This window comes from Culicoides brevitarsis, chromosome 1 (genome assembly GCF_036172545.1).
Source record: "Culicoides brevitarsis isolate CSIRO-B50_1 chromosome 1, AGI_CSIRO_Cbre_v1, whole genome shotgun sequence".
Taxonomy (NCBI): domain Eukaryota; kingdom Metazoa; phylum Arthropoda; class Insecta; order Diptera; family Ceratopogonidae; genus Culicoides; species Culicoides brevitarsis.
The window spans coordinates 38,815,066-38,947,282 of record NC_087085.1 but is presented as its reverse complement, the minus strand read 5'-3'; the positions used below and the strand labels follow the sequence as shown (position 1 = coordinate 38,947,282).

Below are 132,217 nucleotides of genomic sequence, written 5' to 3'. Positions count from 1 at the left end.
AAAATTTATAGAGTTTAATGATATTTGACTTGTTATTAGTGTCAAGACGTGATTTTTTCTTGTGCGACAATTTTACGACACTTTCTATGTCGCTCTTTATTATTATAATTTAACTAAAGTGATAGATTTCTACCTCACATAAGCTTTAAATTGTTGTTGAATATTCATAAACATGCAGGTTCCTCGTCACTTGCGAACAAGTCACTTGTCCCTTTTTTCATTGTGTTCAACTTTCCTTTGTCGACTTTCAAAAATGCAATAAAATTTTCATCTTAATTATGATCATGAGTGCAGGCACCTTTCCAAAAAAAGATGTTGTGAAAAAAAAATTATAACAAACGGTAACGATGCAGTTTCCGGTTGTTTGCCCGGTCGGTCACCCATGCTTTCATTATTACGTGCATAGAGTGAGATGGATTTGAATAAACGAGCAAGAAATTCCAAACTAGACAATTAAATTGTATCATATAAAAAGTGAAAGCGAACGCGTTTAACAAAAATTTACTTTTATTCTTCTTCGATACTGCTTCGCTTTATTTGTTTATTTGCTTTACCTACTCGTGTTTGTGTATATTGTACAAATTATTTACAACAACGACAAGTTATTAGTATTAAAAGATCATAACATGCAGACATGACTTGACATTTTTTTTTGTCTATAATCTAATTTAACAACATTATTTTATATGGGCACGTACAAAAAGCTGTCTAGTTCGCTTTATTGTAGAGAAACATCGAGATTTAACGAGAGATAATTATATTGACACCTAAATCTTATTAATCATCATTTTTCATGCATTTCACAATTAGAGCGAGTACCAAGCAGCATTTCTCCGTCACACCATACCACGTGGATGTACAGAAAATGGTATCATCGGTGCATAACAAGACGATGAATAAATAAATCAGTGACGTGACTAAATGAAAATTTCAAGAAGGGCACACTTTTTTATTTGTTGGAACGAAATCGAGTTGTTTTTTGAAAAAAAAATACGTGATTTCTACGAAATCTATGAAATCTTGAAGACAAAGAATTTAGAAATTAAATTTCTTATAAAAATTCATCTTGAATTGCTTAGATTAACTCAATTCTACTTAGATTTTAAACTGAAGTTATAAGTTCAGTAACTTAAATTTTTTGAGAAGTAATCAATTCTTAACATCTTTGTATTGTTAATACTATAAACACGCTAAATGTACTTCCTTTGGTTGCTTGCTTAATAAATGATGACGAGCTTTCAAATGGCTGTTCCATCAATTATGTGACCATTTTTTGGATGAACGATCGATCAAGCAAGTTGTAACACCGAAAACATAACGTAAAATGTTTGATTGCAGTTGATGAAACAATTTCTGTGATAATTTGGAAAAGCATTCGGACAGTTTTGTGATTCTTCGGTAAAAGTAAAATCTATATCAAATGCTTTTTCTATATCGAACTGGATATCGGATTCTTCAGTCTTTTTGACATGTGTTAATTTTTTTTTTGTACTTGCCGTTTTGGCATGTTATCTGTATTCAATTGCTCCAGAATTCAAGTTTTAATTCTTCAACCTAATTAGCAAAAAAAATAAACAATTAGTCAAATCTACACAGTTTTACTAAAATTATTCAAAAAAATTAAAATTTTACCTTAAAAACTCATAACTTCATTCCATGAACTTATAAAATTTTTAAAACTTACAGCCATGCCCTTTCTGTGCCCATATGATGGCACATCCCTTATATCGACTCATGCAAGGTTGATTTTTATTTTTATTACATTTATTTACAACAAAACACAAGAAAACGTATAAAAATTACATTTAAACTAGTTCGAATTTTACTCGTTCGTTATACATTTTATACAAAAATCGAGTTTTACTTACGAAAAAATTTCTCTACAATACGAAATTCAATGATTTTTGATATTGAACTTCAAAAACCGGTCCAGTTTGCTGCCCTTTCACTTCAAATTAAAATAATTAAAATAAAACAAATAAATATTACTTGTTTTTTGTTGATGTATGACGCACAGGTACTTATGTATTGGTGATAATCAGAATTCCATTATTTTTTGTTGAAATGAATATTAATGACAAATTATTTTATTAGAGCAAACCTACACTTGATCGAAGATTTAGAGCACTTTTTTAGATGATGAATGTTTGTCCACGAAATGATATCACAAGAAATTTCGTAAATTTTGTCAAAACTTTTACTTTTTCTCTTGTTTTATTATGTTTTATAATCGCCGAAAATTCCCGTGAATTGAGTCATCTTCTCTTTGCTACATAATTTTTGTTACGGATGTAACACTATGGAACTTTTAAGTACTCAACTTGCATCGCGTTTAACCACGAACGTGCGAAATTTGCTAATAATATATAATTTTTTACGAGCAAGAGTCGAGCGAAATTATACACATTTATGTTCATTGTCAAAAAATTGTTGGTTTTGTAAGCTCTTTTGCTTGTTTCGTCTCTATGGTGCATAATTTAATTATTTTTTTCTTTATTTAATTTTTAGTTGTTTTCCTTTCATGAATCAAGATCGAGTTTAGTTGCGCAATAAAAGAAGTGATTTATAGCAAAAGAAAAAAAATTAACAATGCAATGAAATGCAATGCAAACTTTGTTTATTTTCACAAATTTTTTATGCAGCTTATTGTGTTAATTTTCGTACTTTCCTGGAGCTGAGCTCACGTATTAAGATAAATCTCGTTTAATTTAACTTGAAAATTAATAAATTAAGTTGTTGTGAGCTGATTTTCTCAGTCGTAACTTTAAATAGTCATGGGGAATAATTAAGCATCCGATATTTGTTTTAACTGAAAAAAATTATTATTAAAATTAACCTTCTTACCTCAGAACTGTATCCATGTCGACCCACTCGATGCAGGTTTAAATGTTTTTGACGTGCCATTGAAGAGTTTTTTCGTGTTCCCACGACAATCGACGTGACTTGAGGTTCGTTGCTTGACCATTTTGAAAGATTTTTCAAATATCTAAAAGTAAAAGTTTTTTATCAAATTAATTAATAATAAAAAATAATTTAAAAATTAAATAAAAATTCTTTAGAAAATAAAAGAATTTAAAATATAAAATTTAAAAGAAAAAATATTTTTTTTTTTAAATATTTAAAATTTTAAATTGAAAATTGAGAAATGTAAGAAATTTTTTTTTAATTTTTTACAAAATTTAAATGTTTGAAAAAATTCCTGTTAAAGTATTGACATATTTTGAAATTTCGTGTCATTTAAGGTAATTTGAAAGCTTAAAGAGTCATCAAATTACCAACTACTTTTTCTTTTGGACCCTCCCTGTATTAACACTTTATTTATTAAAGCAATCAAAAATGACTCATCACATAAATAACCAAGAGTTAAATTTCATTTAACGAAAAAAAAATTTTTAGATACACAAAAATAAAATTTTGAAATTTAAAGGCAAATTACTTTACTTGGAGTTCAAAATATTTTTTTTTAAATCAAATTTCTTCAATTTGACATATGAACTTTAATTTTTAACTGTCAAATTATTTTTTATTAGATATAAATATTCATAAAATGACAAGACATTTGCCGCGCCTCCGCTCAAACAAATAAAAGCTTCTAGAAAGTAACCTTTTATTGCTCGCACGACTTCCAATATTTCAATCACATAATCATAACAAATTACTGTGTGAACGAAAAAAATATTTTGACGGACGTTCCATTAATAACCTTGTCACTTTCTCAAGCTTCTCACCTCCTGATGATGACCTGCAATAAAGTGTAATAAAATATTTTTGTCATGGACGTCTGCAAAAATTAAAAAGCTTCCAAACAAAAGTATATAATCCATTTCATCTCATCTGATTGAAAAAAAAACTCTCGAAAACCACACACTGTGAGATGCGATCGCAAACAAAGTAGCAAGTGCTTACATGATGTACAAGCCATTGTGATGCTAATATCTCAGTTTTACTTCGAAGCCAAAAACAGACAATGATGCGGTAGCTTTAAAAACATAAACGTTACAATAAATAATAACGATCCGTGTTTAATTCAATCAACAGCAACAACAAAGAAAACGTCACTATTTTTTACTGCCGAATTTTACGACTATTTCGCGCCACAAACGCAAAAAAAAACTTATGATTGATGGTTTCTTAATTATTTATTATTATTATTTGTTTCTCTTTATTTTCAGGTACCGTCAACAGAATAGAAGGCACATGCGTGCTGGAGTCTGACTTCGGCTTCATAGTCAATTGTAACTTTAAGAAATCCGGCTTATTTAGGGTTAGAAACTTGGGAGGGTTGAAGGCCCATTTCGGTTTAGGTAAGTTTTGTGATTAAATAATTATAATTATCTTTGCCCTCCTACAGCGGTGCCATAATTGAAAAATTATCGACAATTCGTACGCAACGTGAAAATGGCACGTAAATGAAGAATTAATTTGTATTTAATTTCCCTTTTTTATTGTTTGTGCGTTACTTATTATGCCATTGCGATGATTACTCTTCGATGTTGAAACAAATCGCATGATGTTACGAACTTTTTTTTTTGTGGGTACATAACTCGCGCGCATGATTTGTCTTAATTAACGTAATTTTTTATGGAAATGATAAATTTCTCACCATCGCATCGTTTCTCAAAACCTTGTAAAATTTTTACCTTCACAAAAGTCAAGTTAGATATCAGAGGAGATCTTTTCATTTAATGTTTTATGATTTTTTTATTCAGGTAGAAGCAAATCGAAAAAATGTTTCATGTTTCTATTAAAGTTACATTTAACTTCAAAGGTTCTAAAAATAAAAATTTGTAGAAATATTTTAAATTTAAACCTTAAGCAAAAAATTTTTACCAAATAATACTTTTTATTGTAATTTTATATAAGATTTTTAACTTATTCTATTCTCTTCACAGAAATATTACTCATATCAAATTTTCTATGCTACAATGGCAACAAAAGACCAAGCATTCCAATCGGATATGTTTCAAATCAGGCAGACAATTACGATGAAATCAAATAATCATTGACCTAACTAAGAGTTTAATTTAACAATTTATGAACAAGAACAAACTTGGGAAAATACAGTAAAACATTTGATTATCAAGAAGTCTTTTCAGAACAAATTAATAGAAAAGCCAAACTAGAATATTATGGAAACATTTATCTACCCGAACCAAGAGTAACTTCTCAGTCTTTGATGAATCTCCTTCCCTTCAACTTTTGATATGCGAGAAATCTATTGCTCGTGTTTAGAAATGAATCGTAAAACATATATAATAAATTCATGAAGAGTGCCGAAACTATTCTAAAGTAAAGTTTTAAAAAGCCATTAGACATTTATTTGAGACAACATTTGCAATTAGTCAAAGATAGTACCTTTTCCATGAAATTAATTTATGAGAAAGTTTTCAAATAAACTTTTGGATTTCAACACTTTTGACAAATATGAACTTGATTGTTTAAAAAAAAAGATCCAAATAATATTTAAATCGTTAAATTATATTTTGAACAACATGAAACACATTCACTAATTGTACCATCCTAATCATAAAATTAAATGTATGTGTGAAAATTTTGTCTAACAACAATTTGTAACACGCCCGCTTTGACTGTCGGTCATTTCATGAATTTCTCTTGACTCGGGTGACTCCAAAGAGATGAATGGTTGAATAACAATATGAACTTATTTGTTTGCTTTTAACCTTTTTTTATGTCTTGTAAGTGAGGTTACTCGCTGCGAGACAAAAGATTTGAATATTGATTGGCAAACATTTTTATTGCATCCATCATCATAATATTTGTAGTAATAATTTTGCAATATAATAATAACTTTTGCATTAAATGAAATTTTCTAAAAAAAATATTTATAATTTTTTATATCTTTTAATGAAATCTTGTAAATAGCTTCATTGAAAAGCACTTTCCGTGTCTTTTGTGTTCTACGACAATTTTTTGCATTTAATTCAATCAAAATAATAATTTTTATTTTTAACGTAACACTTTAATGATCATCATCATGATTATGATAGACATTGATGAAATGCTTTTAAATTACGATAATTGTTTACCTCTAGATTTATTTATTATTACTTTTCATGAATATTCATGGCATGAATCGACAAAGAGTTGGCGCGCAACAATGAAAAGTCGAACAAGTAAGGACTTTTCTCTTTATTTCGTGTGAATTGATCACACTTTGATCTCTCTCATTCACTCTCGATAATTTGCCATTCGCCAAAAAATGAAGTCAAGAAGGAGGTTGGTCATCTTGACATTTTAATGAATGGAATAGAAACTTTCGAATCAATCACGAGCGCTTGAAGGCACAAATATTGTAATTTTTTTTTGCGGGCTAACAAGGAAGAATGATCGATGGTTAGTGACCCATGAGCTGCGTCACAAACGTGTTTCATCATGCAGCAAAAAGGAAAAACAACTCCTTAACAATCGCTGAATATAATTATTATGTTAAAAAATTTTTATAAAAACCACCTTGTGTCAAACTTCAATAACTTTTGGTCCAACCTTCAGTCTGCATTTACAACGTTAATTACTGCAAACTGTGAATTTTTATGATTTTTCATTATTCAAAGTAATAAAGATATAAATGTCGAGTGACTTTTGTTTATTTAAAATTTAATATTTGCTTGTTACGCACCATTAGATTGAGAGCGTATTGAGCAAAAGGTTACAATGAGCAACAATAGAACGATTTATTTTCTGTAAATATTTAATTCTTCGCATTATTTCAAGTTTTAACTGACCCTCGACTATGAGCTGTCAGGAAATATTGATATGACAGGAGATAAAAATTTTTAAGTAATTAATTGAAACATGATAGGTACTCATCGCCGGCAGCAAATTTGTCGAATTTGAGCATATGTTTGATCCGGCTTTTAATGTTATCAGATTGAAAATTAGACAAAAAAAAATGAATATGTTCATTAATAAATTAACTAAATAATACCTAAATAAATAAATCATTAATTTAATATTTTTATTAAAATTATTTTATTTGATGGAAACTAATTTAATTTTTTAAATTTATTTATTTTTTTATAAATATAAATTTATTTTAAAATTAAAAAATTTAGTAAAATTAAAATTCATTTTTTTTCTCATAATTTTTTAATATTTTTAAATTAATTTATAAAATAAAATTAATTTGAGACCAAATTTTTTTTTATAATTTTTTCAATGATGAAATTTTTTTTTTTTTTAATTTTAATTAGCAGAAAATCAATTTTTTTCATATGTTTAACTGTTAAATTAAAATTGACATGTGTGTTTTGTCGGCTTAAATCTGTAAAAAATTGACAAAACTAACAATACGTTTTGTGTATTTTTTAATTAAAACATTTAAAATTATTCATGAATATTATTTTTAATTAAAATTTCATATTCGACAAATTTTTAATTTAAATTGATTTTTTTTTTCTTAAAAAATTTAAAAAATCATTAAACATTTGCGACATCGAAAAATTAATTTTCCATAATTTTTAAATTGTCGATAATTTAATTTTATCACCGTGCAAAATCTACAATAACTACAAAGAAAGCAAGTCATGATCATTATGAAATCTCTTCATATCTCAATTACAACAAAAGAAAAAAAAAGTTCCCAAAAACTCATTACCTCGCATTATATTATTTACGTTTGATGAATTACCTCAATAAATTCACGACGATAACGTAATTACTTCGACAATAAAAAGTAGTCTGGTCAAATCCGCCTGCAGCAATTTCCGTGCATTTTTCATGTCCAAATTCGAAATTCGCGAACAAAAAATTGTAATTAACCGAGAGAGGGAGATGATGATGATGATGACCCCCTTTCTTTTGGCATATTCATTTTTTCTTTATTTGGAACGAACCTTTTTCTCCGTATTTCATAATTTTTAATTTTTGTTTCGTGCACAGGTTTTAGCTTAGGAGACGAACTCGGCTTCGGAGAGTCGTTAGGAAATACAGAATCGAATAAGCGACGATCGCTTAATGTGAAGACGGGCTCAAATGGCGTTTATGCAGGCGAGAAAATTATGGTGAGTACATTCAAGTCAAATTTTTTTGAAAAAAAAAAATAGAAAAAAAATTATAATCGCTTTATAGACGGGAAGTGAAGTGAATTAAGAGCGACATTGACGAGTTACAATTTTTTTTAAAGAGTAATAAAAATTCGCCGAATACCTGTTACCGTGAAAAATGGTCACGACGAGACCACATATTCGCATATATGCTAATAAATAACAAGAAATTTTTATAATTTCACTCTCACTTCGAGATCAACTAGTTTCGTTCGATTGATTAAATATGCATTGTAACGGTTTATCCAGCTACGGGCAATGCGATTAATAATTTATGACTTGAACTCGAGTGTTTTCTTTCCTGTCATCTTCGAGTTCTTTCGCGAAAAGCAATTGAATAGCTCTGCCTCGTTGCTTACTTTTGTGTATATTAGTGAAAGCTAATAAAATAGTATGTCGTTAATACACTGCTGACACAATATAATAGTTTGTTTTAGTTCATTGACCATTAACGAGCAATTTGTTTTTAAATACTTTCAGTCGACCGCTCAAACGCCCCTCAAACGAGCGCCCACAAAAACTTACAACAACAACAAAAACGTGCGACCTCAAACGATGCAAACTGTCATTCCCTACAGATCGCCTGTCATGATGCCGCCCGCTGTGAATCCCATCGCGCACGTGACAAATTTGCGCGCCAAAATGCCACAAGTTCCCGCCATGACGCAAGCTACGTCGCTGCCGCTTGGCGTTCCCGCTTTCAAGCCAATTCCAAAGCTGGAGAACGAACATATGGCGGAAACGTTGAAAGCGATAACGAATCGACAAGTTCAGCAGCAGCAACAACAACAACAAACGACACAATACGATCTTCCGTATATGCCAAGTAGCAAGACGACGCAAGTTTTTCCCACACGAGGTCACGTGCCATCAACATCAGTTGTACCGAATTATTCGACCTTCCAGGCGTTGCCGCAATCCATTTCGAGAATTTCAACGGGACCCGTAGTTCAGTTCGATAAGAATAGTATTCAGAATTTGGTGTCGCCATATGCTCATGTAAGTAAAAAAAAATTTTTTGAGGTTATGTTAAAATTTTTTATATTTTAAATGACTTTTGATTTAAAAAAAATAAGAATTTCGCACTTTTCTTCAGAAAATTCATTATTTAAGTCAAAAATTGCCTAAAAATGCAATTTATTCAAAATCCTGAAAATTTTTCAAAAAAATTAAATCGTCAATTTAATAAATTTTCAAATGTCAAAAAAAATAACCGTTAAAAATTAAATGTCAATTTTTTCAATTCGAAAATTTTCAAAATTAAATTTTGACAGTTATTTTTATTCATTTTAAACCTGTCAAAAAAGTTACTTTAAATTTTTGAAATTGTCAAAATCCTGAAAATTTTTCGAAAGCTAAACTAATATACTCAGAAATTGTCAATTTTTGATAAAAATTCAACAAAAAATTTGTAAATGTCAATTCAAAAAATTACCGTTAAAAATTTGAAAATCGCCTTTTGCTAATTCAAACTAAGCAAAACTTCATTAAATGCAAATTTTTAATATTTTTTTTATATTTTCAGTCATTTGTTCCTCCGCCAAAGAAGACAATTATGAATCGAGTGTACACAAAAGAGCCTGAAGTGCCTCTCCAAATACCCTCAGTTGACTTAAAAGGGCATACAGTTGAAGAACTAGCAGCAGCAGCAAATGTTAGTGTCGACATAATCCAAAAAGCGATTTTCGAAAAGCAGAAAAAGCTCGAGGAAGAATTTTGGGCCAATTATACAAGAACAAGTACGACAACGACACGAAGAACGACAACAACTACGACGACGACAACGACTCCAAGGCCTTCAACGACACAAAAGAAGCCTCCGAAGAAGTATCACGCGCATTTAAGCGGGCATAAAGTGAGTTTTTATTGAAATTTTTTGAGTGAAAAAAATTTTTAATTTAATTTTTTGATGTTTTTTAGGTAATGAACGCCCCTAAAGAATACTATCCAGTTGGTTACGACAAAAATTTCGACGATAATTTCACTGCACGAGTTGACTTACCTCAAACCTCGTTCCATTGCGGCGATCAAAAACACTTCCCCGGACTTTATGCTGACGAGGATTTAGGTTGCATGGTATTTCACGTGTGCGCTTTGACCGACAATGGTCTCATCATGAAATCCTTCCTATGTCCCGAAAGCACGTTATTCGATCAAACGATCCTCAAGTGCAATTGGTGGTTCTACGTCGAATGCAAAAACAGCAAAAGCTTGTATGACTCAAATCTTCCGATATCGAAAAGTTATCAACTGATGAAAGCTCTTTCGTTTTTCTCGAAATACAAAGCGTCGAACGGCACAGAAACAGATTTAGATATGAATGCGTTGAAGAACAGTGTGAACAGCAATCCGATAGAAAATTAGAGAAAAAAAATTAAAAGTATTTTGTAAATTAATGAAAAAAGACGAAAAAACGAGTAAACCTTAACTGCCAGTCATTGAGACAAAAAAAAATTACTCACACGCATAAAAAATAATTTTAGAAAGTAAAATTAAGAATCCTTAAGAGTTTAGTCAATATAGTAACTTATTTTGCTCATCACTTGAATTTAGTTGTAAGAAATAAAAAATAGGAACCCTAAGTAGTTAAAAGTTGGTGGCTTATGATATTCGTAGAGTTGCCAATTAAGTAAGAAAAAAGGCAATTTTTATAAAGACTTAGAGAAAAGTTGTTAAGGGATGAGTTCGCAAAATATTTTTGACAGTTCAGAATTTGACAGATTTTGGAATTTTTGCTCAATTTTAAAAAAATTTAAGCTATTTAGAGTAATTTTTAAATTTTAATTTAAAATTTTTTAAAATTATTTTTTTTTAATTTAATTTTTGAGTAACTTTTCTATGAATTTATAATTTTTTGAATATTAGCATTTTTTTTAAACTTTATAACAATTACAAAACATTAAATTTTATTTTGAAAAAAATAGATGTGATAATTTTGACAGTTCAAAATATAAAAAAAAGAAATTTTTGTAAACTTTTTGTAATGAAATTAAAATTTAATTCAATCTAATTTAAAAGCTTAAATTATGTGAAAAACATGCAAAAATATTTCAAAATTTTAAAATAAAAAAAAATTAACTGTCAATTTTATATTTAAATTTCAAAATTTTGACAGCTGAATTTTTTTTTCGATCATTTTTTTTTACATCTACTAAAGTTAACTTTCAAAATGAAAAATTAAAAAAAAAAAAATTCTTAAGAAATTTTAAAAATTCAAAAAAATATATTCGAATTTAATTAAAATTATGACAGCTGTCAATTTGACATTTCGAATTTTTTTAAAATTATTTTGACAGTTCTAAAATTGTTTTGAATAGTTTTTACGAGCTTTTTCTCAAATTTAACTTAAATAAAAATTATGATAACATTATTTAAATTTGATTCAAAAAAAATTCAGCTGTCAAAATTTTGACAGTTCTATATAATAACAAAATTTCCTTGCATTTTTTTTAAATTTTAAAACATGGTTCAAAATATCAATGTGATTAGAAAATTAAAAAGATAAAAATATCATTAACATGCTTTAAAAAATCTAAAAATTTTAATGAAAAATTATGACAGCTGTCAATATGACAAATGTCAAAATTATGACATTTGAATTATTTTTTACTTTGAAAAAAAAATTAAAAAATTTTGAATTTTTGATATTAATTTTTCATTAAAATTTCGCATAAAATCAATAAATTTAATTAAAAATATTTTTAAAAAATTAAAATTTAACTGTCAAATTTTCACCTGTCAAAAATACTTTACGAACTCACTCCGTTAGATTTTTAAGGAAAAGGTTGCTCAGTTTATTTATTGCAAATGTTAAATATTTGTGCAGGGTCCTAGAAAATAATAGAAAAGTAGCAAACGTTGTTATTTAAATGTTAAATAAAAATTAATGTTAACTATAAAAAAAACTTTTTTTTTAATGAAAAGCTTTATTCCAATTTTATAATTGTATCAAATTTCAACCAATTGCTAAAAACTAACAAAAAAGAACAATTTATTTGTTTGCGCCGCCCCATCCAAGGAATCCCTTAACAAATCCAGAAATGCCAGCGCCCTTCTTCGGATCCTGTATCTTGTCCTCCAAATCCGGAAACTCGATGAAATTGAGTGCCAAGTCGAAAAACAGCGGTTTGCATGGAATAGGCTCCATTTCTGGCACGAGTTTGATGACATTCGGATTTTTCGTGAGAAGTGACGGATCTTCGCGATACTCGGAAAGTCTCTCGAACAACGGTTTCGTCGTTTTCGATTGTTTTCCGTACAACGCGGAGCTGTCTGAACTATCGTCTTCCAAAACGCTATAAGCGTGTGCGGAAAAACGGGATCCTTCGATGGCTTTTACGAGATCCGTTAACTCGGCGCGCAAATTAAATTGGTTCATTTTGTTCGACTGCAACGCTTCCTTGGCGTATTTCGTGGAACGTTCGTACAAGGCGACAGCTTCCTTCCAGCGTTTCAAGTTAATCAGCGTCAATGCGATGTAATACGTACGGAATGCCTTGAACGCGAGCGCAAGTTCGTTAATCTCCGCCTGATATTTGGCGTCGTTCTCAAATCCTTGCAATTGCTGCAATTCGACGATATTTTGCAAGATAATTTCGTATAAACGTGAAATATCCTGCGGTCTGACGCGTTTTCCTTCTTGGGAACGTGCTTCAGCTCCGGATTCTTCGAAACTTTGCTTCGCTTGCGCTACCATGTACAAATTTCGTTCAAGCGTGAGCATCAATCGCGTATGCGACAAATACGACAACAGATATTGGATGCCCGTCAAGGCGCCATCTTCACTGGCAGTTCGTAATTTGGGGTCTTGCTTGATCTCATCACGCACTGCGGTGATGGCATCCTTGCAATCGATCAAGACATCTTCGATTATTTCGATTTTGGCTTGATTATCCTTCGCTTTGTCGACTGTTTTTGCCAAATCCTGGATGCTGATGAGGAAGAGACGAACTTTTTCGGGACGAACGGTGACTTTTCTGCCTCGCCATTCGGTTGTTTGGAGCGTTTCCAAGCTTTGCGTCTTCGTTTGCGCAATTAAAGCATCCAAATTGTTCAAAACGCCTTGTCCGCGCATCTCCAAAAGGTCATCCATGGAGGCGTTTCCGCCAATGTTGTACGCGCAATAACGCAAACTCGGCGCAAGTTCGTCAACTTTTGCTTTGTAGATGATTTGTTCCTCTTCGGGCAGTGCTTGGATCAAGTTTTGGTACACCAACTGGGCTTTCTTCAAGTTTTCGGCAGCTTCTCTCCACGCACCCAACTCGAATTTGAGGGAGCCTTCCATCCAGGCGACATAAGCTTCGCATTCGAGTTTTGAACGGGCGTCAAAAGCATCAGTCTACAAGAAAAAAAAAATTTTCATTAAAATTTAGCAGATGTCAAAAAATGTCAAAAAATTAAATTTTCTTGAAAAATTCAAGGAAAAAATTATATTTTTGTGAAAAATTAAAAAAAATTTTTTCATAAAAATTAAAAAAATATTTTAATGAAAAAAATTAAAAATTATGAAAATTTTCATTAAAAATAAATTTTTTAAAAAAAATTTTAAAAATTTTTTTTTTAATTTAAAAAAAAATAAATTTTCATGAAAATTTAGAAAAAATAAAAAATTTTAATAAAAATTTTTAAAAAATTTTAAAAAATTAAAAAAAAGTGAAATTTTTAAAAAAAAAAATTAAATTTTCATTAAAATTTAGAGAAAAATGTAAAAAAATTAAATTTTCTTGAAAAATTCAAGGAAAAAATTTAAAAAAAAATTTTCATGAAAATAAACTTAAAATTTTTTTTTAAAAATAAAAAAAAAAAAATAAATTTTCATTAAACTAAAGAGCAAAAAAAAAAGTTCATAAAAATTAAATACGAAAAATGATAAAATATAAAATTTTCATGAAAATTTAAAACAAATAAAAAAATTTTCATGAAATTTAAACGAAATGTGAAAAAAAAATTTAAAAAAAATTTCATTTTTAAAAACAAAAAAAAAAAATTATTTTCATGAAAAAAATTTTCATGAAAATTTAAACGAAAACTTACAAAAAAACTTACAAGAAAACTTAAAAAATAAAAAAAAAAGTTTTCATGGAAAAATTTAACAAAAAAAAATATTTTTCATGAAAATTTAGAACGAAAAAATAAAAAAAAAATAAATTTTCATAAAAATTCAAAATTAAAAATGATAAAAAAAACTTTTATGAAAATTTAAAGGAAATAATGATGAAAAAAATTAAATTTTCTTGAAATTTATGACGAAAATTGACACTCACGTTGCACAAATCCTGCAATTGATGCGCATACACGACAGCCTTCTTCAATTTCGACACAAGATGAAACTTTTTGCGTGGCTCCGTGTTCGATTCTTGTCGCAACTGCATCGCATAAGCCCAAGCACGTTCCGCCAGTATCAACGGGATATGAACAAAACGTTCGTCAGCTCCTTTGCCTTCCAAATGCGCGACAGTGACATCTTTTTTCTTGTAGTGCCGCCGATCGCCTTGCGGCAAATGCAACGTTTTGCGAAGACGCTTTACGCGACGCGAACAATAGCCACGATAACGCTGATAATCGCCGTGACGCAATCCATGCTGCTGCTGGGACTTTTTGATCATGCACAAAACTGGATTTGCATGAAATGAAAGTGAAAGAAAAGAAGGTTAGCAGTGACGTGGAAAAATGTTTGAGGCAAAAAATTGGAGAAAGACAGGAATTTCGGGATGTTACCTTCGATGGTGAAGACCTTTGGGGCTTGATTTTCGTCATTTTCCGCCGTTTCAGCCTCTCCCTCGGGTAGTTCTTGCGATTTTGGATTAATTTCCTCAGACATTTTCAGACAATATCCACAATCCAATTTCCGAAGAGTGACGTTTCGGGTGACAGAACATCGATTGCTGTGCTGATAAGGTAACCAGATGTTTCTAAAATGATTCGGGGACATGTTTTTTTTTCAATTTGAACTCAAAAAATAAAAATAGAAAAAGTAGTCGTCTAAAGAACGACATACTATACCGCATTTCGATATTACATACCTACTCTTTATTGTAGTCCTCACTTTACAATTTCATACTCCTCATTTCAATTTTCCGAAATTTTTATTAACTACAGACTTTTTCCATTGAAATGCAAATATTTCATAATTTTGTACCCCTAATTTCACATTTTCGTACTCCTCATGGCCCTTTCACAATTCCATACACCTAACAACCCAAGGGACTGTCCACAGACCTTCAGGATCCTCACAAACACACACAAATCGAGTTTAATACCGCATTTTTTCCTCGAATTGCGGTAAAAAATTTTTCATGAAGAGTTTTTCGAAAAAGAAGAAAAACTATCTTGAGGTTTTTCAAGTCAAGATATAACAAACTTTTGATGGATTTCAAAGCTAAAATTAAATAAATATTCATTCTAAAGATGATTTCCATCAAAATCTCCTTGATTTTTCAAGTCAAGATATAACAAACTTTTGATGGATTTCAAAGCTAAAATTGAATAAATATTCATTTTAAAGATGATTTCCATCAAAATCTCCTTGATTTTTAAAGAAATAAAAAAAAAATTTTTCGGTCATGAAATTTTTCAAGTCAAGATCTAACAAACTTTTGATGGATTTCAAAGCTAAAATTAAATAAATATTCATTCTAAAGATGATTTCCATCAAAATCTCCTTGATTTTTGAAGAAATAAAAAAAAAATTTCGGTCATGAAATTTTTCAAGTCAAGATCTAACAAACTTTTGATGGATTTCAAAGCTAAAATTAAATAAATATTCATTCTAAAGATGATTTCCATCAAAATCTCCTTGATTTTTAAAGAAATAAAAAAAATTTTTTGGGGCACAGCGTTACTGACACACACACACAATTTAATACTGCATTTTTTCTTCGAAATGCGGTAAAAAAAATTTGAAATAAAAAAATCTTTTTCACAAATATTTGACATTTTTGTAAAAAAAAATATTACAAAATAATTTAAAAAATGTTCAAATTTTAATTGAATTATTAATTTTTAATTGAATAACTGAGTATATGAATATTTTAATAAAAATTCGAAAAAATCAAATTTTTTGAAGAAATTTTTAAACCAAAGAATTTTTGTTTAATTAAATATATACATACAATTCAGTTTCAACATCATCAAATACGAACTAAAAAAAATTAAAATTAAAAAAAAAATATTCACAAAATTTTGAAAATTTTTTTTTAATATTTTTTTGTCTTCTATCATCAGAAAAATATTAATTTGGCATGATTTTTAAATATTTTAATTTTATAGGCAAGATTTTGGAAATTTTTACTCTTTGGAAATTAAAAGTATTTTGGAAATTCTGATGATTCTAAGTCATTTAGAACTAAAAATGCAAGAAAAAACTTTCAAAAGTTGATTTTTTTGATATCTTGACGATTTTTGATGAAAAATAGCTTTGAACTTAATTTTGTTAAAACAAAAATTTTTGAAAATATTAAAAAAAGTAATCGAAATTCGTTCTCAGAAATTATAAATCGGGGACATTCTTAAAAACATAACCATCTGGTCACCATACTATTGTTTGTCAATCGCGAGAAAAACAACGCAAAAATAAAAATTGAAGGAAAAAATTGAAAAACTCCCAAAAAACTCAAATTAAAAGGATAAAAAGTGCGAAAAAGTCTCTTCAACGATGGGAGCCGTACTTGGATTATGTTCAGCTGCTCAAGTAAGTGTTCGTTTCCTCAAAATTCGATAAAAACTTTTTTTCCTTGAACAAAAAAAAAATTTTCTTTGTGTCTCGTAACGCAATGAATCATCAAATTATCCAAATAAATCCAATTAATTTTCGTTTTTTTCAGCTCGCTTGTTGTTGCACAGGCACTGCCTGCAGCTTATGTTGCTCCGCGTGCCCCTCATGTCGTAACTCGACCTCGTCTCGTCTCATGTACGCCATCATGTTGATCGTTACAGCTGTTTTGGGAGCAATCGCTTTAACGCCAGGACTCGCGGATTTCCTGCGAAAAGTTCCGTTTTGCGCAAATTCGACTTCTGTCGCAAAATACGCCGTTCCCGATGTCGATTGTACTTACGCAATTGGTTACATGGCGGTTTATCGTCTTTGTTTTGCGCTCGTTTGCTTCTTCATGTGCATGTCGATCATCACAATTGGCGTTCGTTCGTCCCGTGATCCTCGAGCGCCCATCCAAAACGGCTTCTGGGGCTTGAAATATTTAATCGTGGGCGGAATTACGATTGGCGCGATGTTTATTCCGCAAGAAAATTTCGGCACGGCTTGGATGTGGATCGGAATGCTCGGAGGACTTGGATTTATTTTGGTGCAATTGGTGTTGATCGTTGATTTTGCGCACAATTGGGCTGAAGCATGGGTTACGAATTATGAGGAGACCGAATCGCGTGGTTGGTGGTGTGCTTTGTTGTCGGCAACGGGCATCCAGTATGTCGTTTCGTTCACGGGAATCGTTCTTTTGTTCGTTTATTACACGAAATCCGAGGCTTGTGGCTTGAATAAGTTCTTCATCAGTTTTAATATGCTCTTGTGCATTGCCGTGAGCATTTTGTCCGTATTGAATCCCATTCAGGAACGTCTCCCGAAATCCGGATTGCTTCAAAGCTCTTGTGTAACGTTGTACACAATGTACTTGACATGGTCTGCCATCGCCAATAATCCAGGTAAGGATTTTTTTTTTTAAGTTTATTGATTTTAAGTTTAAATTGAATTATTGACTAAAAAAATTTTTAAAATAAATAATTAATTTTTAAATAAAAATTTAATTTTTAAAAAAAATTAAAATTTTGTTTGAAAATTCACAAATTTATTTTAAAAATTAATTTTTATTAAAAATTTGAAAATTTTTGCTGATAAATTTTTAATTTTTTGAATGATAAAAGTTAAAAAGCTAAAAAATTTATTTAAATTTTTTCTTAAAAATGGTTGACTTTTTATAAAAAAAAATTATTTTTTCTGAAATTTGAATTTTTAAAATTAAATTTGAAAAAATTTATTTCAAATTTCTCAAAATTTTTTTTTTTTTATTTTTTTGAAGTTTTTCATTTTTCAAAATATAAAATAAGACTTTTGATAAATATGAATAATTATAAAAATTGGCTTGAAAATTATTCAAAATTGAATTTTTATATAAATTATTACAAATTTTTGAAAGTTTTGAATATAAAAAAAATAAAATAACAAAAATTACTCATAAACTAATTTTTTTTAATTTTTCAAGTTCTGAATTAAATTAAATTAATTTTTTTTAATTTTTAATATTTTTTTGAAATTAAATTTTTTTTAAAATAAAATTTTATGATAAAAAATTTGATTCAAAAAAATTAAAAATTTAAGCAAAATTTCTTTTTTTTCTGTCAAAATCTTTTTTTAACTCACCTTTAAACTTTTTTTAAACAAAATCTTACTAAAAAAATATTTTTAGATCACAACTGCAACCCCGGAATGATCCCAATTCACGATCAAAACACTCGCGTAACCTTCGACAAAACTGCCATTGTTGGTTTGTGCATCTGGATGGCTTGCATCTTCTATTCCTCGTTGCGTTCTGCCTCCCAAGCTGCCCGAATTGTAACTTCTGACTCGAGCGAAATGAAAGGTAAGTCCCGTTTCCGTTGTTTGTCTGTACTTTTCTGTAACTTCTGTGGCGTAAATAACCTCCTTGACCCTCGTCAAGTCTCCAAAAACTAACATTACGCTATCTTTTCTTTGCACAAATCGCATGCTCGCTGTTTGCTAATCGATTCAAGTCTTGACAGAAAACTTGGGAAGTGGCGATGCCGAGTCCGGAGGTCGTAGCGGAAGTGCAAACGAAAAAGTTTGGGACAATGAGGAAGATGGCGTTGCTTATTCTTGGTCAATTTTCCATTTTATCTTCGCTTTGGCTACGTTGTATGTCATGATGACGCTCACCAATTGGTATCAGTAAGTTTTTCATGCGAAATTTCCTTTAAAAATCAAAAATTAATTAAAAAAATTTTATTTTTTAGACCAAACTCAACATTGGAGACTCTCAACTCGAACGCAGCTTCGATGTGGGTTAAAATTATCTCCAGCTGGCTTTGCGTTTTGATCTATGGATGGTCTCTTGTTGCCCCAATCGTCCTCAGCGATCGTGAATTTGACTAAAAATGCTCCTTTTTTGACTCAATATTCGCTTTTGGTGTCTAAAATGGAAAAATTTAATTAAGACTACTCCAGTTTAAGGATCAAAAATTATTATTATTACTAAGTAGAAGTACTTTACTTATTTAAAAGTTCAGAAATTATTTTTGTGAAATGGAAAAATAACAGAAAATTTGATTTTTTCAAAAGGAATGAATGGAAAGGATGTGATTAAAAATAGTTTTAAATGAAATATTTACCTACCAAATGACTCTTTGTGTTAAGTTAAGATGAAAAAAGCTCCATGCTAATCTGATTTTTTAATTTTTTATATTAAGAAATGTATTCGTAGCTGATTATTTTGAAGCTAAATTCACACTAAATATTTAGAGAATTAATAAACGATCAATTAAAGTATTCAAAAAATGTGTTTTTTTATAATTTTTTGTTTTATAATTAATTTTTTAAGACCGATTTTAATATTTCTCTGCAAAGAGTCTTGGATTTTTCTAAAAATTCCTTGAAAAAAAAATTTTTTTATTCATTTTTGGCAAATTTTTATCTAAAATGTCAAAAAAAATTTCCCCATTAAAATATTTTCAAGTAATTTTTATCTTAAATTTTGAATAAAATAATTTTTTTGAATTTTTTCTTTTTGAAAATTTTTTTCTAAATCTTAAATTTTAATATTTTTTAAATTAAACAAAAATTTTTTAAAAATTCAAAAATTTTTTAAAATTTATAATTTTTTTTTTTTAAAAAATTTTTTAAGTTTATAAAATTTTCAAAAAATTAAAAAAATATTTTTTTATAAAATTAAAAAAAATAATTTTATATAAAATTTTTATATGCAATAGTTTTGTAAAGTTTTTGACTAAAATTTTCAAAAAATTCAAACTTTGAGATTTTTTTCAAAAAAAAAATTGAAATTTTTCAAAATAATTTTCCTTAAACTCTTAAAAAATTTCAAAAACTAAAAAAAATTTTTTTTTGTCAATTTTGAACTCAGAAATTGCTTATGAAAAGAAATTTAAAGACGTTTTTTTCACAAATCTTATCTGAAATTCTTCAAAAATCTTATTTTGAGAGTCAAATTTCTTTAAAAAATATTTTTTAAGACATTTTATTAAATTTCATGAAATTAATTCAAATAATGAGCATTTTACTTACCTACAGTAACCTCTCTCTATTTGCCAACCTTCGTCAAATCACGTCTCCAATTTAGCGAACCCTTCCTTTACGTAAACAAATCATAAAAACACACCTTCGCATAGCTGCATAAATTCCTTTCTCCGACATTTTTGCACAAAATGACTGACCAAATGTGCAGAATTTGCCTTCAGTGTGTCGATTGTCCTTTCAAACTCACCGATGTCGTTCAGGAAAAGCAAATTTGGGAAGCTTTGAACAGTATTGCTGATGTCTCAATCTCAGCTGATGACCTACTACCACAAAGAATTTGTTCTCCGTGCCACGAAAAACTGGAGCAAGTGTTGATTTTCCAAACTGAAGTCGAAAATAGTGACAAATTGCTTCATAAAAATGATATTGAGTGAGTTTTCTTCAGATTTTTTCCAAATTTCTTAAGTTTTTATCAATTTTCTTGTAGATTGATAACAGTTGTAAAGTCCGAAAGTGAGTCAGATGACATTGAGGACATGAAAGAACCAATTTTTGAGCCAACGATTGTTATTGAACCTAAAAATATCAAAAACGAAGAGGATCAAAGGACAATTAAACGTGAAATTAAGAGTGAATTTACCGCCCAGAAGAAACGCAAGAAGAAATTTGACGAAAAATCGCTAAAATGTTGCATGTGTCAAACAACTTTCGAAAAATCCGATGAATTTGAGGCCCATTTATCGATCCATTCGCTCCAAATTCAGCTAAACTCCGAACAAAAGTACACGACGAAGCACAAAAAAGAGTGCAAATACTGCAAACAGAAATTCCGTCTCGCTCGTTCACTGCAGGAGCATTTCGAGGTCCCGAATTTCGTTGAACCGCCCCGAGATCGTGTCACGGAGTACTTGAACAAGAAAAAACGCGAGTCATTCCAAGAAAAAGAGCGTCAAGATATAATTTGCTCCTTTTGCGGCAAAATTTACTCGAACAAAATGCTGATGAAGGAACACGAGTTGCGAGTTCATGCCCAGCACATGGCTTTTGTGTGTCCCCATCCAGGATGCGAACGGAGATTTGCCTCAAAAACCTTCTTGAACAAGCATTTTAAGATTCACGGGGAACGGAAACATGTTTGTGACGTAAGTTTTTCTCAAAAAAAAATTATTTTAAATAAAATATTCTTGAAAAATTAATTTTAGATCTGCGGAAGAGCATTTTTAGAACCGAAAATGCTGATGGCGCATTCTTATCGTCATAAGGATATCAAAAGATATCAATGTGCTCATTGCCCGAGGACTTTTACGTATCGCGACATGATTCGAAGACATGTAGAATCGCATTTCCATGAGAAAATCTACAGATGTGATCAATGTGATAAGACTTACAAGTGGGATAGTGACTTAAAACGCCATATTCAAGGAGCGCATTTGGGAGATTTGCCTTTCAAGTAAGATTTTTCATTGAAATTTTCTAAAAAAAAATATTTAAAATTAATTTTTTTTAGATGCAAATTCTGCAACAAGGGATATTTTGCAATGTCAAGTAGAAAATATCATGAAGATCGTTGCCCGATGGGAAGATGACATTCTACATGAGACCTTAAAAGACAATTTTTGTACACTTCTAGTTGAAATTTTATTTAAGAAATACTCATTTTATAATTATTTCTTGAAAATAAAAAAAAACAAAAGTTTTGAATTATTTTATTTTGTCACAATTTTTCGAAAATTGTGTGAAATTTAATTTTGATTAATTAAACTAAAATTAATTTTTGTCTTGGAAAATTTTATTTTATTAAAACTTTTAATTGTAATGCTCGAAAATTACATTTTTTTCGAACATTTTAATTTTTTTTCGAAATTTATATTTTTTTCAAAAATATTTTTTTTAAATTTATTAATTTTTAATTTATTTAAATAATATTTAATTAAAAATTATTTTTATCTTCTAAGAATTTTTTTTCGAACATTTCCAAATTTAAAATAAATTTTTTAATTGATTGTCATTAATTAATTAAATTAATTATTTGAATTTAATTTTTTTTTCGAAAATTTTAATAGTATTTCGTATGTTTGAGTCAAAATTTTTTTTTAATTTATTTTTTCAATTAAATTTTAATTTTTTTTTAAATTTATTTTAATTTTTCAATTATTAAAAAATCAAAATTAAAAATTTTTTAAATTTTTTTTTTAATTTCGAAACAAAATAAAATTTTGGACTTTTTTTTTAATTAAAATTTAATTTTTTGTTTAAATTTAAAAAAATTGTTTTAAAAAGTCAAACTTGTATTTTTAATTATTACAAAAACAATATTTTAAATAATTTCCATTTTATTTTATTTTTTTTTTATTTTATTTTTTTTTTTTTTTTTTGAAATACGAAACGAAATAAAATTATTTAAAAATATTTAAAAAATTAATTAATTTAATTATTTATAAATTATTATTTTTATCAAAAATTATAAATTCTTATTTTATCAAAATTTTCTGAAAAACGAACCCTCTGAAGAAATTTTTCAAATTTTTTTTCATGTGTCATCATGGAATTCCTTCGTTCAAATGTTCACAGGGTCATCATCTGTCAACTCAAAACATTTTCTCGGACAAATTTTTCTACACTTTTCACGATTTTTCATAGCTTAAGTAGTAAATTTAAATAAAAATAAAATATTTAAAAAATGGATGCACCCATCGACCAAGCCCTCATCAAGAAAGAAATGCTCTTTCCGGGCTCCAAATACATTCCGCTCACCCCAGGGACCAGAGTAAGTTGAAATTTTTTCATGTTTTCCTTCCGGAAATTAATTTTTTTCTTTGTTTAATTAATCGATTCGCAGGTGAAATTTCACTATCAGACACGCAAATGCGACAAGGACCGAACATTGATCGATGACAGCAAGAAAACGAACAAACCGATGGAGTTGGTGTTGGGAAAAAAGTTCAAATTGGAAGTATGGGAAGTGATTGTGCAGAAAATGGCTCTAAATGAAGTCGCGAAATTTACCGTGGATCAATCAGTGAGTCGATTTTGTGTTGAAAAAAATTTTTTTCTCAATTTTTCTTCATTTTTCTTAATTTTAGTTGGTAGTTCAGTACCCATTTGTGGCAAAAACGATTCGTGATGCGAGTAAACCACCTGAGGAACGTCGCACACACATGTGTGGCATGACACTACAGAACGAAGGCATCGGCTATGACGATTTGAACGACTTGCTGAAGCATCCGTGTGACTTGGAATTCACTGTTGAGCTGATTTCCGTGGAGCTGGCCTCCGATTATCAAAAGGAATCGTGGCAAATGGACGACGACGAGAAGCTGAAACGAGTTCAAGAGCTCAAAGATCAAGGAAATGATTTTTACAAGCAGCGCGAATTCAAAAAAGCTGAAGATGCTTACTCGTATGCCATTGGAATCATCGAACAATTAATGCTCAAAGAGAAACCGAACGACGTCGAATGGAATGAACTTGCCGAAGTCAAAGTTCCGCTTTTATTGAATTACACTCAATGCAAATTATTGGCGAAAGACTACTATCCGGTCATAAATTACTGCACGGAAGTCCTGAAATACGATCCAGACAACGTAAAAGCGTATTATCGACGAGCTAAAGCGCACGCAGGTGTCTGGATGGACAAAGAAGCTGAACGGGATTTCATCAAATGCGTCGAATTGGATCCGAAATTGAACTCTGCGGTTGCCAAAGAAATGAGCGAATTCAAAAAATTGCTGCGAGAGAAGGAAAAAAGCGAAAAAGAAAAATTAAAAGGACTGTTCTAAGACTTTAAAGCACACAAAACTCTATATTTCCACTGTTTGAACGTACAAAAAAAATTCGTATCTAGTCACAAAAAGGGACCTTTCTTACTTTCCTGAAGCAATTTAAAGGAAAATATTTGGAAAAATTGTTAGAAATTTAGTTATTTGTGTTTGTAAATGTCAATAAAAGTGATTGAATCATGAAATTTTTTCATTTTTTTATGTTTTGTGGAGTTTGTACCAACATCACGAGGTAAGTGACCATAAATTGCATGAACTGAAATTAAAATTTAAATTAAATTTTTAAAAAAATTATTTAAAAAAATAATTACTAAGCAAAGATATCCGTTGTTGAAGATGAAAAAATTGTTTGCTGAGATGTTTAAAGGTTGTTTGTTAATTTGAAGGGTAAATTCGCGAATAGATGAACTTAATTCCAAGTCGAGTTTGCTGCTTTGGATGTCATGAAGGCTGATAATTAATTTGATGCGCTGTAAAAAAAAAAATTAAAAAAAATTAAAAAAAATAAATAAAATTAATTGATTGAAATTAATTAATTAATTAAAAGTTCATTCAAAATTAATAAAAAAAAAATTAATTTTAATTTTTCAAGAGTCGAAATTTTATAGAAAAAATTATTTTTTATGGTTTTTGAATTTTTTAGTTTTTTAATATTAATTTAGTTTTTTAATATTTGGATAAATTAATTTTTTTGAAATTTTTTTTAAATATATAATTTTAAAATTTCCTTAAAAAAAAATAATTATAATAGAAATTTTATTTTCAAAAAATTGATAAAAATACCCTTTTAATGGTATAAAATTAGAAAATTAAAAAGAAAATTATTAACTTTGAAAAATTCATTTAAAACAGAAAAAATTTAAATACTAAAAATTTAAAAAACGATTAAAATTATTAATTAAGTAAATTAATTTTGAACGTAATTAATTAATTAATTAATATAATTTATTAATTTTAATTAATTATTTATTTTAATATTTTTTAATTTTATTATTTTAAATCAAATTTCTAAATTTGCTATTTAAAATTCGTAAAAATTAATTTTTTGATTTTTTTTTTATTTTTAATATTTAATTTAATTTAATTAAATTATTATTTTAAAATAAAAAAAAATAAAAATTAAAAATAATTAAAACTATTAAAATCAAGTTCAATTTTTTAAATTTTTTTTTAATAATTAAAAATAAATTTCTTACCATTTGTTCGCACTTTCGAGCTCGATGCGCAAAAAATGCAAGAGTAAATGTTGTCATCACGATTCGCACTACAAGTACTAAAAACTTAAGAAATCAGCCAAAAAATTCATAAAAAGAAAATTTTTGAAATTCCTTACTAATAATTATCATTTGAGCTGATTTCCCTCTCTCAGTAACATTCAAGATCAAAAAATAAATTTGCAGCAATAAATTCACAAATAAATAAATCATCGAGATCATCAAAGACCAACCAAAAGACTCCTTAATGATCAACGTAATTTGTCTCAAACTCACATAAATTTCTCTAATCGAATCCATTTTAGAGTTCAAATAATTGCTGCGAATCGTCTCAATTGGAAATTTCATGTCATTTATTCTCCAAGACGATGAAAATTGATCAAAAAAATCTAAAATCATCGTCAATCGATTCGTGACAATTTCCACAAAAACAATTAAAAGCAAAAAATTTAAACGTGAAACAAGCGCGAATAAAAATCCTCCCAATCGAATTCCCAAAAGAGCTTCTGATAAAAAGGATTCCCATGTAAAAACTGCTGAAGCGCATAAAACTACAAACATGAAACACGAAATTGTTCTCTTGAGAATTCCATTTTCAGCGTCGTAGTCCATCGGTTTTTTGAGGTTATGTTTCAAGATGGCGTCGATGTGATCGATTATTCGGAAGATCTTTCGTTGTTTTTCCGTTGTGACAATCGATTGAATCCACGAAATTGTTCCTGCGGCACAACAGAGAAGGTAGAAAGCCAAGCTGATTATTGAAGAAACCGAATGTTTTTGCTTTAAAAGAATCAAAGAGTCTTTAATTATGAAAAAGAGACCGACGAGAGATAAAATTGTCACTAAAATTATTCGAAGAATTTTGCAAAATTTATTTTTGTTTTTGTGCCACGGAAATAAGAGAAATATTTTAAATGGAATTAGTAAAAATTTTAATCTGGATTCAAATGAAATTGAAACTTTGAACATTTTTAGCAGATTTTTTAACGCAATGAATATTAAATGACGACTGATGTAAAAAAAATTACATGTAAAAAAGATGTAACGATTAAATTTTCAATTAGATTAATTGAATTTGATAAACAATAAAATAAACATTAAAAAAAATTAATGTTAAATTAAATCAATTTAATTAAATAAAAAAATATAAATTAAAATATTTTTTTTTAATTTAAAATTTTTTTTATTATAGATAAATAAAATTCAAAAACAATTTTAAATTAATAAAAATTATTATGGACGAAATTGTTAAAAATACAACTAAGAATGCTCTGAAAATTTTTCCGATTTTCTTGAATGAAAATTTAATTTTTTTAAAATTAGTTTTTGTGGCTCTTTGTAAGGAAATTTCAAATTAAAAAAAATAATTTTTTAAGCCACGATTTATTCAAGATTTTCTAATTGATAATTTTGTAGCAGCGCAACTCCTTCGACTTGCACACCGTCTGTTAATTTTTTCGGCAAATCATCTTTTATGATGACCCAACCTTCGCCATTTTCCGTTTCAATACTGGATGGTTCGACAATTGCAACTGTTTCTCCGTGCACTTCTCGTATGTGATCTTTCAGTTTGCCCTTGACACGGAATACGGCATCACATAATGGACATTCTGTGGGTTTTGCGGGCATTCTCTTGATTCCTTGATGACTTTTCATGTGCGCGTTCATGTTGTAACGTTGTGCGAATTTTTGACCGCAGGTTGGGCAGGCGTAGGGTTTTTCACCTAAAATTAATAAAAATTAAAAATTTAAAAAATTAAATTAAATTTTAAAAATTATTTAAAATTATAAAAATTAATTCATTAAATTAATTTTTTTTAATTTTTTTTTATTAATTTTTATTTAAAATATCATTTAAAGAAATAATTAAAAATTAATTAAAAATTAATTTTTAACAAAATTTTTTTTTCATTATAATTAATTAAATAAAAAAAAAATTAATTTAAATAATTTAATTTAAAAATTAAATAAAATTTTTAAAAATTATAATTTTTTTTATTTTAAATTTAAATATTAAGGTAGTTAAAATAAATTTTTATTAAATTAATTTAAAATTAAATTTTATAAAAAAAAAATAATTTAATTCAATTTAATTTTATTTTTTTAAAAAATTAATTAAATTTTAATTTTATTAATTAATTTAAATATTTAACGAAAAAAAAATATTTAATTAAAAATCACAAAATTAATATAAAATAATATTTTTTTTTTTAATTTAAAAAGTTATACTTATTATTTTTATCGATATTTAATTTAAATAATTTAATAAAAAATTATTTAATTAAATTAATCAATTATAATTATTTAAATTTTATTTTTCAAAAAATTAATTAAAAGAAATTTTTAATTAATTAAATTTAAATTTTTATCGAAAAAATAAAAAAATTACCTGTGTGAACTCTCATATGTCGACTTAAATGCGATGTAGACCTCAAAGCTAATCCACAAATTTTGCACTTTTTTAACCGCACGTCATCATGTATCAACATATGCATATTAAAGGACGAATAATGAATGAATCTCTTGCCACATTGCGTGCACTGATACGGCTTTTCTCCCGTATGCATTGGCATGTGACGCGTTAACGCACTTTTTTGCGCGAATTTCTTGTGACATTCAGGACACTCGTTAACTCCAACATTCCGATGTCGCTCCGTATGCAAATCCAAGGCCTCTTGCGTCGTGTATCCCGCATTACAAATGTCACAATAAAACCTCCCTTGCTCGATATTTCTCGTGAATTTCCTTCCACGCTGCTTCGGTGTCAATTTTTTCACGATTTCTCCTTCGGATTGGTCCGAATCTTGTATCAGAACTTGATCAAAAGTGTCTTCTTCGTCGAAACTTTGTTCTTCCTCGTACTCAATCAAGTGTTCTTCTTCCATTTCTTCGCCGCCCACACTTGCAATTCCCGTTAATTCGCCAATTTCCGGATAAACATCCATCGCGTCTTCATCTTTTATCAACGAAAAGTCTTCTTCAGGGTCATCCAACTTCAATTCCATCGTTTCTTGCTTCTTGATTTTCTCTTCGAGCAATTTTTCGAGTTCGCGTTGCGCTTTTTCCGACAAAGTCAGACCCAAATCGTAATTGTTGATCTTTCCGTAGCACGATTCGCAGAGACAAACGATGGCTTTGTCCTCGTCACTTTCAAACAAGGCGAGATCCAGCTCAAATCCAAGCGCCTTTTGCACCAATTCGTACAGAAAAGTCCGCGAATGATCGGAAACGGTGTCGAAAACGTTGTGACGGCGAGATTTCAGGGCGTCGCCGCATATTAGGCAATTTAAATCCATTTCCATGCAATTTTCTGCCCTTGAAAATCGATTTTTTGCATGAAATTCTTCGAAAACTTGGATTTTGTTATTGTTTGTGTTATTTTTTTTTCTTGTCGAGATCGGAATTTTAATCGAGACGAGAATTTTTACCGACCCGAGGCACAGGCACATTTTTTTCGGTGCTCTGGGACACCACTGATAAGCCGTTATTATCAAAAACAGTGCGGCAAAATCAAAAATTGTTTAATTTTTGCTTAATTTGATGGATTTTTGGTCAAAATTGGAGCTTTGAGAGGTATTTGCTGTCAGTCATGACGGAAATTCAGGTAATTTTTTGTTAATTTCTGTTAAAAATTTAGAAATTAGCTCATTTTTCTTTGAAGAAGAAGGATTTTGTCACTTCAACGGATGCGGTTACAGAGGAGCGAATAATTTTAATTTAACGAAACATTTATTAAAACATGAAAATCCGAAAAAATCATAAAAAATTTTGAAAATTGAGAATTTTATGATGAATGCCCGGATTTTTCGTTGGATTTTTGAGGTCGAGAACGGGAGTTACTCCGATGACGTCTTTGGGTTCGAATCGGCTGAAAAAAAAATTATTTAAAAAAATTTAAATTAATTTTCATTTAAAAAAATTCTTACCGAAGAGTCCTGCTGACGTCCTTTCGCAACAATACGATGTAAGGCAACATCCATCTCAGTAATTTGACTCGCAGGAATTTCGTGCCCGTTGAAGATAATTATTTGTTCGGTTTGACCTTTTTTGATGAAAGACATTTTTTATTATAAATTTGGAATTTCGAAGAGATAAAATGGAAATATAAAACGAAATTAAAAATCAATGAGAGTTTTCATGAAAATTTATTTTTTTTAATTTTGATTGAAAAATCAAAGGTTTCTATGAAAAAATATTTTTACATTTTTTGCCAATTTTTTTTACCAATATGAAAAATTGCTTAAATGGTTTTATTTTTAATTCTCTTTAAATTAAAAATAAAAATTAAAATAAATAAAAAAAAAAATTTAAATTTTATAAAAAAATTTAAAAAAAATTAAAAATTTACAATTTTTTATGAAAAATAAAAATAAATAATTAAATTTGATTTTTAATTTAATTTTTATTTTTTCAATATTTTATTATTTAAATATTTTTTTTTTAATTTTAAAATTATTATTTTTTATTGCTCATTATTATTTTGTTTATTTTATTTTTTATTTTTTTTAATTTATTTATTATTTTTTTTATTTTTTTATTTAATTATTTTTTTTTTTTTTATTTTTATTTATTTTTTAAATTTATTTTAAATTTTTATTGAATTTTTCACTTCACTTCCATGAAATTTTAAATCGATTTTCATTGAAAACGCGGCATTTTCTTCAAATCAACTGCATTAAAGGAAATAAAGGCAGACAAAATACAAAAAAAAAACCATTAAAAAAAGTAATTTTGTCGTTTTTTAACTCATTTCGTGTGCACTTGTCTCGTATGTTTGTACTTTGTTTGAGTTTGTTTATATAAACATTCTACGTTTTAACATGTGTTCACTTTAATTCGAAAAAAATTGTCTATTATTATCGGTTAGAGTGGGTTAGAAAAATTTTACAAAAGAAAAAAATTCAAAAGAAATCAATTTTCAACGTTCGACAATATTTATTGTCATTGAATAAAAAAAAATTAATGCAGCTCCCTTAATTGACATCACTTTAATTTTCTTTCAACATTTATTTAATATTCACGTGCAAACAAACCACCCTCCCATTAAATCCCCACACATTATTATTATTATTGAACACATCAATCTAACACATTGTTGAACGTGAATTAATGTTCAGTTTTCGTTGACTACTCATCGTTTCCAGGCCAATGTTGTGGTTGGCTCGCGAGTGATTAATAAATTATTTAAGGCTCAATTTTGTCAGTGTTGAAAGCTTTTTTTAAGTTTTTTTTTTGTTCAGTGAAGGAATTACCGAAGAACAATGAAGACTGAGACAAATATTTGTCGGATTTGCGCGCGACCCGAGAAAACGACGATCAACGTAGATCAGATCGAGAAATTGCGGGAAAGATTATCGAAATATTTGAATATTGAGGTTAAGTCAGAAGATCCGTTGCCAAAAGCGATTTGTATAAAGTGCTTCCGAATGGTGAATTTGTTCCATGAGTTCGTCTTGATGAGTAGAGAGTCTCAAAAGGTAAGTTTTAATTTTTTCGAAAAAGGCTGAAGTAACGAGATAATTTGGCGACGAGAAAAATTTTTAAAAATTGGCGACGAGGATAAAGAAAAATAAGTGAAGGGATTATTTTTTAAATTTTGAATCATTTTAATCCATTAAAATTTTAGATCATTTTTAAAAAATTCTTTTTTTTTAAGAGAAATAAAAAAAAAAAATTTTTCAACAAAAGTTTCATTAAAAAGGTTTCTCTCATTATTTGATTGAGTAAAATACAATATATAAAAATTTAATTTTTTTAATTAAAAAATGATCAAAAAGTAAAAGAAGATTAGATTTAACTAAAAAAAAATAGATTCACATATACAATTTAAAAAAAACCATGTAAAAGCAAAATTTCACTCATTTTATCAAAAATTGTAAATTTTTGTGAGACTACTAAGAGTCAAGTTTAAGTAATTAATTATCAAGCTAAAGTAATTAATAATGATATGAAGAAAGCAAAAAAAAATTTTTTTTTTTGGAATTTTTAATTTTTTTTCATTGAAATTTTGTGTTATTCTCTTAAATTTATTTTTTTTTATTTATTTCTTTTATTTTCTAATGCTAATTTATTTAAAGGAAATTTTAATGATACTTTTTGAAAATCTTTTTTTTTTAATTTTTGCAATATAGTAAAAAATAATTGTAGCTGATTTTAAAACATATTGATTATTATTTAAAGCATCTATGAGTGAAAATTATTTGTTAAAGCCTTGTTTAAAATGTTAAGAACAAAAAAATCTTCAGTTTGATAAATTTTGAGTATAAATTTTTAAGTTTTAATTTAAATTTAACTTTTAAAAAATTTTGCAAAGCAAAATAATTTTAAAATAAAATTATTTAAAAATAAAATTTAAAATAAAAAAATTTAAAATTTTAAAATAAAATTTAAAAAGCAAAATAAGTCTCAAAATTTTAAATTCGAAATAAGTAAAACATTTTTTTTAGCTACTCAACCAAATTTCGACAAAATTAGTTTATTAAACCTTTTTTTCTTTACTTATTTTTATTTAAATAATTATAAGGGATTTCTGTAACCTGAAACACATTTTCTCATTGCATCGCCCTAAAATTAATCTCAAATTACCGTAATTTAATATCTCTACTTAATCACTTTTCAGATATTAAAAGCGGAAGTCAAGCAACAATCACAAGTGCAAAAACAACAAGAAATTGAACAAACAGACAATATTCCACTTGAAATCGATCCAGATATTGACTTTTCATCCTGTCACTCCGACGAAGAAGAAGAAAAAGGATTCGATTGCGAAAATTGTTGGTTCCATTGCAATTCCCCCGAAGAACTTTCGTCTCATGAAAAATCTCACAGCGAAGACACAAAATACGTTGCGCCTCCACGGGAACTCAGCAACTTCATTTGCGACAAATGTCCCACGGAAATGTGCAATTGGGAGCAGTACAAGCGACATTTTTGGTACAATCACACTTACAGCGTCATCAAATGCTCCCATGCCGAATGTCATGATTTGATTTTTCAAAATAGAGCAAAATTGAGAAAACACAACCAACTGAAGCATTGCACGGAAAAACCAACTTGTTATTTTTGTGGCAAAAATTATTCATCAAAGTGGGTTTTTTTGTTGAATTTTCTCAAATTTTTTTTAAATTTTAAATTTTTCGTTTTAGAGTTTCTCTGATTACTCATATAAGAAATGTGCATCAAAATTGTCGGAATAACAAGTGCAGCATTTGTGGAAAATCCTTTCAAACAAGTTACAATTTGAAAACTCACATGAAAAGTCACACACGAATCGCACAATTTTCTTGTCCGGAATGCAGTCGACCTTTTGTCTATAAGCATCTCATGAAGAAACATTTGCTGAAATTTCATCCAATTAAAGCTGAATGTTGATAAATTAAGTAAAATTTCTTTTTTGAAGAAAATTTTTAATTTTTTAGTTCAAAAAATTATTTAATTTTAAAAAATTAAAAACTACAATTAATAAAAAAAAATAAAGAAAAATTAATAATTAAATTAAATTAAATTAATAATACTTAAAAAATGATTTAAAATTTAACAAAAAATTTAAAAAAAATTAAAAAAAAAATGAAAAAAAAATTGTAAAAATAAAAAAAAATAAAACTACGAAAATATAAAAAAAAATAATTTGATTTTTATTTACTTTTTTTTTATTTACTCTTTGACTTGAAAATAAAAAAAAATCTTTAAAGAATTTTTCTCAAAATTTAAAATTAAAATTATGATTTTTTAATTCAAAAATATCAATAATTATTTTTAATTCACACATTTATTTTCATAAATTCGAAAAATTTATAATTAATTATTTAAAATAATTTTATGAAATTAAAAAAAAATAAAATTTTTATAAAAAAAAATTGAATTAAAGTTTTTTAATTAAATTAAAAATTATTTTTTTTTTTTAAAATATTTTTAAATTAAAAATTAAATTTTTCTTTATTTTTTTTAATTGTATTTTTTAAAATTTATCAAAAATTTAAAATTTTTTTTTATTAATTTTTTTTCCATTTTTCAATTTTTCTTTATTTTTTTTTAATTGTAGTTTTTATTGAAATTTTTATATTTTTTTAGAAATTATTTTTTTAAATTTTAAATAAATAATTATAAATTATTTAAAATAAAATTTAATTAATTTTAATTATTTTTTTTAAATTATTTAAAATTGAGATTAAAAAAAAAAAAAAAAAATCAGAATAATTTTATAAAATTTTATTTAATGAATAAATTTTAAATTAAATTATAATTTAATTAATCATAAAATTTAATTTAATTTAATTTAAAAAAAAAATTAAAATTAAATAATGCGATTTTTTTTATTTAATTAAATTTTGCATTCGACGAAAGACATTAGTACCGTATTTCCTTAATTTTAACCCACACGAGTTTTCTTTCGACTGAATTACAGTAGTAGGTAATTCTCGACTCGCAAGAAAAAACAAAGTTTTAAAAGCTTCATTTGCTGTCGAAACGCGGACCTGAAATTACTAAAAATTATCAAAAAGTGTAGAGAACCATTGAAATTCGCGATAAAAATAAAAATTGTGTAAAAATTCGTAAAAGTTGTGCGAATTTCGTGTCTTTACCGGTGACGAAAAATCTGCGCATCCGAAGCGTGGGTAAATAAAAAAGTTGAATTTTTGACGATATCTGCAGCAGATAGAACAAATTTTATATAAAACAACATGGATGGACCTCCAAGATTTCGTGGAAGAGGCCCACCAAGGGGCGGCATGATGCGTGGCGGGTAAGAAAAATTTTCGCTTTATCGATTTTTTTTTTGGTCGCCATTTTGTGATGTTTTTTCAATACTGATAATTTATTTTTTTTTTTTCGTTTTTTTTTAGCGGAAGAGGAAATCGAGGAGGAGGATTTAATGGGCCTCCTGGTCCAATGATGGGAGGATTCAACGGACCTCCGCGACGCGGATTTGGAGGTCCAGGAGGACCTCGTCCCCCGATGAGAGGATTTATGCCTCGCGGCGGAAGAGGAATGAATCGCGGCGGAGGACGTTCTTTCAATAATTCTTCATCGAATTCTGATGGGCCACAAGAAAATGGCAAATCTTCGACAAATTCGAATAATGTGCAAGTACCGACAACAGGTCCCGCACAATCGCAAACGACAAGCCCGAATGCGAACGCATCGACAAATCCGAGTACGCAACAATCAGCGACAGCAGCAGCAACGACAACGGGATCGGGAGCAACGCCTGCTGCAACCAGCACGAACCAAACTTCGTCGTCGACGTCGCAAAATCAATCTGAATCCAATAGCGGTGGCGAAAGATATCAAGGCAGAGACAGAGATAGGGACAGAGACAGTAACGGGTATCGCAGCAGAGACGGATATCGCGGAAGAGGATCTGGTTATCGAGGAAGAGGCGGAAATCGCGGCGGCGGCGGATACAATTCAGGCGGAGGACCTCCCATGGGAAACAATAGTTACGGTCAAAATTCCTACGGAGGCGGCGGAAATTATCGCCAGGGACCTCCCATGGGCAATTCTCCGCCAAATCGTGGTCGAGGCGGATACAATCCGAACTTAAGTCGCCCGCAATACGACACGAGACAACCCTCGAACACGACAACTGTGACACCGATTAAACGAGGACCTCCCGGATCGATGCCAGGAGGACCCGGAGTTGGGCCAAAACGAGGGCGTTACGATAACGGACCAAATTCGGGAATGCGAGGACCTCCGGGAGGAAATAGAGGACCTCCGCCAACGGGATATAATGGACCTCCGAATCAAATGTCGTATAATCAGGCGCCGATGCCGCATCACGGAGGTTATTCTGATCCCGCAAGTCAAGTTCCTGTTGATCCGTATGCACAATCGCAACATGGAAGTTATGGAGCTCCCGCGAGTCAAGGATATGCTGCTGCGAATGGTTATGGTCAGCAAGGATATGGCGCGACAGCAGCTGCGGGATATGGAACGGGCACGGAATACGATCAAAGTCAACAATATGCCGATTATAGGTGAGTTTTTGCATTGAAAAATTATTTATAATTAATTTTTTTGTTAGAAAATTCATTTTTTTAAATCGAAAATGAAAAGAAATTTATGAGTTTGCGAAATTTCCATGAATTTTTTTGATATTTTAGAATTTTCATTCGTTATAAATATCGTAATATTTTATTTTTTTTTTAATTTTTGAAGAATTTTTGAAATTTTGATTAAAAATTTTAATTTAAATTTTATTTATTTTTTTTTTTTTGAAATTTATTTAAAAAGGATTTTTTTTTGCTTTAATAATTTTTTAAAAGTTTTTTACGATTTTTTAAAATTCTCTTTTTTTAATTTTTTTTTTTATTTTCTTTATTTTTTATTATTTTATTTTTAAAAAATCAATTTTAAAATTAAAAAAAAAATTTTATTTTCTAGATTTTCATAATTTTCTTATTGATCAATTTTTTTTTTAATTTCCCTTTAATTTTTTTTTTACTTTTTTAAAAATTTTTATTTGTAATTTAAATAATTTTCTTCATAAATAATAAGAAAAAAATAGTTTTTTTTTAAATTGAAAAAAATAAAAAAAAATAATTAAAATTGAGATTTCTTCCTCAAAAATAAAAAAGAAAAACAAAAAAAAATTAAAATTTTAACTCTTCTATGAAAAAAATAACTCATAAATAGGGCAAAATATAAAAAAACCTTGAAACCTTATCTCGACATTTCACAATTTACTGATAAATTTCATAATTTTAGTCAATCGTATGGACAACATGACGCGCGTTATGCGCAAACAAACTACCAAGCCGACTATAGTCAGGGATATTCGCAAACTGGCGATTACAGTGCCGTAGCGACAGACCAATATGCCCAACCGCATTACGATGACAGATCGGGAACATATAACGCAGCAGGATATGGTAAGTACTGAACAATTTTTTACCCCAAATTACACAATTGCCCCTTACTTTTGCACACTAATCCGGCTTTTAGTCTCTCGACACGAAAAAACGCGCGATAAGAAATTTTTTGAAACAAGTTTGAACAAGAAAAAACAAAAAAAAAAGAATCGCACAAGAAAAACTTTTATTTATAAAACAAATCAATCATTCATATTTTTTAGACGCATACGGTTATGGTAAAACAGATCAGTACTCAGGTCATGCTGGTTATTATTAAACATAAAAAAAACAAAGAAAAAAAAAATAAAAATAAATCCTTACACAAAATATTGAATGAATGAAAGAAAGAAAGAGATCACAGAAAATTCAACAGAAAATAAAAGAAAAAGAAAAATGATGAAATATTGCCAAGCAACTAGATAAGCAACAACATCAAGGATTCATACCCGATAAATAAATGTAGCAAAAAAAATCTACATAAAAATATTTCGTTTAAAATTTTTCATCGTAAGTGTTCAAAACTAAAAAAAAAAATTGTATGTAAGAAAAATAAAGTATAAAAAAATTAATCATTGAAAAATACAAAAAAAAAAAATAAATAAAAAAATATTCATTATTATTTTATTCGGGAACGTACATAATTAAGCAAAAAATATTAAAAAAAAATAATATTAATAAAATAAAAAAAAAACGTAGCATTTTAGTTTTAAATCCATAATAATTTTAAGATTCCTGAAAGAACTTTGAGTTTTAATTGTATAAATTTCCAATCTCATAAAAAAAATATTAATAATAAAATATTAAAACAAATAAAAAAAAGATCTGCATTCGATAAGATATTTAGCTCAAAGTAAAACTTGTAGGTTTCCCACCATTTTATTGCATGACGTTCATTACACGAGTTCTGAGTTTTTTTTATTAGGTTTTACTGAAAATTACTTTGAGAATATACATATTAGAAATGAATAATAAAAAAATACAAATTTAAAATTATACCTAATAATATTAAATATTTAATAAAAATAATACAAAATAAAGTTGAATACAATTAAAACAGAATTGAAGAGAATTTTATTTATTCTTAATTTTTATTTTTGAAATATTTATTTTTATTTAGAAAAATTATTAAAATTAATACTTAAAGAGTGAATTATGAAATCCTTGATAAATTTATAAAAATAAAATAAATAAAAAAAATTGATAATAATCATCTAAAGTGAAAATATAAAAGTACAAAGTAAGTGACATAAAAATATTTAAAATCAATAAAATATTTCATCATTTGATAATAAAAAAAAAACAAATATTTAGTACAAAAAAAAAATAAATAAATAAATAAAAAAAATAACGATATATACAAAAAACATACAAAAAGAAGTGCACTTCTACATTAAAAAAAATATACGAGCAAATCATCTAATAATATTTTATAAGAAAAAAAATACTTTTACAAAAACAAAAAAATTCAATCCATCAAAGTGTTCGAACACGCATAAAAATATTTATGAAACAAATATAAAATTCTGAAAGCAACATATATTTACAAAAATAAAGCCAAAGGATACCCGGCTGTGATGAAAAAAAAAGTGAAAAGTAGATTTAGAGAAAAAAAAAATAACAAACTCTTTTTCAAAGAGTACTCTACAAAAAAAAATAATGCTAACAAGGAAAAAACAGCAACAGGTATAACTTTAATATTAATTAAAAAAAACTAAATGGATATACCAAATTAAAAAAAGAAAATATATGTAAGTATAATAAAAAAAAAATATTCAAGTTCAATTTTTTGAGCATTGAATATAGTAAGTTGATAAATTTAAAGTAATTAGTCGCAAGAAAAGTACCGTCATTGAGTTTTAAAATATCTTTAAATTTTAACTTTTAATATAATTAAATTTGAAAAATATTTTAGTCCAAAACAAGAAAACGAATAAAAAGTTTAAAATCATAAAAAAATAATAAAGGAAATACGTGAAAGTTTAAATTGAAAAAAATAAAAAAAATAAATATATAGTGTGATACGAAATTGTAAATTATCATCTCATAAAAATTAAATTTATTTATTAAAATTATTTATTTATTTATCATTAAAATTAAAATAATCATGAAAATTAAAAATAAGTTTAAATTTCAATAAAAAAATTAATCAAAAATTTATAATAATGTTTTGAAATGAAAATAATTAAATATTTTACATAAATACCATAAATACATATAAAAAAAATATAGAAAATGATATTTTTTTAACATTTTGAAGAAAAGAAAAAGTTATTTTGATTAATTTTATTAAAAAAAGATAATTAGAAAAAACAATTAAAATACGAAACCTTAATAAATTTTACGTTCAATTTCATTAAAATTACTTTACGTCCACAATTAAAAATTTTTCTTACAATAATTATTTAAATAATTTGCAATAAAAAAATGACGGTACTTTAAAAATTTGCTTAATTTTTAATAATTTTAAAATCATAAAAAAATATTTATTTTACAGGATTTTTTTTAAATTTCAAAAGAAAATTTTTACAGATCAACATTGATAAGAAAACTAAACGAGAAAGTTCTATAAATATCCAGAACGGATAAATAAAATATTCCTAAATCATGGAGAAACATGACTGAAAAATACAAACAATAACTGAGTTGAATGATGGTAAATAAAGCTGAGCAGACACTCAAAAGAAGAGTAAACAAACTTTATTGACTTACTAAAAATAAAATAAAAGTAGAAAAAAATATTTTTCATTTTATCATACATTTTTAATGATTTTCAGTTGATTTTAATTTAAACCATTTTTATTTTAATTTTTATTTTTTTTTAAGTAAAAATCCTACAAATTTAAAAAAAAAGTTATAAAAAATAATATACCTACTTTCCCATTAATATTTTATATAAAAAAAATAAAAATCTGAAAATATTTTAAAATTCCTAAAGCTTTTACCAAAGAAAATTTTAATAGAAAAAACATTTAAAGAAATTCAAAGTCTCGTAAAAAAAGTTACATGATCTCTTTAATAAAAAAAATTTCCAAAATAAATTTTGAAAGCGAAACTACCAAAAAATCATAAAAGTAAAAATTTTTGACCAAAGAACAAAAATTAGCCTTGAATAAAAAAAAACAATAATATTGAAAAAAGAACAAAATCAAACCAGCATGAAATAAAATAAAAATAATTTCTATTGAGCCTGAATCCGAAACTGTGATAAAAAAAATCTGTGATCAAAAATATTTTTTTTTTTTTGAGTAGAAAAACGTACCAAACGTCGTAAAATTAATTTTTGACCAAATTTTTTATTTTTGATATTTTTTTTTAGTTTTTTTTTACCTTCATATAAAATTTTAACTTTAACAAGATTTTTTTTCAGCAAAATAAAAATAAATAAAATTTATATTAAATAAAAAAAAAATATTTTTTTTCTTCAATCAATCTTTAAGTAACTCATGTTTCGTCGCACAAACACAATGAAAGCTTCACATAAGATGATAAGAGATTTTTTGACATAAACCAGTTCTTCACTTTAAGTGTTGTCAAAAAATCCAAACAAAAAATGACTTCAATAAAATCTTTATTTTCTTCCATTGAAAAGCCATTTTTCTCTCTCGAAGTCACGCCAAAGGAAAATTTCACCGATGTCGATCTTCACGACCTTTGTCCTTTATTCGTATCAACGACGTGGATTAGCGACTTTAATCTTCGCTACGAATCGATAAGCAACTCGCCCGCAATGCTCATGGCTAAAAATTTAAATGCGAAAAATGTTCCCGTGTTAACTCATGTTTCTTGTTTCAAGCTAACTGAAGCTCATCTCGATGAAATTTTGGAAAATTCTATCAATATTTTTCCTTTAAAAGGAGATTTTAGTGCTGAAAAGCAAAATTACGAATCGCCGCTTGAATTAATTCGCGAGATTCGAGCGAAAAAAGGAGAAAATGTGACAATTTTCACTTCTGCTTATCCAAAATCGACCGAGGAAACTGAAAAATCCGACATGAATTTCTTGAAAAGCAAAATTCAGGCAGGAGCGGATGCGATAATCACCCAAGTTGTCTACGATTTTCAGGTTTTTACGAAATTTGTGCAGATTTGTCGCAAAAATGACATCCAAGTACCAATTATTTGTGGAATTTTTATTCCCAACTCGTTCGTTGGACTTCAAAGGATGCAAGAATTAACAAGACAAGAAGTGCCTGAAGACTTGATGAACGAATATCGCAAGTTCGAACATGACGAAAAAGGTTTCAAACGACTTTCAATACAAAAAACTGTCGAATTAGTCGAAAAAATCTTCGAAAACACGAAAAATGAGGGAAAAATCGGCGTTCATTTCTTCACGATGAACAATTTCGAGCTCGTACGAGACGTTATTTCACAATTAAAAATTTAAAAAATAAAAAATTATTTTCGGGATGATTTAATTTTATTTATTTTTCCTTATTTTTACGCGAAATTTGTTTTTTTTTCTTAATATTTTTTTTAATAACTAACTTGATAACTTGAAATATTTACAATGGAACAAAATACGTGGCAATAAAAAATAAAGAGTTTCGTTGGATAAAAGTCAATAAAAAAAATGGGTTCAAAATATAAATATGAGGTTTAAAAATTGAAAATTTTGCTAAAATCAAAAAATTTGAACTATCACTCTAACAATATTTTGGATTTTTTCCCAATCGGAAGAATCAAGGCGTCTCCGTGACGACTTTTAAAAATTTTCTCGGTGTCATTTCTTCTTTATCCGCTGTGCGATCCATTCTAGTCCCTGATACAAGCTAAAAAAAATTAATTAAAATTAAATTTTTGTAATAAAAATGGGAAATATGACTCACCCTTCGCCAGTTAAAGCACAACACGATTGGATATGCCATTGGTGTTCCTTAATGGATGTTAGATCTAACTGCTTTGATATTTCGGCAGCACTCATTGAGCCTTTTAAATCCTGAAATTTGAAGAAAAATGTGGTTAAGGTAAGTTTTTGAAGTTTTTTTATATGGAATTTATCAGAAAAATTTATTAAAATATCGATTTTGAGGAAAAATTTTTACAAATTTAAATAAAAATTTTAACTTTTAATAAATTTTTAATTTTTAAAGATATAAAAATTTTTTAAATAAATTTTCTTAAAAAATATTTTAAAATTACTTGAACAAAAGTTGATTAAAAATCTACTAAAATTGTACTTTTTTGTAAGAAATTATTTAAATGATTACAAATTATGAGTTTATTTATTTTTAATAAAATTAAATAATTAATTTATTTATTAAATTTAATTATTAATTAATTAAATATTTAAATTAAATTTTAAAAATAAAAATTAAAAAATATTAAAAAATTGAAATTAATTAAATTTTTTTTATAAATTAATTTTTTTCGTACAAAAAGTACAATTTTAACGAATTTTTGTTAAATTTTAACTCTAAAAATCGAAAAAAAAATTTTGAGCACTTAAAAAAAATTTTTTTTGACCCAAAATGACCTTTTTAATCAATTCCCATGCTTAAAACCCCGAAAAAAAATCTAAAATATTTTTCTGACAAAATTCTGATCCGCTAAAAATCACTCACTTGCTTATTGGCAAACACTAATAAACTAGCTTTGGATAAATCTTCATGTTGTAACATTTTATAAAGTTCCTCTCGCGTCACAGTCAATCGTTCTTTGTCTGTTGAGTCAATTACCATTATAATAAACTGCGAAAAAAAAATTTAATTACTTCCAAGAGATAAGAAAAAATTGAATAAAAAAAGTTACTGACCTCTGTGTTTGTGTAATATGTGCTCCATGCCGAACGTAAGCTCATCTGTCCGCCCAGATCCCAAATTAGAAAGTGTAGATTTTTCCAGACAATCTAAAAAAATATCAAATAACGACATGAAATTAATTAATTAACGGAATCAATAAAACGTGACTTGGTTATTTTTAGCTTTCTAAGAGGATTTGCGATGAAATTGAAAGCGCCTCGTGTTGCATTTGCTTACCTCTTCGACATTCGAGCCAATTGTGGGACTTGTGTGAACAACTTCATTCATCAGAAATTGGTACAAAATTGTCGTTTTTCCGGCATTGTCCAGGCCAACCATCACTAATTTGTGTTCTGAAATGAAAAAAAATAATAAAAATTAATTTTTAATAATTTTTTAAAGGATTAAATTTAAATTTTTTATAAAAAAAATTATTTAAAAAATTAATTAATTAATTTTCATTGTCTACAAAAATAATTTAAAAAAAAATAATAAAAAAAATTAATTAATTAAATTATTAATTTAATTTAATTAAAATTATTTTTTAAATAAATTCAAATTATTTATTTTTTAAATTTAATTAATTTTTTTTTCATTATCTAAATTTAATTTTTTATAAATAATTTAATTTAATTTTAATTTTAAATTTTTTTTAAGTAATTATTTTAATTAAAATTATTTTATTTTTTTTAAATTTATATTTTTGTTTATTTTAATATTAAATAAAATTTTAAAAAATCATAAATTTTCATACAAAAAAAAATTAAAGCAACAATCGATTACTTGTCTTGTGAATAATTTTTGAGCCACGTTTGACGCACATTTTATGCAACGACCTTGAATTCAAGTCACACATACACAAAATTCATTTGAAGGCAAAAAATGTATTTTGTCACTATACCTCTAGCTATGTGGGTGTTTGAAAACAACAAAAAACAGCTGAAACTAACTTAAAACTGGTCTTATTTGCGAGTTACTGTTAAATAATAATTTTGATCTGGAGCAAAGATGGATTTGGTTCAATAGTTTTATCAAAACAAATTTGTAAAAATAATTATTTGTCATCGTCTGGCAAACAAGAAATGGGTGTTGAATGACGAATTTAGGGCATTCCCATGTATGTAAAGCAAATTTTGTAATAATTTCACTCATTTTGCGAGGGAAAAAAATAAATGTTACTTTTTAACTCTTTTTTATTCGTATTTAAAAAGTTGCTGAAGCGGAAAATTTGGGTAGATCATAAAATAATTTAACAAGCTTGTTGGTTTATGTTATTAAGTTATGAATTTTTCAATGGATGGAGAGATGATGTTCAATAAGTGTTCACTTTATTTCGTATTTGATAAAATTTAAATAAAAAAAAAAAAATATTTTTCGAAACTTTTTGTTTAAAAAAATTTAAATCAATCTAAAATTGTCTTTTAAAAAAATAACTAAAAAAATATTTAATAAAAATATTATTTTTAATTTGAAAAAATATTATTTAATTTTTTTTAATTATTTTTTTATAATTTTTTTTAATACATGATTGTTAAATAAAAAATATTTTTTAAAATTTTAAAAATTTTAATCAAATTTTTTAATTTTTTAAAAAGTTTTTGTTTAAAAAATTAATAAAAAAAATTAAAATAAAATTAAATTAATAAAAAAAAATAAATAATAAATAAATTAATTAAATTAATTAATTAATTTAAATAATAAATTCTAATTTATTTTTTTAAAAATTAAATTTTTATTTTTAGGATAAAATTATCGATCGATAATTTAAAAAAAATAATTATTTTCGATAACTTTTTTAAATTATTTTTTTAAAATAAATCTTTAAATCTTTTTTTTGGCTCATTAATCAAAAAATGAAAGAAAAATGACTCATTTTAGTGTCAAACAACCAGCATTTTATATTGTTTCATTAACACTTGACCTCCAAAAATAATAAATTTTGATAAAAATCACAAAAAATATTTTTTTCAAGAACATTAATTGAACATCTCTGACCCACATTAAACTCCCCATCATCTATTCATACACAATTAGACCGTTTCAAAGACCGTTTTGGTGAGTATTTAATCCCACAATGAATGTTATTCAAAAAAAAAATTGAAAAAAAAAACAAGACAAATATTTCAAAAAAAAAATCGTCTTTGAATAATTTTGCGTGTCGTTATCACCATTTACTCCTCACTTACTACTAGTTCACTTGTTTATTTATCGCGTAACGTGTGTCAGATTTTTATTATTATTTGAACATTGAATAGAATTGCGAAACAACCTTATTGACTCAGTCACCTGTGAGAATGATTTTTGTCGTCACTTGAATTGTTTACTCCAAAAAAATTTTTTTTAAGTGAACGAAGAAATTCGAGACGAAAAAAAAATAGAAAGTAAGACAATTCGAAGACAATAAAAAATTGTTTTGTATGCGAGACGACAAGTGCGAGTAAGAAAACAAAGAAAACTCGAATTTTTTTCTTAAAATCTGTCAAAAATTTCTTACCTTCGTTCCCGAAGAGACTCCACAACTTTGAAAATAATAATCCCATGTTAAAGCTTTGCGTTTCCTCGTAAAATATGTTCAACTAATTTTAAGATAAATAAAGTTAACAAATTAAAAAAAAAATCACTTTCACTTGAGTTTTATTGTTTTGATTTTTTCTCGCAGGAATTTTCCTTTGTGAGAACAGTTTTAGCTTGAATTTGATAATTTCCAGCTTCTGGAGGTCATTTTAGACTCGGAATTTTGTTTATTTTTTGCACTGAAGTGATTATTTTTGATTTATTTCGATTAATTTTGGTGCTGATTCCTTGCTTGCTAGCTATCTATTGTTTTAGGGTTCCAGAGTAGGTAATATAGTTGAATGTGTCGCACAGTGTTCTGAAAGGAAAATTTTTTGGGTCAAAAAATTATTTTTATTTTTTTTTCTTTTTTTATTTAAATTTTTAAAAATTAAAATTCCAAAAATTATGCAAAAAATAAAAAAAAAAATTATTAAAATTTTTCAGAATAAAAAAATAAATTTAATGAAAAATTTCATGATTTCAAGGTAATTTGGGCTTTTAGTTACAATTAAGTCTTAAAAAATTATTTAATTTAAAAAAAAATAAATTAAATTTTTCAAATTTAATTAAATAAATTTAAAATAATTTTTAAATAAATTAAAATAAGTTTTTAAAAATTTATAAAAGTTTGTTCAAAATCTAATCACATTAAACATATGATTATAAAATTTAATAAAAAATTTTAAAATAATAAATAAGAAAAAAAAATCAAATATTTTATCTTATTTACTTTTTTAAAAAATATTGGTCAAAAATCAATCGAAAAATGAACAATTTCTTACATTTTTAAATTTTCAAAATATTTCATAAAAATTTCCCAAAAATTATTTTTAATTTTTTTTTTCTTATTATTTTAATTAAATTTTGGTTCTCTCTCGTGCTTTCTTTAAATTAATTACGTACGTTAAATAAATTCTTTTTTTTATTTTTTTTTTTTAATTTTATATAAAATTTAATTTTCAGGAAAATTCTATTAAAAAAAAATAAAATTTTAAACAATAAAAAATACATTTAAAACACTGTGACATTTTGAGACGAATAAAATTGATAAAAAATTCCAAAAATTTCAATTGACACTTGACGAAATGATTTGAAATTGAAATCTCAACTGCCTTGCCGCTGAAGGAATTTTCAAGCAAATCGTGGGTTTTAGTCAAAAAATAGTCAACAAAAATGGAGCCAATGACTTTGGGAAGTCCTACGACACAACATCAGCACAGTCCGGGTATAGAATTTCTTGAATTTCATTTAAAAACTCGATTTTTCAACTTTTTCCTTCAATTTTAGCAAATCAAAGCGGAGTTCTTCCCGGATTTTTGCTTGGCGAGCCATCGCATCAGCAACGCACAAACACATTTTCGCCCACAAAAAAGACACTTTCCTTCGTGACGTCTCCCCAAAGCGGCATTCATCATAATATGTACGCCTCGCCGCCGTCATCGTCGCATCAAGACTCGATGAATCCGCGTTCGCCCTTCAATCAATCGGGAATGGGACAACAACAACAACTCCAGCAAACGAAATTGTTCAAATATCATCCGACGTCGCACGATAACAGCATAAATGCTCCCCCAGCAGTCGATTTGTTCGATTCGCTGCGTGATGAACGTTCGTCGCCGCCAAAAGCGCAAGGAATGAATGTCACAAGCCCGTTTCATCAAAGTCAGCAACATACCTTGCAACAAAGTCAATTCGGCGAATCGTACATGGACAACAGCGGATTTAACGTTTCGCGCGTCATGTCGCCCATTCAGAACGCTTCGATGCACGAAAATCGCTCGAAAGCGCCTTTCAATAGTTTTTGGGTGACAGTTTTTGGATTTCCTCCGTCGAGCGTTGCCACAATTTTATCGCATTTCGCGCAATGCGGAACAATTGTCGACAAAATGTTCTCGCCACAGAACGGAAATTGGATTCATTTGCGTTTTTCGAGTCGGATTGAGTGTGACAAAGCGCTGAATTACAACGGGAAAATTATTGCAAACGGGTTGATGATTGGAGTCGTTCAGTGCACGGATCAGTCGATCATTAATGAGGACGTATTGAGAGAAGATCGCGAAAATATCACGAAAATGCGACCTTTGTCACGTGTTACTTACGATACGACGCAGAGCCCGACAAAAGTTGATCCGCAGGTGTTTGCGCCAAAAATGAATAATGGGATTGTTAGTAAGGCACTCGATATGTTCTTTGGATGGTAGATTTTTTTTTGTAATGAGAAATTTTGTTAGAATAATTAAATTGAGAAAATAAAACGATTATTTTTTTTGTATGAAAATTTAAAAAAAAATATGAATAAAATTGTCAAATTAAAAAAAAAATAAAAAGTTTTTAAAATTCATTTTTTTTCTTTTCATGAAAAATTTAAAAAAATATTTTTAAAACAATTTATTAAACAAAATAATTTAGTAAAACAATAATTTAGTAAATACCTAATTTAAATTTATTTATGCTCTATAAAATAGGGCTCCAAATTTAATTTGAAAATTTTGTTCCAAAATTAAAGTTTAATTTGTTTTTTAAACAGGTATTTTTATTTTTTTAATACATTTTTTACTTTTTCATGAAAATTTTTATTTTTTTAGGCCTCATAGATTTTATTCGAAAAAGCGTTATGAAGCAAATGTTATGAAAAAATTTGTGAGAAAGGACTAAATATTTATTTCCAGCTATAAAATTTATCAAATTTAGGTTGAAAAATTATTTTGGATGGTTCATAACGATATTTCATATTAATTAAAAGTACCTTGAATTAGCAAAGCAAATTCGAATTGTAGTATATGTTTGTTAGTTTAAGAGAAATTATTGCCAATTCTTCATATGCTGGACAAACATATAAACACAATGTACTAAAAATTACAAAAAAGACTTTTTCTAAATTTTGCGTTTTCGATGTACAGGAGCCATTTAAAGATGTTAGCGAAAAAAAATTTAAGTCAAAATCCTTTTATTATGAGGGCTCACATACCGATTTTTCAAAATTAAGCTAGATCACGGTTCTCCGTCTCAAAAAGAAGGTTTTGATGTTAGAAACAACTTTTGTTTTGGCCTTTTTCTAAATTTTGCGTTTTCGATGTACAGGAGCCATTTAAAGATGTTAGCGAAAAAAATTGATTAAAAAAATTTAAGTCAAAATCCTTTTATTATGAGGCCTCACATACCGATTTTTCAAAATTAAGCTAGATCACGGTTCTCCGTCTCAAAATGAAGGTTTTGATGTTAGAAACAACTTTTGTTTTGGACTTTTTCTAAATTTTGCGTTTTCGATGTACAGGAGCCATTTAAAGATGTTAGCGAAAAAAATTGATTAAAAAAAATTTAAGTCAAAATCCTTTTATTATGAGGGCTCACATACCGATTTTTCAAAATTAAGCTAGATCACGGTTCTCCGTCTCAAAAAGAAGGTTTTGATGTTAGAAACAACTTTTGTTTTGGACTTTTTCTAAATTTTGCGTTTTCGATGTACAGGAGCCATTTAAAGATGTTAGCGAAAAAAAATATTTAAGTCAAAATCCTTTTATTATGAGGGCTCACATACCGATTTTTCAAAATTAAGCTAGATCACGGTTCTCCGTCTCAAAATGAAGGTTTTGATGTTAGAAACCACTTTTGTTTTGGACTTTTTCTAAATTTTGCGTTTTCGATGTACAGGAGCCATTTAAAGATGTTAGCGAAAAAAAATTTAAGTCAAAATCCTTTTATTATGAGGGCTCACATACCGATTTTTCAAAATTAAGCTAGATCACGGTTCTCCGTCTCAAAAAGAAGGTTATGTTAGAAACAACTTTTGTTTTGGACTTTTTCTAAATTTTGCGTTTTCGATGTACAGGAGCCATTTAAAGATGTTAGCGAAAAAAAATTTAAGTCAAAATCCTTTTATTATGAGGGCTCACATACCGATTTTTCAAAATTAAGCTAGATCACGGTTCTCCGTCTCAAAAAGAAGGTTTTGATGTTAGAAACAACTTTTGTTTTGGACTTTTTCTAAATTTTGCGTTTTCGATGTACAGGAGCCATTTAAAGATGTTAGCGAAAAAAATTGAAAAAAAAATTTAAGTCAAAATCCTTTTATTATGAGGGCTCACATACCGATTTTTCAAAATTAAGCTAGATCACGGTTCTCCGTCTCAAAAAGAAGGTTTTGATGTTAGAAACAACTTTTGTTTTGGACTTTTTCTAAATTTTGCGTTTTCGATGTACAGGAGCCATTTAAAGATGTTAGCGAAAAAAAATTTAAGTCAAAATCCTTTTATTATGAGGGCTCACATACCGATTTTTCAAAATTAAGCTAGATCACGGTTCTCCGTCTCAAAATGAAGGTTTTGATGTTAGAAACAACTTTTGTTTTGGACTTTTTCTAAATTTTGCGTTTTCGATGTACAGGAGCCATTTAAAGATGTTAGCGAAAAAAATTGATTTTAAGTCAAAATCCTTTTATTATGAGGGCTCACATACCGATTTTTCAAAATTAAGCTAGATCACGGTTCTCCGTCTCAAAAAGAAGGTTTTGATGTTAGAAACAACTTTTGTTTTGGACTTTTTCTAAATTTTGCGTTTTCGATGTACAGGAGCCATTTAAAGATGTTAGCGAAAAAAATTGATTTTTAAGTCAAAATCCTTTTATTATGAGGGCTCACATACCGATTTTTCAAAATTAAGCTAGATCACGGTTCTCCGTCTCAAAAAGAAGGTTTTGATGTTAGAAACAACTTTTGTTTTGGACTTTTTCTAAATTTTGCGTTTTCGATGTACAGGAGCCATTTAAAGATGTTAGAGAAAAAAATTTAAGTCAAAATCCTTTTATTATGAGGGCTCACATACCGATTTTTCAAAATTAAGCTAGATCACGGTTCTCCGTCTCAAAATGAAGGTTTTGATGTTAGAAACAACTTTTGTTTTGGACTTTTTCTAAATTTTGCGTTTTCGATGTACAGGAGCCATTTAAAGATGTTAGCGAAAAAAAATTTAAGTCAAAATCCTTTTATTATGAGGGCTCACATACCGATTTTTCAAAATTAAGCTAGATCACGGTTCTCCGTCTCAAAAAGAAGGTTTTGATGTTAGAAACAACTTTTGTTTTGGACTTTTTCTAAATTTTGCGTTTTCGATGTACAGGAGCCATTTAAAGATGTTAGCGAAAAAAAATTTAAGTCAAAATCCTTTTATTATGAGGGCTCACATACCGATTTTTCAAAATTAAGCTAGATCACGGTTCTCCGTCTCAAAATGAAGGTTTTGATGTTAGAAACAACTTTTGTTTTGGTCTTTTTCTAAATTTTGCGTTTTCGATGTACAGGAGCCATTTAAAGATGTTAGCGAAAAAAAATTTAAGTCAAAATCCTTTTATTATGAGGGCTCACATACCGATTTTTCAAAATTAAGCTAGATCACGGTTCTCCGTCTCAAAATGAAGGTTTTGATGTTAGAAACAACTTTTGTTTTGGACTTTTTCTAAATTTTGCGTTTTCGATGTACAGGAGCCATTTAAAGATGTTAAAAAAAAATTTCAAAATCCTTTTATTATGTCAAAATTTTTCCTTTTAATGTTAGAAAATTTTGCATAATGTTTTCAAAATTTAAGATCACGGTTCTCCGTCTCAAAATGAAGGTTTTGATGTTAGAAACAACTTTTGTTTTGGACTTTTTCTAAATTTTGCGTTTTCGATGTACAGGAGCCATTTAAAGATGTTAGCGAAAAAAATTGATAAGTCAAAATCCTTTTATTATGAGGGCTCACATACCGATTTTTCAAAATTAAGCTAGATCACGGTTCTCCGTCTCAAAATGAAGGTTTTGATGTTAGAAACAACTTTTGTTTTGGAAAATTTTGCGTTTTCGATGTACAGGAGCCATTTAAAGATGTTAGCGAAAAAAAAAAAATTTAAGTCAAAATCCTTTTATTATGAGGGCTCACATACCGATTTTTCAAAATTAAGCTAGATTTTGCTCAAAATGAAGGTTTTGATGTTGGGAACAACTTTTGTTTTGGATTTTTCTAAATTTTGCGTTTTCGATGAACAGGAGCCATTTAAAGATGTTAGCGAAAAAAATTGATTAAAAAAAATTTAAGTCAAAATCCTTTTATTATGAGGGCTCACATACCGATTTTACAAAATTAAGCTAGATCACGGTTCTCCGTCTCAAAATGAAGGTTTTGATGTTAGAAACAACTTTTGTTTTGGACTTTTTCTAAATTTTGCGTTTCCGATGTACAGGCGAAAAAAAAATTTTTGAAATTTTGAAAAAAAAAAAAATTAAATTTTTTTAAAAAAATTTTTGAAAAAAAAAAATTTTGAAAAAAAAAAAATTTGAAAAAAAAAATTTTTTTCAAAAAATTTCTCGGCTATAAAAATAAGGATACTTTTTTGCTCAAAAAAAGCCATGTTTTTGTCATTTTCCCCAACTTTGAGGCCTGGGCCCCAGATTTTTTTGTTCAAGTCGGGAGATTCTTTGCCTCAATTCGAATTCTTTGGAATGTTTACTGTCGTTTAGCACCTTACCGCCTTTGATTCTGACAATTTTTCGATGTTTTTAGGCCGGCGTTTCACAAAATGGGCCCTTTTTGTGCGGTAAAAACAAAGTAGTATATGGAACATATACTACAAAAAGCGTTATAGGCCTCATAACGCTTTTACGAAATTCATACAAAAAAGCGTTATTTAGCAAATGTTATCAAAAAATAAAAAAAAAATTGAAATACTTTTTCCTACAAAATGACAAAATTCAAACAATTTAATTCAAAAAATTTAAACAAAAAAAAAATTATATCAAAAAGTTTAGAAAATTTATTGTTTTGAAAAAATTTTTAGAGAAGAAAATCTATATTAAATTAAAACAAAAATTCTTAAAAATTAAAAAATTTTTTGAATAATAAAAAATTTCTAAAAAAAAATATGAAGAAAGATCGAAATTGGTCATTTTTGCTGATATTTTCATCTTTTTCTTCAAAAAAAAAAAAAAAAAAAAAAAAAAAAATTTGGAGCGGCCTTATATAAAAAAAAAAATAAAATTTTTAATATTTTTTTCTTTATTTTTTAACATTTCTTAATGATAAGTTTGATATACGTACAAGAAGAGAAGATTTACATTCAATTAATTCTTAAAATTTTCAACAATTTTTCATTCTTTTTTTTTCATTTTTTTGGTTAAATGGGAACTAATGCTAACGAGTCATAATTCGTGTTTCCCTGATCGTGCAACAACTGATGAAACATCGACATCGGATTATTGCCCAACTCCAACGGACTTCCAATTTCCGCAATTTTTCCATTGTTCATGACGACAATGCGATTCATGTTCTCCAGTCCCGTCAAGCGATGTGCGATCATTATCACGGTACTTGTTCGAAATGCCGTTTGCAGCACCGTTTGTATCACGGCTTCCGTTTGCGGATCCAAATTCGCCGTCGCCTCATCGACCAACACAACTTTCGAGTTTTTGAGCAAAGCTCGCGTAAGGCACAACAATTGCTTTTGTCCAGCGGATAAATTATTCTTCAGTTGGGCATCCAAGCCGCCCATTGCTTGTACGAAGGGCGACGAGAGACAATGACTCAGCGCCGACATAATTTCCGATTCGACGTGTTCATTTCGCGGATCGAGATTTTCTCGGATGGTTCCTGAAAAGAGAAACGGATCTTGGGGAATGCAGGAGATGCGACTTCGTAAAACGGATAATGGAAGTGCCGCTAAATTGACGCAATCGAGAGTTATGATGCCGCGGGTCAAAGGAGCGACTCGTAAAGTTGCTGCGATGAGAGAACTTTTGCCACTTCCGGTTCTGCCGACGACGCCAATTCGTTCGCAGACTTCCGTGTTGAGATTGACGACTTGAAGTGCAGGCGGGAGATTCGGGCGATAACTCATTACGACATTTTCGTAACTCAAAACACCCTGGCAAGGCCATCCGTAAGGCGGATCCATCGTACCATCCGCATTTTGTTCGCCTTCCAACTCGCAATACTGACTTACGCGCTCGACAGCGACGAATTCCTGTTCCGTCTCGGCAAAAGCGTTCAAAACTCCCGCCAACAATCCACTAATTGACAAAGCATACGAAATTGCCAAACCAACTAAACCCGGCGTTGAAGTATGCGCTGAAGTAGCCGCCGCAATTAAGCCTGAAAACCCGACAAAAACTGCTCCCAACACTTGCAATCGCAATCCAAGCCATTGTTGAGCTGCCGAAGACGTCAATTGCGCTCGGATACTTTCCTCGAGCTTCGTACTGAAATCCCGTGAGAACCGAATATTGGCGCGCATCGATCGAATTGTCGCCAATCCTTGCAGCGTTTCCGTAAAATGAGCGTAGAGCGGTGACAGAGCGTTGCTGGAAAGTCTTTTGATATCACGAGACGCAAATCGGTAGCGATTTTGCAGAGAAAGGTAGATGGGAATGAGAGGCACAGCGAAGATTGTGAGCCAAGGCATTGCATAGAGACTGACAGTAAAAGCTCCGAGCAAACCAGCAAGTTGTGCCAAAAGGATGTTCAGGATGAAGGGCAGGGAATCGTCGATCGTGTACACGTCGGAAGAGAATCTGTTGAGAATTCGCCCGAGGGGAGTGCAGTCGAAGAATTGGAATTTGGTCTGAAAAGTGAAAAAAGAAAAAATTTAAGTCAAATTTTGATCAAGAGAATTTTTTTGTTTTTTGACAAAAATAAATAATTTTGAATAAGAATAATACTCAAATAAAAATATTTAGCTAAAAATTATAAAAAATATTTTGAAAATTGTTCAAATGTAAATAAACATTTTTGAAATAATTTTTTTTCAAAATATTAAATTTAAAAATATTTAAAATTTTAAGAAATTTTACTTTATTTTTCTAATTTTAAATATTTTTCTATATCTAACATATTTTTTTCGATTTTTGTTAAAAAAAATGCTTTTGTTTAAAATGTTAAAATTGAAAAAAAAAAAATTATAAAAGATTTTGAAGAAATTTAACTCAAAATTCAAAATAAAAATAATTAGGTATATTTAAAAATAAAAAAATAATAGAATTATTCAAAAAGTAAAAAATTTCATTGAAAAAAAATATTAACTTTAGAACTAAAAATTATTTTTTTTATTTTTTGTTTTTGAAGAATCTTTAAAAGATTTTGTTAAAACTTTTAAAAGTTTAAAACATTTTTTTTTTGATATTATTTTGTTATTTTAATTTTAATCAATCTTTCAAAAAAATTTAATTTGATTTTTTTTACAAAATTTGAATTAATTATTGAATATTTATAAATTTTTTTACATTAAATTTTTTTTTTTAATTTATTTTTTTTTTTAAAAATTTTAATTTATTTTTGAACTTTTTTTTATTTTTTTAGGTTTTAAAAATTTTATTTTTAATTATATTTTTTTATTTTAATTTGTTTTTTAAATCTTAATATTTTTCATTTTAATTTTAATTAAAAAAAATAATTTAATTAAAATATTTTTGAGCCGAAAAAAAAAATTAAAACCTCATATTCAAAGCATTTTTCAAAAAAATTAAAAATTTCATCAAAAATTCCAAAATTTAATTTTTTTCTTAAAAAAATTTAATAAAAATTAAATTCTTAAAAAATTTTTAAAATAAAATACTTACATGAAAAACTTTATCCAACAATTGATTGTGAATAAATTTCGCAGCTCTGACTCCTCCATAAGCGAAAATAAATGCTCTGATAAATGTCACGACTGTATTTGTCACGGAAAGACTCACATAAACCCCCAAATAGAAATCCCGATCGAAATCTGTCGTCGCTGAATTCAACGAAGAATTAATTTTTGTCGCATTTATCGTCGTTACGGTCACCCAATGCGCTAACCACGTGTCTGTGAGATTTCTTGTCGCTTGCATCCCGACAATGAACAAAAGAACAAAAATCGCCAGCGGACCCGTCATCGCATTCCAATAAAACTTGAAGACTTGCGGATTGAGTGTGCCCACTTCCTTCGTCTCGTTCATCAATAAACTATCAATACTGACCGTTTCGTCGTCATTTTCCTCCAACAAGGCACTCGAAACACTCGCAAGCTCCGATTCTGACTGCACATCATCCAGTTCTTCCTCAAATTCATCGCCATCGTCGCCAAATCCGCATCCGAGGACATTTCGATCGCATTCCGAGACCCTTCCGTTGTCCAGTTGCAAGACTTGCGTCGCATTATGCAGCACCGTGCGATTCTCCGTCACGATAATCACAGTTTTTTTCGCGAGAAACCCGAAAATGCAGTGTTTCACGATATGTGAGGCGACATGCGCATCCAAGGCAGACAAAATATCGTCGAGCAAATAGATGCTTTTGTCTTGATACAAGGCACGAGCGAGAGCAACACGTGCTCGTTGACCTCCCGAAAGCGATCTTCCAGCTTCTCCGACGCCAGATTTGTCGCCGCCAAGTGCTTCGAGATCTTCTTGCAAGGCGCAGCACGAAATTATCGCACGATATCGACTTTCGTCGTAGAGACTTCCCCACGTGATGTTGTCACGAATTGTTCCGCGTTGAAGCCATGCACTTTGACTGACGTAACCAAAGCCTCCTTCGATGTCGTCGGTGAGAATTCTGCCGCTGTTGTGTTTGAGATGTCCCATTATCGCGAGAAGAAGGGTAGTTTTGCCGCTTCCGACGGAACCTTTGATGCAAATTACGTCGCCCTGTGAAGAAAACAAGAAAATAAAAATTATCGAAGAAAAAAATTTGTCAAAATTTAATAAACTCAAAACTGCCAAAATTGAAACTTTTTTTTCTTTGACATAGTTTTGTTTTAAAAACTAAATCAAGAGCTTGAAAAAAAAAATGGATTAAAATTTGTCTGTGTCAAAGCCATTTTTTTCAAATTTTGCTCCAAATGGATAGAAATTTGTCAGAAGGCTCTAATTTATCATTTTTAATTTTTTTCAAAACTGCCAAAAAATTGAAACTGAAAAAAATTTTTTTTTTCTTTGACATAGTTTTGTTTTATTTGTCAAAGCCATTTTTCAATAAACCGTTCAAATCTTGCTCCAAATGGATAAAAATTTGTCAGAGGGCTCAAAATTTTTCATTTTTGAATCATTTTTGTTTTAACTTGTGTCAAAAACTGTGTCAAAGCCATTTTTGTCAAATCTTGCTCCAAAAAAAAATTTGTCAAACTCTAATTTATCAAATCTTTTTTAACTCAAAACTGCCAAAAAATTGAAACTGAAAAAAATTTTTTTCTTTGACATAGTTTTGTTTTGAAAACTAAATCAAGAGCAAAAAAACTGTGTCAAAAACTGTGTCAAAGCCATTTTTGTCAAATCTTGCTCCAAATGGATAAAAATTTGTCAGAGGGCTCTAATTTATCATTTTTAATCATTTTATAACTCAAAACTGCCAAAAAATTGAAACTGAAAAAAAAAATTTCTTTGACATAGTTTTGTTTTGAAAACTAAATCAAGAGCAAAAAAACTGTGTCAAAAACTGTGTCAAAGCCATTTTTTGTCAAATCTTGCTCCAAATGGATAAAAATTTGTCAGAGGGCTCTAATTTATCATTTTGTAACTCAAAACTGCCAAAAAATTGAAACTGAAAAAAAAATTTTTCTTTGACACAGTTTTGTTTTAAAAACTAAATCAAGAGCAAAAAAACTGTGTCAAAAACTGTGTCAAAGCCATTTTTTGTCAAATCTTGCTCCAAATGGATAAAAATTTGTCAGAGGGCTCTAATTTATCATTTTTAATCATTTTATAACTCAAAACTGCCAAAAAATTGAAACTGAAAAAAAAAATTTTTCTTTGACATAGTTTTGTTTTGAAAACTAAATCAAGAGCAAAAAAACTGTGTCAAAAACTGTGTCAAAGCATTTTTGTCAAATCTTGCTCCAAATGGATAAAAATTTGTCAGAGGGCTCTAATTTATCATTTTTAATCATTTTATAACTCAAAACTGCCAAAAAATTGAAACTGAAAAAAAAAATTTTCTTTGACATAGTTTTGTTTTGAAAACTAAATCAAGAGCAAAAAAACTGTGTCAAAAACTGTGTCAAAGCCATTTTTGTCAAATCTTGCTCCAAATGGATAAAAATTTGTCAGAGGGCTCTAAATTTTTAATCATCATTTTTAATCATTCTATAACTCAAAACTGCCAAAAAATTGAAACTAAAAAAAAATTTGTCAGAGGGCTCTAATTTTTTTCTTTGACATAGTTTTGTTTTGAAAAACTAAATCAAGAGCAAAAAAACTGTGTCAAAAACTGTGTCAAAGCCATTTTTGTCAAATCTTGCTCCAAATGGATAAAAATTTGTCAGAGGGCTCTAATTTATCATTTTTAATCATTTTATAACTCAAAACTGCCAAAAAATTGAAACTGAAAAAAAAATTTTTCTTTGACATAGTTTTGTTTTGAAAACTAAATCAAGAGCAAAAAAACTGTGTCAAAAACTGTGTCAAAGCCATTTTTGTCAAATCTTGCTCCAAATGGATAAAAATTTGTCAGAGGGCTCTAACTTATCATTTTTAATCATTTTATAACTCAAAACTGCCAAAAAATTGAAACTGAAAAAAAACTTTTTCTTTGACATAGTTTTGTTATAAAAACTAAATCAAGAGCAAAAAAACTGTGTCAAAAACTGTGTCAAAGCCATTTTTTGTCAAATCTTGCTCCAAATGGATAAAAATTTGTCAGAGGGCTCTAATTTATCATTTTTAATCATTTTATAACTCAAAACTGCCAAAAAATTGAAACTGAAAAAAAAATTTTTTCTTTGACATAGTTTTGTTTTAAAAACTAAATCAAGAGCAAAAAAACTGTGTCAAAAACTGTGTCAAAGCCATTGTCAAAGCCATTTTTTGTCAAATCTTGCTCCAAATGGATAAAAATTTGTCAGAGGGCTCTAATTTATCATTTTTAATCATTTTATAACTCAAAACTGCCAAAAAATTGAAACTGAAAAAAAAAATTTTCTTTGACATAGTTTTGTTTTGAAAACTAAATCAAGAGCAAAAAAACTGTGTCAAAAACTGTGTCAAAGCCATTTTTTGTCAAATCTTGCTCCAAATGGATAAAAATTTGTCAGAGGGCTCTAATTTATCATTTTTAATCATTTTATAACTCAAAACTGCCAAAAAATTGAAACTGAAAAAAAAAATTTTCCTTTGACATAGTTTTGTTTTAAAAACTAAATCAAGAGCAAAAAAACTGTGTCAAAGCCATTTTTTGTCAAATCTTCCAAATGGATCAAAATTTGTCAGAGGGCTCTAATTTATCATTTTTAATCATTTTATAACTCAAAACTGCTTGAAACCTTTGACATAGTTTTGTTTTAAAAACTAAATCAAGAGCAAAAAAACTGTGTCAAAAACTGTGTCAAAGCCATTTTTTGTCAAATCTTGCTCCAAATGGATAAAAATTTGTCTCTAATTTATCATTTTTAATCATTTTATAACTCAAAACTGCCAAAAAATTGAAACTGAAAAAAAAATTTTTCTTTGACATAGTTTTGTTTTAAAAACTAAATCAAGAGCAAAAAAACTGTGTCAAAAACTGTGTCAAAGCCATTTTTTGTCAAATCTTGCTCCAAATGGATAAAAATTTGTCAGAGGGCTCTAATTTATCATTTTTAATCATTTTATAACTCAAAACTGCCAAAAAATTGAAACTGAAAAAAAAAATTTTCTTTGACATAGTTTTGTTTTAAAAACTAAATCAAGAGCAAAAAAACTGTGTCAAAAACTGTGTCAAAGCCATTTTTTGTCAAATCTTGCTCCAAATGGATAAAAATTTGTCAGAGGGCTCTAATTTATCATTTTTAATCATTTTATAACTTAAAACTATAACAAAATTTAAAAAATAAAAAATTTTGAATAAATTTCTAAAAAAATTTCTACTCACCCTTCTAACTTTCACATTAACATCCATGAGCTGGAAGCAAAACTGAGGATCATCCGCTACAATTCTTTCATCCTCATTTTCGACAATTTTTTGTTCCTCATACTGAAAGTGCCCATCTTGGATCTCCAAAACGACAGGACGTTCATCCAAATTCTCCAAAATATCCAAACCGCGTCTCTTTATCACCGTATACAATTTATTGACGTCAACATCTTGCAAATCCATCAGTCTCTGAACTCTCTTTAACGACACCCAAGCTTCTGCCAATCCGTTCAAAACCCACGGAAAAGCGTTCAAGGGTCCTATTAACATGTTCAACAAGGCGACGCTCGTATAAGTTGTCGCTGCTGTCAAGGGTCTTCCCATCAAAACCGACACTCCGAACGTGAGAACGCACATGATAACCGGCGTTGTGGCCCAAAAATAGACACAAAGTGCATCTAAATATTTCCTTTTGGCGAGAAATTTCATTTCTTCCCTTCGGAGTTTTTGAATTTTTTCGATGAAGACATCTTCCCAAGCGTTTAATTTAATTTGTTTCGCTCCCGCGATGGATTCTGACGTTGCTGTGACACGTTTATCCTTTGCTGCCATCAATCCGGATGAGAGTTCAGCAATTTTGTTGGCAATAAATCGGTTCACGGGGATGAGAAGAGCTGCGAAAATGACTCCAGCGATGAATGCGGCGCCTAATTGAGTGTAAAGAAGATACAAAGTTGCCACAAGTTGGAAGGGAATGCTCCAAAATGAGTGAAAACTGATGCAACTGTTGACAATTCGATCGGTATCGGTCGACATGAGGACCACAATTTCCGTTTGCGATGAATGGATGCCCTCGCCTTCGAGCGTTTTTCGATAAATGGCGGAAACGAGGCCAATTCGCATCTTCATGCCCATTAACGAGATGCGCCAATTGAAATGTGTCCCGAAAAGAGCACTTAAAAGTGTTGTACAAAGCATCGCCAAGGCGTAAAAGTAAGCTTTGTTACTTTCCGCTTCTCCCTGCGACAAAAGACCTCCAAGCAACAAAGGTCCCGCGAATCCGAGCAAATCTGCTGCCAATCTCAAGATGCCGATCATGTAAAATTCGACTCCAAATGACTTGTGAAGTGCTGAAAACAGACTTCGAGCGCAATCCAAGTGTGATTGGAGCTCACTGCGAATTTTCGCTACTGTGAGACATTCGGGCAAATCGAATAAATCATCGACGCAGGTCAGCAATCCGCAGCAAGCCTTCGAAATTAGCGGTTTGACCCACGAAAAGGTCAGACGAGAAAATAATCCGGCATCATCGTGTGCCGCCCCGAGCCCGTATTCGTCGAAACCGTCGTCGAAACTGATATAATTGGTATTTAGCAAGGCAGTGCGTTCGTCATTTATTGTCCTTCGTCGTCGCACGAGCTGCGCTTGACCTTTTGGGAGGAGTGTGAGAAGGTAAATGATGTGTAAGGCAACTCTGGCACCTGCGAAGGACTCTAGATCTTGATTCCATTTGGATCGAAGCCAAATTATGGAACACATTGCGGCGATGGACCATGACACGTTGAGGATTAGGGGACCTCGATGACTTAGAACGCCGGATTTTATCATGTTTGTGAGGAAACCTAAAAGAAAAAATTTTTTAAAATTATATTAAAATATTTTTTTTTTTTGAAAAAAAAAATTAAAAATATTTTTTATATGAAAAATATAAAATTTTTGAAAAAAAGATAAAAATAAATAATTGGCAAGAAAATAGATTTTTATGAAACAAATTAAATTTTTAATTTAAAAATAAAAAATTTTAAAATAAATTTAAAAAAAAAATCTTAAAATTAAAATAAAATATTATTTTGCAAGAAATTAAATTTTTAGAAATATTTAAAAAAATTGTCTTAAAATATTTTATAGTAAATAAAAAATAATTTTAATTTAAAAAAAAGACAAAAATTAATTTTTTCAAAAATAAAAAAAATAATTCAATATTATTATAGGATTGAAAAAAAAATAATGAGAAAAATTGAATTTTATTTAAATAATTTTTAAAAATTTAATTTATGAAATTTGATAAAAATTTTAATTTTGAAAAATTATTTAATTTAATTTCTAAAAAATAAAAATAATTTAATTTTGTAAAAATTAAAAAAAAAATAATTTTAGTTAAAATAAAAAAAAATAATTTTGTAAAAATTAAAAAAAAAATAATTTTGTTAAAATTAAAAAAAATAATTTTATAAAAATTAAAAAAAAAATAATTTTGTAAAAATTAAAAAAAAATAATTTTGTAAAAATAAAAAAAAAATAATTCTGAAGATTGAAACAAAACAATTTAATTTTTAACAAATAAACAAATAAAATAAAATTTTAATAATTTAATAAAAATTTTAATTTAGTAAAATAAAATCACTTTTTGCCTGAAAATTTGTTAATTTTTAATAATTTTTTGACATTTAAAAAAAAAAACAGAGTAAAATCTCACCAAAATGCATGATCCAAGCCAAAAACTCCGTCGTCGCAACCAAAATATCCGCCGGCCAAATATGAAAGTCACCATGAATCATATCAAGAATCTTACTAAAGGGAATCACGATAAGCCCGAAAGTCGCCAACAGCCTCAAAACTATACATCTTCGCTGAATCCTGTTCCTCTCGATCACACGGAACGTCAATCCGAAGTAATATGCCGAGCAAGTTGCGAGAATTGCATAGATTGGAAACTGCAGACAAAGTTGCTGAAAACACGGAGCCAAATCTGTCGTGCTATTTGGCCCTGAAAAAGGTTGCAATCCATTCTCACACACACTCGACCAGTTCCATCGCCACATTGCTGCCATCAAAGTGCGAAATTCAAGGCAAAAATTATGCAAATTCGATTAATTGCATTTGTTTTTGTGTGTTTTTCGTGTATTTACAGGGACGTTTTGTTGTTGTTTTGCTTCTGAGTCATGACAGTTGCTTGACATATTATCAGTAGATGGCCTCATTCACGAACACGAACGAACTTCAGATAAAAATTGTACGTTTTTTATTGCAAATTTTACTGATAACAAAACATAAAACATTAAAATTCAACTAAAAATCTCCCCTTTTTTGCTAAATTCGGTCAAATTATTCCTTTTCAGTCGTCTCAACTTCGAAAATGTTGTATTTTTTCTTCAGAATTTGATGAACGTCCTCGCGACAAACGATTTTTACGCCGTTTTTCTTGTAATTCAAGTAAAGACGCATGAAACTCCGGTTAGTTTCGTGCACATTTGGATGCTGCAAGAACTCTTCGATGTCCATCCAGACACATTTTGCAATTTCTCGCTCGCATTTCGTGATTTCCGTTGTCTGAGGGTTCAATGCCATCACAACGTACAAGTCGGAGCAACCAAATCCGGCGCCATGAGCATGACGGATTGCGAGAAGAGTCTCGAATGTCGTTTGGATGTTTGTTTCTTCTTGAACTTCACGAATTCCAGCGTCAACGATGTTCTCCTCTACAAAGAAAATTTAAATTTTTATTAATTTTTTGAGTGATAATTAATTAAAATTTATTTTTTTTAAAAATAAAATGAAAAAAAAAATCAGAACTTTTAAAATTGGATAGAGAAAAGTTAAAATTTTTAATTAAAATTTGATAAATTTTGAAATTTTTGAAAGTTTGAATCAGCAAAAAAGCGATTTCCAAATTTTGAACAATTTTTTTTAATTTACATTTTTATTTTTTTCAGAAAAATTTAAAAAAAACTTAAATTCATATTTAAAAATATTTTTTAAAATTACTTTTCATTTTAATTTAAAAAATTAAAAATTTTTAATTGATATTTTTGAAATTAATTTTTTAAATTTTAGATAAATATTCTGAATTAAAATTGAATTATTTTTTATAAAATGAATTTTTTTTCTCATAAATTTATTTAATTAATAAAATTTGAAAATTTATAATTAATTTTTACGAAAAATTCATTTTTTTAAAGTCAACAGTAATTTTTTTTTTTTTTTTAATTTTTTTATAAATTTTTTAAAAAAAAAACTTGAAATTTTACGATATTTTGAATAATTTTTTTACAAAAATTCACAAATTTTTATTTTTTGAATTTTTTTGTAAGAAAATGTGAAAAATTTTCAACTTAAAATTATTTTTTACCCAATTTTCATTAAAAAAATATTTAAATTTTTAACTCACTTCTCTCCAAATACCCTCCAGGCAATTTCCAACTATTCGTAACGAGCGCATTTTTCTCACTGACGACCAAAACTTGCTGCTTATCGTTCACAACGACAGCTCCAACGCCAACCATTGTATGGGCAAAGGGCGGAATCCCCATCGGTTCGTTTGCCAGCCACGTACACATCATCACAAACCCCTCCTTGGCATGATGGAAGTCAAAATTGTGCTTGGCAAGTACGGGAACCCAACTGGCTTTGCTTAAATGAACTTTGAACCAAACGCCACGTCGATTCGCTTCTTTCCAGAAAGCTAACGAGTCTTTCAACTTGCCTTCGAATTGACTGTCGTCACATTCTTCCATGTTAGAATCGACAGTAACGCCATTAAATCGATCAATCACGCCTCGAAATATTCCATCGGGGACTTCGGGAGCGTTTTTGTACCTAAAAAATTGAAATTCGAATAAAAAATCGAAAAAATATCAAATTTGGAGAAAACTTACTTGGCAAACCAACTTTCGCTCGCCTGTAAAATCGTGTCTTTCGTGTCACTCGTTGACATTGCTCTAAAAATTGATTTTCGATGAACTTTGTACCAAAAATTAAACAAGTCTCGATTGTTGACTATGACACTGCTGAATGATTTCCGTAAATATCTATGCATTGAATTGATGAATTGCCTTGATGATTATCGCTTATTTTTCAATGTTTGCACGAAATTTGTTTGTTTTCAACTCCTTGAGTCGAAAATTATCTGGAAATCGAGTGAAATCAACAAAAAAATGGAAAATATTGTCTTGTGTAATGATTTTGAGCAAACGAGTGACACTGATAAAATTGTAAATAAAGAACAGCTGATTTTTGTTTACTACTCGTTTGTAAATTGATAAGAGATGTTTTTAGGTTTTTATCAAATATTTTAAAAATTTTCATCATTTTTATAATTTTTTTAAGAAATTTTTAAATTTTTTTTTAATTTTTTCGAATTTTTATTTTAAATAAATTTAATGAAAAATCGTCTATGAACAACGCTCTATTTTAAAATTTTGAACGGTAAATTTATAATTAAAAAAACTAATTTAATAAAATAAATTTAAATTAATTTTTTTCATAAATAAAATTAAAGTAACATTAAAATTAATTTTTTATAATTGAAAAAAAATATAGAAATTTTTAATAATTTTTTATATAAAATTTATAATTTTTTAATAATTTTTAAATAATATTTTAAGATTTTTTAAAAATATTACATCTAAATTTCAATTTAAAATTTTTAAAATTAAATTAAGAATTCATTTTTTCTCAATTTTTCAAAAAATTAAGTTGAAAACTCAAGAAAATTATTGAAAATTAAAAAAAAATTAATTAAATTTTTTACAAAAAAAAAAAATATATATGTATAATTAAAACTACGAATTAAAATCAATCTTAGAAAACTTTTTTAATTTAATTTTTTTTAATTCAATTTAAATAAAAAAAATGAAATAAAAATTTACAAACTTTAATTTAAAAAAAAAAAAAAAAAAAAAAAATTATTTAAATTTTTACAAAAAAAAAAATAAAATAAATTAATTTAAATTAAAATCAATCTTATAAAATTATTATTAATTTTTATTAAATTAAAAAAAAAAAACAAAAAAAATTAATTAAAAAGTTTTTTAAGATTGATTTTAACTCATAGTTTTAAATAAAATATTTTTTTTTTTTGTAAAAAATTAAGTTAATATTTTTTTAATTTTTTGAAAAATTAAGAAAAAATTAATTTTAATTTAAAATTTAGGTGTAATATTTAAAAAAATTAAACAAAAATTAATTTTTTAATTCTTCCCGTTATTTCTCAAAAATTTTACACATAAAATTATCTATGAACAACCCCTCATCGCCCATGGAAAACGGAACTGTCAAACAATTTTTTGTTTACCATCGCAAAAGTCTTTCTCAACAAAACTTATTTTTATTTCTCTTGTAATTCGGTAGCTTCGTTTTTAGTTCACTTTTGTCACAAAAAATCTCTCGCCCGCCGCCATGGAAACCACGCTCGACATCAAATCTGTGGAAAAAAAGCTCGTTGACATCACGGTGACGCCAATTCCGATGAACGCGAATCTCAGTCGCAGCAAGGCTGATTACAACATCCCTCCGAGAACACAAATTTCGCCAGTTATCACGACGACACATCAATCTGGGAACATGCGAGTTCCCTCGACATCCACCGGTAAGTGATTTTTTCGCGAGAAATTTGCACAAAAATTGACAAAAAATTCAGTTTTAGATCATATTCCGACAACTGTGCCAATCGCACAAAGCAGTCCATCGAGCTCCAACTCGAATCTCTCCAAATACGCGCAACTTTTGATGGTCATCGAGGAAATGGGACGCGATGTGAGACCCACGTATAGCGGAAGTCGAAGCAGTGCGGAACGCTTGAAGCGCGGAATTGTTCATGCACGAATTTTAGTTCGCGAGTGTTTGCTCGAAACTGAGAGATCTTCACGTAATTAGACGAAAGATGAAAAAAAAATCTTAAAAAATTAATTTTAAAAAGTGGTGTTTAAAAAAAATAACGATAGAGCTCAGGATGAACAACAAAACTTAACTGAATTAAAAAATCCAAGCCCGATGCCTTTTTTGATTTTTCAAATGAATCAAGGTACAAATAAATACAAAGTAATAGAGTAACCTAGAAGCCTTTCCAAAAAAGAAACAAAAATCAACAATTTTACCGATTATTAGTACGTAATAGAAATATTTTTTTAAATGACTCATTTTTTCTTGTGCATGCAACTGGATATACGATAAAAAAATAATAATTAATTAAGAATTGTACAATTCGATATTTTAAATAAATAAAAAAAGTTTTGCTGAAACCAAACAAGTTTTTTAATTGAACTCGTCAGATTTCGTCATAAAAATTGGGAATTTTTTTAAAAGCAAAAAAAAATTAAGTCTTGAAAATTAAAAAAAAAAATTAAAAATATATTTTTAGGGCATTTTGTTGCAATTTTGAAAAAAAATCGTATTAGAAATTTAAAATTAATTGTTTCAATTTAAAATTTTTTTTTTTATTTTTAAAATTCAAAATAATTTTTTTTACTTAATTTTAAAACAATCCGAGTAATTTTTTTTACATCATTTTTTTTCAAAATCAGTAAAAAATTAAAATATTTTTTTTAATCAAATAAATTAAATTTAAAAATTAATTAAAATTTTTATAATTTCGAAAATTAAATGACAGTTGAAAATATTAAAAATATTGAAAAAATTAAAAAATATTTTTTTTTTGTATTCGGATTAATCAAAATTAATTAATCGTTTTTTTATTTTACATTATTTTCCATTTTACATTATTTTTTATTTAAATATTTAGGCCGCTCCAAATTTATTTCGAACTTTTTGTCCCAAAAACTTTTTTTCAAAATGGGGGGGGCAAAATAAAAAAAAAAATTGAAATACTTTTTCATACAAAATGACAAAATTTTAACAGTTTTTTGTCATTAATCAATATTTTAGTTGGAATCTTACTTTTAGTTGGTTATGGTATCTACATTGAGATTTGATAATTTAAAATATGTCTCAGGGTATCTCAAGATAAAAATTTAAAAAAAAAATTTTCATAAAAAAACTGTTAAAAAAATTTTAAAAAATAATTTTTTTGAAAAAAATTTTAAAGAAGAAAATTCATGTTAAAATACGATTTTTAATACAAAAGTTCTTAAAAATAAATTTTTTTTTTTAAATTTTGGGATTTTCCTTGAAAAAAGACCAAAAAACGGCCAATTTTGATGAAATTCTAAACTTTGAAATGGGGCAGGGGACAAAAAGTTAAAAAAAAATTGGAGCGGCCTTATTTATATTTTTAAATTATTTATTTTTATTATTTTAATTTAATTTATTGAAAATGGAAACTTCCTATACCGCATTTCGATGTTACACACATACGCTTCTTTGTACTCCTCACTTTACATTTTCGTACTCCTCATGACCCTTTCACAATTCTATGTCATGACCCTTATGACCCTTTCAAAATATAAAAATGTTGGGGCACACCGGAACACACACATTTTTTTTTTTTTTTTTTTTTTTTTTGATGAAAATGGAACACATGTGTTTTTGTCATTATTTTGGTTCCAGAAAAAAATCAAATTAAAATTAATTCCTTGAAAAATGAGTGAAAAAAAGCTAAAAACTATTAAAAAATTCGACACCGTTTACTGTGCTGACTCGGTCGAATGGTGTCCTCACGAGGACAACCAATATATGTTCCTTTGTGGCACTTATCAACTCGAGGATTCGCCAAAATCATCGCAATTCGACACAAAGTGCAAGAGAAAAGGTCGAATCTACATTTTCAATCTAAAGTTCAAATCGAAACCCCTCGATCTAGTCTATCAGTTGGAAACAAACGCAATTCTGGATCAAAAATGGCATCCACGAGAGCCGTTATTTGCTACTGCCGACTCAAAAGGCGTCGTAACTTTGTACAAATTATCACCAAACCTCCTGGAAGAAGTCTCAAAAGTAAATTTGGATCCCGAAAATGGCGAAATTCTTGCTTTGTCGCTCGATTGGAGTCCCGATGGCACAAAAATCATCGTTTCCGACTCGAAAGGCGGGATAAATGTCATCGCCAACACTCCAAATGGCCTGCAGCTCGTCCAAAATCATCCTTCCGTGCATTCTTTTGAGGCATGGACTTGCATTTTCGACAAAAACGATCCGAATGTCGTTTATACGGGCGGCGACGATACATTTTTGAACTGTTACGATACCCGAACCGACTTTTCGCTTAAATGGCGGAACAAAAGTCACGGCGCCGGAGTTACATCTCTCTTGTCTTTCGCTGAAAATGCGTTAATTAGCGGAAGTTACGACGACAATTTACGATTTTTCGATACGCGGCAGGTGAAAAGAGCCGTTTTTGAGAAAAACTTGGGAGGCGGCATCTGGAGAATAAAGAAAAATGCCAGAAATGAACTTTTGACGGCGAACATGTATCATAATTTTACCGTTTTGGAAGTGAATGACGACAATTTTGACATCACAGCGAGCTATTTCAAGCACAAAAGTATCTGTTACGGTGCGGATTGGTGTCCAGTTGAAGACAAAAAAGGTTGTCAGTACATTGCGACGTGCTCCTTTTATGACCATTTGTTGTGTGTAGCCAAATATGGGAATAAAGATGACTTGACAGGCGACATGTAAAGGGCGTCAAAGAATTTTTTGTCGTTTTTTGTCCTTTTTTTCAGTTGAAATCCAATTTTTCGTGAGGAAACATGTCTCAAAACGTGATAAAAACGAATATTTGGTACTTTAAGTACTTTAAAATTTTCGGATTTGTTCCTTTTTTGTTCGAGAATGAACTTAAAACAACCCTGGAATCAATTGGACTCATCATAATTTTCCAAATTTTGAATTTATTTGCCTTTGGATTCATCGTCGTGCAAGTTCGAACAATGTTTGAAGCCACAACCTCGATAGTTTCGTCGATTTCATTGGCTTTGCAGTACATCAGTGGAGGCGTCACGTTGTTCGTGATATTCTTCGAGTCCCTCTTTAAGCGAAAGATGCACAAAAATTTGCTCCAAAAATTTTTCGAAATTGATGAAATTCTTGAAACGGAAGTTTTTACCCTGAAAATTGACGAAAAATCATTTTTTTCGAAAAAATTCATCGTAATTGGATCAACTTTCCAAATTATTCTTTGTTTCGTCGTCACCGGAGTCAGCATGATCAAAAACGGGCTGGCGGGATTGTTTTTCTGTCAAATGTCGATTTTGCTTTTTGTCTATACGAGATTGGTTCAGTTGATGTTTTATTTGCTTTTGGTCGTCGAACGGCTCGGGATTTACAAGAAAATTCTGAAAAATAAAAGGAATTTTTTGAGTGCTGATGATTTGTGGATTTTTAAGAAATTTTTCGGAAAAGTTGATGAAATGAATATTTTTTTCAACAAAAGCTTTGGATGGTCAGTGCTCGTGACTTCGATTCAGAGTTTCGTTCAGGCAATAACGAGTATTTATGAGATTGTGATGATTGTTGGAGGATTTGAGCAGGCAAGAAGTCTTTTGGGTGAGTTTTGATTTAATTTTTTTGAAATATTTAGTTTGAATCTCCAAACTCTGATTTTTTTATTTCGTCAAATATCGACCCAATATGAACAAAAATCAACTTTAGAATGAATATTTATTCAATTTTAGGCTTAAAAGTGATCAAAAAATGACTTGCAAAAAAAATCAGAGTTTGAACCTCCAAACTCTGATTTTTTTGTTTCGTCAAATATCGACCCAATATGAACAGAAATCAACTTCAGAATGAATATTTATTCAATTTTAGGCTTAAAAGTGATCAAAAAATGACTTGCAAAAAAAATCAGAGTTTGAACCTCCAAACTCTGATTTTTTTGTTTCGTCAAATATCGACCCAATATGATCAGAAATCATCTTTAGAATGAATATTTATTCAATTTTAGGCTTAAAAGTGATCAAAAAATGACTTGCAAAAAAAATCAGAGTTTGAACCTCCAAACTCTGATTTTTTTATTTCGTCAAATATCGACCCAATATGAACAGAAATCAACTTTAGAATGAATATTTATTCAATTTTAGGCTTAAAACTGATCGAAAAGTGGCTTGTTAATTTTATCAGAGTTTTATCAAATTTTTTCTTTACAGAAATGATCATGGAATTCCTTTGCATTCTAATTTTGTTACATTTTTTTACGAATCTAGTTTGGAAATGTAACTCAATTGTAAGTTTTTTGACAAATTTTTAATAAACTTTAAATTTTTTTTTTAAATTTATTAAACTAGAAGGAAAAAATTTTGGATCGACTAATCATGAGCGAAACGAGCGACTTTGAGATGTTGCAAGACTTGTTTTTATCAAATTCGAAAGAAATTAACATTGAAGCTCTTCAATTTTATAAGATCGATAAGGAGCTAATGCATACGGTGAATCATAAAAACTAAAAAAAAACTTTGAAACGATAAAAATTTTACATTTTTTCATAGATTGCAGCTACAATTTTCACTTATTTGGGTAAGAATTCAGACTAAAATTTAAATTTTTAATAATTTCTTGTCTTTTTAAGCAATTTTGATTCAATTTAAGCAAACGGAGTTGATTCCGAACCAAACGATGCTCAAAAGTAACGTCACGCAATGAGCCTCTTTTAAATTTTCTCACAAAAATTCATTTTTTTTTATTTTTTCTGAAGACTTAAGTAAAAAAATCACTTTAGGGCTAAAATTTAACAATAAATATCAAAATTCATTTATTTTCTTCTAAAAATCTAACGAAAAAACTAAAAAAAATATCAAAAATGGCTAGTTTAAGCAGTTACTCGAGACTGCGTGAGCCTCTTGCAACAAGGGAATAAGTTGGTCTTTATACAACGAGTGTTTTTCTCCATGGGTGACTTTCAGAATTTCCGCTGCTTCCTGCAAATGTTTGAACGCAACAACGGATTTCTCCAAAAACAATTCAATTTTTCCGATTTTCATCAAAGCTATGCCGAGCAACGGATGGAAATCGCCATTGTACATGCGAAATCCGGGCAAAAGTCGCGTTCCGTACTCCAAAGCTTCTTCCCATTTTTCCATATTTATCGCACTTTCAAAAGCTGCATCGAGAGTTTTGATGTGCCAGATGTTGAAATCGTGAAGCACGTTTTCTTGTCGCTTTAGGAGGAGTTGAAGGACGTCTAAATCTAAAAAAAAAAATAATTTTATTAAAATAATATTTTTTTTAAATAAAAAAAATAAATTAATTAATATAATATAATTAAATTAATAATTTATTTTTTTATTTAAAGTATTTTTTAATTTAAAAAAAAAATAAAATAAAAATTTAAAATAAAAATTTGGAAAAAAAAAATTTAATCGAAGAATAAAAAAAAATAAATTTTAAAACAATTAAAATAAATAAATAAAATTAAGTTAAATTAATAAATAATTTTTTTATTTAAAATATTTTTCAATTAAATAAAAAAAAAAATTATTAGGTATAATTTCAATTAAATAAATATTTTTTAATAAAAAAAATTAGGAATAAAAAAATATTTTCAAAAAAAAAAAATATAAAAAAATCAATAAATTAATAAATGATTTGAAAATAAATTAATTTAAAATATTAATTTAATTAATTTAAAAAATAATAATTAAATTATTTAAAAAATAAATAATTAATCAAAATTAAAAAAAAAAATATTAAATTATTTTGAATTAATTATTTTTTAAATAAAATTTACTCACAAGCAACATTTTTCATCTCCAACAATTTTTCCTTCGTAAATTCCGTTACTTCCTCATACTTTTCCTTATACGCTGGCACCACAATTTCCTCTCCGCACTTTTCACATTTTTCATTTTCCGTCATTTTTGCGACATTCGTGATGCCATTTCCGCATTTTGCGTTCGGACAAGCTGCTGCCAGCATTTTTTCCTCTTCCTGCACATCCACGCATCGCGTACAAGTACACAAAAAGTAATATCGCTCCTTCAATTCCTTCCGTCGATCTTCGCGCGTATTCACTAAATCAATATACGAGATACTAACTTGCTGCCATTGCAAATTCTGAAGTTCCTCCGTCAAATGTAGCCTTAATTGAGTCCCATTGAAGGTCGCCACGGCATTTGGCTTGCAACTGTGATCCACAATCGAGACTCCCAAGTAAATTCCTGTTCCGATTGTGTTCATTTCCGGATCTAAAATGTTAAAACCGTTCGTGCAAAGTCTCCCGTAGATCGTCATGAGCTCATTTTCGTTCGGAACGAGAAGCGGATGGATCAAAGTCTTCAGTACGACGGAAATTGCTTCGAGATGTTCCAAACGACGTTCATCTATTTTGATTTCTTGATAGTCTGTGGAAGGAAAATCGGCTAAAAATTGAGTTTTTGTGAAAATTCAGACACTTACGTGACATGAGATCACGAAATTTGCGATAACCGTTGTCCGAATAGTAGCCTCGTTGCATGTCGCCGCCGTTTTTGAGCTTGAAAATTATGTGAGCGATGACTCGGGCGGCATCTGGGACATTGACACGGAGGTCTTTCAAGTTTGGGCATTCATATTTGTGGATATCCCAGCCGTTTTTCTGGCAGAAATGATCACAGTAGTAAACGTAGTTACAGCCGCTGCATTTTCGTAAATTTCCTCTAAAAGATAAATAATTAAAAAAATTAATTAAAAAAAAAATTAAAAAATTTTAAAAAATTAATAAAATTAAAAATTATTTTTAGATAATATTAATTTAAATAAATTAACTAAAATTATTTTTTTCAAATAAAACAAATAAAATTTTTCAAATTAAATAAAATTAATTAAATAAAATAAAAAAAAATGTTTTTAAATTTATAAATTAATTAAATTTTTTATTTTAAAAATTTTAATTAAAAATTAATAATTTAAAAATTTAATTAAAAAATTTAATTAAAATTTTTAAAAATTTAAAATTTAATTAAAAAAATTTTTAAAAAATTAAAAATAAATTTTTTAAAAATTATTTTAATTGAAATTTTTAAAAAAATCAAAAAATTATCTAAAATCGATAAAAAATATTTTTTTCGTAAAAAATAGAAAAAACTTCTCGAAAAATTCACACAATCGATACTTACAAACTTAAACACGAATCACATCGTTCCTTTCTATATTTGGATTTTAAGACGTGAACAAAGGGCTCCTCTGTCAAGATACAAGTTCCCCGTTTAAAAACTTGATTTTTCAATTTCATGTTCTGCAATGAGCAAAAAATCACTTTTGACTAACAAATCATAATAAAAATTTTTATTTTTGACGCAGGCAAAATATTTTTATCACAACACGAGCAAGGAAAATTTGCGTGTGCAACGACCGGTTTTTTGCTTTTGTCTCAATTATGTTACAAAATTATTTTTGAAACATATTTTCGTCGACGTAGAAGTGACATTAGGTCAGTAATGTTTGGCAAATTTCCAACATGAGACCTTTGAGTAGTTTTTGTAGTGATAAGTCAGTAATTTTGAGTTTTTCGCGAGTTTTAAGTTGATTTGATGAGAATTTTGTGATGTAAAAGGAAAATTTTGATTAAAGGAATTTTCTTACATTCATCCTTTCATTTTTTGGAGTTTTTTATGTAGTTTTTTAACAAAATTTAGTCATGCCGGATTTTTTTTATGTGAAAAGTAAACAAACAACCTGTAATATGTAATTTCCCATTGTGCATAACGGGAATTGATGTCAATGGAAATTTGTTGAATTAGCAAAGGCGATTTTTAAAGTTTAGGATTTTTTCTTTTGAATGTTTAAAAATTTTTAAATTTATTTTAGCAAATTTGAACAAGAGCTGAGAAGATAAAAAAATAGAATGAGAGCTAAAAAGCTTCAGAATAAATTCTGAGAAGCTCAAAAAAAAAATTTAGGGGCCGAGAAATTAAATCTAAAAAGCTTAAAATGAAAGCTGAGAAGTTTAAATCAAAAGCTGAGAAGTTTAGATCAAAAGCTGAGAAGTTTAGATCAAAAGCTGAGAAGTTTAGATCAAAAGCTGAGAAGTTTAGATCAAAAGCTGAGAAGTTTAGATCAAAAGCTGAGAAGTTTAGATCAAAAGCTGAGGAGTTTAGATCAAAAGCTGAGAAGTTTAGATCAAAAGCTGAGAAATTTAGATCAAAAGCTGAGAAGTTTAAATCAAAAGCTGAGAAGTTTAGATCAAAAGCTGAGAAGTTTAGATCAAAAGCTGAGAAGTTTAGATCAAAAGCTGAGGAGTTTAGATTAAAAGCTGAGAAGTTTAAATCAAAAACTGAGAAGGTTCTAAATGAAATCTAAGAAGGTAAAAACGAAACGAATTTTCAAAAACCAAAATTAAAAAAGCACATCATCATCAGCTGTCTTCCCGGCGTAAAACTAAACAAGTGACTTTTGTTGATGATATTAAAGGGCAATTTAATCAAGTGCTCCAGACATTTTCTCCAAATCCGAACAATGTCACGAACACTTTCTGGCAAAATTGAAGGAGCTCTCATTGACTTGAGCGGAACAGTTCACGTTGAAGACAAAATTGTAGGAAATTCTGTGACAGCTATAGAAAAGTAAAAATTTCCTTTTTCTGAAAATTTTCTTTAATTTTAATTTTTTTTTATTTTTAGACTCCGAGCAGCAAATATTAAAATTCGTTTCGTCACAAATACCACAAAAGAAAGTGTCAGTACTTTATACAATCGTCTCGTAAAACTCGGAGTCAAATTAGAAAAAGACGAAATTTGGAGTTCATTGACTGCAGCTTCAAAGTACATCAAAGATAAGAATTTAAATCCCTTTTATATCGCTTCTGAAGATGCTTTGAGCCAATTACCGCCCGTTGATGAGTCAAAACCACTCAATGCTGTTGTCGTTGGATTAGCTCCCGATAAATTTTGTTTCGAATATTTCAACAAGGCGCTCGAGTAAGAATTTTTTTCTTCAAAAAATCAAATTTTTCATAAAATTTAATTTTTTTCATCAAAAGTGTTCTTCGCAAAGGCGGTGTCTTAATCGCTATCCACGCAGGGCGTTTCTATAAAACCTCTTCTGGTTACGCTGTTGGTCCCGGCTTCGTTGCCAAAGGTCTTGAGTACTCCACGGGCGTTTCTCCCATCGTCATCGGCAAACCAGATCCGCTTTTCTTCCAAAGTGGCATCCCAGAAGGTCTTGAACCCGCAAAATGTGTCATGATTGGCGATGATCCCGTCGACGACATCGAAGGCGCACAAAAATTGGGCATGCAAACGATTCTCGTGACAAAAACAGGCAAATTCGCAGGATATGAAATCCCGCCGGAAGTCGATTCTGTCATGGTTGACGACATTGAAGCCGCTGTTGAATTAATTTTGAATGCAAAATAGTATTTTTATCTTTAAAATAATTTATTTTTTTTTTAAATATTACACGCTCAGACACAAATTGTGAAAGACAGACTAGGTCAGTTTCGTTAAGACTATTCTTTGGTTTTGGGTTTCTAAGTTTTTAACCTAACTTTGCTACAGAAAACGATGAAAAATTGCCTAAAAAAAGAGTTTTTGTGTGAAAAAATAAAGCATTAAGTAAGAAAATTTTGTTACAAAATAATTTGTACTCGTAAAAATCCAGTCAGTGACGTTCATTTGTGCATGAAGGAAGGTTTTTTAAATGATTTTGACAGTTTTTAATATTTGACAGCTGTCAAATTTTTGTTTAAATATCAATTTTTGAGAAATTTTGAAGATTTTTTAAAAGTTTCATTCAAAATTTAGTTAGAAAATTTGAATTCTTTCAAAAATGTATATCAAATTGTCAAATTTTTGACATTTATTCAAATGACAGATGTCAAATATTTTTCTAAAATCTCAATTTATGAAAATTTTTTGATTATTTTTGTATTACTTAGCAATTTTTAAGTCAAAAAATTATCTTAAGACAAAATTTTCTCGAAAAGTAATATTTTTAAAGAATCTTTTGACATTTGTCAAATGTCAAAATTTTAATTTTTGAGCAATTTCAATAACAAAAAATAATTTTTGAAAAGAAAAATCAGATAATTTTTCTTAAAAAATTCTTAAAATTGATTTTTTGTATGAAAAATAGCTTTTTTACTTTAAAAATTTCTCAAAAATTTAAATTTAAAGAAAATTTTGACATCTGTCATTTGTCAATTTTTTTTTCAAATTTCAATTTAGCAAAAATTTTATAAATAATAATTTAAAAAAAATAATTTAAAATCGATATCGTTACTAAAATTTTTTAAAAATTTAAATTTTTCCTTAAAATTTTGACATCTGTCAAATGTCAACTGTCAAAATTTTTGTTTAAATGAATTTTTTGATAATTTTTGAAATATTTTTAAAAAAGTTTTGATAAAAAATGGATTTAAATCCGAAAATGAGTCAAAAAATTTCTTGATGAACTGTCAAAATCAATTTTTACTCCCCTCAGCACTTTACTTTACGTCAATTTTTCTCTTTTTCCTATAAACTTGATTGTTTTTCCTCCGATGGCTCACAGTCAAGGCGCGATGCATGACATCGTCAAAGCTCTTGCCGTTCGGCGGAATTGTCACTTCCCTCAGTAATTGATGAAAAATCTTGTATCTCTGCAAACTCTTCTTCCCCTGATTTCCGTACCAATTATAAAAATGCAACAACTCCCGATCCACGAGTTTCTCCAAAATATCCGCAAAATCGCAATTCACTCCCATCGAAATCCGCACGAGTTTCAGTTCTTTCATCAACGTTTCGCGATACGCGTCATTTTTCAACATTTGCTCCTCCATCGCGTCGAGTTCCTCCTGATGCATGATCGGAAAAGTTTGGTCCAAGCTCTCAATTTGATACACATTATCAATACTACTCAAGATATCGAGTTCCGATTCCGCATCTCCGACAATTTGTTTCATTGCAACCTCCAAAAACGACTCGTGAAACATGTCGTCGCTGCATCCCGTGTCTTGACTATTTTCGCACGATGCACTGATGAAGGAAATTGTCTCCGAGTCGATCGGTTGTTCCAAAATGACGCTCGGAAGACGTTTCAACGGCGTCTTTACGGGACTCGATGCGAGTCGTAAGTCTTCCGCGATGTAAGTTTCCGCATCGTCGAGCTCCGAAGATGACGACGACGACTTTTGGCTGGGAGCTGGCGTCATGGGAGGCTCAAAAAGGGGCATTTCTGATGCGGCGGGAAGTAAATTTGGTAGAAAAGTCATCAATTTTGTCATCATTTCTTGCATTTGGTCCATGCGGAGCATCATACTTTGCATGTCGGACTCCAAGCGTGCGTCTAAAAATAGAAAAAAGTTCATTTTATTGTTGGAAGTGCATGAAAAGTCACAGAGGTCAACGAACCTGTGTAATTTTTGGAGAGATCTGTGTCTCGTGAGAGCCTACTGCGACAATTCGTACAAAGATCAGTCATGTTTGGGGAAGTATTTGATGTTTTTTGACTAGAAAACACTTTAAAACGGGTAAAAAATTAATTTTTAATGCTCGGCATCGCGACCAAAATGGAGACAAATGTTTGTTTACTCATCACTTTCATTCGTCTCATTTTAAAGTTTTAGAATTAGGCTGTTCCAATTTTTTTTTAGAATTTTTTATTCCATTTCTAAAGTTGAAAATTTCATAAAAATTATCCTTTTATGGTTTTTTTTAAATTTTAAGTTTTGATAAAGCCTAAAATTAAATAAATAAAAAAAATTATTTAAAATTTTCATGAAATTAAAAAAAAAATTTCTTCACAAGTATATTTTTTTAAAGAATTTTTAACCTTTTTAGATTTCAAAAATTGTTTATCGATTGATTTCAAAAAATTTTTTTATTTTTATTTTAAGATTATTATTTTCATTAAATTCGTGGAATTTTGTTTTCTTGTGAAAGAAAAAATGTAAAAAAAAATAATTTATAAAAATATTTTTAAGTTTCGAAAAATTAAAATTTTAATGAAATTCTAAAAATTTTTATTATTCTATTTTTTCGAACGAAAAGTTAAAAACAAATAAATTTTAAGATGAAAAAAGATCTAAAAAAATATTTAAAAAGTTCAATAATTTTCGAAAAAAATATTTTTTAAAAAAAAAAAAAAATATATATATAAAATTATTTCCATTTTAGAAAAAAAAAAATAAACTTTTCTCTACATTTCTTGCTTTTTCTGAAAAAATTTCTTTTTAAATTTTTTAAAAATTTTATTTAAAAAATCTTAAAAAGGCGCCGATTGTTTATTACCATTTTTTTTTTGCAAAAATTTTTTTATACGTGAAAATCGGTTTAAAAAAAAAAAAATAATAATTAAATGGTCAAAAATTTTGGATGAAATGACAAAAAAAGTTTAAAAAATTATCTTTTTAAATTTTTATTTGAAAAAAAAAAAATTTTAAATTTAAAAAATTTTGAAAAATATCCCACATTCAAAAAAAATCTTTTAAAAAAATTTGGAGCACCCTAATTGAGACGAATGAAATTGATAAAATAACAATTTCCAATTTTCTAATTCAACTAAATTTGACATTTTTGTGTTTTGATCTTAAATTAAATGAAAATTTAGAAGGAAAAAAGGTAATTTTCATCAATTTTACGATAAAAAATTAAATTTTTACTCACAAATTTCCATTATCAGGTCAAGAATCGTTGAAATTTGTTCCATAAACCCATCGAATCATGGCAAAAACCACTGCTGAGTTCGAAATCGAGAAGCACATCTTGCCGCTGGAAGTTCAGCTCTCCGACGGAACTCGAGGACGTGTTTTCAGTCGTGGCCCACGCAACGACAAGAACGTTTTCGTGTACACCTGTCACATTTGCGGCATCGAAAGTCTCACGGGCGAACATTTTCTCCAAAGTCACATCCAAGGCAAAAAGCATCAGTCGAAAATGGAGTTGCGAGTACACGACGCGACGCAATTTCGCGCATTAAAAGCCAAAATTCAAAAGATTCCGATGAATATTGCGCCGGGAGAGCCTGTTCCGCCTGGATTTGAGAACGAAGTGAAGCCCTTTGCAGCGTTACAAGCAACTTTGGATAAATTCAAACTCGCCCCGCTCGTCGGATTGGAGTACATAATGGAACTTGTGCCCGATGAAATGGATTCTGAAGCGGCAAAAACGAGTTATCATTGCATTTTGTGCGACAAACGAGGAGATCAGCACACAATTATGGCGCATATCACGAGTTACAATCATCGCACGAAATATTTGGAGAAACATTTTCCGGGCGTCATCAAGGAAATCGGGCCAATTCGTTTCAACAAAGAAGCCTCGAAGCTTCACGTCCCGCAGGAAATTGTTGAACGCGTTTGCAAAAGCATCGAAGACTATCACGGGCGTTTGACGCCAAATGTGCATCCCGCGAAGGATTACGAGCAGAACAAGATGAAATATCTGCAAGAAGCGATTTTCGACAAACATTTCGACGAAAGAACGGGCCCGAAATTTATCGATGCCGTCGATCGAAAAGCCATTGAGAATTTTTTCAAGAATTTAGACAACGGAAATGGCTCGAAGGAGGTTTCGATTGTCGAGCAAGCGTCAAATTTGGGCAAAACCGAGTCCGTTATCGAGTTGAGTGACGCCTCTTCTATTTCCTCCGGGTCTCTTGGTCGATCTAGAAGTCGCTCGCCCAACAGGAAACGGCGTCGGAATGATTCGCACACAACGAATTCGCGGCGCAGAAGCGTTTCGCCATTCAATCGGAAACGAAGACCGTCGCCTGAGAGGAGAATGCATAATAAGAGAAGTTCTCGTTCGCGATCGCCACGGAGAGGAAGTCAGAATCCACGCGTGAAATTGGATCATTTGGGGTCGTTGAGTGAAAAAACGCCCTTTGACAAGCACAAAAGTAGCGAAGTTGCGAATGTAGCTGCCGGGTTACATGGAAAAATGTCGGCAAAGTGTCGCGATGAGATTAATAAGTCAGTTGAGTTGCTGAAAAGATTGAATAAGGTAAGAAATTTTTAATTGAATTTTTTTTAGAAAAAATTTTTAAAAAAATCTCAGAAAACTCATAATTTTTTAAAAATTTAAAAAAATTTAAGACAATTTTCAAAAAATTTTAAATTTTATTAAGTATTTTAAAATTTTTAATTTTCTTAGAATTTCAGATTTAGTTTTTGAAAAATTAAAAAAATATAAAAATCTTTTGAAAAATAATTTCTTTAAATGTCTAAAATAATTTTGAAGAATTTTAATAATTTTGAAATTTTTTGAAAATAATAATTCAATAAAAAAATTAAATTTATTTAAATTAAATTATATTTTAATTAAATTAAATAAAAATTAAAATAAAATTAAATTAAAAAAAAATAAACTTTAAAAAATAAATATTAAAATAATTTAAATAAAAAAATAAATTTAAAAAAAAGAAACTTTAATTTCTTACGAATTCATAAATATTTATTTTATAATTTTTAGAAAATATTTAGGAAAAATATTTTTTTTAAATTTTATCAAAATTAAGGCTCTTGAGAATTTTTGAGATTTTAAAAATTTTTTAATATTATTTTTTTCAAAAAAACATAAAATTTGTTTTTCAAAAAAATATAATTTTTTTTTCAAGAAATATTAAAAAAAAAAAAAAATAGAAAATATTGAAATAATTTTTTATTTTTTTTTCAAAAAAATATCTAAATATATTTTACAAAAAAAAAATTTGAATAAAAAGTTAAATTTATATAATTTTTTTAAAATATTTTTAAAATTCGTTCGAATAATGTAAAATTTTCTAAAATCTTTAAAACTTAAAAAAAAATTAAATTAAATTAACAATAAAATTTTATTTCAGGAATACCTCAAAAACCCCGAACGCCATCCTGAATACAACGACGAATGGAAACGCTTCTGGAATCGTCGCTTCAAAGAAGTCCAAAAGGAGGGAAAAGACCCTTCAAAATACGACTTCAAACCCGATTGGATTGAATATTGGTCAGCTCGCATGAAAGAACTCTTCGACGAGGACATTGACCGAAAAATCAAGGAAATTCAGAAGAAACATCGCTCCAAAAGTCCCTCGCCTGCCGTTTCACGAAGCTCTCGTTCGCATCGCACAAACAGGTGAAATCCTAAAATTTTAATAAAAACCATTTTTTTTTGAAAAAAAGTCTTAGGAGTCGTTCCAGAGATCGTCGAGGCGCAAAAAGAAGTCGAACGCGTTCCCTGAGTTCCTTAGAGAGTGTCGATCTTGGCCGAAAACCAAGTAAGGGACGTTCTCGCAGCAAAAGCCGAAGTTATGCCGATTCTCACAAAGACCCGTATAAAGATGATTTTTACGCGGCACCTTATCCCGGTTACGAAATGGACCCATATGGAGCTCCTTCAGGGTATTATCCGCCCGCAGCGTATGGAGTTCCGCCGGCAGCGCCTTATTATAGCTCTGTGCCCATCAAACCTGAGCTAAAAGTTGAAGAAGAAAAGGAAGAAGAGAGTAACGAACCAATTACATTCGTTTCAGTGCTTCGTTCAGTGTCTGCAGTTGAAGAATATCTCGGCGAAACGTTAGCTCCGATGGTTTTAAATCTCCTTTCGAAGGCTCTGAGCTTGGAAAAAGAGAAACCAAATGCTGCCGATGACTACATGTTGACTTCTGAGCATTGTGTGATCCTGGAAACGGTCAAAGAAAAGCTGAAAGGAAAGCTAAATGAGAAACTAATTCGTGAAAATGCTCAAAAAGCAACAAAAAAAGCGATTAAAAACATCGCCGAACTCATTCACATCTTTTCCTCGAAGAACAAGGAAAAATCCGAGGATGGCGGAAAAAAACGTCCCGCCGAAATTGAAGCGCTTGCCACGAGAATCAAATCCGCGTTGATCGTTCAAGGCAAAACTGACACCCCCGATCCCGTAATTGATGAAATTATCAAAATTTTCATCGACATGGCGAAGCAGCATGACAACACGAAGCAATTTACGACCAAATATTACTTAATCAAGAACAAATTTATCGATGTGGCTCCCTCGCAAAAATCTTCGGGCGAAAATTCGTACGAAAGTTTGTCAGATTCCGACTTGAAAATGTTGCTACAAAATTTCAAAGCACTTTCGTCGAGTGAACAGCAACATTTGATCTCGTATCTGAAGAAACTCGAGTCCACGGACAAAGAACGCGTCAAAAAATTACGAACTTACGTGCAAATGTACGAAGATGATGGCGACGAAGAGCTCGATGAACCTCCCCCAGTAACTTCAAAACCCGAAAATCCTTTGGCAAAGCTCAAAATGGAAGAACCACAAGACCCGAGATTAGCTGGAATCACTTTAAACGCCCCGCAGAAGAAATCTCTCGATATTTTCTTGTCTGACGACGAAGACGATTACAACGACGATGACTTGGTGAAGAGCACAAAGACAAAAATTTCAACCGAAACGACAAATTCCGATGAAAATACGAGTCAAAGTGCCCTAAAAGACGATTCGCGTGACTCAAATTCGCTTTTGAATAAACTTTGCAACCCCGACACGCAAAATATTATCGCGAATTTGATGGGATCGTTACAACAATCGATCAATACCGTGCAGCAAAGTCAACAAGCGGCACAACCAGCTCCCGTCGCAAAGCCATCCATCACGGGATACAATCAGTATGTGGCAAAAAGTACAATTCAAGGGGCCCGAACTGCCCAAAATCCATCGACAAATGTTCAGAGAGCGCCAAATACGCAACAACCGACGCCGCCGCAGCAACAAACACCTCAGCAAAACTTTTCATTCCAGGGACAAACGCAAAATTCGCTCTTTCCCATTAACCAAATGTACCCTTTTATGCAACAAATGGGAAATTACGGACAATTTAACCAGCAGCAGCAGCAACAACCGCAAGTAAATGCCGTAAATAACGGAAATCCGTCGCAGCAAAGACCAACGGGACACACTTCGTACGTTCGAACAGGAAATCAACAAATAAATCCGTGGCAAGTGAACATGAATCAGCAACAAAACCAACAAAATCAGCAAAACCAGTCGAATAACCGAACGAGCCAACCTTTTTATCAATATTATCAAAACTAAAAAATGATAATTTTTCGTAAAAAAAATTGAAAAAAATGTGAAAAGTGACTTTTTATCATGAAATTTGATACAAAAGTGATCAAAACTAATTTAAGGCGCTTATTTTTATAAAAATAATATTAAATTTATTTCTTTTTTTTGTTATTCTTGTATGAATAGCTTCTAAACTACTAACTGTATTCCACAAATTAAAGTTTTTAATTTTATTTGAAAAAAATTACGGGAGGACGAAATTCAAAGATGAAAAGAAGTGACAGCAAGTGAAGATCATTAACTAAAAAAATTTTTTGAGGTAAGTAAAATTTCAATTTTTAACTTTTTTGTTTAGTTTTAGAATTTTAATGAAAATTTAAAAGTTAAAAAATTTCAAACTGAAGCTTCTTTAAATAGAAGTTTTAGTATGATTTTAAAATATTTCACAATTTCGTCGAGTTTCGGTTTATTTATTTTTAAGATTTTGAGGTTATATTTGATCTTCAGAACTTTAAGGTTTGAGGTTATTTTAAAATATTTAAATATGGCGCCAAAAATATTTGAACTCGCGTATAGTACTTTATATGCGAAATTATAACAAAACTAAATATTTTAAGAATTGAATATTATTTAGAAAACCGTTTGCCACTGAAATTCAATCAAACTCTAAGTTTATTCTTAATTCTGAGTTTATTAATAAAATTTTCAACTTTAACAAATTTGAATTTCGAGGTTACGTGAGTTTTTTCTTGAAAATATTCCGCGTGTGAAAATTTAATTAGGTATAAGATTAAGTTTGTGATGACTGATGATTTTTGTGAAATTATGTTCAAAAATGATTCAAAATATTTGTGAAACCATGTAAGATCATTTTCCCGCCAAATTTGTGGAATGTCAATCAAGAGCTTGGTTTTGGTTTTTCGTTCTCTGGAACCAATATTTCGCCTCATGGAAGTCTTTTTCTCATATTTTAAGATTTTAAAATTAAATATTTACTTTGGTTTAATAAAATTTTTCTCACATTGTTTGAAAAAGTATTCATTTTGAGGTTATGTGCGAATTTCGAAATGATCTTTCCCTAAAATGTCACGTTTTTAATAATTTTTTTTAAAAAATTAATTTATTTCGGAATTATATTCGAAATAAAATCGAAATACATCGCGAAATTTATATTTTTATAAATTTTTTATCTTATTTGTGTAAATATCGATACGAATTTCATAGTTTGAGGTTATGTTTTATTACTGCGTTTTCAACATTTTATATTGAAATATTTTTAAAGCTGAAACTAATATTAAATCTTGTTGGATTTTAACAAAATTTATTAAATTTTGGATTCGACACTTGATTTTTTCCCACTTTAAGAGACTTCTCAAAATTATTTTGAGAAAAAGTCTCATTCGGTAGAATTCTTCTCTTGTTTTTTACACACTTTTATCTGTTTTGATGAAAAAATTCAGTGAATGTGCAATATTAGTTTTTAAGTCATTGACCAAAAAAGTGTAAAAACCAATCAAAAACCAAAAAAATGTTAAAAAGTAAGGATTAGATGTTAATTTAGATAATTTAAATTTTCATTTCAGAAAAATCTTCTTCGTTTTTTATATGAAATTTTACTAATTTAATTTTTTTCATATTTATAGGTCAATTCCAGCGGACAAGTCCTTCTTGAAAAACAAAAAAAAAAGTTATTTGCTGTCATTTTTATTATTGATTTATTCTACAAGTGAATGATGATGATCAATTAAATTTAATAATGGTTCTTAATGCTAATTGCAATTAACGGATGAAGAAAAAACAAAGAAAGTTTCCTGTACAATAGTGTTCGTTCTCCCTAAAAATATGTTTTTTTTAACGATTAATGAATAAATATCGAGCTCAAAATAAGAAACAAGAAAAATATAGAAGTAATTTTATTTTTGATCCAAAATCCCGCCTTTAGGCTTTCACGCCGTTGCAGTGTGTCGTCGCTGTCACTTGATCCGCATTTGCGCCGCAATTCGTTCCCTTCCATTTTTGCAGCGTTTTTTGCAAAACATGAGCATCTGCCGGCTCGATACGTTTGTAGTACTTTTGCTTCGTCTCGACAATCTCAAAGCCAAATTTCTTGTAAAACTCGATGGCACTTTCGTTGTTCACCTGCACATGCAAGAAAATACTGTCAAAACTGCCGTCCGACTGCACGTACTTCAGAATGTGTTCAACCATCATCGTGCCGATGCCCAATCTGCGATACGGATACAAGCAGCCCAGTGTCATGATGTACAGACGTTTCATGTTTTCCGACGTGTCGATGCGACAACAAACCGCCCCAACGACAATGTCATTGTAGTACGCGAGTTTCGCCAATTCGCCCGAATCCAAAATATCCAAGTAAAATTTGTCGTTATACGTCACGGGAAACACGACTGTGTTGATTTTCTTCAATTGCTTCAGGTTGTGGTGCGTTACGTCGCCCAGTTCTATGCTTGCTCGTGTCATGACTTTGGGAAAAATTTCTAAAAAAAAAAAAAATTTGTAAGGTTATTTTTTTTTTTGGATGCAAAATGGGCAAAAAGACGAGTCTTACCTAATGTTGTTGCGAGTTCCGAGATGAAAATCGAGTGTTTGCGGGCAAAGAAGGTCCCTAATTAGGCTCGTCAACTACTTAGCTAGAGGTTACGTGAGTTAGTTATGGGCGATGAGTGAGATTAATTGATGAAAAAAGCGATTTTATTGCAGCACTTTGTTTTTCGTGCTTGTGTGATTTGAGCAGTTTGGCTCTGAAATACGGTGACCACGTGATTTTCGTATAAGGAGAATTATTTAATTGAAGAATTTCATAACTTTTAAATTTTTTTTTGTTTAAAAAAATTATTATTTCTTTTGGAAATTCTGAAATTAAAAAAAAAATTATTAAATAAAATATGGGGATATTATTTTCAAAAATATTGAGGGTAAGAAAATTTTTAAAATTATGAAAAAAATCAAAATTTACAAAAAAAAAAAAAATCGAAAATTATAATTTGTAAATTTTTCACTCAATTTTTTTTCCAACTTCTGAAAATAATAGATTTGAAGAAATTTCATATTTTCAGAAAAAAAATTGTAATTAAAATTTTGGTTTATTTTTTCTGAATTTAAAAAACTTATAAGAATGTGTTAATATATAAATAAGTTTTGCAGTAAAATATTGTCTAAAAACTCATCTCAAATTTAATTTTTTAAATATTTTTTTTATTATTTTTTTCTCGCAAAATTAATATTTTACCTCAAAACAATTTTAACTTAAAATTTAATTTATTTTAATGTTATTCTGATTAAAATTTTTAATTTTGGAAAAATTTTTAAATTCTACTTTAAGAATTTTTTTCATTTTTGTTTATTTTTTGAATGCTAAAATTTGATTTTTAATTTATTTATTTTTTATTTTCTTAAAATTTTTAGTTTTGAATATTATTTGTCGAATATTGTTCCTGAAGCTTTTTAATATTTTCAATTCAGAAAGAAAATTAAAAAATTTGCGTGTAAATTTCATTGCATACCTTTTTATAAATATAATGGATTTTTTTTTAATTTTCTTTAAAAGTTAAAATCGAAAAAAAAATTACGGATAGAACGAATGCTAAGTAGGTGCTAAAATATGAAAAAAAAAATCAAAAACTAAATTTCTTAATTTATAAAAATCAAATGGTAGTAAAAATTTTTTGACTTAAAAACTTAAAATCAAAAAAAAAAAAATTAGAAAATAAAATCTTTTACAAAAATAAACAAAAAAAAAAAAATAAAACAAGATTTCAATTTTATTCAATAAAATTTGATTAATTAAAATTAATTTTCTTTAATATGAAATAATTTATTATTTAAGAAAAAAAACTATTCATTTTGAGCTCCTTGAAAAAAACCTGAAACATCAAGTCCCCTTAATTTAATAAAATTTCATCTTTTTAATACTCCTCTTAATCGAAACTAAATTTTCACAATTCCTTGCCTCTCATCATTCCGATTTCTCGCACATTTTTTTATCGCGCGAAACACATTTTTTCCACACTTTTTGAGGGGAATCGACCAACTGCCCAAAATTCGTTATTCTGTAAAGACTCTTTGCTGGAACCAGTCGATTTTCGCGCTTTGAATTTTTTTTAATTGTAAAAAAAACCAAGAGGAAGAAGAGTATCGTGTGTGCTTCTCATCCATTAAACAAATCCAAAAAAAAAAAAAATTTGTAATCTAACACAAAGGTGTGGTTAACCGAAAAAAGTAAGTATGAAAAAAATATTAAAAATCGTAGAGAGAGTGATGCGGAATAATTGTGTGTGACATCAATTGATTTCAATTTAATAAACGAAATAATTGACCATCTGATGGAAATTGGTGTATATTGCACGTCGCATGCAGCAGGCGTCTTTTTTTTTGTGTGAAAAAGCGTATTTGTTGCTGTTTGACGGATGATTCATTGTTTGCATTCTTTTTTTTTGCGAGCTACTGCGACTGTGTGATAAATTAGGGCATTGTACTGTTAAACATAAAGAAGTTGAGGAAAAAAAAAGTAGTTTCCTCGTACGAATGCTTAGAATAGAATTTTTGCATTACATTTCACGTAAACGTATGGAGCACAGAGAAAGTACGTTCCGCATGACGAAGACTTAGACACAATAATAGAAAATTAGATAATAATCAAGTTACTCTCTTCTAACGGGTTTCGTGTGTCACTATTGTATTTTTTACTCACGTTTTTTCAATTTTTTTTCCATTTCTGCAGCGTAAATCAACAAAAAATAACAAAAAACCGTTAAAAATGTCGACATTCTGTGGATTACCTGACTCCGAGAAGAACTCGTCTCGCGTCCTCAAGCCTCCAGGCGGCGGGCATAGCGATATTTTCGGCACGCCTGACAACAACGTGCCTCATGCGCGTCCCAAGTACGACCAACAGAACAGCTCGAACATCAGCGGAGCACTTGGAACGACAGATGCCAACGAAATTTGCGAGAAAACGGCACGTGCTCTCGAGGCGCAACAACAAAAAGAGACGCCAGCTGAAACAGCGGCGCCCGCACAAAATGGCGGAGCGGGAAAACCCTCGGCTCCAACGCAACCTGCAGCTGGGGGACGTGCTCGTGTGCCTCCAGGCGGGCACAGCGCAGGAGGATTCTGGTAAAAGAACCTCGAAAAAAATCGGATTCCTTATTTTTATTTTGACTTTTTTTTTTGTTTCGTGTTAAGTTAAGTATTAAATTAAGCGATCAATCCAAATAGCAAAAAATAGTCCAAAGACCCAAAATTATTCGAGAATTATCGATTTCATTCAAATTGTAACCTAAATTGACGAAAGTTATTATTTTTGTATGTTAATGTTTTTTTTTTTTGATCAATCATACAATTAACACCGAAAAGGTCTGATTAACATAACATAAAAAAAAATAATAATCTGAAAAAAAAAATACTTACAAAAAAAAATGGCGTACCTTTTTTAATAACATTACAATTAATATTATTATTTTTAATGTTTATTAGTATTATATATGATTGTATAACGGAAAATTATCTTCTGTGAACGAAAAAAAAAATTTATGTGTACTCTCATTAAAAAATGACTAATTAAAATTGTTTGTTTGTTTTATTTTTTATCATTTTCCCTTTTTATTATTTTTTTCTTGTTTTTTTTCTGCTACAAAGTTAATTTTTATTAACTTTAGGTGTATAATGTTGCTTATTTATGCAAATTTTTTAAATATTTTTTGAGCTTTCGTAAGTTGTTTGATGTCTATCCGTGGAATTTTCAATAATTTTTAAAATTAATTTAATTTTTTACTAAAAAAAATTAAATGTGTGTAATATATTAAAATTTTTAAATAATTTTTTTTTATTAAAATTAAATATTTGTAATTAAATTTTAAAAATTCATTTAAAAATTAATTTAAAAGTACCTAATATTTTAAAAAATTTAGAATGAAAATTTAATTTGAATAAATTAAACTTTAATTAATTAATTTTAATTTTAATTGAATTAATTTTAGTTTAAAAAAAATAATTAATTAATTAAAATTATTAATAAATTTAATACAATAAATTTAAAAAAAATAATTTTTATATAAAAATTATTCTAAAAAAAAAATTTTTTTAAACGTTTTCATATAGAAAATAAAAAAAAATATTTGAGATTTAATTTAGAATTTTTTTATTGAAACTATTTAAAAACTAAAAATTTTTAAGATATTTTTTAAAAAAAACTATTTAAAATTTATTAATTAATTATTTAAAAATTTTTTTTGTGTAAATTTTTGTTACCAATTGCTTTAAAAAATATTCAATCAAAACTAAAATATTAAATTTTTATAAAAAATAACTCAAAAAATAATTATTTAGTACAAATTTTTAACTTTTTCTAACAAAAACCGCTCATATCATTCACATTTAACCACATTACCATGCCTCAATTACTTCTTCATGATGAACTCGAGTTTGAGATGGCAATGTGGTAATGATAAATGATGCTTTTATGGCAACTTTTTATATTTACTTTCACTTGAGTATTATTTATTTCTTCATCAAAACAAATTTTCTCAATGTTTTCATGTAATTTTAGTTTAAAATATGTTTTTTTTCCATATCTAACAAATAACTCAAAAAAAAAACAACACATGGGAGTTTTAAATTAACAATAATAATACGAAATGATAAACCATTTGATTATTATTTATTTTTAAACTGCATTTACGGATAGTTTATTGTTATTTATCATAATAATATACTCCAACTTTGTGTTTTGTGGCAATATGGTTAACTTCTACACTTGATTTCATCGTCAAATCGAATTGCTTTTAAATTAATTCATTTATTTGTGTGCTCAAGTGATGTCACGAACACAGTCCCGCGTCACAACAACAAAAAAGGGGAATAAATATTGTTTTATTTTTTAACAACTCTGAATCACTCACAATAATAAATTGATAAATAAAAATATTAAAAGTTAAGATAACTATAGAAACACTCGGCAAACATTTTTCTATTAAACGTAAATTTATCTATAACTGAAGACTTTTCATACTAAAAATACTCTACTCTACTGCCTTCGCAATGTTTTATCAGCTTTTTTTTAATATAATTTTACACAAAAATCAAAATAAAATATAATAAATAACATAAGAAAAATAATAATACAAAAAATATGTAAATCAATGAATGTTAGTAAAAAAATGTTCCTTGTTTGAAAAAAATGCATTTAAAAATATTTAAAGTGTTTTTAGAACGAAACCAGTTTTTAATCCAAAAACCCACATTTTATTCAGAAAACAAGCAAAATAAACAATATTTAACGGAAAAAAATAAATAATAACAAAGATGACCAATATTTATAAAAAAAATAATCGAAATTGTCTTCTGTTAAAATTTTATTGCTATTGCTAAAATATTTATAAAAAAATTATAAATATATATAATGAAAAAAAAATAAGAAAAAATTGACGAAAAAATAATAAAATTAATAAAAATTGGATATAATGACCAAAAACATGAATTTTCTTTATCTTTAAATTTAAAATATTTTTTTAAAATAAATTAATAATAATTAACCAGGCGTTTTCTCTCAAGAGATTAATTTTTTAAATTTTTTTTAAAATATTTATTTTTAAAATTTTTTTTTAGTAGTAATACCTTTACTTTTGACGACATTTCAAGGTGACATATGTCCGTTACGAATTTCGTAACAAAAGCACTCTTTGATAACGAATATTTCTTCTATATACGAAACACGAAAGGCGGCTGATATAGAAACACTTTTAAAAAAACAAACACACGCTACCTACAAATTACTTGTTATTATTATCGATAACTTGTTTGGTGTTGTCTGTCTTCTGTCTGATTACTGATGAAAGTAAAATTTTTATTAGCTTGGAAGAAAGTTAGCATATTCATAATAATGATCATGTCATAATGTTTCGTATTGAATGTCGCATAGTGTCATGAGAAATTTTTTTTTATGGAATTTAAAAACCGGTCAAGATATTTGTTGAAGATCATTGTAGGAGGGAAATGTTTGTTAATAATGTATTTAGCGTAAATTTTGTATAATTTGAATAAATATTGGGTTATTTGTTGTAATAATAACAACGATGATGACGACGATGATTGTGAGCTATGGTGCGACTATTGACTATTGCATCACGTACGGAGTATTTAACGATTTTTTTTTGTTCGTTGATGAGTCATTACCCTTTAGGGAATTTGACATGTTTAAATGGAAGTCATTGTGAAAAATGCTTCAAATGATGACTGAAAATGTTAAAGGAAAAAAGGTAAGTAATTTTATTTTTTTTATTGAAATTAATATTTTGTTTTTATTTTTTCAGATAAACCATGAAAAAAAATTTTTAACAAAAAAATGGCATTATTTATTCTGAGCTTAATTCTGAGTATCCATAAAGTTCACGGTTGATAATGAGGAAAGAAATCTTTTCATAAAAAAAATTAATTTTTTTCGATCATAGACTTTATTTAAAAAAAAACTCGATAAACAAAACTCGCAAAGATCAATTATCTTCAGTATTTATAGGAATATTAAATCTAAGGAGAACCTATCAAATTTGATGTGAAAAAACCAACATTTTTACAGCAGAAATTTATGAAATTGTTAATGTGCCGCCTTTGAAAGATTTCTTTCAACTCTGTATTGCTTCCATATCAACAAAAGCTCAATAGTAAGAATTTTGTGAAACCCGAAATAACTGCTAAGTCTTAAATTAAAAAGCAAAATCAAAATATTTATGATAGTTTTAGATTTTGTGAAACACTTTATGATCAAAAAGAAAGGTTGATGTCAAAAGGTAAACTAAAGATTAACAATAAAATTGACCAAGCTACATCAAAGTCATTTCTGATAAAAAATTCAGTTCAATAGAATTATCGATTCCAAAGTTAACTCAATAGATCATGTAAAATATTTTCTCGTAAAAATTCATCTGAAGATCTTTTTTATAATTTTTTCCAACATTTCATAAGTTTCTAAAAAACTCTTTAAATTTCTTTAAGTCAAAATAGTTCAGTCAAAATACTTTTAGAACGCCCTGTACATTTCTCCCAAGAGGGTTGGTTCATTCGGTCCTTATCGTTCAAATGTCAATTAATTAGTGTCACTTTCGCCTCAAATCTCAGCAAGAATTTTTATCTCACTTTTTTTTCTTTTATTTTTTCTTTTACTTTCTCAAAACAATGCCAAGCAAAGCCCTTTTAGAGTACATTTTCCGCGGAACTGACTGCACTTTCATATTTCCCGAAAACGACAACAAATGCAAGGAAATTCACGCGAATCGATATGTCATCGACTGTGTCTCGAATTTGTTGAAATCCAAGTTTGAGACTTACAAACGAAGCACTTTGATCATCCAAGATGTGAAATATTCAGCTTTTAAAATGGTTTTAGAGTAAGAATTTTTCTAATTTTTTTTAGATTTTCGAGTAAAATTTTGTCGGTTTACAGACATGTTTACACTGGTTACTTTCCTGAAACCATTTCGCAGGAAGAATTGTTCGAACTGTATGACGCTGCATCAAAATACGAGTTCAAAGAGACTCTAAACTGCGTGATTCGTCGCATAATCAGGGAATGCAAACTCGAAAAACTCGACGAACTTTTAGCTTATTTGAATTTCGCCTTGAAAAATTACATCATTGAAATTCAAAATTACTTGCAAGAACTTATCGAGTCAGATGCTGATCTTCTTTTCATGTCTGATAATTTCCTAAAGGCTCATCCGCGTGTTCTCAACTGGATTTTCTCTCTCAACGACTTGAACACGAACGAATGGACTCTCATCGACATCATCGAACGTTACAAAGAATATCATCTCGCTGCTGGTCGTCACGGGATCTCGTCGCAAATCCAACCAGCGATCAACAACATTCGTTTTCTCTCGATGAGTGTAGCGCAAATCCACAAAACGCCATTCTTGTCTGTTGAAGAGAAGAAATCCTTGATTCAAGTCATCAACCAGGAAGCGAGCGACAAGTGTCTCCCGATGTACTTTAGTCGACGTCGCATTGGGCGTTGTTACAAGTCGATAATTGTCACGTGCCAAGATGCTCGTTTGAAGCGATTGTATGATGAAAATAAGATCAAAATGTGTACGTTTAAGGAGAAAAAATATTTTGCGGATGGCGATGGAAAAATTGTGGCTTCGATTGAGAATTCAGGCTTGATTGTTCCATTTGCTTTTCAGGAGTTTACTCCAATTAAGACGGAAATTAAGGCAGAAAGAGCTAAAAGAGCATGTACTGGAATTCAGCAAAATGTCCTTTATTACAGAGAAAATAAGCAAATAATGGTGAACAAGAAATACGATCATAGCGAAAAAGACAAAAATGAGGATGAAACAATGATTTCTTTTCAAAAAATGTCCTTAAAAAAGTGAAAAAAATTTTTTTAGAAGCATGAAGGTAGATTTTTGAAAAAAATTGTCAAAAATGAGAATTTTTGAATCATTTTTGATAAGATATTTTTTTAATAAAGAAATCAATTATTGTACTATTTTTAATTAAATAAAGTTTCTTGAAATGTTAACATAATAAAAAATCAAAAAAAATTAAAAAAATAAAGAAAAAAAATAAAGAATTTTAGCTAAATTAATGAAAGTTAAGATATTAAAAAATTTATAAAAAATTAAATTTTATTAGAAAATTATTATTATGTATTTATTTATTTTTTTTTTTTGATACTTTTTCAAAATTAAATTATAATTATAATTATTTTAGAAAAATTTTTAATGTTATTATTTTTTTTAAATTAAAAGTTTTTTTAAGTAAAAAATTAGATTTAAATTAAATTAAATTCAAATTAATAAATTTAAATTAAATTTTATTTTTTTTTTAATTTTTTAAATTAAATTTAATTTTTTTTCTGACTCATTATCATTTTAGAATCTTAAATATTTTTTTTTGTTATTTTTATTGAAAAAAAAAAATAATAAATAAATAAAAAAAATAGTTTTACTTTAAATTTTTAAAGAAGTTAAATTTTTTACTTTCTTTAATTTTTTAAGTTTAATTTTAATTTAACTTCTCTATAATTTTCATCAATTTTTTTTTCAAGATTTTCAAAGCTGATTCATTTTTTTACGAAAAAAAATCTTCAAAGTCCAAAAGTTCATCCAACTAACTTCAGTTTCAATGGCAAAAAGCCGGATTGCAAACTTTAAAGCTCCGTTCATGACTAGAAGAGCAAACAAAAGTCGTGTCATTGAAAGCCGATCGTACAAAAAAAGCACTCGTGCATACAAGTGTGAGGTAAGTTATTATATCACACGAACGAGAACCTCACACACAAAAAATCTATATGTACGGTAAATATTGTTGTTTTTAATACAAATAAAAGCACGATCATTGATAATGTGTGTGCGAAGCGATTGGCTCGAATCGGATCGGAGACAGGGCACAAAAATCATCACATCGGGGTCAAATCTAATCTCGTGACCTTGAGGTTTACTCGATTAAAGTTGCATCATTTCTGATAATTTTTCGAAATTTTTTGTGATTTGTCGTTCGGGTGATACTCTTCCGAACCCTTGTTCCGTAGTTTCACGATCGCAAACCGGTTAGTTCCAATTTTGACATCGTAAAAGTTACTTCGACACAACTTTTTTTTTGTTATATTTACACACAAATTGCTGCTCGATTGTTGTGTTTTTGTCGGAGTTCTATGAAATTTCTGCGAAAAATTAGCTTCCGTGCTGCCGTGATTCGACATTTGATCGTAAACTCGTGAAATTTATCGGTAATTACCAATGGAAACTGTGATAAAGGACGGCCAGATCGCGAGTGACGACGCGAAATTCGACGAAGAATCGTCGTCGACGCAATTCCCCTTTGATGAGTCGTTCGACGTGCCGTCGTCAGCTGGCGATGAAAACAATCAAGGTGCCCCCCAGAAGAATCAATTAACGCCACGACGCGACGAAGATGACGATACGTCGGACGAGGAACTACACTTTGCTGGTGTTGGTAGCAGTAGTTGCACACTATTCAATCCTTTGTTCACGAGCAGTGTGTCGTCGTCGTCGCTACAGCAATCTCGCGATCTCGAACGGAGTGTCAGCACGTCAGACGATAATCCCCGCGACAATCATCTGAACAACAATAACAAAAAGCCTCTCTGCGAAATCGGTCGAAGTTACAGTGTCGCGCAAGATTCCCGCACGGAGAAGCAACGCGCTGCCATGCTCGAGCAACTCAGACATCGTCGCCAATTACTGCGAGACAGTTCTTTCCAATCGGATTCGAGTCACGCGAGTCACTGTTCCAGCATCGAATGTCTCCTGGACTCCCGAAAATCAGATCCGGAAGCGATTTTGACAAATTTGGGCTTCAAATCGCCCAAAACCGAAGACATTCTCTCGAAAATCCCGAAACGCTTTCTGCAACCATCCAAAGTACGTGGCGTCAATACGGAAGAGTTCCTGCAAAAACAACAACTCGCAAAGCACTTACACGACACCTCGGTGCTCGGGTATCGTGGCTTGATCGGAAATCCAGATATTGCGCCGTCAAGTATTGTCGCCAAGATCATGGAACGCTTTCAGATCAACGATAGTAGTCGCTTGAAGGCCGAATATTTGCTCAACAATAATCTCAGTCACTTGCAACGATTTCAGGATAGACCGAGATCCGCGCCGCCAAATCATCCGCCTTCCTTTGCGGATATCGCGACGACAGTCGTGCAAAATATTCCGAAAAGTTAGCAGTTTATACTTAAAAAAATCCTATCGTACTTGTTGAATTTATATCGCAAGGCAAGTGAAATTCTCAAAAGTGATTCGAATTTTATCCTAAAAAAAAAATTGAAAAAATAAGGTGCAATTATTTAAAAATTATAATTTTAAGTTTTTCTCGTGAAAAAAATTTAAAAATGTGTAAAAAAAATATTAAAAGACGTCTAAAAATGTTAAAATTTTACATAAAAAAGACAATTTTCAGAAGATTTTATTTAAAAAAATCGTAAATGTCAATTTAAAAAATGACAGTTGAAATTTGAAAATCGCTTTTTGCTAATTCAAATTTTAAAAAAACCAAAATTATAATGAAATATTCAATTAATTTTCAATTTTTTTAGTTTAAAATTCGAATATTAATTGAATATTTCAACATAATTTTCAATTTTTTTTATCTGAATTAGCAAGAAGCGATTTTCAAATTTTCAACCGTCATATTTTGAATTGACATTTACGATTTTTTTTTGTAAAATCTACTTAAAAATGTATAAAATTTGATTTTTTTTTAATATTTTTAGACGACTTTTAATATTTTTGTTTCACAAGAAAAACTAAAAATTAAATTTTTTCTAATCAAATAAATATTAAAAAAATTAAAAATTTTTTAATAGGATGAAATTTGAAAAACTTTTGAAATTTCTCCAGCCTATTTGTTAGTCATATTTGTTACTTAAAAAAAATAATTTCTAAAGAAAATCCATTAATTGTTAATAAATATAAATAAAAAGTTAAAGTAAGGGGAATTTCCTCTGAACATAAAAATAAATCAATCGTAATAATGTGCTACTGCCCCATAATTACTTCGCTATAATAATTTGTGTTTGGTCACTTGTTCAACTCACACAAAATGTGATTTAAGCGCGTGATTTCTGTTTATTATTTACATTCAAAATGACCATTATCGCTGCTTTGTCAACAAATTTATTGATTTCTCTCGGAGATTGATTGGGAAGCACGACGATTTATTTACAACTTGCATGTGATGCGATTGCAATGTCAGACATGTGAGTTGAAGATTGGGTCAGTCGACAAATATGGAGAGATAAGAATCATTTCCCTTTTTGCTGCTTATTTTCGTTTTAATGACTCAAGTATCGATTTAATACGAAGGAAAAGCATTAAAGGACAAACAAACAAACATTGAGTCGTCACGCTTACTAAATTTCCTATTACGGTGGCATATTAAGGGTCGTTCACTTCCCTTTCGCATCATGATTGTTAATATTTTCTGCTTGATTGACTTCACATAATGATATAAATAATAATAAGGTTTTGCATAAATTTCTATGAATAAAGGATCGATAATGGGGAGAAAAATAAATGAGCAAAGAGTGTAACTTATTTTTCGTTTGAAATGCTGAATTGGAGTTTAGTTGATGAATAGCTGAATAAAAGATGGAGCAATTTGAAGTTTTTATGGTTTTATAACGGAATAGCATTGAAGGTAAATTGTTTGAAAAATTATTAATTTAAAAAATTAAAAAAATAATAAAAATTTAAAAAAATAATTAATTAAATTTTAATTTAATTAATTTTTATTGCTAAAAAATTTTTTTCAAGCATTATAAAATTAATGAAAAAAATAATTTAAAAAAATAAAAAAAAAAATAAAAAAAAAATAATTAAAAAAAAATAAATAAATAAAAAAAATAATTAATAAGTTTAATTTTAATTTAATTAATTTTTATTGCTTAAAAAATTTTTTAAGTAAATATTATAAAATTAATAATTTATTTAATAAAAATACTTAATTAAAAAAATTAAAGAATTAAAAATTATATATTTTTTAAAAAATAAATATAAAAAAAAAAATAAAAATAAGATGAAAAAAAAGTAAAATTAAAAAAAGTGAAAATGAAGTTATCAAAACAAAATTAAAATTAAATAATTTTAAAATTACAAAAAAAAAATTTAAAATGTTTTAAAAAATTAAATAATTAATTAAAGTTACATTAAAATTAAACAAAAAACAATAGAAAAATTTAAATTAATTTTTAACTACAATAATAAACAATAATAATAATTTAGTTTCTTATTAAAAAAAAAATAAAATTTCAGTGAAAATTTTATTTAAAAAAATAAATAGCTAAGAAAATATTTTTAAATAAATAATTTTGATAAAAAAAAAATTATTTAAGATAAGAAAAAAATTAAAAAGATACAAATCGCAAAAAAAAGTTAGTTAAATACTATAATAGGTATTTTGTTTTATGGCTTCTAAAATATGAAAATTTTTGTCGTTAAAAGAAAAACTTCTTTATATTTTTTGAAAAAAAAAAAAAATAAATAAATATAATAAAATAAAAATTTAATATTTTTTTAAAAATATTAATTTTAAAAAAATATTACAATAAACATAAAAAGAAAAGTTTTTTAAAATTTTATTTTAATTATAATTTTTTTATAATTTTAATTTTTAAGTCCTTAACCTTCAAACAACCATTTTAAGAAAAATTTCTCTTCAAAAACATTTTGTTTAGAAAATATAAACTACAATTTTTTATGATTTAAATTACTTTTTATTATGTAATTCACGTTTACAGTCTTTGTCAACGCTTGCATTAATGTGTGAGAAATTACATAGGAATACTGCAAAAAAAATGTATAAAAATTTAATTACTTCCATTTTTGAACATGCATCAAGTTTTCATTTTTTTTTCATCTACATATCACAAGTTTATCTTTTATTTTATTTTTTTTTTGTTTGCATGTGTGTGCAACTAACGTGTTTTTTTAAATGTTCAATGCACCAACAGAGTCGCGCGCGCTATTAAATTAATAATGGAGTGTGGTAATGCTACTTGCTCGGCTAAAAAGAAAGTAGGAAGTCTGTCTTTTTTCTCATCTCGATTTTTTTTTAGCTTTGTTCCTCGTTGACGGCGATATCGTGATATTGGGGCACATATTCGTGCGCATTGGAGATGATGGGTTCGGAGCCAGCATGACCTGAATCGTGATGATGATGATGATGGGCGTGATGCTCTTCGCCGTGATTTTCCAAGGTTAAACCGTGTCCTTTGGCGTGTTCAGTTTCGGGATGCAAAATCTGCAGGATTTTTTTTTGGTAAGTTTTGAAAAAAAAAATTTTTTTTTTGACATTTAGCTTACCTTCAATTTGTGTTTGATGCCTCCAACTTCAACGGGATGCTTCAAAAATTGCTGATCTTCTTTCTTGACGTAAACAGGAACGGCATGGAAATGATGAAATTTGAAGCTTTGATGTGAGGTCGCGTGTTCGTGATCGACTTTGTGATGATGATGCGTTTCGGCGCCTTCTCCATCGTCGTGAATTACTCCAGCTAACGTTACTGTTGCACATATCGATAACAAAATCTAAGGTAAGAATTAATTTTTTTCATTATTTTTCCATAATTTTTTTTTAAATTTTATTTTAACATACAATTGACTTCATTTTTAATTTTTTTTTAAATTAATTTTGGTTTAAACTGTAATTTTTTTTTTCACTCTTGAAATTCACTTATCCACAAAACTTGCTTGAATGCAGTCAATACGGAATTCGCGAGAGACTTTATATGCGTTAAGTGCCCCTACCACTCGGTGTCTTGTCTACACTTGCATTATGCATTGAATTTGCTACACTTTTGCCATAATGAAGAAAAAAAATTGAAGAGAAAGAGATTACACGAATATACAATGCAAAAAAAAAATTAATGCAAAAAGAAACGTAAATTAGGTGAGACACAAAAATTGCATGAAAAAAAAATGTTACCTGCCGTCTCCATCGAATCCAAATTAGTCATGGTAATAAAAGGTGACAGATCATGTTAAAGATACTAACAAGCAAAGAAGTTACATAAGAAAATGCTATTTTGTATCTCTTTTTATTGTTATATGAGGCGTCAAAGCATTGTTTAATGGCAAAAAAATTAATGCAAGTGAGAGAGTAACAAGTTAATGATTTATAACATGATTTTAAATGTAATGAAAAGTAATTTTTCGTTTCTTTGTAATGATTTATTTCAGACACATTTATTGGGCATTTGTTGCAATTAAATATGTGGTTTGAGCAAAGTAGACACTTGTTTGACGTCATTTCGAAAAATTTTAACAAATAAGGAGGTAAATTGGAGAAAAACACCAAAGAAAGAAAAGATGAGAGATTACAATGTAACTAACTTGTTTGTTTTTTTTTCGTTTGAAGATTTGAAGCTCAACACTGAAAGGAGATTTTTGAACGAAAGTACAGGTATGAATATTTTAATAAGAAATTTTTGCAGTTTTATTATTTCTAAAATTTCAAAAATTTATTTTTTTAATTTTTAAGGCTTTAATGACAAATTGATATCTACTGATTTTTTGATCCAAAAAAGAATGATGTATGAACTTAAATCACCTGCTACAGGAACTTATTCCATAGAAACGAATTAACTTCTTTCGGAAGCTTTTTTGGCATTGATATTAATAAAATTATGGGAACTCAAAAATTTGCAAAACTGAAAGAATGACTTATTTAAAAAGTAAACTAGCGACAATATGAATCCAAAATAGCTCAAAAAGTAAAAATTCTATCATTTTCTGTCAAAATCCGTGATGATGCGTTTAAAGAAATCGATGTTCGTCGAAGTATGAAGAAATACAAGAAAACCAAGAAACAAGAAAAAATGACATTATGATCAATTCATACCTTAACAGGCTATGAAACTTCCAATATCGCCAACCCTTGCCAATTGTTATAAATTAAGATCTCCAGCGTGCACTTTATCAGTCGTCCATAACTCCGTCATCTATAAAGGTGTATTGATGTACAATGAAATGTCAGACGAAATTGTGATCGACCACTTAAATGTGAAAAACTTTAAGAACACGCTGAAAGACTATGTCAAATCGAAATTCTGATCAAACGAAAATATTCTATGAAGAAGATTGCCAGCATAATCTCGGGTGCAAAATTTACGTTCCACGATCGAAGTATACATATTTGAATCTCAAAGCAAAACAAATTACTCTATTGGAGCAAAAAAAAAAAATTAAAAAGAATGTGTACAAAATCTTCAAGAAAATTTTGATCACATTTCTCATCGCAGTGTACTCGATATTTAAACATCTATCTAAATGGCGACAAAAAATTATGAAAAACACATAAACACAAATACCGGTAATCATAAAGCAGGTCTTTAACATAATAATACTGAAATTAAAACCTGCTGCTTGTCTTGTCGGAAGTGCAAGCATTTCAGAAACGTGATACTTGTTCGCAAATTTATGCGATGAAGATAATCAAACACGTGATCTGAATTAACAGGCTAATTCACTTTTCATGTAAAAAAATTGACTTTCTTCAAAACCGATGAGAAAATCGCCCTTTTAATCGATATAAAATAAATGACGTCTCAATCCATAAAACGAAATTCAAACATCAAAAGACATTAAATAAACCGAGACATAAATGATGTAACAACAAGCTATAAGCTCTTATTAATGTCTTTATTTTAATATGGCAACATTACATCTCATATTTCGTCGAACACTTTAAAGCTACAAGTACACTGCTACGAAATTATTCAATTACTTACTATCATAAGCACGTGCTTAGCAGATATCAACGAACGTCATTTATCTTCGAGCGTCGCATGAAAAAAAAAGGAAAAGTGATTTTCATTCAAATTTACGCTAATTCTCCTTTGTAAAGTAACAATTATGTATTTATTTATGCATCTTGAGCGATGATGTGCATGTTTAAGTTTAATTTTTATTATTTTTGTTGTTATTGAAAAGATGTTCGCGCGCAAAAAAAAAGAGAGGGAAAGTGACAGCTAACTTGATTTTTATGCGCATTTCCAGTGCATTTTAATGATCGCTCGAGTTGTTTGAATGCAACTTGTAATTTATGACGATTTGATTTCATGGCTTAAAATTTTACCTAATTTTTTTTTATAAATGTTTGATGGAAAATTACACAAAATATTATTCGGTAAAATTTCGCGTGATTAAATTTGATTTTTTTTATTAAAAAAAAATGAAGTTTTGTTTAAATAAAAAATAAAAAATTGGAATTAATTTAAAAAAAATTAAATTTGGAGAAAAATATAAAATATTAAAATTAATTTAATTTTTAATAAATTTTTTTTTACATTAATATACATAAAAAATTATATTTTTAGATAAATAGAAGAAAAAAAATTGGAAAAAAAACAAATATTTAATTAAAATAATTTTTAATAAAATTAATTAAAAAAAAAAAAATAAATAAAATTAATAAAAATTATATTTTATTTTTAATAATTTTTTTTTTTTAAATAAAATATTTAAAATTAATAATAAAAAAAAAATTTTTTTTTTTTGTTAAAGTTTAACTTTATTTTTTACATTCTCATCTACATTAAATACAAGAAACGAGCACTAATTGCTTTAATCTTAACAAACTTTTTGTCTCTCTAATTTTTGGTTTTTTGATTTTTTAGTTGTTTTTTCCAACATTTTCTACGACAGTCATAACATAGTTGAGCTTAATTTGTACAAAAAAATAACAAATGAACACAAATTCTCAAACAATAAAAGCTCTAAATTTAAGCTCACGAATAAATAAAACGATAAAAAGTCAAAAAGTTTAAATTGCACTCTCAACTTTTTCTTGTTTTTGTAAAATTTTCTCTCTAAATTTAATAAAAACGATTAAAATTGTCATCCCTGATGTCGAGTATGGCTTTCCCGCGCAAAAGATGATTGTTTAGTGATCCAAAATCCGCATGTTACCCGAAACGATTTTATTTTCCAAGATGGCGCCTGGCGGGATATCAATACGATCGCCATGATTCGCGATAATAATTACAGTGCCGCGCAACGAAACGCCTCGCCCGAACGTTACGTCGCCCGATACCGTCAAGTGATCCAGCTCAATGATATCCGGGATGTTTGCGAAACGCGAAAGGAATTCCTTGACTTTGCTAAAGTGATTTTCGCCGAGTTTGACGAGTGGCGTCGTTGGGAACATGCGTTGCGGCGACATGATGAGCGATCCGTTTTGCAGGCTGTACAAGTTGGACATGACGAGCAAGAGATCGGAGCATTTTTTCACGGGCAAGAAACGATCACGTGGCACGTTGATGCCGATGGCGCCTTCGAAGCATTTCATTGCGGCACCGACGGCAGTTTCGAGTTGTACGACACGTAAGCCGCCTTCGAGCGTTTTGGGATTTACGATGATTTCCATGTTGAGACGACCTTCGCGCAAAATGCGCTCGATGGAGGTGAGTTTGGCCCAAATGTTGTTTGTGTTGAAGAATTTGAACGTTTTGACAGATTTGAAGTCGTCCACGTGCTCTGGCGGGACTTGTGCGATTTCAAGGAGGCGAAGTTTGTTCTCGTATTGGATTAAAGTACCGCCCTGAAAAAGAAAATTAAGGAAAAAAAATTATTAAATAGGTGAATTTTTTTAAATATTTAAAATAAATAAATAATTAAATTAAATAAATAAAAAAAAATAAAAAAAATAAAAAAAAAATAATAAAATAAAATAAAATAAAATTAAATTAAAAATATTTTTAAAAATAAATTAAAAATAAAAAAATAAATTAAATTAATTAATAATTTTTTTTTTTTTTTAATATTTTTTAAAATTTAATTTTATAAAATTTGTTTGAATAATTAAATAAAATTCAATTTAATTAATTCAATAAATATTATTTTGAAAATTATTAAAATTTTTTTAAGTTTTTATTTAGATAAATTTAAAAATAAATTTATTAAACAATTAATTAAATTAAATTAAAAGATTAAAATAAAATTAAAATTCAATTAAAAATTGAAATTAAATTTCTTACTAAATTAATAAAATAAAATTAAATAAATTTATTTTAATAAAATAATATTTTAAACATTCTAATTTAATTTCTTTTTATTTTTATTTTTATTTTTTTTATTTATTTTTTTTTATTTTTTTTAATTTATTTTATTTTTTTTTAATAAAATTTTTAATAATTTATTATTTTTTTAAATTAAAAAATATTTTTAAATGAAATTATTTATTTTTTTATGAAACTTTTTTCAACGATTGAAAATTTCAAACGTTTTATAAATGAACGTCACTTTTCTGTTCATTTCTTGCCAATGTCATTTAAATGTCAAAATCATAAAATTACACGTCAAAAACAAAATCAAGAAAATTTCTCGCATTTAAAATCACAAAAATACAAATTCCGCAAGGATTTCCTCACAAAAATGTTCACACTTTGGAACTTAATCGAGGCATCACTCCTTTGCCTGAATGCCGTTTGCGTTTTGCACGAAGAACGTTTTCTCGCCAAAATCGGATGGAGCTCAGTAAATCAAGTACAGGGATTCGGCGAACCTCCAACCATGAAAACGCAGTTGCTGAATCTCGTGCGATCCATCAGGACAGTTGCCAAAATCCCGTTACTCTTTCTCAATATAGTGGCGATTCTGTTCAAACTTCTTCTTGGGTGAAACAAATTTTTTTTTCTTGATAAGAGCCCGAGATTGAGTGTAATTTTAAGACGCGATGATAAGAATTTGTATTTTTTCAAATAAAATGTTAAGTTTTTTCGAAAAAGTGAATTTTTGAATTTACCTTGACGTCAGCGCGTGTCTTGTCTGTGACTTCCATGACGAATTCCAGCGGTTTGCCCGTCGCTTGTTCCTGAATGAGACGATTGAGGATGTTCAGGTCGACAGTAGCACCCAAGTTGTCGATGTTGGAGAGGAAACAATAATCACGTCCCTCGGAAATGAATTGGTTCAGGAGACCGGATTGTGCGAATGATTCGTAAAAGTCACCGTGACCTGGAGGATACCAACTGAAAACAGAGAATTTTGTTAGATTTTACAAGAAAATGAGTCGAAAATGTCAAAATTTATGCATTTTTAAAGAATTTTTTCTTAAAAAATATTTTTTTTTTATTTTTTGAATTTTTTTACGAAAATTTGATAAGAAAACATGAAATTCGACTTTCTGATAAATTTTTTTATAGATTTTTTTAAATTTTTAATTCTAAAATTAAATATTTTTTGAATATTTTTACAAAAAGTCAATCGAAAAACTTCAAAATTTTATAATTTGAGGGTTTTTAATAAAATTTTTATAAATTTTAATACAAAATATTCAGTAAAAAATTTAATTTCACTAAAAATTTATCAAAATATTTTACTGATTCGAAAATTTAATCTAATTTTTCAATTTTTAAAACTTTTTTGATAAAAATTTTTAAAGAAAGTTTAAAATTTGTTAAGAAATCTATAAATATATTGATGGTTTTGTAAATTTAAGCGATATTTCTTTAATTTTGATGATCGAAGTTTAAGTTAAATTACTAAAATTAACGAATTTTTTCTGTTAAAAAATTTTTTTTTTAAATTTTGACTAAAATCTGCCAAATTTCATGAAAATTTTTCGATTTTTTAAATTTTAATGAAATTTTGTTAAATAAAAATAATAATTTTAAGCAAAATTTTAGAAAATCTACAAAATCTCTCAATTTTTAAGACATGAAAAATCTTTTTTAACCAAAAAATCAAATTTTTTAAGACTCAAAAGACAATTAAAATCGATACTTACGCTTCCAAATACTTATCAACGTCGTAATCCTTCGCCACAGGCAGCAACGAGTCACGACTGATGCGCGGGAAGCAACTCTGATTGAATGTGTAGATCTTCACCTTGAATCCCTTGTACTTCCGGATGACTTTTTCCGTATCCTCGTCCGTATTGAAGGAATTCATCAACACGAGTGGCACATCGGCGTCATACTGTTTGTTCAAACTCTCAATTTGCTGCACCGTCAAATCGAGGAACGTCAAGTCGTTTCGCACGGGAATTACGGATTTGGGCCCGTGACATCCCATGGAGGTTCCGAGACCGCCATTCAGCTTGATGACAACCAATTTGTTCAGCATGTACTTGATGTCGCTGGCGGCAGGTGCGGTGAGTGTTTTGTAGTCGCGCACAGCGCCTTCGGGGAGTTTTTCGATTTTGTCCCATGATACGGAAGGACCGTCTTCTTGGAGGAAACGATTGAAGAGTTGCGCAAAACGGGAAGTTTCGTTGCGTAGCTCGTGTTTGCGATCGGGATCGTCGACGGTGTCTAGCAGATTGTCGAGCTCTTTTTCCAAGCGGATTTGCGCATCGCGTTTTGTTAGTTCGTGAAATTCGCGTGTTTCAGAGGGACCGCGTTGATGCCCGCTGCGAACCTGAAAAAAAAGAAAAAAAATAAATTATTAAAAATAATTCTAAAATAAATTTTCAAAAAAAAAAAAAAATAAAATAAAATAAAATTGAGGAACTAAAAATAAAAAATACTTTTTATTTATTTTTTTAATTATTAAAAAAAATTATTTTAATTATTAAAATTATTTAAATTTTAAAATAGTTTTTTAATTTAAAAAAATGATTAAATTAATTAATAATCATTTTCAATTTTTTTTTTAGATTTTTAGATTTTTTTTAAATTTTAGATTTTTTTCTGTTTTTATTTATTTATTTTTTTTTTAATATTTTTAAAATATTCTATATTGATTTTTTTCATTTTTTTCAAATTAAAATAAACTTAAAAAAAAATTAATTTTTTTTTTTAATTTTAAAAGCTACAATATAAATTTAAATAATATTAAAAAAAATAAAATGAAATTAATTTCAAAAATTTTTTCGAAAATAAATAAATTTATTAATTTAAAAATAAAAAAAAAATATTTAAATTAAAAATTTATTGAAAACCAAAATATTTTTATATTTTTGAGAATTTTTTTTTTATATTTTTAATTTTTCAAATATTTTTAAAAAACTATATTTTTCATATAAAAAAGGATAGTTTATTATTAAATTGCACGTAATTAACGACGTAACACGACAAATATTTACACGTTAATGTCACGTTTTGTGACTCGCGCCCCGAAAAAAAAACTTTTACTGATAAGATGAAAATGATTTCCTCTATAAAGCCCACAATAAAAGGTCAAAACAGCAAAATCATCGTAAATACCGCGCGCTCTGCCCATAAACAAACGTTGATTACGCAATTTTCGAGCAACTTAAAATAATTACTGTTTACGTCGAGCACAGTTTTTTAATCGTAATCGATCTCTTTCAATCACAATAATTGATCGTCTCGCCACAAAATCGCTCAAAATGACATTTTTTTGATTAAATCTTGCGGCGACGACATTTTTTCCCTGCAATTATCCAATTTTGGAGCGAAGGTCAAGTTCACCTCTAACAAGTTTAAATTGCTCGGCGGCGTTCCGTTCGACAAAATTTCCAACATTGCTTCCTCTGGCAACGACAATTTTCGACTTAATGAACTCCGCAGTTCCGATAAAACTTTCTAATGTGGGTCAAATGGGCGCGATAACGATAAAAAAAATCGTCGACTTCGATGGATGACTCGTTGAATTGTAATTTAATGGTTTGAACGATAAGAGTGCGTTTTACACGGCAAGACAAACGTGATATCAAGTGAATTGCTAAAACGATACTGACAAGTGTGTGGAATGATAAACTCGGGCGAGTAAGTAACGATCATATCTCAAGCGAATTTTTTTTTCATTTATTTATTTGCTTAATTCGTTTACGTTTCATGCGATTCGTCATAAAAATGCGTCGGAGCAACAAGTTGAAGAATAAAAAGGAGAATTTTTAATTTCCGATTGTTTTTATTTATTTTTTTTTCAGTTTGTTATTGAAGTTTTTTTTTTATTTTTTGTAGTAAACAATTGGCAGCTGAGAAGAATTGCAAGTAATTGTTGACTTAATGTTTGTGAAGTACATTAATGAGTTGCATCTTATAGAGGAGCTTCAAAATATTTTTTTTAATTTATAAAAAAAAAATAATAATTTTTAATTTTATGAAATGAAAAATTAAAATTTATTAAAATTTTTAATTAATTTTAAAATTTAATAAATTAATTTAAAAGTTACTTTAAAAATAATTTTTATTTCAAATTTTTAATATTTTTGGATATTTTTATTTTTGAAATGAAAATTAAAATAAGTTTAAAATTTGAAAATAATTTTAAAAAGTAATAAAAAAAAATTAAAATTAACTATTTATCATTCTAAAAATTTTTATGTAAGAATTGTTAGTTTAATGCTTTATTTAAAAAAAAAATAATTTCATTTTTTTTTTGCCAAAATAATAATTTTTTGAAGTTTTTTAATTACTCAAAACCAACTTAAAACTGAAAAATTTTTAATTTAATTAAATTAAAAAAATATTTCAAAAAATAAAAGTAATTCAATTTTTTTTTTCAAAAAAAAAATATTTTTTTACATTTTTTATGATTAAAAATTAATTTTACTTTTTTTAAAGAATCTTGAGTCTCATTTTTTTCATAAAATTTTATTTTTTTTACAATTTATTAATTTTTTTAAAATAATTTTTAATACAAAAAAAAAAAAATATTTTTTTAAGATGAATCTTAAGTTCCATTTTTTTTTTGAAATTTGAATTTCCTAAATTTTATAAAATTTAAATATTTTTAATTTTAATTCAAAATTTATTTATATTTTAAATTTAAATATTTCAAATAATTTTATATTTTTTTTTTGAATTTCTTAATTTTTAAAAAAAATTTTGACTATAAAGATTTTAAATAATTTTTTTTACAAATTTTAAATACCTAAATGCCAAAAAATAAAAAAAAATATGCGGAAGTGTTTAAAAATTAGTACTTTAATCTCAAAACATTCAGATTTTATTTAACAAAAAATCACATAAAACGCTTAAAAATGCGTTTGTTCGCTTGTTATTTTTTATTTACATTGCATAACAAAGACACAAAAAAAATGCAACAATTACTCCAAAACGTAATGTTTAAACCAGATTCACTTCTAAACGACCTCTGTTACGTCGTCTTTTTTGTATTTTTATGATTAATGTTCTAATCAGATAATTACAAACTCGCACGAGTTTGAACTTGTACATTTTTTGATGATAAGATTCGACGCCAAAAATTCAATTAAACTTTGAAATATTTTTTTTTTTAAATTTTAAATGCACTTTTTCACACAATTTTTGCTTCTTTTAAGGCAACCAAAGGTCATTCGAGCCCATTTTGAATTGTTTGATCAACTGTTTGCAACTCTGACGTGTTTCAAAATTGTCTGAAATAGCTTAAAAACTTACACATGCTTTTAAAAGAGCCGCTGAACTAGTCATTTTTTTATTTTTTTAAAAAATTATTTTAGCGTTAAAATTAATTTTTTTTTCAAAAAATATTCAAAGCTCGCGAAAGCAGGAAAAAAAGAGGAAAATAGAAGTTTAGATCAAGTTAATACGAGAAACACCGAGAAACTGAATCTTTACAGAAATCATTTTTCGAGCTCGTATCATTTTGTGTTTATTTATATTTTAATACATGCACGCACACTGACAGATGAGGTACATAAAGTTTTTAATTGAGCTTCTTTATTTTTTTTTTCAGAAGTTTTATACGTATTTTTGTCGTTTGAATTTGTTCAGTTGTGTGACGGAACTGTTATCAGTTAAGTCAGTCGTAAAGCTCTTTATCATCGTGAGTCGCCAGAGTTGCGTATGTATTGACGGATTTCTTATTTTTGTTATTGTTTTGATAATTTTTCACAGCTCTGTGGTTAATTCAAAATTTAAATTGATTTTTTTATTTGAATTTCATTAAAATATGGCCATAAATTTATTTTAAAAATTAGATTTTTATTGATTTGATTTGTAAAAATATTTTTAAATTTTATTTATTAATTTTAATTAATTTATTTTGCCATTATTTTTATTTTTTTTAAATTTTTATTTTTTTTAGCTAACCTGATATCAAATTTGCTTAAAATTTCCGAAAATCTAAGAAATTTTTTAAAATTATAAAAATGTCAATTCAAAAAATAACCGTTGAAATTTGAAAATCGCATTTTTCTAATTCAAAATAATAATTTAATTTTTTTTAGTTAAATAAATATTTTTTTAGATAAAATTTTTAAAAAGAATTTGTCAAAAATTGTTTCTTGTTTAAAAAAAAATAATTTAAATTTAAAACAAGAAAAAAAAACCATAAATGATCTCACAAGCAATAAAAAAAGAACGTTGAACTTAATTTTTTTATGGCAGAATTTCTTTTATTGCTGATTAGAAGGCACGGCAATTGACGTAAAAATTAAAAAAAATCTAAAAAAAATTTCTTAATTATTTTCGTAATAATAAAAAATTAAGAAATTAAATTAATTTTTTTTATTTTATTTTTTTTATTTTTTTTTTATTTTTTTTTTTTTTTTTTTTTTTTTTTTATTTTATTTAATTTTAAATTATTTAATCGAAGAAAAAATTTGGTTGAAAATTTGACAATAAAATATTTTCAAAAACATTTTTTATTTTAAAAAATTGTAAGAGAAAATCCGAAAAATTTTCGCAAAAATGAAAATTTTTTCATGTACTCGATAAAAAAGTTAGAGGCTTGTCACTACGTCACAGCAGTAATATCACTCGTCAACAACAACGATAAATATGACCTTGACACAGAGAACGAGAGCGAAATTTGTACGTAAGTAATTCGCAAGTCGATAAACAAACTCACAAAAAAAATAAATAAATTGTCACACGTGTGATCGAATTTCAACAAATTTTGTGTGTTTGCAATTTATGTATTGAAAAATCATCGAAAATAGAAACAGCATGAAACGCCGGCTTTTCGTTTGACATTTGATGAAAATCTTTCACACGCACTGATTTTGTGTTGATTATGCAATATTCGTGCGAGTTCTGCTTGGCAAGAAATTGATTAAGAATTTTTTAATTTTTTTCTTTTAATTTTTTCATGAGTTAAATAGTGTTAAGTTGAAAAAAATTTAAACAGAAAAAATTCTACAAAAACATTTTTTTGAAAGTTAACTACGAATATCGGAGAAGGGCAGTTCAAGGGCATTTTTTCAAGTAAATTTAACATTTTATCTTTTTTTAAATAAGAATTTTTTGATTCTTACCTTTTTCTCTGGAACTCCAAGCATTTTTCTGTTATTTCTGTCGATATTCCGTAATTTAAATTTTTTAAAATATTTTTTTCTTATCAGAAATTCTTTGGATAAAGAGTCAACAATAACACCTTGAGAGACGACTTTGAGAACAAAAACACTTTTGGTTGAATATTTACACAAAACCGACACTTGACAATTTATACAAGCAAAAAAAAAAGACTTGAGCGCATTTTTTATTTATTATTGAATTTACTGATTTTTTTAAATTAAAATATTTTTACCTTTTCCAAAGAAAATTTTAAAATTTTTTATAATTTATTGAATGTTAAATTTTAGTGTTTAAAAATAAAAAAAAGTTAAAAAAATATTTTTTTTTAAAATTTAATAAAATTTAACAAGGTTCAAGCCTCTCATATTTATTTTTTTTATTTTTCCATTTTTTTTTTGAAAAATTAAATAAAAAAATAATTAAATATTTTTTTTATTGTTTGAATTTTTATTTTTTGGAAAATTAAATTAAAAATCATTTGAAAATAATTTAATAAATTTTTTATTGCATTATTTTTTTTTTTGAAAAATAAAATTAAAAAATGTTGAAAAATAAATGAGAAATATAAATAATTAATTATTTTTAATTAATTTTTAAATAATTAATTTTAATTATGTAATTTATTTTTTTATTGCTTTAATTTTTATTTTTTAAAAATTTTATTTTTTAAGAAATGGTTAAAAAAAAATAATTGAATTTTTTTTTTGTTTCATTAATTTAAAAAATTAATTTAAAATAAAAAAAAACAAATAAACAATTATTTAAAGTTCAAAAAAAAATATTTAAATTTACGAATTATTTAATATTGATTAAAAAATTAAATTTCAATATACAGACAGACAAAATTCTCACAAAACCCAAATTTTCCATTGAATGCACTTGAAGTAAACAGCTGACATTGACGCTTTGACGTTTCAGAGGAGAAGACTGGTAGCATACGTCATTGCTTCAATTGATAAAAGCATCAAAATTCCGCACAAAATCTCATTTTAAGACTTTTTCCATTAATTTTAATTATTTTTAAGATGAAAACTTACATAATTCTTCTCGTATTAGCGATCGCTGTGCCAATTTACTCAAAAAAAGCTCAAGAAAAACCAAAATGGGCTCAAAAAGGTAAAAAATTCCGCTTCTCTTTCCAAAAAACAGCTAATTAAGCACTTTTTTTTATGAATTTCCAGATATCCGAGACTTTACAGATGCCGATATGGAACGCCTGCTCGACCAATGGGAGGAAGATGAAGAACCTCTGCCCGAAGACGAGCTCCCAGAATATCTGAGAAAGCCGGCTCCCATCAATTTCGAGGGTTTGGACATGTCTAATCCGGAAAATATGCTGAAAATGTCAAAAAAAGGAAAAACTTTGATGACTTTTGTCATGGTTTCGGGCAATCCGACGAAGGAAGAGAGCGAAACGATAACTTCGTTGTGGCAAACGAGCTTGCGGAACAATCATTTAATCGCCGAACGGTACATGGTCGACGATAATCGGGCGATTTTCATGTTTGCCGACGGAAGTCAAGCATGGGAGGCGAAAGATTTCCTCGTGGAACAGGAAAGATGTGAAAGTGTCACGATCGAGAACAAAGTTTACAACGGAAAATTCAGCGGAAAAAAGGACGAACTGTAATAAAAGTCGCAAAAAATGCTTTTTAACGTCGACTAAATTTAATTTCTACGATCTACGGGTGTTAGTACCAATAAGTTTTGGCAGGCACACGTTCCTCTTCGATGCCATTTTCGCGCATAATTGACATCTCGAACGTTTCGAGGCGCGGTTCGAACGTAACTTTTGTCACGACATCGGCTTTCGTGTCTTTTTCGCGTTCCTTGTAAAGCCTTTTGTCCTTGTAATCTATCGTTTCCTTGCTCGCTTCAGGAATTGGGATGACTCTGCCAGTTCTCGTCGAGACACGAACCTTTTCTCCTTCCTCCGTGTAACGCCATTCAATTTCAGTTGCCGCTAAATCGCTCGGATCCACGAGTTTTACTTGATTTGTCACCAACAAAGGCGCCTCTTGACGAATTATGACGCCCGGAAAGTCACCTTTCTTCCCGACGCGCTTAAAATGCGTGTTTAAGCCCTCGACAATGACCCAATTTCGTTCCGCGATGATTTGCGAGACAATTCCCTGCTTGCCTTTGTCACGTCCCACGAGCACTTCGACACGATCGCCACGGAAAATGTTCCATTCGGCAATTGGCTCGACGAAAACCTTCTTGCGGAGCGATCCGGCGAGATTGGCTTGCTGAAATTGCGCTGTCCAGGGACGTTCTGTGGTGAAACGGAACTTTTTTCGCTTGATTACGGCTTGTGTGTAGCGAGGATCCTTCGGTGTGCGGTAATAAACTTGCTCCATAGCCTAAAATTTTGGTTTTGTCTCGTAAAATGCATGAAAAATTAATGTTTCGAAGAAAAACTCACCCTTTCGACATATTCGTCGGGTAAATTGGAGTATTGTGTGGATAAACGCGAGAAGCGTTGCAGTAAACGAGCTCCGAGTCTCATGGCAAAAACAAATTAAAGCACAATTTTCGCCCAAAAATAAAAATTTTGACGAGAATTGTGGCTTTTAAGTTCGCAATTTGCTGATTCAACATTGAGACGAATGAAATTGATAAATCCCAGCATACAAAAAATATTTTGTATCGCCCCCAGTTTGCATTTTAATGCGATTTTTGTAACGATTTTTGCGCAAACACGAGAAATTCCCATAAAATTTGCAAAAAGTTGCCATTTTTACGTTTTTTCTCGACAATTTTAGACGAAAACCCAACAGGTAACTTTGCTAATTCCGATTTTTATGAAAATTTTTCCCTCAATTCAGCAAACCATGAGATAAATGTCAAAAAAATCTCGTTCCAGAAACTTTATGGAACCACCGACCGGCGATAGTTTTATGAAAAACGAACACAAACGTAAAGTTCCGTCGTACATTCAGCCACGAGATCCCTCCATTGATCGTCGTTATCGTCCCTGTCCCAAGCGTCAAGTCAATCTGGAGCGCGTAATACAAGAAGAAGAGCTCAACGGGCTCGATATCGATCTCACTGAAGACGAAGAAGATGAAAAATGCAGCTCGGAGGAGAACAAAGTTGCGGTTTATTTGCGACTTCGCCCGCATCCGCAAACAGATCGTGCGAAATATCACGTGCGGGAAAATGATTTTGTCGTTGTGGGCGAAGAAGGGGGCACCGCAAAGCGAGAATTGACGGAGAAGCACTATTCGTTCAGTAAAATATTCGGAAATGCAGTGAGTCAGAGTGAAATTTACGAAAATTGTATTCGGGCGCACTTGAATGATGTCACAACGGATGTTGGAGCTACTTTTTTGACGTGAGTTTTTGATTTTTTAACTTTTTCAAGGTTTAATTTTTCAATTTTCATAATCAAAGACAAAAATGACATTTTTTACAAAAAATTTTAAAAATATTTAATTTTTATAAAAAAAAAAATCAAAATTAAAATATCTTCAAAATTTTTTTTTTATAAAATTTTATTTTAATTTTTTTTTATAAAATTTTCTTTTAATTTTTTTTTATAAAATTTTATTTTAATTTTTTTTTATAAAATTTTATTTTAATTTTTTTTTATAAATTTTTTTTTTAATTATTTTTTTTTTAAATTTCTTAAAATATTGAAATTATAAAAAAATAATTTTCGTGCAATTGATAAAAAGATTGAAAAAAATGAAAAAAAAAAAATGAAAAGTTAAATTATGAAATGTTATGATGATGTTATGATTATGAAAATTCTGAAAATTGTTGAAAATGTCATTTTGTATGAAAAAGTATTTCAAAACTTTTTTTTTATTCTTTTGAAAAAAATGTTTTGGGACAAAAAACTCGGAAAAAAATTTGAACGGCCTAAATATGCATTCTAAAGTTCATTTCCATTGATATCTGATCGATTTTTGATCCAATAAAAAAAAGTACGATTTTATCATATGAGGAGCAAAAATCGTACTTTTTTTCTCCAGTCACTTTTCAACCAATTTTTGATGGGTTTCAAAGCTAAAATTTAATAAATATTCATTCTAAAGTTGATTTTCATTGATATCTGATCGATTTTTGATCCAATAAAAAAAAGTACGATTTTATCATATGAGGAGCAAAAATCGTACTTTTTTTCTCAAGTCAATTTTCAACCAACTTTTGATGGGTTTCAAAGCTAAAATTTAATAAACATTCATTCTAAAGTTGATTTTCATTGATATCTGATCGATTTTTGATCAAATAAAAAAAAGTACGATTTTATCATATGAGGAGCAAAAATCGTACTTTTTTTCTCAAGTCAATTTTCAACCAACTTTTGATGGGTTTCAAAGCTAAAATTTAATAAATATTCATTCTAAAGTTGATTTTCATTGATATCTGATCGATTTTTGATCAAATAAAAAAAAGTACGATTTTATCATATGAGGAGCAAAAATCGTACTTTTTTTCTCAAGTCAATTTTCAACCAACTTTTGATGGGTTTCAAAGCTAAAATTTAATAAATATTCATTCTAAAGTTCATTTTCGTTGATATCTGATCGATTTTTGATCCAATAAAAAAGCGATTTTTGTTGATCGATTTTTGATCAAATAAAAAAAAGTACGATATTATCATATGAGGAGCAAAAATCGTACTTTTTTTCTCAAGTCAATTTTCAACCAACTTTTGATGGGTTTCAAAGCTAAAATTAATAAATATTCATTCTAAAGTTGATTTTCATTGATATCTGATCGATTTTTGATCAAATAAAAAAAAGTACGATTTTATCATATGAGGAGCAAAAATCGTACTTTTTTTCTCAAGTCAATTTTCAACCAACTTTTGATGGGTTTCAAAGCTAAAAGTTAATAAATATTCATTCTAAAGTTGATTTTCATTGATATCTGATCAATTTTTGAAGAAATAAAAAAAAGTACGATTTTATCATATGAGGAGCAAAAATCGTACTTTTTTTCTCAAGTCAAGTTTCAACCAACTTTTGATGGGATTTCAAAGCTAAAAAATAATATTAAATTAATTAATCAATTCTTAACTTAAATAAAAAAAAAAATTTGAAATGGAAAATCAATTAAAAATAAAAAAAAAATTAAATAAATATAAGTATAGAAAAATCGACAAAAATTGAGAAAAGTAAAAAAAAATTAATTTCTTTTTGTGAAAAATTAAAATCATAATAATTTAAAAAAAAACAAAAATTCCATTAAAATTATTTTTTTCTTTTTTTATTTTTCAGTTACGGCACTTCGGGTTCAGGCAAAACCTTCACCCTCTTAGGATCCGACAACGATCCCGGCATTGTCGCACGTAGCATCGAGCAAATTTTCACGCAATACGGTCGCTACATCTCCGATTTTCCCATGATCAAAGTCGATCGTCGTATCGACCAAGTTTCCATGCTAACGGATGACGCTGCGCAAAACGAAGTTGCCATCACGGAATTCATCAAGGGTCAAGTCGACAACGTTTCGCCCCGAAATTACCAGAATCTCTACGAAATTATACAAAAAGCGCATCTTTTCGAGGAAACGCAAGATCCGAGCATCGCCTCCATCAACGTTTGGGTCTCGTACGTCGAAATTTACAACGAAAAAGTGCGCGATTTACTGGATGTCGACGAAACACAGGCGAATCTCCAAATTATCTCGAATGACGGCGAATCCTTCATCAAGAACGTGCAATGGGTATTCGCGCCAAATGCCGAAACGTGTCACGCCATCATGGAATTCGGATCGCTTCGTGCGAGTTACGGACAAACGGCGATTAACGATTGCTCGAGTCGATCTCACAGCGTTTTTTACATCAATGTCGTGACGATTACGAAGCAAAATGAAGTTTCGTACGCGAATTATAAATTTTGCGATTTAGCGGGCAGCGAACGAGTGAAAAAAGCTGAGACGCAAGGAGGGCGCTTGAAAGAAACGCAAAAAATTAACACGTCTCTGATGACTCTCGGAAGATGCCTGAGTGCCGTGCATGCGAACCAAAAAGCAAAACGCATCGTCGAAGTTGTGCCAGTTCGCGATTCAAAGCTCACACTGTTGATTCAAGCAGCACTTACGGCACGCGAACGCTTAACAATGATCGTCAATTTGCTCCCGATCACGGAATATTACGACGAAAATATGAACGTTCTCGCATTTTCCTCCATCGCCAAGCAGATTCACGTCCGGAAACCCGAAACGCGCATGGCTAAGAGACAATCGATGCGTTTCTCGTATTCGATAAATGCATTTACGAGTCCCACACGGCACAAAGTTGACCATGTCGAGTGCGAATTGGAACGAGAACGGTAAGAAATTCACTGCAAAAATTAATTTTTACAAAAAAATTAATTAAAAATATTTTTTTTTAGTTTAAACGACGAAATTGCACATCTCCAAGAGGAATTAAACCTCGCCAATGCTCGTCTCTTCACGCAAGAAATGGATATTCGCAACTCGATCGTTCAAAATTATGAAGAACTGTTGAAAAAACGTGACATCGAGAACAAACGGAAAATCGAAAGTGCAAAGGAAGCAGTTTCTCGCCCGTTTGAGGCTCGAGTGAATATGTTGAAGCGCAAAATAGTCAATTATGAGGAAGATATCGAAGAATTGACCGACAAATACGAAGATCTGGAAGAAAAATATCAAAAATTAAAGAAATGGGCTTTAAAAAACGGGCTTGAAAATGGGGAGGCAAAAGCTATTTGTAAAGAAGAAGAAGTCGAAGAAATTTTGTAAAAATTCTTTAATAAACTTGTAGATTTTGTTAAGTTTTGTAATGTATTTTTAGGAGTTTTTTATTGATCTTATTTGATCGAGGGAGGATTAAAATTCGTCAAAAATCGGCCCAATATGAACAGAAATCATCTTTAGAATGAATTTTAATTTTTTTCATTAATTTTTAATTAGGCCGCTCCAAATTTCCCCATGATCCATTTGAAAAGCCAATCCAATGGGACATTCCAATCCAAACTGTGTCAAAAACTGTATCAAAGCAATTTTTGTCAAATCTTGCTCCAAATGGATAAAAATTTGTCAGAGGGCTCTAATTTATCATTTTTAATTATTTTATAACTCAAAACTGCCAAAAAATTGAAACTGAAAAAAAATTTTTTCTTTGACATAGTTTTGTTTTAAAAACTAAATCAAGAGCAAAAAAACTGTGTCAAAGCAACTCTTGCTGTCAAAAATTTGTCAGAGGGCTTGTTTATCATTTTAAAGCATTTTATAACTCAAAACTGTCAAATCTTGCTCCAAATGGATAAAAATTTGTCAGAGGGCTCTAATTTATCATTTTTAATCATTTTATAACTCAAAACTGCCAAAAAATTGAAACTGAAAAAAAATTTTTTCTTTGACATAGTTTTGTTTTAAAAACTAAATCAAGAGCAAAAAAAAACCGCGTCAAAAACTGTGTCAAAGCAATTTTTGTCAAATCTTGCTCCAAATGGATAAAAATTTGTCAGAGGGCTCTAATTTATCATTTTTAATCATTTTATAACTCAAAACTGCCAAAAAATTGAAACTGAAAAAAAATTTTTTCTTTGACATAGTTTTGTTTTAAAAACTAAATCAAGAGCAAAAAAAACTGTGTCAAAAACTGTGTCAAAGCAATTTTTGTCAAATCTTGCTCCAAATGGATAAAAATTTGTCAGAGGGCTCTAATTTATCATTTTTAATCATTTTATAACTCAAAACTGCCAAAAAATTGAAACTGAAAAAAAATTTTTTGCTTTGACATTTTTTTGATTTGAAAAAACTAAATCAAGAGTAAAAAAAATTGTGTCAAAAACTAAATGTCAAAGCAATGTGTCAAAGCAATTTTTGTCAAATCTTGCTCCAAATGGATAAAAATTTGTCAGAGGGCTCTAGTTTATCATTTTTAATCATTTTATAACTCAAAACTGCCAAAAAATTGAAACCGAAAAAAAAATTTCCTTTGACACAGTTTTGTTTTAAAAACTAAATCAAGAGCAAAAAAACTGTGTCAAAAACTGTGTCAAAGCAATTTTTGTCAAATCTTGCTCCAAATGGATAAAAATTTGTCAGAGGGCTCTAATTTATCATTTTAAATCATTTTATAACTCAAAACTGCCAAAAAATTGAAACTGAAAAAAAAAATTTTCCTTTGACATAGTTTTGTTTTAAAAACTAAATCAAGAGCAAAAAAACTGTGTCAAAAACTGTGTCAAAGCAATTTTTGTCAAATCTTGCTCCAAATGGATAAAAATTTGTCAGAGGGCTCTAATTTATCATTTTTAATCATTTTATAACTCAAAACTGCCAAAAAATTGAAACTGAAAAAAATTTTTTTCTTTGACACAGTTTTGATTTTAAAACTAAATCAAGAGCTAAAAAACTGTGTCAAAAACTGTGTCAAAGCCATTTTTGTCAAATCTTGCTCCAAATGGATAAAAATTTGTCAGAGGGCTCTAATTTATCATTTTTAATCATTTTATAACTCAAAACTGCCAAAAAATTGAAACTGAAAAAATTTTTTTATTTTGACACAGTTTTGACACAGTTTTGATTTGAAAACTAAATCAAGAGCAAAAATGTGTCAAAAACTATGTCAAAAACTGTGTCAAAGCAATTTTTGTCAAATCTTGCTCCAAATGGATAAAAATTTGTCAGAGGGCTCTAATTTATCATTTTTAATCATTTTATAACTCAAAACTGCCAAAAAATTGAAACTGAAAAAAAATGTTTTTCTTTGACATAGTTTTGTTTTAAAAACTAAATCAAGAGCAAAAAAACTGTGTCAAAGCCATTTTTGTCAAATCTTGCACTAAATGGATAAAAATTTGTCAGAGGGCTCTAATTTATCATTTTTAATCATTTTATAACTCAAAACTGCCAAAAAATAGAAACTGAAAATTTTTTTTTCTTTGACATAGTTTTGTTTTAAAAACTAAATCAAGAGCAAAAAAACTGTGTCAAAAACTGTGTCAAAGCAATTTTTGTCAAATCTTGCTCCAAATGGATTGAAATTTGTCAGAGGGCTCTAATTTATCATTTTTAATCATTTTATTACTCAAAACTGCCAAAAAATTGAAACTAAAAAATTTTTTTTTGACATAGTTTTGTTTTAAAAACTAAATCAAGAGCAAAAAAAACTGTGTCAAAAACTGTGTCAAAGCTATTTTTGTCAAATCTTGCTCCAAATGGATAAAAATTTGTCAGAGGGCTCTAATTTATCATTTTTAATCATTTTATAACTCAAAACTGCCAAAAAATTGAAACTGAAAAAAAATTTTTTCTTTGACATAGTTTTGTTTTAAAAACTAAATCAAGAGCTAAAAAACTGTGTCAAAAACTGTGTCAAAGCAATTTTTGTCAAATCTTGCTCCAAATGGATAAAAATTTGTCAGAGGGCTTTAAGTTATCATTTTTAATCATTTTATAACTCAAAACTGCCAAAAAATTGAAACTGAAAAAAAATTTTTTCTTTGACACAGTTTTGTTTTAAAAACTAAATCAAGAGCAAAAAAACTGTGTCAAAAACTGTGTCAAAGCAATTTTTGTCAAATCTTGCTCCAAATGGATAAAAATTTGTCAGAGGGCTCTAATTTATCATTTTTAATCATTTTATAACTCAAAACTGCCAAAAAATTGAAACTGAAAAAAAATTTTTTCTTTGACACAGTTTTGTTTTAAAAACTAAATCAAGAGCTAAAAAACTGTGTCAAAAACTGTGTCAAAGCAATTTTTGTCAAATCTTGCTCCAAATGGATAAAAATTTGTCAGAGGGCTCTAATTTATCATTTTTAATCATTTTATAACTCAAAACTGCCAAAAAATTGAAACTGAAAAAAAAAATTTTTTCTTTGACACAGTTTTTATTTGAAAACTAAATCAAGAGCAAAAAAACTGTGTCAAAAACTGTGTCAAAGCCATTTTGAAAACTTTTTTAGATTAGATTATTTTTTTAGAAAAATTTTTCAAAATAATTTTTGGAAAAGAAAAATTAAGTCAAAACGCTAATTTTATAACAATATCATAGAAAATAACTCAAAATTGAACAATTTTATTACTTTTCCATACTAAGTAGCACTAAAAACGAAAATCTACTTAAAATTTCTATATCCCCCATCCCCCATGGATTTTTTTTCAAGCGAAAACAGAAAATATGCGAAACAGAAAACGGTTTTGGAACACGCTTAATGATCAAAAATTGTTAAAATTTTGTCATTTTGTATGAAAAAGTATTTCAAAACTTTTTTTTTATTTTGCCCCCCCCCCATTTTAAAAAAAGTTATTTATGACAAAAACATCGAAAAAAATTTGGAATGGCCTTAATTTTTAATCAAGTCAATTTTAGGCTTAAAATTGATTAAAAATTGAAAATCCATCGAATATGAATACATTTCTAATTTTAAAAATTTTTAATTTTTTTTAGCTTTTTGAAATTTTAATTTAAAAGACATTTTTTGCACCATCATAAATTTTATTTCTCTCAATAAAACAGTCCAAATATAACTCTAAGAAGTGCTTAAAACTAATAAAAATTACAATTAATGTTTAAAGTACACAATCTTTCACAAAAAATTTCAACAAAATTTACAAAACATTTAAATATATTTTAAAATTTTAAATTAATTAACCTTTTTCGACATGCTCTGTCTATTGTGCTCTCCATATTTAGGTAAAAATGTAACAATTTCTAAATTTATTTTTTTTTCTAATTATTTTCCAGGCCCTTGAATTTATTTATTTTGTTTTTCTAAATACTGGCTTGCTATTTAAATTAGTTGCTCGTCGTCGGAAATTGTGGCTTACGAAGAAATTTCTTAATCTAGGAACGGAATGATATCATTTTCGCCTTTCGGAATTATTTAAAACTATTTTTTCAACGATTGGTAGTACTCTGAGAGAATTTTCCACGCTTTTGGTTCCATGAAGCCAGTTGGCGGAAGTTCTCCGTTGCGGGCGAATCCGCGCATTTTTGTGCCTGATATAAATTCAAAGTCTTCCTTGCGACTCGGTTCGAAGAACGCCATGCGAGATGCCTTTTTGTCGTATGCTGCGACGCGGAATGGGATGATCTAAAAGAAAATTTGATTAAATTTCCCGAAATTTCTTTAAAAAAAATAATTTTTTACCTCCAAACTATCCAATCCCGGTGCCATGGAAAGAACTTTCGCGCCATGCGTGTCTTCATACAAATTTCCATCGGGATAAAGTGACTTGTCGGGATGCGGCATTCCCGCGGGATCTCGTCCCACAATGTAGAAATTCGCTCCGGCATTCATGCGGGCTTTTGCGTGCCATTGCACCTCCGTCGGACCCGCATACATCATTGGCGACGGGAAAATTGCGAGCAAAGTTGTCTCGCGATCCAGAACGCCCGCATCCAAAACTGCTTGATGTTGCGCCATGCGAACCGGCAACGGGACGTCGTCGTCTTTGGTCCATCCGCCGAGCGGGTGAAGCAACAAAACGGGATTTTGGAAGCCGCGTTCGAGCAATTGACGACGACAATCCTGCATGAGGAGCGCGTGCCCGTTGTGGATTGGATTGCGAAGCTGGAATGCGAAGACGGCATCGGCTTTCATGGCTTTCAGTCGGAAACGGATTTCGTTTGGCGTCAAACGGTAGTTGTCGAGACCGTCATTGTATCGCACACGATCGAGCACTTCCAAGTCGCCGCCCACGAGAAAAGCACCTGATTCGTGAATCATCTGGAAAATTACAGAGAAACGGTTTTGAGTGAGTTTGTTTGCATTTCCTGATAAAATTAATTGCAATTTTTAAGAATGATTTTGAGATAAGATATCATGATAAGGCAATTTTAAGACCTTTTTTTTCAATTTTAAATTAAATAGAATTTAATTTCAAAATAAATAATTTAAATTTTAACTTGAATTAAATAATTAACTTGATTTTTTATAAATAAAATGTATTTGTTTTTTAATTTAAAAAAGAAAAAAATTAATTAGGTAATTTTTCAATTTTTTAAGAAAAAATTTTGCAAAATAATTATTTTTTAAAAATAAAGTTAAAATTTATAAAAATATTTTTTTATTATTTTAATTTAAATTAATTAATTAATAAAAAAATATTTTTTTTTTGTAAAAATTAAAAAAATTATTTTTTTTTAGTTTTTTAAGTCGAAATTTATAAAAATATTTATTTTTACTATTTTAATTTTAATTAATTAATTGTTAAAATAATAAAAAAAATGTTTTTTTGTAAAAATGAAAAAAATAATTTTTTTTAATTTTTAAAGTCAAAACTTTACAAAATAATTATTTTTTAAAAATAAAATTAAAGTCAAAATTTATAAAAATAATTTTTTGATTATTTTAATTTAAATTAATAATTAATTAATGAAATAATAAAAAAATATATTTTTTTTTGTAACAATTAAAAAATTATTTTTTTTTAATTTTTTAGTCAAAATATTTTTTTTTATTTTTTTAATTTAAATTAAATAATTAATTAATGAATTAATAAAAAAAAAAAATTTTTTTTTAAATTTTAAAAAATAATATTTTTTTAATTTTTTTTAGTCAAAATTAAAAAATTTAAAAAATATTAAAAATTAATTAAAAAAATAATTTAAATATTATTTTTGCAAAAATAAAAATAATTTTTTTTGAAAAAATTGAGCCAAATGATATTTTTATCAATTTAATTTTAATTTAATTTTAATTAAAAATTAATTAATTGAACAAATTTCCTAACACGAAGATTAATTTTTAAAAATATTTTATTTTTAATTTAAAAAAAAAATTTAGCTTAAAACTCACCTTGATATAAGGATGATTTCCGTTATTTGTGCCAAATTGTCGACTACAACGCTCCTCTTTGCGCTGAAAGAAAAATTCCGGTTTCCGCATAATTGCCACAGGCTCGTTGTTGTGATAAAGCGCAATCGAGCTGTACCCTTCGAGACGTTTTTTGTCAGCTTCCGATGCCGAAAGTACAATTGGCACCGACATATTGTCCCGAATGTTCTCCGTTTCGTTGATCAAACAATTAAAATGCAGCACTTGAAGGTATTCGTGTTCCCGCATAAAGCCTTTCAACGGTTGCGCCCATCCCTCGGCAAGCACTTGCAGCCATTGCAGCTCGACATTCGATATGTTTAACGAAGGCAGTGTTTTCGCCTCTTCCATCGCTGCCTGTTTGCGATGTGTCGGCACAAAAAGTTCCACAATTGGCGCCTCTTCGCGCACAAAATCCGGAATAATGTTATTTTTCACGAGCAAATCCAGCAGTTTCGCCGTCGACTCCTTGATGGACAAATTTTCCGTTTCTACCTTCAAGTCGGGATGTTCGGGCGCCTCGTAGGCTTGCGTAACACCCGTAAATCCCTGAATTGCGCCTTCGCGTGCCTTCTTGTACAGACCTTTGACGTCGCGCGACTCACAAACACTCAGCGGCGTATTGACGAAAATCTCGAAAAACTTCAAGTCGGCATCTTTGTGGATTTTTCGCGCCATATCGCGATCCTCGGCGAACGGCGACACGAACGAACAGATACAAATAACGCCGGAATCGGCAAAAAGTTTCGCAACTTCAGCAACACGACGAATATTTTCCTCACGATCCACTTGACTGAATCCCAAATTTTTATTTAAACCCGTACGAATGTTGTCGCCGTCGAGTCCGTAAGCAGGAATTCCACGAGCGACCAAATGTGCTTCCAACTCGAAGGCAATGGAGGTTTTTCCGGCGCCACTTAAACCTGTGAGCCAAATTGTGCATCCGCGAAAACCGCGACAAAGACCCAAATTTCGACCGCGCATCTCACGTGTGACATGGTGCTTTTGTTCCGTTACGTTTGTTGCCACTTGTAAACACTGAAAAGACAAAAAAATTGATTTTTCTGTTAAAAAAGTTGAAAAGAAAATTTTACTTCGATTTTGTGACCTTGCGAGTAATAACGACTTCGATTGATACTCATTATGAACGTTACAAGACAACATCTAATGACGAACTGAACATATCAGACGACAAAAAGTACGATAATGAAGCACTCACTCACTCACTCCATAATAATTGAAATAATAATTGTGATAAGGTTTTTGTTCCTGCTTGTGATTGTTACTATCAGAAAGCTTTAGATTTTGACATGTTTGTTTAAAATGTTTCTTTACATGCCAAAAAAATTTGAAAATTAATGGGAACAAATTTTTTTGTTAATTTTTTGTTTATTTATTTATTTTTTTTTTTTTTTGAAAGATATGTTTTGACTTTCAAGTCAAAAGGTTAAAAATTTCTTTAATGAGCAATTAAAAAAAAAATAAAAAAAAATATTTACAAAAAATACATAATGAAAAATACCTAAAAAATCGATAAATTTTAAAAAAAATTATTTTTTTAAAATTTAATTATTTTTTTTAATTTAATTATATTTTATTTATTTAATTATTTTTTATAAATTATTTAAAATTAATATATTTTAAAATATATTTTTTTTTGAACTTTAAAAAATAAAATCATAAAAAAATCAGAAAGCCCATAGAAAATTTTAAAATAAATAAATAAAAGTTTAAATAATAAAATAAAATAAAAATTTAAATAAATTATTAATTTCAAATTAAAAAAAAATAATTATTAAAAAATTAAAATTAATAAATAAATAATTAAAATAAAATTTAAAAAAAATAATTATTACAAAATAAATATGTATATATTTTTTTAAATAATTTTTTAAGAAAAATAGAATAATTAAATGAATTTTAATTGTGAGTTAATTTTTTTTAGCTTTAAAAATAATTATTGGTAATTTTTATTTTTTTAAATATTTTTTTACTGAAATTGAAATAAATGTAATCATAAAAAAATAACGACGAAATTTTTATACACTGAAAATTTTATTTAAAAAATATTAATTTTCACCTTTTAATTTTTTAAAATTTATTTTAAATATAATTTTCAAATTCAATTAAATTTTAAATTAAAATAAATTAATTAAAAAATTTTTAAAAAGAAAAATAAATTAAAATAAAAAATCTATTCTTCTAAACACAGACTTCGCTCCCGACTGATTAGATAACTAACTACCCAAAAAAAATGTAGATAATTTTTTCTTGTTTTCATAATTTGAGATTTATTTGTTATCTAAATTACGCTTATTAAAAGTGAAACTAGGTAATCCACTGCGATAGTAATTCATCTAATACCAGGTGTCTCCATCCACGTGAGACAATTAAAAACGAGTTTTCTTCATAATTTTACGTTGCTGCAAAATATGCAGATCATATCAACATCCAAACCGCCGCACCACAAAACGAAAGAGGAAATAAATTAAAATCACAAAAAAATGATCGGTGAAAAAGAAAGTCGTAATTTTTTGTCTCGGGATGTTACGTCACGCAAAAATTGTGTGTCGATGACTTATTAATAATGTTGAGACAAATGAACTGGATTTTTATTTAATTCGTTGGTTTTATTCATTTATTTATGTCTGAAGATGTTTTGTGGATGTTTAATTTTTAATTAATTTATTAAAAAGTCGCGAAACTGCATCAAACCGCATTGTTGACATACTTTGGAGTTTATGAAGTTGCATTGTTTGGAGAGTGGTTGAACTGATTGACCTCTCGATGCATTATAAGAGAATGTAAAATGGAGGTCAATGGATAGATTTGCTTTGAAAGTGAGATAAAAGTATTTTTAAATAAATTTTTTAAAAAGTAATATTTAAATAAAAATATCAAAATAAAATTTTTTAAAACTAAATTTCTAAAAAAAAAAAATTTTAAATAAAATAATACCAATAATGTCGCTATTTATAAATTTTTGTTCCGTATTTGGGTCAAAATATTTTCAAAATCAAGTCTAATGTCTTGAATAGCAAAAAAATGCGTGCGAAATAATTTAACATATTGCATCAGCTTTCTTTTTAAAATTTTCTCATATTTAAAAAAAAAAAACTATTAATATTTCTCATATTATCTTAACGGATTTTTTTTCATAAAATTTTTTTTTGCTTTTTTTTTTGATCAAAATATTTAAAATTTTTATTTAAAATTTATTAAAATATTTTTTTTCAATTTTATTAAATTATTTAATTAATTAAATCAAAAAAAAAACTTCACAAAAAAATTCAACTTTACCTTTAAAAATTAAATTTTTTTAAAATTTAATTTATTAATAATAATTATTTAAATTAATTGAAATAATTCAACATTTAATTTGAAAAATAATTAATTTATATTAATAATTAATTAATTTTTTGTAAATTTAATTTAATATATTTTAATTTTAATTTATTTTTAATATATTTTAAATTTAATCTTAATTTAAAATTAATAATTATTTTAAAAATTTAATATAAAATTTTAGAAAAAAAATTAAATATTTTTAACAAAAATTTTTAAACAGTAAAAAAATATTAAAAATGTTAAAATTTCACACTTGAAATCATATCTTCTCTCATACAAAAAAAAAACATTCAGAAAAAAAATAAAATTATGTATATTAGTCATGGGTCAACGACGCGACGATTGTATCAAACGAGCTGATGTAACAGCAGTAGGCACACTTTTTTTTTCAAAAAATTAACTAATAATTAGATAAGCGGAAATCCAATTTTTTCTTCTAATTATTTTTTAAAAATGTTACTCAATAAAAAAAATTATCGCATTTTAATCCTTTTCCACGCCTTTAAACTTTCATCGCAGTCTCCAATAATATTTCGTGTGTTATTAGTAACTGTCATTGTTGCATAACGTTCCAACAATTTTTTTTACCTGTTCCGATGTCAATCCATTGCAATTTTTGTGCTGCAGGCAAAATCGCTTTACGCCATTCAAATTGGGAGTTTCGTAGTTGGGATTGTTTAGTGTGTCATTATTATTAAAATTTGATAATTTTCTACGTTTCACGAACATTGCGATTGATTTTTTTTTTATTGAATTTCACTTTAAATAAAAAATTAACTTTTTTTTTAAATAATTTTTTTTTTAGTTCAAAGTATAATTCATAACGAACTGTCGAAACTACATAAAAAAATCAAGTTTTTTAGCACGAATTCTGTGTCACTTTCACTGCTACATTTAATGAGTTGAGTTTAGATTTTTAATTTTTTTTTTATTTTTCAGAATTTTTGTTGATAATTCTTTATTTTTAAAATTTGTTTTATAACTTTACTAAAAAATAATTTTTATTTTTTTTCTATTAAACGACTTTCTTTTTCAACGTTCGCAACTCAACTGACGCACTGTGATTTGTGTATGTTTATGAAATCTTTTGATATTGCTTTAAAAAGTTGTTTTTTCTCTCCCATACGACGAGCAACGACAAACGTTGATTGTCACTTCCACTCCATTCATTCATTAAATGATGCGTATCTATAGAGTAAAATTTTCTCGTCGTTGTAAGAGACGTTCAATTTATTTTTTTTTACATGGAATTAAGTGTCTGTAGGTCAGTATGAAAGATTATTCAGCTGATCGTTTAATTTTATTTATAATGTAAATATTTAAAAAATTAATTATTTATGTAGAAAATTTTAATAATTATCGGAAATTATTACGGATTTTATTTTTAATAAAAAAAATAATTTTTTTTTAATTTTTTTTTACAAAATTTTTAATTTTTGTATTTTTAAAATATTTTATTTAATTTAATTCATTTATTAATTTTTTTAATTTTTTTTTAAATTTATTTATTTTAATTAATTTAATTTAATTTAATTTAATTAATTTATTTTAATTTAATTATTTTAATAAAATTTTAAAATCAATTAATCTCAGTGAGTCACATTTTCAACTAAATAAAAATAAAGTAGATTCCATTGAAAAATGTCTGCAAAATGTTATCATTTAGATAATTGGATTAATTTTTATTATCTATGAACTTTGTAAATGGCTCAAAATGCAACCTGCTAGACATGACGCAGAAAATTTTTATCTCTCTAAATATTTATATTTAACAACAATATAATGAACAACAAAAAATTGAATTTTTTAAAATAATTAAATTTTTAATTTTTTTCATTAAATTAGACTTTAGTGAAAATCTATACATATTATGACATGAAATAACTCAAATTTAGCTTTAAAAAATTTTTTAACCGTTTTTTGTAATATTTTGGGATTACCTTTCAGTAGGTTTCTGTGAATAAAAAATTATGAAATAAAAATGGAATAAAAACGTAAATTATAAAAAAATAAAATAATAAAATTTATGTAAAGCTTATTGCATATCACACGGAGTACAAAATATTTTTTTTTAATAATTTGATTTATTTTTTTTATTTATTTTTTTTTTAATTTAAACAATTAAATTAAATAATTTAATTAAAAAACAAACAATTAAATTAAATAATAAATTAATTATAAAAACATTTTAAAAAATAAAAAAATGTAATTTTATCAAAGCAATTTTAATTGTTGTCAGTTATACAAAAAAAAAATTGACAATTCATTTCCTTGTTTTCGTTTTCAAAACGCCTTAGAATCACGTTCTCGATTACAAAATACTTTATGTTTACATTTTTTCGTACAAATATCTTCGTTAATCGTGCAAACGCAAAAATTGAAAGTGCAATTTATGCAAAAAAAAAAAATGCAACTGCAAATATTTTTAATTATTTATACAAAATAAATTCAACAATAATGCTTTGTAGCACGAATTGTCGTACCTTGACACGATTTCAATTTTTTTCTAATTTCTGACTTATCTTTGTTCTTTCAAGATAAATTATTTTTAATTTTTTTTGCAAATCTTTCAAGATAAGAAGTTTATGACGAGCCTTAAATAAAAACTTTGAAAGTCATTAAAACGAAAGTTTGGTTAATCTGTTGTTCTTTTTTTTTAAAGTTGTTTCTAAGCGAAATATTTTTTTGTTATTTTTTTTTGTTTTATCTTTGTTAAAGAAAAATGTCAACGTTAATTTTTTTTTGTTCAATAAATTATTTTTTTTTTATCTAAATTAATTTTTAAAAAATGCAAATTTTTTTAAAATATATTTTTTTTGTTAATTTATCGCTAAATAACTCGATAAATCGTAAAAATATTTAAAAACACAGCACACTTGAAGTCTCATTACAACTCAACTAGTTCGACGTATTCGGCACATCTCACGTTTGGCAATAATTTTAATCATCATTACTCTTATCACTTGGCTTACGGTCAATGATCTTTCGTTGTTTCTGTTTATATTTCACTTTACCGACATTTTTTCGGTACATTTTGTAAATAATGAAAAAAAAGTAGGACAAAAAGGAGAAGAAGCACTTACGTATTTCTGAGTTTTACGTCTTTTCACGTAAAAATTGTCTTCGTTGAAGAACATTGTTCAGGAGTTTTTTTTGTTCTTGTTGAAAGTTTATTTCTGACGAACAGTTGAAACAGAACTAAACTACGTTGATGAAAACAGCACGTCGAAATGTGTCGCAAGTATTAAGAACATGTAGTTTGTAAGAATTAGAAGACGAAACCTTGAATTTTTTGTTTTTTAATTTGTTCAGATGGAATTTTAGTTTTTCTTGTGTTTTAATTTTGTTTTTTCTAAAAAATTTAGTCTAATTGAATATCACCTAAAAAAACATTTTGAATCATTTATTTAAAAAAAAATCTGATTTCTTATCATATTTTCATTAAATAGAAAAAAAATTAATTTTTAATCCACAAAATTTACGAAAAAAAATTAAAAGTAAAAACAAAATTAAATAAAAATATTAATTAAAAATTAAAAAAAAATTTTAAGCCAATTTTCATAAAAATTTAAAAATTAAAAAAATATTGAATTTATTTAAAAATTCTAATTTTTTTTTTTATTTTAATTTTTTTCAGTTTTTTTTTTTTATTTTTTTAAATTTATTTTTAAAAAATGATTAAAATTATCAAAATAAAAAAAATCGTTGACCCATTTCTCCAATTTTTCACTATCACTCCAAAAACTCTTCGCGCAACAATGTTGCATAAAAAAAATCTATCATTAAAAGTCAATTACTACCACACAAAAAGTGCATTAATGGACTGATGTTTGGTACACGTCACTTAAAATTGAACTAAATATTTTTTTTTATGAATGACGTCTGACAAACGGCGGCGTATCTCTTTCGCTAATCACTCGTAAACTGAACGTTTCTCGCAAAAATCACAACATTTTTGAACATATGTTAAACATTCCTCTTTAAAAGTTCCTCTTAATTTTTTTTTGCTTCATCTTCATTATCAGTTGAAGCAGAAAAAGTTGATTTCTCTGATGATCATTTATTTACACAAAATATTTTTTTTTGTTTAATTGTAAAAAAAAGACTAAATAAACAAAAAATTTACATGGAAAAAGTGGAACAACTTACAGTTTTTTGTCGCTTGTGGACAATCTTATCGGCAGTTGTTGTGCCCGATGATGATAATCCATCGACTTTTGCATCGTTATAGCTCGAGCTTGAACTTGCTTTTGGATTTTGTTCTGCTGAGTCGCCCATTATTTTTTGATTTATTTAAAATTTTGCACTTTTTTGATTTGATTTTTGTTGCAAAAAATTCTTGAAACTATTTTTTTCTTCTTTTTAGTTTTGATTTAAATCAAAAAAGGGGAACAGAACTTCTTATCAATGAGGAATTTAATTTAACACAAATAACTTTTTTTTCACAAGTTTTTCATTTCCGTGAGGAATTTTCTTCGTTTGACACACTGCAGAAATTTTTTATGAAGAACTCACACAGCAACAAAGTTCTACGAGTTGGTAGTATACTATTTTTTATGCATAGTACATATCTATAGAGAAGTATAGTGAATGTTGTTTTTCCGGAAAAAAAGACAAATTTCCATTTAAAAATCGTGGGAGATACGACTTTTATAGATGGAGTAAAATCAGCTGATGAGACAAGTGTCAAAATTAGAGTCCTAATGCAAATGACGTTGAAAGTACGGGTTGCCAAAGATTTTTAAAGAGGTAAAGTTGTTGGAAGAATCGAACCGTTAATTTGAGGTAAGTTCTATAAAAAGTTTAATGTTTCTAATGGGAGATTTTTTTTAATCTAAAATTTTTTTCTAACGATTTTAAGGAAAAGTAAAAACTTGGAAAAATAAAGAAAACATCCAAAGGAGTTTATTTCATGACTCGAATGAAGAAAATGCTTGATAAAGAAACGAAATTACTATTGATGATTTGAACTCGAAACAAGGATAGAAATGATTTTAATTAGAAGCAAGTATCGAAAGAGGCGCCAAAAATCGTAATCTACGCAGATTAGTGAAAATAACTTATTAAGCTTAAATTTCTCAGAAACACTTAGAAACGTGAAAATATCAGAAAAAAGTTGGATTTCATAGCTTTAGATTTTTTCTTGCGATTTATAGGTTTGAGTTTTCAAAAATCTTTATTTTTCAGGATATTTGATCTTTTTTTTAAGAATTAAAGGATTTATTAGAGCATTTATGTCAAGGCTTATACTTGAAAAAAAAAATTATAAAAAAATATTTAACGTAAAAGGGTTTCAGCATTTCTCCTGAATTTGAGTATTTGTCTTTCGAAAATTATGCTTTATTACACATCAGTTGCATCTCCTTGAAAAATTTCTCGTTTGCCATCATTGCAACGTTAAGAAAGAAATCTTTAATTGATTTAACGTTTAGTAGAAAGTAAGTTTAGTATCTTTGTTTAAGTTCAGATTTGAAAAAATTAGAAAATGTTTCTTCTCATTCATTGTAGAAAATGTACTTTTTTGCGATTTTCTTCTTTGCAAAATTTATGTTGGCTTTGAAATTGAGCTCGTCATTATTCAAGTATTCCATTTCAGATGCTCTTAGTTTCTGTTAGTTTGCATTTATTTTTTTAGCTCATTGATTTGATATTGAATGCCATTTCAGTATTTGATACTCAAGAAGTGACTTTATTTCATTTATATTTATTTCTGAAGCTTTTTTGTTGAATTCTGAAAAAGAAATGTTAGGCTAAAAGTATATTTTCGCTAAAAAATATTTACCATTGTCATTGATTAATTTCAATACAAACCAGCTTCTTTTTAGCATTTCATAATCTTCCAATTTGTTCTTGATTTCTTCACTTTTAAAATGAATTCGTTCCCCTTAGACTTTTATAATTTCCGTATCCTTCAAGATTTAAACGGAATTCTCCCGACTTTTTGTATCAGTTCATTTTTCATCATGATTCTAAAAATTTTGATTATTTTCACGTTCGCTTATACAATCATTGCTCAGCCAAGAAGTCACTGTCCGCACGATACCTTTGTCAAAAAACACATGTGTAGATTGGCAGTTGGAAACTATCAAATGAGAAAGTGTGCAGCCAAAGCTGCACAGATTCGAAAGGAACATGGATGGACTGAAACTAACGTGATGACACTTTTTGCTGACAATCTTGAAGGGGGAATGCGTTATGAAGAGAGAGGTGGTTCGTGTTACTTTAAAAAATCCGTGGAACGATTTTTCTGTAAAAATAATGGAAATCGTGAACAATATTTGGATGTCAATTATTGGTCGTGTTCTTCACAAGGAAATCATATAGCAAAGCATAGCACATCCGATGGGCACTATGAAGGGCGAAGATATGGATTTGAAGATTATGAAGAGAATGAAGAAATGGAAGATGTTGAAGAGGAAGAAGAATCGTATCAAGAAAATTCAGCAGAAAATTGATTTTACTCTAATAAATAATCCGAGGAAAATCAATTTATTCGAATTTTCTTAATCGATTAAACGACTTCCTATATAAACAAATTTTCTTTACTTACCTTTTTTAGTTGACTTTAAGTCTTTGAAACTTCT

The 132,217-nt window shown here is 28.2% G+C and overlaps 28 protein-coding genes and 2 long non-coding RNA genes across 40 annotated transcripts in view; 17 read left to right on the top strand and 13 right to left on the bottom strand.

Moving 5' to 3' along the window:
- Window positions 1-10,427, top strand: part of LOC134837805 (uncharacterized) — a 12,199-nt gene extending 1,772 nt beyond the window's left edge. The window contains exons 2-6 of the mRNA XM_063853195.1: window positions 4,173-4,304; window positions 7,900-8,021; window positions 8,544-9,062; window positions 9,589-9,918; window positions 9,984-10,427. Of these exons, the coding sequence (XP_063709265.1) occupies window positions 4,173-4,304; window positions 7,900-8,021; window positions 8,544-9,062; window positions 9,589-9,918; window positions 9,984-10,427 (1,547 nt within the window). The remainder of the gene's footprint in view (window positions 1-4,172; window positions 4,305-7,899; window positions 8,022-8,543; window positions 9,063-9,588; window positions 9,919-9,983) is intronic.
- A 1,542-nt stretch (window positions 10,428-11,969) lies between these two features.
- On the bottom strand, window positions 11,970-14,934 carry LOC134836963 (signal recognition particle subunit SRP68). The gene is made up of 3 exons (XM_063852258.1): window positions 14,781-14,934; window positions 14,327-14,676; window positions 11,970-13,401 (listed from the first exon to the last, which is right to left on the bottom strand). The coding sequence occupies exons 1-3, from the start codon at window positions 14,881-14,883 to the stop codon at window positions 12,055-12,057; spliced, it is 1,800 nt and encodes a 599-aa protein (XP_063708328.1). The 5' UTR covers window positions 14,884-14,934; the 3' UTR covers window positions 11,970-12,054.
- A 1,681-nt stretch (window positions 14,935-16,615) lies between these two features.
- On the top strand, window positions 16,616-19,572 carry LOC134827306 (serine incorporator 1). Of its 2 annotated transcripts, none has more exons than XM_063839911.1 (5): window positions 16,616-16,752; window positions 16,886-17,717; window positions 18,479-18,652; window positions 18,813-18,978; window positions 19,044-19,572. In XM_063839911.1, exons 1-5 carry the CDS (start codon window positions 16,717-16,719, stop codon window positions 19,180-19,182), a joined length of 1,347 nt encoding a protein of 448 aa, XP_063695981.1. In that variant the 5' UTR covers window positions 16,616-16,716; the 3' UTR covers window positions 19,183-19,572. The 2 variants fall into 2 exon arrangements, with proteins under 2 accessions (XP_063695981.1, XP_063695973.1); XM_063839903.1 differs by having other exon boundaries at window positions 18,804-18,978.
- Window positions 19,573-20,410: 838 nt separating this feature from the next.
- LOC134838534 (zinc finger protein 62-like) lies at window positions 20,411-21,932 on the top strand. The gene is made up of 4 exons (XM_063854080.1): window positions 20,411-20,710; window positions 20,768-21,422; window positions 21,483-21,730; window positions 21,788-21,932. The coding sequence occupies exons 1-4, from the start codon at window positions 20,469-20,471 to the stop codon at window positions 21,864-21,866; spliced, it is 1,224 nt and encodes a 407-aa protein (XP_063710150.1). The 5' UTR covers window positions 20,411-20,468; the 3' UTR covers window positions 21,867-21,932.
- Window positions 21,933-22,862: 930 nt separating this feature from the next.
- Window positions 22,863-24,492, top strand: LOC134829365 (AH receptor-interacting protein). The gene is made up of 4 exons (XM_063842419.1): window positions 22,863-23,047; window positions 23,120-23,299; window positions 23,364-24,291; window positions 24,396-24,492. Exons 1-3 carry the CDS (start codon window positions 22,961-22,963, stop codon window positions 24,057-24,059), a joined length of 963 nt encoding a protein of 320 aa, XP_063698489.1. The 5' UTR covers window positions 22,863-22,960; the 3' UTR covers window positions 24,060-24,291; window positions 24,396-24,492.
- Window positions 24,493-26,469: 1,977 nt separating this feature from the next.
- On the bottom strand, window positions 26,470-28,656 carry LOC134829356 (zinc finger protein 771-like). The gene is made up of 2 exons (XM_063842407.1): window positions 27,663-28,656; window positions 26,470-26,997 (listed from the first exon to the last, which is right to left on the bottom strand). Exons 1-2 carry the CDS (start codon window positions 28,573-28,575, stop codon window positions 26,657-26,659), a joined length of 1,254 nt encoding a protein of 417 aa, XP_063698477.1. The 5' UTR covers window positions 28,576-28,656; the 3' UTR covers window positions 26,470-26,656.
- Window positions 28,657-29,063: 407 nt separating this feature from the next.
- LOC134836810 (uncharacterized) lies at window positions 29,064-36,096 on the bottom strand. The gene is made up of 3 exons (XR_010162326.1): window positions 35,938-36,096; window positions 29,200-29,315; window positions 29,064-29,141 (listed from the first exon to the last, which is right to left on the bottom strand). It is a non-coding gene; the product is annotated as an uncharacterized LOC134836810 (long non-coding RNA).
- Window positions 33,693-36,878, top strand: LOC134836808 (RNA-binding protein FUS). Its single transcript, XM_063852040.1, has 4 exons — window positions 33,693-34,016; window positions 34,117-35,253; window positions 35,984-36,147; window positions 36,351-36,878. Exons 1-4 carry the CDS (start codon window positions 33,955-33,957, stop codon window positions 36,404-36,406), a joined length of 1,419 nt encoding a protein of 472 aa, XP_063708110.1. The 5' UTR covers window positions 33,693-33,954; the 3' UTR covers window positions 36,407-36,878.
- Window positions 36,879-39,583: 2,705 nt separating this feature from the next.
- Window positions 39,584-40,540, top strand: LOC134827559 (uncharacterized). Its single transcript, XM_063840271.1, has one exon. The coding sequence runs from the start codon at window positions 39,680-39,682 to the stop codon at window positions 40,514-40,516; it is 837 nt and encodes a 278-aa protein (XP_063696341.1). The 5' UTR covers window positions 39,584-39,679; the 3' UTR covers window positions 40,517-40,540.
- On the bottom strand, window positions 40,528-44,693 carry LOC134827570 (ADP-ribosylation factor-like protein 5B). The gene is made up of 6 exons (XM_063840281.1): window positions 44,365-44,693; window positions 42,108-42,223; window positions 41,885-41,977; window positions 41,694-41,819; window positions 40,959-41,068; window positions 40,528-40,901 (listed from the first exon to the last, which is right to left on the bottom strand). The coding sequence occupies exons 1-6, from the start codon at window positions 44,408-44,410 to the stop codon at window positions 40,853-40,855; spliced, it is 540 nt and encodes a 179-aa protein (XP_063696351.1). The 5' UTR covers window positions 44,411-44,693; the 3' UTR covers window positions 40,528-40,852.
- Window positions 44,694-45,510: 817 nt separating this feature from the next.
- LOC134836934 (nucleoporin Nup35) lies at window positions 45,511-46,767 on the top strand. Its single transcript, XM_063852220.1, has 2 exons — window positions 45,511-45,651; window positions 45,714-46,767. The coding sequence occupies exons 1-2, from the start codon at window positions 45,600-45,602 to the stop codon at window positions 46,625-46,627; spliced, it is 966 nt and encodes a 321-aa protein (XP_063708290.1). The 5' UTR covers window positions 45,511-45,599; the 3' UTR covers window positions 46,628-46,767.
- A 4,719-nt stretch (window positions 46,768-51,486) lies between these two features.
- Window positions 51,487-61,168, bottom strand: LOC134834453 (ATP-binding cassette sub-family C member 10). The gene is made up of 4 exons (XM_063849139.1): window positions 60,716-61,168; window positions 58,258-59,861; window positions 54,009-55,061; window positions 51,487-53,014 (listed from the first exon to the last, which is right to left on the bottom strand). The coding sequence occupies exons 1-4, from the start codon at window positions 61,068-61,070 to the stop codon at window positions 51,572-51,574; spliced, it is 4,455 nt and encodes a 1,484-aa protein (XP_063705209.1). The 5' UTR covers window positions 61,071-61,168; the 3' UTR covers window positions 51,487-51,571.
- Window positions 61,169-61,248: 80 nt separating this feature from the next.
- LOC134834457 (nucleoside diphosphate-linked moiety X motif 6) lies at window positions 61,249-63,200 on the bottom strand. Its single transcript, XM_063849152.1, has 3 exons — window positions 62,895-63,200; window positions 62,408-62,835; window positions 61,249-61,718 (listed from the first exon to the last, which is right to left on the bottom strand). Exons 1-3 carry the CDS (start codon window positions 63,053-63,055, stop codon window positions 61,345-61,347), a joined length of 963 nt encoding a protein of 320 aa, XP_063705222.1. The 5' UTR covers window positions 63,056-63,200; the 3' UTR covers window positions 61,249-61,344.
- A 1,118-nt stretch (window positions 63,201-64,318) lies between these two features.
- Window positions 64,319-65,208, top strand: LOC134838343 (cyclin-dependent kinase 2-associated protein 1-like). Its single transcript, XM_063853853.1, has 2 exons — window positions 64,319-64,606; window positions 64,658-65,208. Exons 1-2 carry the CDS (start codon window positions 64,417-64,419, stop codon window positions 64,891-64,893), a joined length of 426 nt encoding a protein of 141 aa, XP_063709923.1. The 5' UTR covers window positions 64,319-64,416; the 3' UTR covers window positions 64,894-65,208.
- Window positions 65,209-66,485: 1,277 nt separating this feature from the next.
- Window positions 66,486-67,619, top strand: LOC134838174 (uncharacterized). Its single transcript, XM_063853647.1, has one exon. It carries the CDS (start codon window positions 66,556-66,558, stop codon window positions 67,591-67,593), a length of 1,038 nt encoding a protein of 345 aa, XP_063709717.1. The 5' UTR covers window positions 66,486-66,555; the 3' UTR covers window positions 67,594-67,619.
- A 736-nt stretch (window positions 67,620-68,355) lies between these two features.
- On the top strand, window positions 68,356-69,269 carry LOC134838188 (uncharacterized). Its single transcript, XR_010162344.1, has 3 exons — window positions 68,356-68,460; window positions 69,063-69,139; window positions 69,204-69,269. It is a non-coding gene; the product is annotated as an uncharacterized LOC134838188 (long non-coding RNA).
- Window positions 69,270-69,410: 141 nt separating this feature from the next.
- Window positions 69,411-72,582, bottom strand: LOC134838187 (histone-lysine N-methyltransferase SMYD3-like). The gene is made up of 5 exons (XM_063853665.1): window positions 72,472-72,582; window positions 72,006-72,124; window positions 71,308-71,546; window positions 70,644-71,252; window positions 69,411-70,099 (listed from the first exon to the last, which is right to left on the bottom strand). The coding sequence occupies exons 1-5, from the start codon at window positions 72,475-72,477 to the stop codon at window positions 69,717-69,719; spliced, it is 1,356 nt and encodes a 451-aa protein (XP_063709735.1). The 5' UTR covers window positions 72,478-72,582; the 3' UTR covers window positions 69,411-69,716.
- Window positions 72,583-73,246: 664 nt separating this feature from the next.
- LOC134832509 (haloacid dehalogenase-like hydrolase domain-containing protein 2) lies at window positions 73,247-74,463 on the top strand. Its single transcript, XM_063846564.1, has 3 exons — window positions 73,247-73,451; window positions 73,509-73,805; window positions 73,868-74,463. The coding sequence occupies exons 1-3, from the start codon at window positions 73,288-73,290 to the stop codon at window positions 74,241-74,243; spliced, it is 837 nt and encodes a 278-aa protein (XP_063702634.1). The 5' UTR covers window positions 73,247-73,287; the 3' UTR covers window positions 74,244-74,463.
- Window positions 74,285-76,380, bottom strand: LOC134832483 (uncharacterized). 4 transcript variants are annotated; one of them, XM_063846536.1, is made up of 3 exons: window positions 76,218-76,380; window positions 75,323-76,152; window positions 74,285-74,402 (listed from the first exon to the last, which is right to left on the bottom strand). In XM_063846536.1, exons 1-3 carry the CDS (start codon window positions 76,285-76,287, stop codon window positions 74,379-74,381), a joined length of 924 nt encoding a protein of 307 aa, XP_063702606.1. In that variant the 5' UTR covers window positions 76,288-76,380; the 3' UTR covers window positions 74,285-74,378. The 4 variants fall into 4 exon arrangements, with proteins under 4 accessions (XP_063702606.1, XP_063702597.1, XP_063702623.1 ...); XM_063846527.1 differs by having other exon boundaries at window positions 74,296-74,402; window positions 75,318-76,152; XM_063846553.1 differs by having other exon boundaries at window positions 74,296-74,378.
- Window positions 76,381-77,385: 1,005 nt separating this feature from the next.
- Window positions 77,386-83,609, top strand: LOC134836778 (uncharacterized protein CG7065-like). The gene is made up of 5 exons (XM_063851994.1): window positions 77,386-77,426; window positions 77,488-78,809; window positions 79,648-79,916; window positions 79,970-82,158; window positions 83,483-83,609. The coding sequence occupies exons 2-4, from the start codon at window positions 77,529-77,531 to the stop codon at window positions 81,864-81,866; spliced, it is 3,447 nt and encodes a 1,148-aa protein (XP_063708064.1). The 5' UTR covers window positions 77,386-77,426; window positions 77,488-77,528; the 3' UTR covers window positions 81,867-82,158; window positions 83,483-83,609.
- A 128-nt stretch (window positions 83,610-83,737) lies between these two features.
- Window positions 83,738-84,594, bottom strand: LOC134836779 (probable N-acetyltransferase san). Its single transcript, XM_063851995.1, has 2 exons — window positions 84,409-84,594; window positions 83,738-84,337 (listed from the first exon to the last, which is right to left on the bottom strand). The coding sequence occupies exon 2, from the start codon at window positions 84,318-84,320 to the stop codon at window positions 83,778-83,780; it is 543 nt and encodes a 180-aa protein (XP_063708065.1). The 5' UTR covers window positions 84,321-84,337; window positions 84,409-84,594; the 3' UTR covers window positions 83,738-83,777.
- Window positions 84,595-85,897: 1,303 nt separating this feature from the next.
- LOC134833475 (jupiter microtubule associated homolog 2-like) lies at window positions 85,898-87,287 on the top strand. Its single transcript, XM_063847797.1, has 2 exons — window positions 85,898-86,078; window positions 86,581-87,287. The coding sequence occupies exon 2, from the start codon at window positions 86,617-86,619 to the stop codon at window positions 86,977-86,979; it is 363 nt and encodes a 120-aa protein (XP_063703867.1). The 5' UTR covers window positions 85,898-86,078; window positions 86,581-86,616; the 3' UTR covers window positions 86,980-87,287.
- Window positions 87,288-90,964: 3,677 nt separating this feature from the next.
- On the top strand, window positions 90,965-92,401 carry LOC134837037 (uncharacterized). Its single transcript, XM_063852348.1, has 2 exons — window positions 90,965-91,240; window positions 91,297-92,401. The coding sequence occupies exons 1-2, from the start codon at window positions 91,029-91,031 to the stop codon at window positions 92,225-92,227; spliced, it is 1,143 nt and encodes a 380-aa protein (XP_063708418.1). The 5' UTR covers window positions 90,965-91,028; the 3' UTR covers window positions 92,228-92,401.
- An 820-nt stretch (window positions 92,402-93,221) lies between these two features.
- On the top strand, window positions 93,222-95,374 carry LOC134835585 (uncharacterized). 2 transcript variants are annotated; one of them, XM_063850474.1, is made up of 2 exons: window positions 93,222-94,544; window positions 95,272-95,374. In XM_063850474.1, exons 1-2 carry the CDS (start codon window positions 93,596-93,598, stop codon window positions 95,301-95,303), a joined length of 981 nt encoding a protein of 326 aa, XP_063706544.1. In that variant the 5' UTR covers window positions 93,222-93,595; the 3' UTR covers window positions 95,304-95,374. The 2 variants fall into 2 exon arrangements, 1 of the variants encoding a protein (XP_063706544.1); XR_010162202.1 differs by having other exon boundaries at window positions 93,223-94,600; window positions 95,225-95,341.
- A 2,062-nt stretch (window positions 95,375-97,436) lies between these two features.
- Window positions 97,437-98,340, bottom strand: LOC134837804 (uncharacterized histidine-rich protein DDB_G0274557-like). Its single transcript, XM_063853194.1, has 3 exons — window positions 98,310-98,340; window positions 97,688-97,887; window positions 97,437-97,625 (listed from the first exon to the last, which is right to left on the bottom strand). Exons 1-3 carry the CDS (start codon window positions 98,338-98,340, stop codon window positions 97,437-97,439), a joined length of 420 nt encoding a protein of 139 aa, XP_063709264.1.
- Window positions 98,341-100,887: 2,547 nt separating this feature from the next.
- LOC134836890 (UTP--glucose-1-phosphate uridylyltransferase) lies at window positions 100,888-109,637 on the bottom strand. Of its 3 annotated transcripts, none has more exons than XM_063852181.1 (4): window positions 109,494-109,637; window positions 104,112-104,743; window positions 103,128-103,353; window positions 100,888-101,924 (listed from the first exon to the last, which is right to left on the bottom strand). In XM_063852181.1, exons 1-4 carry the CDS (start codon window positions 109,515-109,517, stop codon window positions 101,268-101,270), a joined length of 1,539 nt encoding a protein of 512 aa, XP_063708251.1. In that variant the 5' UTR covers window positions 109,518-109,637; the 3' UTR covers window positions 100,888-101,267. The 3 variants fall into 3 exon arrangements, with proteins under 3 accessions (XP_063708251.1, XP_063708242.1, XP_063708234.1); XM_063852172.1 differs by lacking the exon at window positions 109,494-109,637 and adding an exon at window positions 107,674-107,819; XM_063852164.1 differs by lacking the exon at window positions 109,494-109,637 and adding an exon at window positions 105,760-105,944.
- An 822-nt stretch (window positions 109,638-110,459) lies between these two features.
- LOC134838398 (LDLR chaperone boca) lies at window positions 110,460-111,189 on the top strand. Its single transcript, XM_063853920.1, has 2 exons — window positions 110,460-110,649; window positions 110,715-111,189. The coding sequence occupies exons 1-2, from the start codon at window positions 110,559-110,561 to the stop codon at window positions 111,161-111,163; spliced, it is 540 nt and encodes a 179-aa protein (XP_063709990.1). The 5' UTR covers window positions 110,460-110,558; the 3' UTR covers window positions 111,164-111,189.
- LOC134838397 (large ribosomal subunit protein uL24m) lies at window positions 111,161-112,118 on the bottom strand. The gene is made up of 2 exons (XM_063853919.1): window positions 111,959-112,118; window positions 111,161-111,896 (listed from the first exon to the last, which is right to left on the bottom strand). Exons 1-2 carry the CDS (start codon window positions 112,040-112,042, stop codon window positions 111,225-111,227), a joined length of 756 nt encoding a protein of 251 aa, XP_063709989.1. The 5' UTR covers window positions 112,043-112,118; the 3' UTR covers window positions 111,161-111,224.
- Window positions 112,119-112,197: 79 nt separating this feature from the next.
- Window positions 112,198-116,298, top strand: LOC134834552 (kinesin-like protein subito). Its single transcript, XM_063849275.1, has 4 exons — window positions 112,198-112,313; window positions 112,400-112,870; window positions 114,765-115,820; window positions 115,884-116,298. The coding sequence occupies exons 2-4, from the start codon at window positions 112,407-112,409 to the stop codon at window positions 116,251-116,253; spliced, it is 1,890 nt and encodes a 629-aa protein (XP_063705345.1). The 5' UTR covers window positions 112,198-112,313; window positions 112,400-112,406; the 3' UTR covers window positions 116,254-116,298.
- Window positions 116,299-119,953: 3,655 nt separating this feature from the next.
- Window positions 119,954-130,165, bottom strand: LOC134838183 (bifunctional 3'-phosphoadenosine 5'-phosphosulfate synthase). 4 transcript variants are annotated; one of them, XM_063853658.1, is made up of 4 exons: window positions 129,783-130,165; window positions 122,268-123,323; window positions 120,618-121,196; window positions 119,954-120,560 (listed from the first exon to the last, which is right to left on the bottom strand). In XM_063853658.1, the coding sequence occupies exons 1-4, from the start codon at window positions 129,909-129,911 to the stop codon at window positions 120,357-120,359; spliced, it is 1,968 nt and encodes a 655-aa protein (XP_063709728.1). In that variant the 5' UTR covers window positions 129,912-130,165; the 3' UTR covers window positions 119,954-120,356. The 4 variants fall into 4 exon arrangements, with proteins under 4 accessions (XP_063709728.1, XP_063709729.1, XP_063709727.1 ...); XM_063853659.1 differs by lacking the exon at window positions 129,783-130,165 and adding an exon at window positions 128,717-128,801; XM_063853657.1 differs by lacking the exon at window positions 129,783-130,165 and adding an exon at window positions 126,222-126,362.
- Window positions 130,166-132,217: the final 2,052 nt, after the last annotated feature.

Coding starts and splice junctions, on each gene's coding strand:
- LOC134836963 (XM_063852258.1), bottom strand. CDS start 14,883: ATGTCTGAGGAAATTAATCCAAAATCGCAAGAACTACCCGAGGGAGAG. Junction 14,677..14,780: donor AAAGGTCTTCACCATCGAAG/GTAACATCCCGA, acceptor ATGCAAATCCAG/TTTTGTGCATGATCAAAAAG. Junction 13,402..14,326: donor AATTGCAGGATTTGTGCAAC/GTGAGTGTCAAT, acceptor TTTTTCTTGTAG/ACTGATGCTTTTGACGCCCG.
- LOC134827306 (XM_063839903.1), top strand. CDS start 16,717: ATGGGAGCCGTACTTGGATTATGTTCAGCTGCTCAA. Junction 16,753..16,885: donor GATTATGTTCAGCTGCTCAA/GTAAGTGTTCGT, acceptor CGTTTTTTTCAG/CTCGCTTGTTGTTGCACAGG. Junction 18,653..18,803: donor TGACTCGAGCGAAATGAAAG/GTAAGTCCCGTT, acceptor AATCGATTCAAG/TCTTGACAGAAAACTTGGGA.
- LOC134838534 (XM_063854080.1), top strand. CDS start 20,469: ATGACTGACCAAATGTGCAGAATTTGCCTTCAGTGTGTCGATTGTCCT. Junction 21,423..21,482: donor AACGGAAACATGTTTGTGAC/GTAAGTTTTTCT, acceptor AATTAATTTTAG/ATCTGCGGAAGAGCATTTTT. Junction 21,731..21,787: donor TTGGGAGATTTGCCTTTCAA/GTAAGATTTTTC, acceptor AATTTTTTTTAG/ATGCAAATTCTGCAACAAGG.
- LOC134829365 (XM_063842419.1), top strand. CDS start 22,961: ATGGATGCACCCATCGACCAAGCCCTCATCAAGAAAGAAATGCTCTTT. Junction 23,048..23,119: donor CGCTCACCCCAGGGACCAGA/GTAAGTTGAAAT, acceptor ATCGATTCGCAG/GTGAAATTTCACTATCAGAC. Junction 23,300..23,363: donor AATTTACCGTGGATCAATCA/GTGAGTCGATTT, acceptor TCTTAATTTTAG/TTGGTAGTTCAGTACCCATT.
- LOC134829356 (XM_063842407.1), bottom strand. CDS start 28,575: ATGGAAATGGATTTAAATTGCCTAATATGCGGCGACGCCCTGAAATCT. Junction 26,998..27,662: donor ACATATGAGAGTTCACACAG/GTAATTTTTTTA, acceptor TATTAATTTTAG/GTGAAAAACCCTACGCCTGC.
- LOC134836808 (XM_063852040.1), top strand. CDS start 33,955: ATGGATGGACCTCCAAGATTTCGTGGAAGAGGCCCACCAAGGGGCGGC. Junction 35,254..35,983: donor CAACAATATGCCGATTATAG/GTGAGTTTTTGC, acceptor TCATAATTTTAG/TCAATCGTATGGACAACATG. Junction 36,148..36,350: donor ATATAACGCAGCAGGATATG/GTAAGTACTGAA, acceptor CATATTTTTTAG/ACGCATACGGTTATGGTAAA.
- LOC134827559 (XM_063840271.1), top strand. CDS start 39,680: ATGACTTCAATAAAATCTTTATTTTCTTCCATTGAAAAGCCATTTTTC.
- LOC134827570 (XM_063840281.1), bottom strand. CDS start 44,410: ATGGGATTATTATTTTCAAAGTTGTGGAGTCTCTTCGGGAACGAAG. Junction 42,224..44,364: donor GAGTCTCTTCGGGAACGAAG/GTAAGAAATTTT, acceptor TTTTCATTTCAG/AACACAAATTAGTGATGGTT. Junction 40,902..40,958: donor TGTGCTTTAACTGGCGAAGG/GTGAGTCATATT, acceptor AATTTTTTTTAG/CTTGTATCAGGGACTAGAAT.
- LOC134836934 (XM_063852220.1), top strand. CDS start 45,600: ATGGAGCCAATGACTTTGGGAAGTCCTACGACACAACATCAGCACAGT. Junction 45,652..45,713: donor ACAACATCAGCACAGTCCGG/GTATAGAATTTC, acceptor CTTCAATTTTAG/CAAATCAAAGCGGAGTTCTT.
- LOC134834453 (XM_063849139.1), bottom strand. CDS start 61,070: ATGGCAGCAATGTGGCGATGGAACTGGTCGAGTGTGTGTGAGAATGGA. Junction 59,862..60,715: donor GGCTTGGATCATGCATTTTG/GTGAGATTTTAC, acceptor TTTTTCTTTTAG/GTTTCCTCACAAACATGATA. Junction 55,062..58,257: donor TTAATGTGAAAGTTAGAAGG/GTGAGTAGAAAT, acceptor TTTTCTTCACAG/GGCGACGTAATTTGCATCAA.
- LOC134834457 (XM_063849152.1), bottom strand. CDS start 63,055: ATGCATAGATATTTACGGAAATCATTCAGCAGTGTCATAGTCAACAAT. Junction 62,836..62,894: donor AGCGAAAGTTGGTTTGCCAA/GTAAGTTTTCTC, acceptor TCAATTTTTTAG/GTACAAAAACGCTCCCGAAG. Junction 61,719..62,407: donor TGGAGGGTATTTGGAGAGAA/GTGAGTTAAAAA, acceptor TTTTCTTTGTAG/AGGAGAACATCGTTGACGCT.
- LOC134838343 (XM_063853853.1), top strand. CDS start 64,417: ATGGAAACCACGCTCGACATCAAATCTGTGGAAAAAAAGCTCGTTGAC. Junction 64,607..64,657: donor AGTTCCCTCGACATCCACCG/GTAAGTGATTTT, acceptor CAAAAAATTCAG/TTTTAGATCATATTCCGACA.
- LOC134838174 (XM_063853647.1), top strand. CDS start 66,556: ATGAGTGAAAAAAAGCTAAAAACTATTAAAAAATTCGACACCGTTTAC.
- LOC134838187 (XM_063853665.1), bottom strand. Junction 71,253..71,307: donor ATTTCGTGATCTCATGTCAC/GTAAGTGTCTGA, acceptor TTCCTTCCACAG/ACTATCAAGAAATCAAAATA. Junction 70,100..70,643: donor GGAGATGAAAAATGTTGCTT/GTGAGTAAATTT, acceptor TTTTTTTTTTAG/ATTTAGACGTCCTTCAACTC.
- LOC134832509 (XM_063846564.1), top strand. CDS start 73,288: ATGATATTAAAGGGCAATTTAATCAAGTGCTCCAGACATTTTCTCCAA. Junction 73,452..73,508: donor TCTGTGACAGCTATAGAAAA/GTAAAAATTTCC, acceptor TTTTATTTTTAG/ACTCCGAGCAGCAAATATTA. Junction 73,806..73,867: donor TATTTCAACAAGGCGCTCGA/GTAAGAATTTTT, acceptor TTTCATCAAAAG/TGTTCTTCGCAAAGGCGGTG.
- LOC134832483 (XM_063846527.1), bottom strand. CDS start 76,287: ATGACTGATCTTTGTACGAATTGTCGCAGTAGGCTCTCACGAGACACA. Junction 76,153..76,217: donor TCTCTCCAAAAATTACACAG/GTTCGTTGACCT, acceptor TTCTATTTTTAG/ACGCACGCTTGGAGTCCGAC. Junction 74,403..75,317: donor AAGAGAAAAATTGACGTAAA/GTAAAGTGCTGA, acceptor CTCTTTTTTTAG/GCAATTTTTCATCGTTTTCT.
- LOC134836778 (XM_063851994.1), top strand. CDS start 77,529: ATGGCAAAAACCACTGCTGAGTTCGAAATCGAGAAGCACATCTTGCCG. Junction 78,810..79,647: donor TGCTGAAAAGATTGAATAAG/GTAAGAAATTTT, acceptor ATTTTATTTCAG/GAATACCTCAAAAACCCCGA. Junction 79,917..79,969: donor CGTTCGCATCGCACAAACAG/GTGAAATCCTAA, acceptor AAAAAGTCTTAG/GAGTCGTTCCAGAGATCGTC.
- LOC134836779 (XM_063851995.1), bottom strand. CDS start 84,320: ATGACACGAGCAAGCATAGAACTGGGCGACGTAACGCACCACAACCTG.
- LOC134833475 (XM_063847797.1), top strand. CDS start 86,617: ATGTCGACATTCTGTGGATTACCTGACTCCGAGAAGAACTCGTCTCGC.
- LOC134837037 (XM_063852348.1), top strand. CDS start 91,029: ATGCCAAGCAAAGCCCTTTTAGAGTACATTTTCCGCGGAACTGACTGC. Junction 91,241..91,296: donor GCTTTTAAAATGGTTTTAGA/GTAAGAATTTTT, acceptor GTCGGTTTACAG/ACATGTTTACACTGGTTACT.
- LOC134835585 (XM_063850474.1), top strand. CDS start 93,596: ATGGAAACTGTGATAAAGGACGGCCAGATCGCGAGTGACGACGCGAAA. Junction 94,545..95,271: donor CGTGCAAAATATTCCGAAAA/GTTAGCAGTTTA, acceptor TAATTTCTAAAG/AAAATCCATTAATTGTTAAT.
- LOC134837804 (XM_063853194.1), bottom strand. CDS start 98,340: ATGACTAATTTGGATTCGATGGAGACGGCAG. Junction 97,888..98,309: donor GGATTCGATGGAGACGGCAG/GTAACATTTTTT, acceptor TATGTGCAACAG/TAACGTTAGCTGGAGTAATT. Junction 97,626..97,687: donor GCATCAAACACAAATTGAAG/GTAAGCTAAATG, acceptor AAAATCCTGCAG/ATTTTGCATCCCGAAACTGA.
- LOC134836890 (XM_063852164.1), bottom strand. CDS start 105,813: ATGTTGGAAATTTTGTCGAACGGAACGCCGCCGAGCAATTTAAACTTG. Junction 104,744..105,759: donor GCAATTTAAACTTGTTAGAG/GTGAACTTGACC, acceptor CTTTTTTTTCAG/GTTCGCAGCGGGCATCAACG. Junction 103,354..104,111: donor GTTGATAAGTATTTGGAAGC/GTAAGTATCGAT, acceptor CTCTGTTTTCAG/TTGGTATCCTCCAGGTCACG.
- LOC134838398 (XM_063853920.1), top strand. CDS start 110,559: ATGAAAACTTACATAATTCTTCTCGTATTAGCGATCGCTGTGCCAATT. Junction 110,650..110,714: donor ACCAAAATGGGCTCAAAAAG/GTAAAAAATTCC, acceptor ATGAATTTCCAG/ATATCCGAGACTTTACAGAT.
- LOC134838397 (XM_063853919.1), bottom strand. CDS start 112,042: ATGAGACTCGGAGCTCGTTTACTGCAACGCTTCTCGCGTTTATCCACA. Junction 111,897..111,958: donor CCGACGAATATGTCGAAAGG/GTGAGTTTTTCT, acceptor CCAAAATTTTAG/GCTATGGAGCAAGTTTATTA.
- LOC134834552 (XM_063849275.1), top strand. CDS start 112,407: ATGGAACCACCGACCGGCGATAGTTTTATGAAAAACGAACACAAACGT. Junction 112,871..114,764: donor GTTGGAGCTACTTTTTTGAC/GTGAGTTTTTGA, acceptor TTTATTTTTCAG/TTACGGCACTTCGGGTTCAG. Junction 115,821..115,883: donor TGCGAATTGGAACGAGAACG/GTAAGAAATTCA, acceptor ATTTTTTTTTAG/TTTAAACGACGAAATTGCAC.
- LOC134838183 (XM_063853657.1), bottom strand. CDS start 126,362: ATGTTCGTGAAACGTAGAAAATTATCAAATTTTAATAATAATGACACA. Junction 121,197..122,267: donor GAAATCATCCTTATATCAAG/GTGAGTTTTAAG, acceptor GTAATTTTCCAG/ATGATTCACGAATCAGGTGC. Junction 120,561..120,617: donor CGGGATTGGATAGTTTGGAG/GTAAAAAATTAT, acceptor ATTTTCTTTTAG/ATCATCCCATTCCGCGTCGC.